Source organism: Micrasema longulum, unplaced genomic scaffold, assembly GCF_059751315.1.
Source record: "Micrasema longulum isolate JH-2025_06_02 unplaced genomic scaffold, ASM5975131v1 h1tg000477l, whole genome shotgun sequence".
In the NCBI taxonomy this organism is placed as follows: domain Eukaryota; kingdom Metazoa; phylum Arthropoda; class Insecta; order Trichoptera; family Brachycentridae; genus Micrasema; species Micrasema longulum.
The window spans coordinates 1-139,751 of record NW_028277674.1 but is presented as its reverse complement, the minus strand read 5'-3'; the positions used below and the strand labels follow the sequence as shown (position 1 = coordinate 139,751).

At 30.6% G+C, this 139,751-nt stretch overlaps 1 protein-coding gene across 1 annotated transcript; it reads left to right on the top strand.

The window, feature by feature from the left end:
* The first annotated feature begins 43,414 nt into the window (after positions 1 to 43,414).
* On the top strand, positions 43,415 to 135,189 carry Sh (Potassium voltage-gated channel protein Shaker). Its single transcript, XM_088226920.1, has 8 exons — positions 43,415 to 43,419; positions 45,951 to 46,074; positions 60,369 to 60,472; positions 62,335 to 62,496; positions 113,668 to 114,311; positions 117,460 to 117,589; positions 120,125 to 120,315; positions 135,022 to 135,189. Exons 1-8 carry the CDS (start codon positions 43,415 to 43,417, stop codon positions 135,177 to 135,179), a joined length of 1,518 nt encoding a protein of 505 aa, XP_088083046.1. The 3' UTR covers positions 135,180 to 135,189.
* The last annotated feature ends 4,562 nt before the right edge of the window (positions 135,190 to 139,751 follow it).

The following is a 139,751-nucleotide window of genomic DNA, read 5'->3' as shown; positions in this document are numbered from 1 at the left end:
TCCCTAGGGAGAAAATCCAGCCAGTCTGCGAGCATTTAGACATACTCAAACATTGTAGAAGTTGAAAATAACTCACTATTAAAAATAGCATTCATGTTATAGAAGATCGGGGTTGGAACCTCCCCTTCTGACTAGTTCACAATACTAGCCACGGCACCAAAACGCAGTTTGGTTTAACCCAATTAGTATTGATATGGTTTGTTTAAAATTTTGAAATTTTAAATAGATTAAATTTCATTCAAATAAAAAATATATCGCCAAGTTTTTTTATTTTTTATTTGAAATTTATTTATTTATAAACCCTTACGGATTACATTCACATTGTTTATATGACCATATTACAACAGAGATGAAGAAAATTTATGAAAAGGTAATATTTAAGTCTAGGCATCTACAGGGCTTATGACCCGTCAATGGTTGGTTTAAGTGGCCACTTTACACACTGTGTAACATTCACCATTCTGCCCATATTTAAACATCTTAATTCCTTCAATTCTTTCATCTGTTGATGTTCGTGAAGTTAAAGAGCTAAAACCTTTATTTATGCAGGTGAGATTCAATAAAATTAATTGAAAATCAATTAGATTAATCTCACCCGCATAAATAAAGTTTTTAGCTCTTTAACTTCATAGACATCAACAGATGAAAGAATTGAAGGAATATGGATGTTTGAATATGGGCAGAATGGTGAATGTTACACAGTGTGTAAAGTGGCCACTTAAATTGACAGGTCATAAGCCCTGTAGATGCCTAGATTTCTATATTACCTCCTCTTAAATGTTCTTCATCTCTGTTGTAATATGTCAATCTTTTGTAAAGGTTGTCTGAGTCATTTGTTTAGTTTTGTCTTGTAGTTTATTCTAGTTCCTGGTTTATTAGTCTCGTTTGAAAATTTTGAATATGACATTGTTCTGATATTCTCGTATAAGGTTCATGATTACTACATTTTTTTTTCAAGTTTTAGTTCTTCGTCAGCAATTACATCGGTGGCTGATTTAGTGGCATTTCGATTGGATAATATGAAAAATATATTTTGAAACGTAAAGAAAACTGGCAATATATAGAATTATTTTATTTATTTATTCATGCAAACACGTATATATTACAAATAATTCGTTGATAATAACGTATTCCTAAGTCTATGGGGCCAATAGCCCTGTAGTGAGTTAGGATACGACATAATGAAAAATCAAATCATGTATATTATTAAATAATAACAAAAACTTTAATTTTACATTATAACATAAACATGTATTTTAATTTACACCTGGACAACGCAAATAAGATAAAATTAAAATAATATGTCCAAAAGCTTGTAAGCGTGTATTGAATTAAGACTCTAGGCATCAAATTCAGCGCTTGCTTTACATCAATAACGTTTTATTTATGCTACGAAGGTTTTTTTTGTTGTTTGAAATATTGATTTTTAAAAGTATTGAATATGTATGTATGTATTATATCAAAACGAGTTGAAGCTGTATACAGATGTTATCATATTACAAAGGATTCAAAATCCTTCACAAGCAGATTATCGTATTGTAATTGATTTTCCTGAAGAACATACAGCATAACGTAGAACAAGCATTTCAAAGGTAATTAGAATCCTTCAAGCCTTAAGGAAAATCCAACCAAAGGGGAAAATAAGTTGATAGAATATGAGAGTTTTATAAGGAATTACGTTTTCTGAGCAAGAAAACGTCTAGTATTTATCTGGTTAGTAAGTAAAAACAAAGTCTTTGCATTTGCTGTGTTTGATTTTCAAAGGTATGACATAAACTTACAATATTATAACATAAACTAGAAACTAACTGAAGTATAAAGTTTTTTCTACCCCTAAAGTCACTGTCGTTTATGCGCAAATAATTGTTAATCATGATTGCTCGTTAAGTTCAGTCTACTGGAGAAAATACCTTATTCAAGAACACAAACGATTTTGAAACTACTATCATTCTGTTGGCTGCGTTCAAAGACTGTTTGTTAAACGAATATGTAAATTTCGTAGATTTTTTTAATTTAATGAACCTGTTTCGGACTCACATATATTTTGATTCGAGTGTCAAACCATTCCTTCCTTTGATTTCGGTAGTCCTTGTTTTGAATCCCAAAGTACATCTTTCCTGATAGATAGTCAAAACGCAACACGAGCGACACACAAAAACGAACATCCCGCGTCGTGAAAATATAAACGACCGTGAAGTGGTTTTATGAAATCGAAACAGTGCTGTTCTGGACCTGTGCCAAAGGGTGGAAATCATAGTTCCTTGTTCTTTCATTTATTCCAGGATTAAATATAACGTCAAATAGTTCACATAAAATTAAACATCACCCATTTTCTTCGAGCACGCGTATTGTGAAAAGGCAGACTAAGATTTACCTTGTAAAATTTCCGACGGTCGAAGGAATTAACCATCCAACAGAACCATCATATTTTTTTCCTTCCATCTCTTTGCCCTTTGGTGTGCGTCTTGGTTCAGATGTTAGCGAGTTTATTTACCATTTGTGCGGTCTCGGGTTCGATTCCCGACAAGGTTAATACGATTATATGTTTCTTTTTCAGATACGTGTTATTGCACTGAAATATTTCATAATCATAGGGACTGGGCGTCAAGCGTAAGATTGAGAATTTGCATTTTTTGTAACAAAAATATAACTAGGCAAATATACGGTTGATGTACCAATGCAGTTTCGTATTTTTTTACAATCAATCAAATTAACAACCATGAAAGCCGTCCCTTCACAATATCCGCACGCTTTCAGATATCTCAATAATTGAATTGAATCGCACGTTTGATTTCAGAGTACATCCTGCCACTCACTGCCGCTGCATTGGTTTGAAATTAAATCAAAGGGTAAATGATGTATCCATTGCATTTAAGGGAAACCGCATACTAAGTTCCAGTAGTATTATTATCAAGTGTTAATGAAATTAAACTTTTCTTTTTTTAAACTAATATTTTTTGCCGGCCTCGGGGTGTAACGGTTAGCGCGTTTGCCTTAAATACAAGAGGTCCTCGGGTTTGATTCCCGACATGGTTGATATGAAATATTTATTTAAAAGGGTGTTTTTACACTGTAATATTTCATAGTCACTGGACTGGTACCTGAAGCGTAAGACTGATCATCTCGCCTTCATGTAACAAAATATAATGATCCAGATACGCTGCGGTTGGCGTACCAATTCAGTGCCCTATGCACCAATTTGTGCGGAAAGGAGATGATGATGATGATGAATATTTTTTTGCGCAATAAGTGTTTCTGGTTTATTTTGTTGTGTGTCGTTCGTACTATTTACTGATGATTCGAATTGCATTACGGAGTCTATTATTAACATCAACCCTGATCCTAAAAGATTGAAGCAATCCTATACCTCCTCAAATAGTACGAACGATACACGGCATAGTAACCCAGAAAAACTTATTGTGCACTGGAACGACCGTGAAAATCTAAGACGCTTAACTTTTTTTGTAATGTTGCTAATAAACGTTATTAAATAAAGCAATAAATTAATATATCTGAGAATACTTGTATTTTAATTTAAATCATATTTTTATATAAAAATATCAAAACCATTATATATGTGTATCAAGGGCGTTTAGTGAGGTTTTCGATAAGGAAAGCAGTTACTTGAAACTAGGTACATTTATAGATAAAATACTTCTAACAAAGAAATTTGATGTACTTTGAAATAAATTTGATATTTATTAAATTTGTTAAATAATTTCAGCATCCAGGAATTATGTTTCATAGTTTAATATTATAATACCATCGTGTCAATCAAATTAAGTGCTAAATTGGTTTTAAACAGTCAGAATATATTAAAAATAAACATGGATTGATTAGTAAGAACTGCTTCCTCAGACTACTAAAGATCTAAATTTGCGCGTGCGCGAACTTGTAAATTCAGTGCTAAACAACCGCCTTATAGGAACTAACAGACTTATGCAGCTTTTTATTCAAGAATTAGACGGAGCGCAGTAAATTTTACTTAAGTTCGCGCATAACTGCTCAGGCGAAATGTTGTGTATGTGTTTGTCGTAATTTTTTAGAAGTTACTAATAATTGATCATCGAACTCAGCTCAGATCCCCACGATTAACAACAAACCAATTAAAAAATATTATTGTAGTCAACTTATAGCTGAATTAATTATATTTTAAAAATAGGTACGTATTTTTTAGGAGTAAAATTCTTGGGAAAGCATTAGTTCCATCCAATCTATGGTCAGACCGCGCAAGGTCTGTGTGTTTAATGCATGTATGTATGTTCATGATATAATTTGTTTTTTTTCACTCAGTTTTAATACTATTATTATTTTAAAAGCATCAAAACCATAAAATATATGTTTATTCTTTTACATGAACGAACAAACCACCACACCGTTTTCCCATAAGTATAAGCAGAGAGGACAGAACGTCATATAACTCAGTATTTGAATTCATACCTCGCACGACATGGCACGACCAAATCCAACAAATACTTCAAGGTGGACATGTCAAAAGTCGAAATAATCGGCGTGCGTGCATGAGAATATGTTCGAATGTAAAATAATCAAGGTATTATTGTATGTATGTACAATATTATGTCTGTACTCTCGTACTTGATTTTAATTGAAATATATACATATATATATATTATTAAAAGTGTTTGAGGACTTGAGTGAGAAACACCTTGATGGTTTCTCAAATATTTGAGGTAGTTTATTTCAATTTATTTTTTTCATCTACTTCAAACGTTTTTTTTTTTTCATTTTTAATGCAAGTTTTTTTTAAATGTGGATATGTCATGTATATTTTAGTGAAGATTTTTGTTCTGTACAATATATATGGTGATATTGATTGTTAATGTGTTATACATATATTCGTCCCAATTTAACGCTGGACTTTGGTTGGATGGAGTTAGGAGTTCTATATCAATTGAATTTAACATAAATATATTGTAAACAAAATAAAATAAATAAATTAATTTTAATGTCTGAGCACCTGATGACAAACTATGGGTATATGTGATAGTTTACCAGGACAAATATTGTTTAATATTTAACATTTAATTTTGTAAAATAGTATAGTGTTTTAAAAATTATAATATATATACATATTGTATTGAATACAGACTAATATTCTTCAAGCATAAAAACTTATTTCCGTATCGTTAAAACTTACCGACGCATGGCCGTTAGTTTTCAAGAGCAAAGCTTGAGATCAATCAGTACGATGATGTTGAGTTTATTTTTGATTTTCTCAGCCCAAATTATAATATATTTTGTGCTGTATTTAGAACGACTGGTGAATAAACTAACATCAGTGGTATATAATATTGCCCGTAGGATCATAAATTGTTTTGACTTTTTAATGATTTATGGACACACTTAATGTGTGCGGGCATATTATTGCACTTTAAATTATTAAAGAGACAAGTGTTTATAATGCTTTTTTAAACATTGTAATTTTTATTTATTTTTTGATACACGGCTTTTGTTGACAATATTTGTTTTTGAACATTCAAGTAAAACATATTTTATTAACATATTTTATTGAAATATACTTTTATAAAAATCAAATTAGGTACATGTGCAGACGGATGAGACAAGAACCTTGGATTAATATTTTCGACTCCTTGAAATAAAAAATTAACATAAAAATAATCCTTAAAAAGGAAATCTATTTTCAATTCAATAAGTAAATCTCATTACAAAGTGATTGACGCGTTTGCCTAGGTTCGATTCCTAGTAGGGTGTACGTAAAATGTAGATTTAAAAAGTGGTTCAACACTGCAATATTTTCATTTTCCTTGAATTTGCCTGAAGCGTTACACTCATCTTACCTTCTTAGGGAGAAATGACCAAATTAAAAACTAATTTCGTTACATTTTTTTTGCATTTTTCTTCTGACTTACGTTGATGTTATATTATGAGTATGTTCAAATTTTTAATCCACGAAGACGAGTCTTTAAAACTCTGAAAAGACTGTGCTTAAAAAACCTTTTGGAAATTATTTCGTGTTACATAAAGCAAAATATGACATATCGTCGGCCTGTGTTGTAAAACTATTTTAAGAAAAAATAAATTGTTACTAAAATTGTTTATAATTGAAAACAGGAATCTGAATCGCAACCGCGTATGCGCTTTGTAGCTGCAAGACGTTTTGTGGTGTTTATTGCTTCAGGAGATTTTCAACAAATTGCATTAAAAAAATAATGCAGAATAAGTAGTAAAAAGAGATTTTTGAAGCTCTGGCAGAAAACGGAACAAAATATCATTTATTACAATTTGAGTTTTACAAGTTAAGGTGATGACAATTTAAAACGCTGTCATTTAAAAACAAAAAAATATCACATACATACACCTACTTTTTAATAGCCCATTACCCGTAATTTGTAAAAACTATCACATAAATATTCCTACTATTTAATAGCCCATTACCCGTAATATGTAAAAGTTATCACATACATATACCTACTATTTAATAGCCCATTACCCGTTATTTGTAAAAATTATCTCATATTATACCTACTATTTAATTGCCCATTTTCCATATTTTTGTAAAAAATATATCATACATATACCTACTATTTAAAAGCTTATTTTCCGTTATTTGTGAAAATTGTAACACACGTGTATCTTCTATTTCATAGCATATTTTCCATAATTTCCAAAAATGATTTAATGCAAATCCTTTCTATTAAAGTGCCTATATTCCATAATTTGTTAAAATTATCACATGCATATCATATACCTCATATTTGATAGTTCATTTTTGGTTATTTGTAAAAATTGTCACATACATTTACCTAATTTTTAATAGCCCATTTTCAGTAATTTGTAAACAATGTCACATTCATATACCCAATATTTAATAGCTCATTTTCCGTATTTTTTGAAAATAATCACACACATATACCTATTACTTAAAAGCTTATTTTTCATAATTTGTAAAAATTAAACATGCATATACCCACTAATTAATAGCTCTTTTTCCATAATTTTTAAACATTATCTTATTATTCGGGCTAGTTGCAGCAAAATACTTTTTTTTTTCAATGATACAGATTTTTTATGTCTTGAATTTTATGTAGACTCATGTGACATTAATGCCAAACAAGTGATAGGTAGTTAGAATCCCACATCGGGTTTTGTGAAACTTCATTAATTTCCGAGATCTTGGTGCAATTTTATTTTTATGATGTTCCAATATTATATTATAACCACTAAAACAAACTCTAGTATGAGCCGAGCCGTTTCGTCATAAAATACGCTAGAGCATAATCACATTAATCAAATGCTCATTTAATGGTTGACAACCGCTAATAATACCATGTGAGCCTATTTTCAATATCTCGTATACTTTTCAGCCCACTGCTATTTCAGCCAACAACTAGCTTATGACAAATGGCCCGTTAAAATAAAACGGATATAATTGGAACGAATTAGATTATTTCTAAGTAAATTTCTGGCAAATATTTTGACGGGTGTCGAGTCAACCGTCCAATGTTGCCACTTGAAATACTACCGCAAACGAAAGTCAACCCATGGAAGGCGGACGTAACGGCGGTTTTGATGTAGCAAAACTCGTGTTCCTACAGTGTATACTGCGAAAAATAAACGTCAATTACTAAGCTGTTGCGTAAGGGAGTTTCTGGCAAGTGTTGCGTTTTGGTAGGCACTTAAAAATATTTTATTGGTGTCTTCTAAATGATTTTAAGTGCAACAACATTTTATTTAAATATGATATCGAGGTGTAATAATCAGCATATTTGCCTACCATGAAACATCTCGGGTTCGATTCCCGACATGGTTGACACGAAATGTTCATTTAAAAAGGCATTTTATATTAGAATATTTCTTACCATCTTATTCTCATTCTTAGTGGTGGGGGTCAGCGCTGTAAAAGCTCCTGACGTCACTGCGACCTGTGAAGATCTTTTGTGACGGGTCCCCGTGAATAGTTTTTGCCCCCCAAGCCCAGGTCTATAAAGAGCCTGGCTACTGTGTGGAAGGCGATTCTAATCATCTTACCTTCATGTAAAAAAACCACTGAGCTACGTTGCGATTCTTATGATAATACATTGATAGAGCATTTGCTAAAATTTTAAAGAATAAGTATATTGTATCATCTGTAATAAGCAGACAATTGAAAAATAACACATACTACGAATACCGATGAAAATATTTAAAACGGATTAATAACAAAATAAATAAAACAACTTTGTTTTTAACCACTATTTTTTTTATTTTTCACCTATTTTCACTAGTTTTATTTATTTTATTATAATGAATAACCACAAAGTTAGTGCTTCAAATATAAACTTTATATTTGGATTAATAACAATTTACTGTTTTTTCGAAATCATTGGGTATATGGAGAAATGTTAGGTGCAGATAATGAAAATATTAATTATCAAAAGTAGACGATAGGTAAATAAAAAATTTGAAAACCAATGGGTATATTGTAGAATAAAGTTTTTATATGTAACTTTTTAAATTAAATTGTTAATAAATGTTTCTCCACAAAAACGATACATGTTTGGGCTTGACAATTGTGACGTCAAGATTTGTGACAATGTTTTGTTTTGATTTAAACAGTCACATCGAAGTCCTAAATTTGACTAAATCGTGACGTATTAGGGGCATAGCCAATGTAATTACCGTTTTCAAATTTACTGAATTTAAAATTTTACATTCAGAAATATTATTAAGGCTACTAATAGGAACATTTTTTTATTTTTTTTTGCTCTACAGTATTTGATACTCTTATTAATGTAAAAAATAAGACTTTAACGACAAAAAAATAAAATAATTAAGTTAGTATATGACTTGTCTAACAACAAGTTAAGAATAATTTTCAAAAACTAATCAATTTAATGCAACTGAACTTTTTCAACAAGTAAAATTTATTGATAAATTAGCTACTGGTGTCATTGTAGACACAAAACTAAAATTTGGAAAAAAAAACACGGACTCAATGCGTACGGAAATATCAGAATAATATTACATACAACATTCTAAAACGAGACAAGGACAATCGGGACTAATAAACCCGGGACAGAAATTATGCAATAAACTACTAGACAAAACCAAACAAAAGACTCTGTAACCTTTTCAAAAGATAGTACAAATATTTTTATCAACAGAGGTATGAATTAAAATTAAATTTAAATAAGTGTAATGATCCGTATGAATTTATAATTTCATATCAAATATTAAAATAAAAAAAACCCAGATGCTTGGTTTCAGTCCAATTCAGTACTTATATTTTTTGTATTATTTTGTTCAATAAAACCGCTTTTTACACGGGGGATACATTACACAGAGTACAGTGCTAAAAACATGTAAAAAAAAATTGCTAAAAAAGTTAATATGCTGGATAAGTTTGTTTGTAAAAAAACCTTTTCCGGATTAAAAAAATAAAAATTGTTTTTTATTCATAGTACTTTTTTTTCTTCTTAGTAATACCATGACATCAAAATATATTTTAATATTTTACTCCAAGTAAGTAAAAGGGCAATGTAAGCTTTTAACGAATTTTGGAATAATATTACTACTACGCATCGATTTATTAATGTCCAAAAATGTTCTCTATTTTTTATTTGAACCGTGTAAAACGAGGTTCGAGATTAACAAGAAAAAACGTTAATTTAATTTGTTGCCCATTATTTTTTTCCGTTAAATTAAATATTTGGATGATATTAATTAAATAATGTTACGAATCATTGAATTTTACAATGATATCGGTTGAAAATGTACCCGAAAGTATCACGCGCCGCGCCGTTCTACGTTAGGGCGTCGGCGTCACGTTCTGGCGTCGCGCTTTATATACTGCCACTAGGCTTCTATCACACAGCTACATAGACGTGTGTATAATATACAAATACAGTAACAAGGAGTAATTTGTGTCAGACAGACAGCTTGGCGCTTTTGTCCCTTAAATCTGCGTAATGTAATGACACCATATATTTTTCAACAAATTCAGTCTTCTACTTCGTAGATTCATTCATTCATTTTCCTAACCATTTATTGCCTTTGTAAAAAAAACATCGTGCGCTTTTTTAAACGTTACTTTCATTGTTTTTCTTAATAAAAAAATAAATTATCTCATTCTTTAAAGAATTACCAGAGTGATTTGAGTAGTACGACATTGGGCGCCTTACTTGTAAACTTGGTTAAAAGTTACACTAAGGCATTGGAGTAGAATTCGGATTAGAATACCATCCTTATTTTACTACTATAATAAGGATGATTTCCATTTGTTTTCTAGCACTTTACCTAGGCGTAACTTTATACGAGGTGTATAAGTAAGGCCCCTTTATTATGTCTAATTTATCTAGAACATTTAAGTTTTCAAATGATAATTCTTGGTGGATTTCATTTTGGTGTAATCTAAAATGTTCAAAAAATAATAATAACAGGTCACTACGTGAATAATGACAAATATAGAAATATTCAGATGATTGCAAACGATGCAATAAGGATTATAAAAAAACCATTTATAAATGTTAAACATGTTGCAACTGAGACGGAGCAGATGTTAGAGATGGAAATATGGAAGTCTAGGCATTTATAGCGCGTATGATCTGTCATTGGGTGGTTTGAGTGGCCACTTTACACTTGTGTATTATTCAGCATTTTTTCAATTCTTCCATCTGTTGGTTTTAACAAATTTTCTTGAGTTTTGCCCAGTCGGTGGTGCCATTTTTTCCAATACTTGGGTAATAGTTAATATGTTTTAATGGTTAAGTTCCCTAAAATTCCCTGAATTTGATGGATGGAAGTGTATCCAATGGAAAATGGCAACGTAAGAAAAGAACTGAGATTGCGGCTTGCATTAGCAAAAATTGTATTCAACAGTATGAATACCATCTAAAAATCTGGGCCTCTTTTACAATGGGAAGTTAACAGAGTTATCTTCTATGGTTTATAAAGTTTAATCGAATTTTCTGTATGAAAAGTGGAACATTTTAATAATTTAATTTTCAAGGATGTATGTTTACAGGTTACCGACGAAGATACTTAAATACTACATACAGATTACAATTATGGATGCTACTTTATTGTTCAAATAAATAAATATAAAAAAATATTAAAAATAATACAACTGATGATAAGTCTCCTTACTTCCTTTTGTACATGGGGCCCGGATGTTCATCTACTCAATCAAATGACGCCTTTGTAATGCCTGCATCACACCTATCCTACTCTAAAATGGGTGAATCGGAGGACCTTAATATAACACAAAACGGCAAATTAGCAAACAGCAGCAGTAGTTGACTAAAGAACTCACACGAGAGGTAGCATCATACATGGTCAATATAGTGCGGGCAATTGGTAAAATAAACCAAAATAGGGAACAGAGTGCCGAATACTCCTCTAATGGAATGGAAAGCCTTTTGACTACTGCCAATAGGCTGGCTTCTCCTGAAGAGTTTTAAGTAGTTTCCTCTCCACATGAGCAAATGCTGAGAAGTTCCTTATTGGCCCACATAAGTAAATCCCTCCTGATCCCAAAAGCTTAGATAAACTAAAAGATATTTAATTGCAGAAAAATCCACTTTTCAAAAATAAACCTTGTTTATTAAAAGCAAGGTAAATAATAAAGCAACTCCAATATAAAAATAAACAAAAGCAGTAGTTGAATTTTCAATATTCTCATAAACAAATATGACAACGAACGCTACAATCTATTTATTATGTTTTTTCTTTGTTTTTTTAACTACATTTTAACTATGTTTTAACTCCATTTTTTACTTTGTTTTTCACTTTGTCCTCTATCTTTATAACTATTTCTATATATTGAATACTGTTTTTTTTTTTTTTACTGTCTTAGAACGGAGTTAATAATCATAGTTAGGCAGTAAAAGCAACTTTGTATAAATTATAATTTTGTGTATGTAATATAATGATAATAAATAATAAAATAAAATCTCAATAAACAACTTTTATCATCGCCATGCATGTGTAGATGTTATATAAGCAGCATTTTTTTTTTGTGTTGTGTTCAGCGCGTTTGCCTACAATGCAAGAGGTCTCGGGTTCGATTCCTGACACGGTTGAAATAAAATATTTATTTAAAAAGGGGTTTTTACACTATAATATTTCAAAGTCCACGAAAAGGTGTTTTTACACTATAATATTTCAAAGTCCACGGAATGGCACCTGAAGCGTAAAACTGATCATCTAACTTTTATATAGCAAAAATGATCATAGTACTCTTTAATTGGTGTGCCAATGCAGTGCCCTATGCACTATAATGTGCGGAAATAAAATTATGATGATGATTATGTTTTTTTGATCAGACGTGTGATATTTTGTATTACTTGGCCGTTACGAGAACAAAGTATATTTTATTAACTAAAACTATTTTCATTTTCCTAGTGAAAAGGATAGCTTATAAGACGTATTAAAAAGATCTAAATTATAGTTAATGTATTGATGGCGAATAAATGCCCGAGATAATTTTAATATTGTGAATTTATAAATAAGTATTTTATTATTGTTTGGGTAATGTATTTACGTCTTAAGTATTTGGGTCAGCTATCAAAAGGCGTCCCGCAAATCATAAATCTATTTTTGTAACTATGATCTTGTTTATGAAAATTATAAAGTGTTTATTAATATGGATATTTTTGGCAATAGAAAGTTTCTAGGAATTTATTTCAAATATCGGAATTTTAAAATGTATTTATAGGCAATAATGTGACTGAGTTTCTAGTTGTTTTCAAAACACGTTTTTATCATTTACATATTTGTAAAATGAGAAAGCTTATCGCTACGCGAAATTATAATTAAATATATTTTCCGTCGAAATATAAAAACATTAACAATAATAACAATATATTATGGCGACACTTTAATTAAATAATCGTTAAACAACAAAACTTAAAAGGAAATCAGGGATTTAAAAAATCTTATTCTTCAAAAATCATTGTACCGATAACATTAATAATTTTGAAATAAGCAACATAGCATTAAAATTAATGCCATAAATATGAAATCAATTCTTTGATGACTAATGTCGTAAGAATAAAGTAATGTTTGAAAATATTTTTTTGAACTTTTTATACATAATGTGAATTACACGTTGGCGGGCTTATTGCTAAACGGCAATTTCTTCTAACTAGCCAATAAAATAATAGTTTTTTTTTTATAATTCAATTTACAAATCATATTCAATAGAAAACAAAAAATAATGAAGATATACAAAAATATAAATAACTGTATTTGTACATAAATGATCTAAAATCAATGCAGTTAATTAATGGGAAAAATAAATAAATAGGAAAGATGGAGAAGTAAAGGAAGAGAAGGGGGGTATTTCTTGACGTGATTTTAACGGAGATACTGTAGTAACATCTTTGATAGAGGATTCCACAGTGGAGCCGCATATACACCATATGAGTTAGAGAAGAAAGAGGAATTGTGGAATTAAGAGGGTGCTTTAAGAATTAGAACGATGAGGTAAACTATGAACGATAATGATAATAATAACAAAACATGCTGTTGTTGAATTTATATTGAATACCGTATGGTGGAAATTTGAGATACTTGATCATACATACAAATGAGTGAACAGTTTTTTTGCTGGTCGTGTCATTGCAATTTATTATAAGAAATAATGTCAATATCCGACATACATTATGCGTTCCATTTAATTTCTTAAACTCACAGTAAAAGGAGCAATAAAATCCGCAAGAAATTTCACTTGTTTAAATTTAAAACAAGATTTTTTCTACAATATCAGTCACAACTATTGGCATATTAATACATAGACGCGCAGTATGAAGTAAAATATTTTCAAATAGTAGTAACACGAAAACGTACCCATTTTTTGTATTTTTTATTTTTTATTTATTGAATATTTTTTTTTTTGCAAAATACATTTTTGAAATACAAAATAGGTTAATATACAGAACATCTTATATATAACGTTTCTACCTCTCTAATAAAGTAGATACTTGAGTTTAGAGAGGGAGTTCGTTTCACTTTTTTTTTTTTATATAAACAAAGTAAATTAAAACAAAGTAAATTAAAATTAAAAATAAACAAGGTAAATTAAAAATAAACATTCTTTGGTATGTAGTCTAGGAAGGGGTGAGTCTTAAATGTTTTTTAATTTTAGTTTTAGGAGTTTGATAATTTTTTATAGATTTTAAGTTTTCCGGAAGTTTATTAAAGTTTTTTTACCTATGTACGTATGATGGTTTAACGCTGCTGTTGTTTTACATCTGTGCAAAATTAAATTATTAGAAAATCCATAGTTCCTGAATTTGTTTATTTATACCACAGCTGCATTAAACGAGCATGTTTATACTATTAAGAAATGGAGGGTACTCATTACTGTTATATATAAAAGTTCATACATCTTCTATGCACGCATGCCAGTTATCCGAATTTTGACATGTCCATTTTCAAGTGTTTGTTAAATTTGGTTATGCCACGTTCTTCTTTGGTGTTCTCGTTTTCTGCATCCATCAACATTCGCATCGTTAATCGTTTAAGGCCTTTTCGGGTCGTTCATTCGCCGTACATGTCTAAACTAAAAGCAAGTCTATTTTACATATGAATAGGCAAAGTACACGCAATGTTTTTCGATCACGTTTTATGAAGATATGGTGATCAGTCTTGCGCTTCGGGTGCCGACCCAGGGACAGCTTGCCCACCACATACCGAACACTGCATCTGAGGACATAAGTCTCCTTGGCGGTGCCCACATACGCGGAAGTTGCTCGTTGCCGCGCGAGAAAAGCTGCTCGAAAGAGCTCTCTGTAATCTAGTAGCCTAAGCATCTTTGTGCTGAAATAAGGTAATCCAGATGTTCAAAATATGCATTTCGTTGCATTGAGAAAAGAAGGAAGTGAATTCTTCACTGACTGAGATTACATTGATTGGACATGATCAATTCGCCGAAATGATTCAACGAAGTGAAACTTTTTAAAAGCCTAGAAATTATTTTTGAAAGCCACTAGATCCAGGGATATTGAAGGAAAATCTTTAAGCCCTCCATCCACCCGCAGCTGTTATAGAGTCCTGAGGGACTCTTTGTCAGCTGCGCATAGAGGAAAGTTATTATAAATATTCTTAAGGACTACAAACTCTATGCAGATAAAGGAGGGGGGAGGAGGATGTGTGGACAGAGGTCAATACGTTGCCCCCCCCCCTTAGGATCCTCTCAACGCCTCTGTTTTTTTTTATTCAAAAAATATTTATTTACACAAACAATTAACATAAATAAACGTATCCAAATATCAATTTCTTTCAACTTTAGTAACACAACAAACATAACTTACACAACAAACATAAGTTAAAATATGGATATTTACAATGAGAGTAACAATGAGAGAGAGACTTTAAATAAAGAAGGACTCCCTAGGTAGTCATAGACAGAGGATCCGAATACCACCATATATCCAGGGACAGAGAAATATTGCAGGATAAAACCACCTCATAAACTTTTATTTCATGTCGAATCGAACTCAGGACCTCAGCATGGTGACAGAACACGCCAACCCTGGGCGAACTTTTCTTTACTCGATTCATTTTTCTTTTTTTAAATAAAAATAGTCATAGAGTCCAAAATACTCTTTTGAGATTTTTGTTTTATTTTACACAGCGCTGTTTACGTTATCAGCCCGAACACGGGTAAAAAATCATTAAAAAAAACTCAAAATACAACACGGTGTTAAAATGAAATAAATAAATGTTAGGCATTACCATATGTTACCTCTTCTTGCTGTAATAAATTTATGTCAGAATTATTAAACGAGGACTTTTACACGTCCGGTATTTATAAACTGCATTAGAAGCTTGAAATAATGTATTATTCAAAACATTTGTTCTTCAAAGGTCTCGGTTGGGTAATAAAAGCTGTTCGACTATTATTGCACACCATTTGGTTACTGTCCCAATCAATATAGTACCCATATAGAAAGGTATTACGACAGGGGTGGAGAACATATTTAAGAAAGGTAACAGGCTTGAAAGTTCAATTACAGGTGTAAATTACATGAAAGATCACCCAGGCTTGAGAGAAAAAAAGAACATTGAATTTTTGTTTTCGCAACGGAAATAAAGCAACTTAGCTATTAGACCACGGAGGCTATAAAATTGTTTTCATTTATGTTATTTTCGGATTGTTCTTTTTAATATTGTATAAACCTTTGCGGATTACATTCATTGAACAAGATATATTTTTTTAAATTTATATAATGTTAATAATAATATTTTTAACATCTTTTGTAAATGTTGTCTGAGTCTTTTATTTAGTTTTGTCTGGAAGTTTATTGTATAATTTCAGTCCCTGGTTTATTAGTCTCGACTGTGGTTATCTTATTTTAGAATGTTGAATATGATATGGTTCTGATGTGTCTATGTTTAATACAGAATTTACTTGGTATTTCTTTTCATTTACTAAATTTTTTCCCTCTAAATTATTAAGGCTTAACACTGGCACGGTCTTAAAACCCATAATAAAGTCATGAAGATTAGTAAACCGTAAATTAATTTGAAATAAAATTAATAAACTAATTCACAGGGCCCACTACCTGTCATTTTCTTGTGTGAATTCTGCACTCCGTGGTGTATAGGGCACTTCATTTGTAAACCAAATGCAACGTTGTTCGATCGTCTGTTAGATGTAGCCATCGAATCGAAAGCATTTTTTCATGGTTTTCATTATATTTCACACAAAATTGTACTTTTCATCCGCCACGTTACAGAGAAAATTACTTTTCCACTGTGTGCTCAACATTCTGACTATGTTGAATTACCAAATTGTTTTAATTCTTTTATGACGTAAATGTTACAAATGATCACTTAAATTATCCCCTTTGAATGCCCAGATTTCTGCATTATTTTCTTAAAGATATTCTCCATACATTATACTACCTAGAAAAATACATTTTTAATAATATAAATAAATAGTGGATGAAATTCAGTACTTATGCACAAACATACTCAATATATCATGGAGAAAAATAATGGTTTGACGTAACTTTATATTTTATTTGTTAAATTTCTTGTTAAATTTCAAATTTAGGCAGAGAATGATGAAGTGCCATGTATTTATTTATCCGCCCAATGGGCATTTTTAAAGGACATATTTATACATAGAAAATTATTTTAAAGGAAAATAGAAAGACACAAAGGTATATAGTAGACTTGGTGGGAGTGGAAGCGGGAGAGAGGTGTTTATAATTGTTTTTTGTTTGGTTTGTTCTGATGTATGGATTAAAAACTTGAGCTTTGAAAGCACACACTATGGACCGGCTGGAGGCATTCCAGATGTGAATTTACAAAATAATGCTTCGTTTACCGTGGACAGACTTGGATAGAATGTTGACTGTCATTCTGGCAAATATATATGTCGCTTCCTGCTGAGCTGCCGGCGGCCGCGATACCCAACCGATACCACACCATACAGATACAACTTGCAACCAATCTTGGTGTGGGTTTACCTACATAGATCGATGCAACAAAAAACAAATATTTGAAAATTTACATAGCACATTTTACTCTTTACTGTATTGTCTCTTTTTTTTAACGTACACATTTAATATTATATTATTTGTACTATGTAAGCGATTTTTTTATTAAAATGCCAAATTAAGTATATTATGTTTTAAAAAATATAATTTCTTTTCTCAACTCGACCGTCATAAGGGCACATAATATAATTCAAAAAAATTATCTCTTTCATCGCAGAACGAATTAAATTATTTTTTTTATACATTTTTCTAGGTGTATTTTATTTTAACGATAACATTTTTCATTATTTTAAATACGTTTAATAAATGAAATAATTAATAAATAAAACAATAATGATGGTGTTCATTTGTTGCTTTACGTCAAGCACCTAGCTTTTAAGTATGTACATGAAAACGCTGTGTTCTAGTGAGCAATTTTTGAACATTTTGACAGTTTCCTGAAATATGCACTCCAAGACCTCTCACTCTTTTTTTGGCTTTAGAGAGCCTGTTGAATATCAAAGAATTTCATAACACGTTATTTTGTATGTATTCTCGCATAAAGCAATTCTAGTTATTTAAATTATTTTTTTATACGTATTGTAGTGATACAACTCTAAACAATAGCAACGAAAGCTGTAAACTGTAAAACAAAGAGTAATTAATAAGTTAATCTAGTAACATAACATGGCATGCGAAAGGACTGTTGTTTACTCATTTCATCGACTCAATAAGTTCAATCGGTCAGTCCTTGGGGTCTCAGTCAATTAGAATCTCAGATACTAAGAAATATCGTCCATAATAATTTATTTATTGCAATTCAGAGTGATTAAAATGTGAAGATAAAAAAATTGTCACTGAAAAAATTCTACCAGAAAAATTATATAAAAAATAAGATACCGTTATATCAATAACAGCCGTTCGGTATTTTTTTTTTGGAACTTTATTTTCTTATTGTTTTATTACAACCATTTAAAATAATAATCTCATCTCAATCCCTAAAAAAACACTGTTCAAAAGATATGCCAATGGTGGTTATGTAATGTAATAAATAAGTAAAAATATTTTAGCAGTTTGCTATTTCGCACTGAATAACTGGTTTAACGAATTGATGTAATGAACGATTTGATCATTTAAATTATTTTTAATATTTATATGTAGACAACACTTATAGCATCTGCAAACTGGCAAATGATGAGTTCAGTTGATACCGTATTTTCCCGAAGTAAAAGCTTACCTAATTCCAAGTTTCTACCGGAGTGCTCCAAGGCTTGAGTACTCAAACTTCTTTATTCTCCACATTGGAAATATAGAAATCGTTAAATATTCATGTCGATTTTAGCTTCGCTACTTTGGGTAAGAGACTTAAATTCATACATTTCAAGCAAGGGAATAAAGATGTCTTTGTTGGCCCAATTTATGGATAAATAAAGAATAGAAAGACTAGATGTCCACTGAGGTTCATGAAACATACGTAGAACTTAGTCAGACTAGACTATCCTGTTTTAGTTATTTATAATGAATTGCGCAAACATCGAAATTTACTATGTGAGTAGAATTATATTAACTTTGAATTTTGGCGTACGAAGAAAAAATTCTGTTTATATATATATTTTGTATAATTTAATGTAAGCTTGACATGAAATACTGATTTGAAATATGGTTTTAAACTGTAATATTTTAATTTTTGTGGACTATCATCTGAAGCCATGAAATTAATGCTTACATAAACAATGATCAAATACTTACTCAATAGACATGGAAAATTCATTTAAGTTATTTTATTAGCAAAACAGCTGTCAATTATTTATTTTTAAATAAAAAACTTTGTTCCAAAAACGGAAACAATTCAAATGCATAAAGCCTATGTAAAATTAAAATTCAACGGTTTTATATGCAAATATTATGTGGAACAGTAAACCAAAATGACATGAACAGACTGCAAAGACAGCGACATGAAATATTGAAATTGGTATTTCACCTCCATTTTCTACCAGTAACTAAAGAATACTTTAAACAAACTAAACAATAAAAATAACTGAACTTTTTCAACTTGGATCATTAAAATGTATTCGTTAATTAGCCACTGATGAATTATATTTGTATATAATAAAATAAAACTAAAATCAATTGTAGAAAACACGGACACAATACGAGAATATCAGAACAATATCATTCACAATATTTTAAAACGGGACAGTCGTGACTAATAAACCAGGGACTGAAATTATACAATAATCCACCATACAAAACTGAACAAAGGACTCCTTTACAAGCGATGTTAAAAATATAATCATTTACAAAAGTATGTGAATTTGAAAAGAAAAAAATACTTGTGAATATATAATGAATGTATTCGAATGTAAATCACGCAATGGGTTTATTAATGAATTGCAAACAAAAAAATAAATTAAAGCTGATTACTTAATAGTTCATCGAGATTCGCTGCATTTGGTGAACCAATTCAGTGCACTATCGATTGTTTGATGAAGATTAACTATGAATAGCTCACCGATTAATTTAGCAGATTATATAAGAAAATCATTATAAAAATAATCATAGTTTATGATTTCTCTGTATTATGTCTAGTGTGCCTAACTGGTACAACCTGTTTTAAGGCAGACATTTTTATGCAAAAAAATAAATTATATTACTTACTACTAGTTAATTTAATATACATCTGTACAATATTAATTTATACCATTTATTATTTGAAAATGTATTTTGAGTAAATTTTTATCGACCTTAACCCACTAGCCAATTTTTTTCAATTTTTTTTTTATTGAATCCGGGTCATGATTTTACAATGTTCAGGTAACATATAAAATATTTTGGGGCCCAGAAACATGAAAATTCTTTGCCTGAATTCAGAGTTTGTGATAGACCCCATGACCTATCTTCTAGTTTGACTTTTGGTAGTGTAGGAGTATTCTTTTTGAAATTTGGTAGAATTGTGGTTTCCAAACTGATGCTATATATACTGACTACAGTAAAGCCTTTGACAAAGTTGATCATTCAGTCTTAACACGCAAACTTTTGGCTATAAGTATACGTGGTGATCTTCTGCGCTGGCTGATATCATATATTAGTAATCGATGTCAATCGATAGTAATTGGTGCGTATAAATCTGACTGGGCAGAAATCTCCTCTGGTGATCCCCAGGGAAGTCTACTTGGTCCCCTATTATTCCTTATATATATATAAATGACATTGATGTTTGCTTTCGTTATTTAAAATTTCTTCTTTATGCCAATGATATGAAAATATACGCTAAAGTTAAATCTCGAGAAGATTGTCTTATGATTCAAGACGATCTTAATCGTCTAACTGACTATTGTATTGAAAATAAACTGTTTTTGAATATAAATCAATGTGTCTGTATTACATTCACAAGGAAAAGAAAAATTCTTAATTTTGATTACAAACTAAACAATAATGTACTAATGAGAAAGCACGAAATTAAAGATCTTGGGATTGTTTTAGACTCAAAACTACTTTTTGAATCGCATATCAATAAAATTACCTCCAAAGCAGTGAGCATGTTAGGTTTCATAATTCGAATGAGTAAACACTTTGATAATCCAAAGGCCCTTATTTCATTATATTGTACATTTGTAGCAGTAGCCCTTTGGAATACGCCTCTCAGATATGGAATCCCCAGTATGCCATATATATAAAAATAATAGAAAATATTCAAAACAAATTTATAAAGTACCTTAAATATAAAACCGGTTTTTTTTATGTATCTACTCTCACTGCCTCCACCTTCCATGGAATCATTTCTCCACAATACTGCAGAGTGTGTGCGGACCAACTACTGCTTTACAAAATTATGACAGGAATGGTTGACTGTACAGAGCTGCTTGGTTTAATAACAATACATGTGCCAGCCAGGATTTGTAGACGGTACCACCTGTTTCATGTACCAATAAGTAAAACATCGTACGTTAAAAATACTTTTTTTCGTAGGACTTTTTCAATGTACAATACAAAATTTAAAAATATAGATTACACAAACATCACTCTGTCAGATTTAAAATTTACACAAAAAATGTATTATGTAACTTAGTAGACATTATAATAATAAATATGTAAATCTCCCCTCACCTCCTTATCCTCTCTTCAAGCATTTTTGTCCTTATCCCACCCAATTTACAGTAACTTAATGTTCTTAAAATAAATACTAAAATTTTTTTGATTATTGAGTACATGAAAATAACATTTTTATATGCATAAATTGTATGTATTTATTTTATATGTAATATATTTTCTTCACTAACTTTGTATACTATGTGGAAATCTGTTATTAGTTCTGAGTTTATACACTATATCTGTTTGTTTACTAAAAATATGTATATAGAACTGTTGATTTCCCAAATAAAATAAAAATAAAATAAATAAAATAATTTGCTTTCACAAATATTATTATTCTAAAAATATATAATTGTCTTGTATCTAAGTTCACAAATTCCTTAAATAACTTGATGCTGGGGTACCTGAAAAGCTTTTTTAAAATTATTTTTACTATTGATTTGTGAGCAGATTCGACTGGTTTTATATTGATTTATTACTGCCTCCCCATCCTATTGTGCCATAAGTTATAATTGAGTTACAAAAAAAATAAATTGTTGTTTGAGTTCAATTAGGGATAAGATGTTACGTATCGACTTGAAAATATAGGAAAGTTTTCCATTTTTTTGTGTTATGTATTCTATGCATTGCATGGATCATTTTTTTGATTGATTTATGTTTTCTATTGAAATCATTACATAATTATGAACATTTTTAAACCTAATAATCCTAGCTGATATTAGATATTTTTAATCTTGTTTATATTAGACACGTATTATATTACGGAAATAGTTCGATGTTTGTCGTCAGTAATAAAAAATGTATTTCGTGTTTTAAAATAATAATGACTGAAATCCAAAACAATTACAATTTTACCAAGTTTACAGCTTCATCAACTATTCTAAGATTAATTTTAGAATTCGTCATTTTGCACATTCAGTATTGTGACTTTTGTATAATTGATAATAATAATTTTCGGTTTTTTTAATTATTGCAACATATTGTTCGTTATAAATTGCACGTGAATTAGTTCTGCACCTCGTAAAAATGCATAGATCCTTGGAAAAGTTTTATTTAAACATATTATTTGAAGGTTATGTGTTTTGTATCAGAATATTTGAGTAAACATAATTAATCAATTCAACCTATTAATCAAACATCGCTGTCGTTTAAATGGAATGTTTATAATCTTTTAAGGCATTATTAGCTAGCGTGTAAAAAATCCAACTAACGTTTATATTATTTTTTAATTTCAGTTCTCTAACATAAACATATAAATGCAAACATATATACAAAGTTTGTATAATTACGTTTACATTTCATATATTTCTAGTTGATTGATTCGTGGATGATGTTTTTTTTCGTGGAAGTGTACTTACGCATCAATTACTATTTTAATTTTATTTGATATAATTTTAATAAGGAAATGAAATACACCAAAAAAAAAAAAGACTTTCAATGCATATATGTATTACTCACTGATATTATTACATATTGTTAGGACTTCTTGCTAGTCCTTTCAGCTATCCATTAGAGGACTAGAGTACTGAAATATTTTTTTATAATTTTTATTACTATACTTTGTAAAATATTTTGTTTTTAAAATTCATTTAAGAGCCCTCCTCACAAGGAAACCCTGTTCTCAAGAGGAATGTACTGTGGTCAATTTTTTTAACATGTTTCACATGTCAAATTTTTATTTTATTTCTTCTATCCTAATTTTCTTTAGCCAGATTTTGATTCCTCTTTTGAAATAAGGGGTTGTAATTAGTTATCTTAATTTCAAAGGGAAGCATACTATACAATTCTTGCACCTTTGACCAAATGTTGCGTTAAAGAGAGGAATATTGACAGTGATATTATTTCTTGGCCTTGTTATATATTCATGTCCTGATCAGGGGGTTGACGACGTCCATTTCCAAATCTTTCTAGCAGAATAATTTCAACGTAGATTTGGCACATCTCAGGCATATCAAAGGCTTTTTTTGTAAATGGAATTCTTATCAGTACCTTGCGAAAAAGATTTACGATGGCTTTTTGTTCTTTGATAATTCCTTTACTATGTGTAGCTGCAGCAGATCCCCACCATATTAGTCTTTATATTTTTAATGAGATTGGCAATGTGCATAGAACACTTTTTTATTTCGTTTTGGCTTACTTTGTGTCTAATAGTCTTTAATAAATACGTCGCCTTAAGCTTGTTATTAATATGAGTTTGCCATTTGTAGGATAATCGCATCTTGATTTACTTTGGTAGTTATTTTTTATTTATTTTTTAAATTTAAATTTCATTGATAAACCCTTACGGGTTACATACATTTAACAAAATATTTTCACTTTTAAAATTCACATTCTACTGTTAATAATAATATTTTTAACATCTTTTGTAAAGGCTGTCTGAGTCTTTTGTTTAGTTTTGTCTGGTAGTTTATTGTATTATTTCAGTCCATGGTTTATAAGTCTCGATTGTCCTTTTCTCGTTTATGAATTTCGAGAGTTAGCAACTTATTTTGTTTGCTCCTTGAAATTTTGGAAAAGGATAAATTATTCGTTTTCTTAACATTTATGTTAGAGAGTTAGTAAGTAGCCAATTTTAAATGACTTATTATGATACAAAGTGTTTATTAATCTTATATTGAAGTATTTTACAAGTAAAATTATATTAAGCAGAAATTTACATGACTGTAAAAAATAAATAAAAACACAAAACAACTTTCTGTAAAAATTATTAAAATCATACGAGGTGCCTGAAATATGAAGAATTAAAACAAACTTATTGATTAAAAATATTGATATTTATAGCTTAAATAGGTTTTTTTTTAGTTGCAGTTATTTAAAAAATTCATAATAAAATAAAGTAAAAGATATATACTTATGTTTTCAGAAGAGTTCAAAAACACAGTTAAATAATTATTGACCTTTATAACCTATATTGACGGCCTCCGTGTTGTAGTAGCTAAGACGGTTGACTCAAACGCGGAAGGCTCCGGGTGCGATTCCCGATGAGAAAAAAAAAATATATATGCATTTTCTCAAGCAGGGTATTCCGTTCTGTAATTCACCACTATTTGGGTCTTCCGCCGAAAGGCCCATTGTGGTGTAAAAAAATACAAAAAACAGTTCTAACAACGCCTCGAAAATGACAAAAACCACGGGAACGTCATTCCTAATTCCTGCGCTCTCGTCACAAACGATGCAAAAAAAAACTTAGAAGCCCGATCATTCCGCTTTGTTAGCCATTCCTTGATTCAGTAAAAGGTTTTGCGTGTTTAGCTATCAGACTTTGATATTAGCGACGGACAGAGTAAAACAGGGAAACTACCAAAGCAGAAAACCGCAGGGACTACAGCAAGTTGAGGATTTATATTGGCTGCTGGGCCTAAACCGTATATGTAAATAATGCGGCACGCGAGTTTGACACGCTTGGTATAGTGGTTCAGAGCAAGTGCTCTGTTGATACATAGAATCGGAAATTTCTATTTGACGCGAGCTGACGACAAAAAGGGAAGTATGTATTTTACTCAGTTGATACACTACCATACTTACGTAAACCAGCCAATGGTAGGTAAAAAATCCACGAAATAGTTTTTATTATTTTCTTTTGACAAAATCTCTTATTTGTGTTGAAAACTGTATTAAATTAGGTTTATAAAAATATTAAAAAATAAGGGGGGAACTCGCTAATCTTTAATCTAGAGGCTTGTCGGCAGATGGGATAGAGAGGATATGGAAGGAGGTAATGAAAAATACACCACAACACATAGACCAATCGAGAAAAAAAATGTTTTTGGATTTTTTTGCAACAAAATTTTAAAAACAAAATAATATTACCTCAATATTATGTCCGTATTAATACTAAACAAATTAAGAGTTTCCTATTTAAAATTTTACTAATACATTTTGCAATCATTAATTACTATATCTTCAACAATTTAATTGAAGGAACCATACAACAATGCTTTTATGAAGTTCTCGGGAGATACGTGAAAATAAATTGTATTGAATGGTTAATATTCGTGGAAAAAATACTTTCATGCTTTTTAAAATTTATAATACGAGTATATAACCATTGAATCCTTTTTGCAGACCAAATTAGCAGATATAATTGAGTGTTCGATGAATAAGTGCTCGATAGTTCAATAATTAACAAATAGCTCACTGAGTGGTAAATAATCAAAACATCCTGGTTTTAATTATTAAAAATTTCAATCCTGTTCTTCGTATTTCCACAAATTTAACTTTGTTTTGCATTCAAATTAGCTGAATCATTACATCCCCGCAATTAACTGGCCAATTTAAAATTATGTTTGCACAAAACCAACATTCTTCATCGTAATATTTATCGAGTAAATTATATAAGGTACATTTAAAACTACTTTGGCAACAATATAAATAACTTTTAAATCGTGTGTTTACACTGAAATATATTTATCATATTTTCAATGAATTATCCTTGCAACTTTGATTTAAGAACAAGTGTTTCGTTGATATTTTATACTGATATACTTAAGGTCAATCCTGATACGAAATATTTTATTTTATTGAATAATGTAATAGATCAAACCTTTTAAACGATTTCAAAGATAGAGAATGGTAATTAAACCTTTGGTGTAATTATGATATGAAACAGTACCTTATGATTTTCTTGAAATATAAGTCTTTTAAAATATTTTTAATTTAATTTCTACATTTATTCTTAACTGTTTTAAATTTCTACTGAATGTGTAGGTTTTATTTTTGTTTATAAAAATCTTGGGTAAAATGTAATGCACGTTTTTTTAAAAAAAAAAATTCAACCAAATATGTTCATATTGTTAGTTTTATAAAAGGCAATTATGCCGTTCATGTTGATAAAATAAAAATAAATGTGTTTAGCTTCCCTTCATCTATTTATCAATGTAAGAAACTTAAGATATTTAAACATTATTGAAGACCGGATTGTACAATGTTAACTGAAGTACTGTTTCAGTCGTATTTACACTGATTTATATCGTCCGGGGTGACGTAATTCATTAAAATATATGCAGCGCCAGTTAATTAATATCATATTTTTAATGACTCAACTTTATATTTCATAACTAACAGCTACCAAATTCTAGGAGAAAAATCTTTAAATGATTAGAAACTGTACTCAAAAACTTACAAGTGTATTTTTTTCATCAAAAATGAAATTACTTGAAAACAGATAATTTAATTTTACAAACTTATCAAAATACAAAATATTTTGATTATCTTTACTGAAGTGATCTAACTTTCTATTAAAACTTTACCTTTTACTCGCAATAAGTCTCAGACGAAGCAATATGATCTTTCACTTTGTGGAATTTAGATGGATGCCTCCTTGAGTAGTAAAGGAGTTTTTTTCTCATTTCTTTCCAATATAGTTCCGTAGCACCTTTTCTCACATTTGTCAGAGGTAAATTATAGTAAAGCGTTAAATTCTGAGAAAGGTTTTAACTTCTACTTATCTGATTTAATATGTTTTTGAAAACAGCTATTAATAAACGCTGCTGTTCGAATAGACAATCAATTCTAGGGTTAAAACACGATCTGAAAGTATCCAAATGTTTTTTTCCTTTTTTTATGTTTCATCCGGAAAATGAAATAACAGCATTATATCTTATCTTTTCTTATTTTGTTGTTGCTTACCCGTGTCAGATGAAATAAAGGCACAGTACTAGACATTAAACATTTATTAAATAATTTGGTTTATTGAAATAAAAATAAACATATGTAACAGTAGCGCGTATTGGAACTTTATTACAAAATATCAAACATATTTCTCGAACAAATCCATATTTTGAATAGTTTCATTGACAAAATATTTTATTGAAACACCCAGTTTGATTTTGTTATAATTACAAGTCTTACGTTTTAAATTAAAACATCAAAACAAATGTGTAATAATGATTCACAAATATTTTTATAAAGGTGGATATCCTTTTTGAGATAGGAATAAAGAAGTTTAAGCATTTACAGGATTAAATCGAGCATTTAAAAAACTCCCCACCTGGTAGATCCATTATTTAGGCAAACTTAAAATATCCTATAAAATCAGCATACATTATACATTTTTAAAATTTTCATGTTACAAATATTAAACACCAAAAGTCCCGGAAAAGGTACCAAGTTGTTTAAATATAAAAAGGTTTTTACCTCTTACAAGACGTAACTAGCTTTTATCTAAGCAAAATGCTCTAATTATTGGCATTTTCATCTGAGTATAGTTGTTCAAACAATACATTATTTTTTCTGTGTTTCTACGCTAGTACATCCTAAATGAAGTATAAACCTTACGTTTGTTTTTAAACTCCAGTTGGTATTCATATTTTTTGTATTATTCAATGTAAGCTCAAGACAAAATCTTGACCATTAAAGTGATACGAATACCCCAGTACTTTTTGCATGGAAAGCGGTATTTATTTTGACGGCTTGGTGCAATTGGTAAGATGGTGAAAACCTACTTTGAAATTGGCGTCGCCGGTCGAATATCCGCCAAAATCATTTTTTATTTTTCTCCATCGGTCTCGGAGTTGTGGTATATCTTTAATAATTTACTTACATATATTATTTCCCACATGCTGACAAGCCTCTAAAATAGAGATTTTGCGGGTTATCCCTTTAAATATAATAAATATTTCATTACCATGACGTAATTTCCTTATAAAAGTATACAAAGATAATTGAACTCCAGGTGCGCCTATCTTAATATACGTTTACTTAATTTATTTTTACTTTAATGATAACTAAATTTCAGGTTGCCATAATGCCATGTAATTTTTTTTTTCGCGTTTTTCATGATTTAATTCATCCAAATTGTCAATCTCTCGAACCTTACCCATATATATTTGATCAATATTATCGTATCTGTTACCCTAGCTTTATATTTTTGTTTATTTCCCTCGGTCTCTTTTTCTTGGTTGAGTGAAAATGGTCAAACCTTTGGCCTTGTGGTACGCTGAATTACCTTACGCCCCTGTCACGCTACAAGGAATGTCTTTCACATTTATATTTTATTCCTCTCAAAATTCTAGAAAACTATTAATAAAGTTTTAAATGAAAATTCAGAATTATTTGAAATAAATAAATAGACAGAAGAGAAAACTTAAAAGAAATCGACACTTACTTTCCTTGAAAATTAAGTATACTCTCAAACAGCATTGCTTATTTTTTTATGACAGCACGTGCATTTGACAATACCTTTGTTAACGGAAATTCGCTCTTCAGCTTTGAATTATTTTTCCAACTAAAATAGTTCAAATGCCTTCTTTGTAAAAAACAAATATTATTTTAACCTAGTTTAACACAATTGACAAGGCTGAATTAATATTATATAAGATGTTGTATTTAATTAAAATATTTTTTCTAAACCGCACGGAGCCTGGAACGTGGCTGCATCGTAGAACAAAACAATAATTAATTTATATTGTGATCACTGTAATGAATACTTGACGAATGCATTTATTCGCTTATTACTTTATTTTTAGTCAACATGATTTAAAAACCAGATTTTCACTTTACAACGCTTAACACGAGGAATTAAAAAAAGTTCACATTTCCTCTCAGAGTTAAACAATTCCTTAAATTCAAAATAAATTAAAGTTTTTTTTCCAAAAACATCTTATTAAAAAAAAAAAACTAATTTTACGTATAACCTATTTCGACTTATTCATGAGGGGTTCAAGTATAATTTTTATTTGAATTGTAATAATAATAATAATGAAATATTGGGTGATTTTTTTCGGGGTCAGATAACAAAATTCACAAATAATTATTATTATTCTCTTCATAGTTAGCGTTTTTTTTTAAGTAAATATTTGATTTTAGTTTTGTATAAAATTATAAGATAAAGCACAATTCCTTAAAATGTGTCCATGTACCGTTAATTTTCTCAAACTGAATGGTTTGGGTGGGTAGGAAGAAATCGCATTACGATAATTTGTCCGCCCTTGTTTGTTTATTTATTGCATATGTATATAAAGCGTAAAAATAATAAATAAAAACATTATCTTCGAGACTGTGTGATATGTGCAGTAATTCACTACTGGAAAAGGGTATCTTTATATGTTGTATAAAAAATAATTACTTCGTGACCACACCCCAACCCAACATGCATATATATTATTTGTAATAGAGTTTTTTTTTATAATTAAATACGCGCCATTTTTTCCCTTTCAACCCAGCCAACAATTCTGAAACCCGATTCTTTTTACTCTGAGCCTTCGTTCTATTTCGCTCGACTCTAGGAAATGCGGAAATTTTTTCTTTACAATACAAGGTTTTATTTCTCTTTTTACCCTCTTGTTAATGGACCTAAGGGGAGTGCATAGTAAACTGCAGATTTAAAAATTAAAATTTCTCTGTGTTTGCATGTATAGCTTTGTGATCGTGGATATATTATGGAATTATTTAGTATGGCTATTATAGAGATAGTTAATTATTATGAAAATCTCCACAAGGGCGTTGAACAATAAGTATCCAACGCGTCTGGCAACTACAGAGCAATTGAATGGTTGTGATTCTAGTTCCTCGGTTACAATTACGTTCGATTTTAATAACATATAGAAGTTAGATTACATCACATCTTGCAGCTACAGAGCGCATGGACGGTAAGAAATCTATCCCCCATGAACAACGTTTAAAAATTAAATAATTTAAAACGATCACATCAAAAAAAGTATACGTATTACAACAGAGATGAAGAACATTTTAGAGAAGGTAAAATAGAAGTCTAGGCATCTACAGGGCTTATGTCCTGTCATTGGCCAGTACAAGTAGCTACTTTACACACTGTGTAACATTCACCATTCTGCCCGTGTTTGAACATCTTTATTCCTTCAATTCTTCTATCTCTTGATGACTCTCACCCGCATAAAAAAAGCTTTCAGCTATTGAACTTCAAAAACATAGAAAGATGAGAAGAATTGAAGGAATATAGATGTTTTAATACAGGCAGAATGTTAAATGTTACCCAGTGTGTAAAATAAACACTTAAACCAGCCAACAACAGGTCATAAGCCCTGTAGATGCCTTGACTTCTATATTACCATATCTTAAATGTTCTTCATCTCTGTTGTAATATTTACATGAAAACAGTTTCCTAGGGAGTTGAATCCAGTCTTTGTCTACAAAAATTTGGTAAAACTCAAAATATTGTTTAAAAATGTAACATAAAATGTATGATTTTTGTTTTTAAACTTCGCTGGCCTTATGTTTACTTTGTTATTTGATCACTATTTGCTGTATGTTTCAATTAAATAAATAAATAAATAACACATTTGCTAGATTCCCAAACGACTTGTAGCAACAAAGCGCAAGGAAGAGTGGAATCCTGGCAAATAACATAAAACTGTTTTTTTATTTTTTCTAAATATTTTGTAACTGATCCTTTAAAAACACAAGCTCCAATAACGTAAAATAGCGTACGGTTTTGTGTTTGTTTAAACCATTTGGTCTTACGCGCAGAAAATTCAAGATTTAGTTCTTGGTGAAGTCACTACGACATTATAATATATATGTTAATATGTTAATATGAACAGCTCCCTATGGGGTTGAATCCAGTCTTTGTCTACAAAAAAATGAAGAAACTCAAAACGTTGTTTTTATTTACGTACAATAAAATAGCAGTAACTTTCTTTAAGATTATCTTATCTCATCAAAGTAATCTTAATAAATAAACTTAATTAAGCAAGCATCTTAGACATACACTGCACTATTGATACGCTGTGATTGGAGTATAATTTAAGTGCCATATGTACCATTAAATAATAGAATAATAATAAATTTACATGTTCATTAAGTAGGTTTGTATTCAAATGCTTATTTAGAAGGTTTATATTTAATTGTATACATAAACTTGAATCGGGTTGTGGTCCCGTGGCTAGTAAGTGTTGCGGACTCACGGTTCAGAGGTCCCAGGTTTGAACCCTACTCTACCATAACTTGATTTCCATTTTCTAATAGTAAGTTATTTATTGCTCGTTGAAAATGGTAACTACAATTTAAATATTTGGGTTAATTAAAAGAACACTAATTATTATTATTCTGTTAACAAAAAAAAAAACACCCTTTTTTTATTTGTGGTTGTAAAAAAAATTACATGAAATGTTTTTCAATTTTCTCAGCAAGGCTACTACCATTAATTAAATTTTACAGTAAATAAGAGATGTGTTAACGCCAAAATGTTCTTTATTTTCTAAAACGAGTTAAATAATAAATAATAAAAAAGGTACTTTGTTACTGTACGGTCTCTTGCAAATATTTAAAGATCATGTGAATTGAGAATTAAAATACCTACTCTTAAACTCAAAATATAAAAAATGTGATAAGTAGCAGAAACGAATCAATAAATAAATAATAACAAAATATAAAATATAAATTTATAAGTGCTCTGTAAAACACCCCTTACGATGTCCTTTAATATGTTTTATACGTGCTTTTGTCGTGCTCTATAATATGTCCAGAGTTTACAACAATGAAACTCTTACAATATGTCAGTAATTACATACCAGCTTATAAACGAGAGTAGAATGTCCAGGAAAATGACAAATATTGCATCCCGGTTTTTATGAACTTCAGCTAGCCTATCATTTAGTGCGTCACTCCCATTGCACCCTTGTTACTCCACCCCCTGACTACCCCCACTACTGCACATCGGTGCATCAGAGTTGCATTAATCGAGAGTGAATTGGGGAAAAATCGCATATCACTCAGGAAGCTACCGGTGAAAGGATGTCTCTACCCGCGATGTGTTTCCCGGTGTTTTCGAAATTTCAACTTAGTTTCTGAAGTGCAGTTTGTGAAAGTAACGAATAATTTTTAATTCTAAACATTTATTTCTAAAAATCGTGTAATATTTGATCGGTTTAATTTTACATTAAAATGCGCTGGTATGTCTGAAATTTTATTTTTCTTTAAAGTTATAAAATTTCGAACAGTGAAAATAATATTTGCCCTCATAAATTGAAAAAAAAATCCTTGTATTTACTCACAGCTTCGAACATTATTAAAAATAAATCCTTTTGTTTTAAAAGGATATATCCTTACAGTTTGCAGTTATCATTGTTTCCTTTGTTTAGATTTCTGGGGAGTACATTTTACCAAACTTGTTGCTTTGCGCTCTTGAATAATACTTTTTGTGACTCTCTTAAACATTTCCCATATTTTATTAAATGTTTATCATGTTTTTCAGAAAGCTCTGTTAAATTTATTTTATTCTGTTTTTTAAAAGCATACTAGCGCATTTATAATATTTTTCATGTTTTATAAAATATTTTTTTCTATTCAAGTATTTAAACCATTCTGTGATTGGATGTGAGTTTTTAATTACTGAATTTTAAGACATTGCGGTAAAAATCTGGCGATATTTTTTTTTCTTCTAAAATAAGCTAACACCCCACTTAAAGTGGGGTGAATTAAGTGTTTTGTGACTGAAAATTACAAATGTGTATTTAAAAGACTCATTTGACCTTTAAAGTGTTCTCATAACAATTTACCCCTTTATATTCAAATCAAAATGTGAATTTAAACTATTTAATAATAAAGTTTATTTTTGTATAATATAAAATAAAATATTATTTTTGTTAAATTGATAAAAGTAAGTGCTTAAAAATAATTATGAAGTTTCCGTGTGTCTAATAATTACAATATATAAATATTAATTCATAGTATCTTTAAAAAATATTGTGTGTTAAGTGCATTAAATATTTATATAAGTTTATAAACACAAAAAATATAAATATATATATAAGTTTATAAACACAAAAAATAAAATATTTTGTATATATTTAAAATGAAAACATTTCCTTGAAAATTAACTATTTTCTATAGATATTTTATTAAAATAATTTTAACTAATTTTAATAACGATAAATTTAAAATAAATTATTATTGCCATAAATCACAAAAGCACAAAATTACCATTGTGATTCAAACTTAATGTGCGTGTATATATTTGTTAAAAAGGAGAAATAAATATTTACAAAATAAATTTTGCCATAAAGTTGATAGATTATATTAATTACGAAAACATGGATAATATTCCACTAAAAACTTTTCCTGGCACATTAACCAAAATTGCATCTTTTGAGGCTTATTTCATTAATGCGCCTGTTCGAATAGAATATATCGATTCAGATAATAGTGACAGTGAAAAAAATGCTCCAAAAGAATCAGAAGATGTAAAAAAGCCAACTCCTAAATCTAGAAGTACAAAGTCTACAAATACAGAAGTTGACGTAGCAGCCTCTCAAGAAACTGTTTCCGTTCAAACGGAAAATCTGGAACTTATTTCTATCGACGAAGAGAAGCCACATAAGCCTCCAGTTAAAGTCGTTAAGAGAGTTCGCTGGGATGCCGATAAAAATGTTATTAACTGCTACGAAGTCGTCGAGCCAGACGAAGAAAATGAGGAATTCTCAAATTGGATGAAATTTAAAAACTGTTTTGTATGCGGCTGCGATGACGAAGATGACTCGGATGAAGAATAAAAATAAATAATTTATTGGAAAATTTTATTTCCGCTTAAACAAATTTCCTTACTGTAAGGCCATAGACTTGTTTAAACCTGTTTTTCCTGAAGTGCAAAAAACTTTCGTTCGCCTTTTTTAAAATACTGAACTTGTGATATTAATCGATAACATATAATCAAACATTTCACATCGCAAAATGTGTGCGGACTATGTATATGTTTTAACATTCTTGAGTAGAGCATTCATTTTCACATCGGGTAAGTATATTTAAATAATACTTTTTTATATGTTTTCTACATTTTTTTTTCTAATTGTAAAAGAAAACATTTTTATAACAGCATTTTAATTATAATTTGCTGATTTCAGTTGGTATACTAATTAAAAAACAGAATTTTGGTTTTGATTTTTTGAAGTTTAGAAGGAAAATAAATAGAATTATTTTCCCAAACCAATATTGAATCACCTGCTCCACAAACGTACAGTTTATGTAATGTTTTTGTTCTTTAATTGTGCGTTTTATAATATAAATAATATAGGAGTATACAAATTAAATATAAACATACAAGTGTTTACAACAGTCTTATAATTTCTAATTTCTATCTGTATATTATGTTTTCTTTGTATATTCACACATGAAAAAAAAAAAATTTAAGTGTTCTCGGCACGGGTAACCCCAGTGAGGTCACATGATGTTATTATTATTTATAATGTGAAAAAAATTAAAACATGAATTGATTGTCTGTATATTGCGTATGTCGCGAAGTTAATGTAAATATTTTATGTTTATTTTAATTTTGCAATTTACATGAATTTTTTGTCTTTCCGATATCGTGAAATTTGTATACCTACAAGTAATAATATTATGTACCTGTATTTAACAATGGCGCCAATGAAAAATTAAGCGTGAAAGCAAATCAAGAAATCAATGGTTTTGTTATATTAATTTCTCGATTTCCACGAGACACAAAATAAGAATTTTTGAATTAATATAATGCTAATATTGATAGTATTCGTATTTCTTCATCGCAGTAACCAATTCAATCATTGAATATTGTTTTTGGATTAAAATGCTTATTTTTAAACATCTCATTATAAGTATGATGGATGTTTTTTTTTTAAACTTTTATTTTAATTTCCGCTTTGACTTGTTCAATATTGTTCAAATTTAGTAGATTGACAAAATTATTATTAGTGAATATAGGTAGGTATTATTATTATTAGCCTACATTAGCTCCATTTTATTTAATTGAATTTCTATGGAAAAAGATATTTTCTTTGCTTATGAAACGATTTGATCATTTGAGGCGGGAGACTGAAACTTTATTTTTTAGAAAGCAAACTGTGGTAAAAACATTATTAAACAATGTTAAAACGATAATTTCTTTATTTTTACATTATAAACATCATTTTTCCCTTTCCGCGCCTAGTGTTGCATAAGGCACTGCATTAATAACGAGTTGCTACGTATCTTGATCATTTTTGTCGCATGAAGTTAAGATGATCAGTTTTACGCTTCCAGGGACTATAAAATATTCTAGTGTGAAAACACCCTTTAAAAAAATAAATTCATATCAACGATGTCGGGAATCGAACCCGAGACCTTTTGCATGGTAGGCAAATGCACTGATCATGAGGCCGACATTTTATATACAAATAAATACTTAAGCCTTTCGTGGCTATAATATCACATAGTTCTACATATTTATAATACAATACTTGATATATCGCTCGTATTATTTCTAATAGTGAAGTTATATTTTTTCCAAATAAGGTTTAAATTCAATAAATATTTTCATAAGTGATGGAAAATAGATTATTTAATAGTAAATCATATAATATTTTGAGTTTGTCCAAAATTTTGTAGACAAGAACTGGATTCGACTCCCTGGGGAGCTGTTTATATTAACATATTACAACAGAGATGAAGAACATTTAAGAGAAGGTAATATAGAAGTCTAGGCATCTACAGGGCTTATGACTTATCAATTAGGTGAATCTCACCCGCATAAATAAAGGTTTCAGCTCCGTTACATCACTAACATCAACAGATAAAATAATTAAAGGAATATTGATGATCAAATATAGGCAGAATAGTGAATGTTACACAGTGTGTAAAGTGGCTACTTAAATCAGCCATTGACAGGCCATTATATGTTAATAGTAAATCATTTGTTACATTTTTGTTTTTTTATAACTTTTTTTCAAGATCTCGTCTTTTACCTAATGCAATAATATGTTACAGTGCCGTCTTTTTTCGTCAGTTATCGGATTTTTCAGTTTATTTTTTAAAGATTAAATATTAATAAAACTAATACTTAACTGTTTGCGTTTTGGTTAGTTGAGTCGGGATCACTGTTCAAGACGCGGAAAAGGAATGCGATAGAGTTGTGACGCTGCTTGGTTGGGTTTAGATCAAAATTATCTGATCAACGTTTGCGAATATTTATATTTTTAAATAAAGAGGAGCCAGTTTTTAAAGAAATTTAACCTAGCAGCGTCAAAATATACATCGGCATTCTTTTCGTGCACCGTAAATATATACCTCGACTATAGGCGCTTTACCAATTTTGTTTTTTAAAATTTGTTTTTTTATTAAAAAGGGTGTTTTAGAAAAGAAAAAAAATATTACCGTTTATTACAGCTAAAATGGTTTTTGCAATGTACGGATCTGAAAAGAGATCACCAGATCTTTAACAGATTCAGGTAAGTGGAGCTTTTAATTTTTAAAAAAGGTGCATTACCAATCAGTGCACTTAATGAAAAGTTAAAGTTCGTGCATTAAATTGTAAGGCGAAGTTTATTGATAATATATTTAAAAATATATGTAACCATGATTTTAATAAAAACGAACTGCTTTAAATGACATCACTAGTTCTTCCGCATCAACCAATGGTAGAAGGTTTTCATAGATTTCCTGTTTACGGGAAGCCAGCTGACCAATCAGAAGAACTTGCCGTGGTAAGAGGACTTAATTTGTCACACGCGGAGTAATTAAAAAAAAAAACGACAGCCTCCGTGGTATAGTTAGGACACTATAAAGTATAGTGAATACATTAAGACGTCGAACTATCGCACTGAAGATTTCGGGTTCAAATCTTGGTGAGAACACAGAAATTCCATGGGATTTTTCTCAAGCATAGGTTTGTTTTGTAATTTACCACTGTAATTGGACCTCCTGTTTTGTAGAAGTGCAAAAAAAAATCATGGCGCTGATACAACGATACAATTTTTTTTCTAAAATTTCTAGCTTTAAATTTAAATGTCTAGTCTTTTAACATTTTTTATATTTTTAAATCTGTTAAACTTTCTTATTTAAAAATTTACTCTAATAACGTCTATCAACTTTAAAAGCATGTAGATTCCATAAAACGGCTTGGCGTAATCAGCGATAGAAACCTGCCATGATAATTTTTTTTCCAGTCACTAATTTTTTGGTTAAGAAACCTGTGTCATTGATTTTTCTCCCCCAAAGACATTCTGGATATAGGCATTTTCAGAAATGTCTTATTATTCGCTTTATTTCAATCCACTCCAACCTATGGAATAGTTCACTGGAGGGTTGTATGGCGTCCATCATAAAACCTGTCATAATATCTCAGATTTTTTGCAGAGAATCATGTGAATATTTTGGTGCTATCCAACATATCCGTCAGAACGAATATACATGTCTTTAACGTTTCTAGATATACTCGTAACGCAATTTCACATGAAAAGAACATTGATTCACTTTCAGTCGAGTAACAAGATGTCTCAGCAAAATGTTTGTGCGAGGCTTTTCCCGAATTGAAATTATGATGTGATGCCTAAAATCCCCACTACTTTTGCTCAGAGGCACCTCTTTTTTTTCGCACCAGGAGCGGATGTTTTAGATTGGATTAGAATTATGATGATTTTGAAATATTTAAATTGGTGTACGGGCATTTTGTATCGACGTTCGAAAGAAAAAAGTAACCAAGAGACGAATAGTTATAATAGTCCAGAAAACGCGTACGCGTAGTTTTACGTTTTAGCCGTTAGTTATTCTGTAGAAGTTGCTTAGTACACAACTGCTATCTGTCAGATTGTTAAATAAAACAAGGCGGACGTTTAGCTAGTATTGCCAGGGTAGTCAAATTTTTTACCCAGCTGTCTATTTATAAGTTTTAGTATATGAATATTTAACAGTATTAATTTTACTTTCTGACTAAATATTTTTTTTATAATAAAATGAAAGTGTCAAGTGGTCACTTAAACCAGCCAATGACAGGTCATAAGCCCTATAGCCTAGATTTCTATATTACCTTTTCTTAAATGTTCTTTATCTCTGTAATATGAAAATGAAAGTCCCTATTTTTTTTAAAGTCTTTATTTTTTGTGGTAAAACATAACATAGAACAAAATTATCTTGTTTGTGTTATGATATTATATTTTTCGCAGTTTGGCAACACACGCAGCCACTTCACGCTTGCGCCTAGGTAAAATGTCGTGCAGAGAGGTAGTATTTGACAATTATGGACACAGTGCGATGTATGCAAACTTGATTCTAAGTGCCTTCTGGCATATTATAATTCTATGCCAAGCGACTTGTTCCAACTTTACAGAAAAGCCAATTGGAGTTTTTTTAATTCATTAAGTATCTCGTATTTTAAAGATTTCTTTAAATTATGTACGAATCACGCAGAAACAATTCGTATGTGTGATATTTTTTTTTGTAAAAAAAAAAAAAAAACTTTATTTGTCTCATTTGCAAAGTTGCAACAAGTCGCTTGGTAACTTTTTCCTTTCCAGCATCGATACGTAAATTAAGTTTGTATCTTTGTTGTTTGTTTTATGTCATTCTTTATATGTTATACAAATGATGTTATTAATTATATTTTATATGTATTAAAACATGCTCGTTGTATTTGTTCAAGCGTAAGACTAATTATTTCTCCTTCAGGTAACAAAAATGATCAAGATACGCTGCGATTAGTGTACCAATGCAGTACCCTAGTCACCATTAGATGCGGACAGGGAATGATAATGTAGATATATCTGTTATTATTTGATTTTATTTGAATTACTTGTCTTTTTGTACCAACTAAACGTGAGGCTTTAGTCACACAAAATAAGTAAATTAATAAACATTTTTAGATAAACAACCAAAATTTCATCTTCATAATGAAATAACTTTTGATTTTACTTTTAAACATAAAATATATCTAGAAATAATATAAATGTATAAACATATAAATGTACAATATGTCTATTTGTTGGATGTTGGAGTCTTGCAAACAAATTACTGTGAGATTTTCCGCATTCGCTTTTCGCGGAAAACTTTATTAGGTTATGTATGTACTTGTATGTTGTTGCAATATTTTAATACACGTTACTCGTTAGTATTTTGATTAAATTGATTCTGCGAATGAGCTGCGAATTATTTTATAACTTGCGCACAATTATAACTTTGTCATTATTAATCATAATCTGTATTTTTGTCATATTTACCATACTATATTATTCACTGCAAATTAATGAAAAAGAATCATGGAAAAAACGGTTTCGCCTTAGGGCTTTTTTATATGCCCTCAACTAAATAAAATAATAAAAATATCGTTTGTGGCTTCCTAGGAAATCCGAGATATTCCCGGTAATTCTATTACCGTCTCATCGATCGTCATGTCTTATTATAAATTGAAGCACTGAGAGAGTAAACCTTCCTTTTCTCGCAGCTATTGAGTCCTACAGGACTTTTGAAATGAACATTGAATTTGTTTACTCAATTTACTTTACGGTTTTTAATATCATTTTTAAAATAGTTCTTTCAATAAAAAATAATGGTGTAAAGAAATATTTAAAAAAAAAAAAAAACACGTACACAATATTGGTATGCATGAATACATTTCGTCGCTTCAGTTCGTTTTTGTCCAACAAAACAAAACACAAATTTGCTGAAATTTTGCTTTAAATTATTTTTTTGTGAAATAGGCATAAATACAAAAATATTTTTTTTATCCCTTATTCTTTCCTTGGTTCCTCTTTCTCTCTCCTTCCAAACTCATTATCTGATCTCACATTCCTCATCCCTTAATATGTATAACATGATGTACTTGTGATGTACATGAGGCCTTTAATCTAACATCTCTTTTTAAAAATTTGTTTTTTATTTCATTCTTTTAAATATCACCAAACTTTCTTGTCAAATAAAAATTTAAAAATGTAAATAGGGGGTAGATTTCTTATTGTCTATGCGCTCTGTAGCTGCAACGTGCTGTAATCTAGCTCCTGTCTATCATAATTGGAGACGAAGAACAAGAATGCCAACCGTCCATGGGCTCTGTAGCTGCAAGACGTGGTGGGATATTTATTTATTGTACAGCGCCCTTGAGGTGATTTTTACAAAAACGGCTCTATATAAATTATCCAAATATATATGTACATGTACTTTTTTTTTATTACAATGTTTATATAAGCAAGAACTTATTTCCCAATAAAAAAACAGCTGTTATTTGAAATTAATTAGGTTCTTTTCATTTTATTTTATTTAACATATGTATGTACTCGTATCTTTTGATATATTCTTATGGGTTTCAGTACAAAATTTTTATTAATCTCTTGTTTTGACCAGTCTGTCTTTTAGTAGGCTGGAAGATATTGTTTAAAGCAATAAGTCCGCCAAAGTCCAAACTCTTCGTACTTAAAGTTTTAAAAATATAAATAATGTCTTTTTTTGAAATTATCATTATTTTCTGTAATGTGGTTCGCGATTTTAGAAAAATTATTATTAATTATGCACCTTTTGTGTTATTTAACTGTTTTATTAACATTTCTTTTAGTGTTTCTTATGTAGATTGAATCGCAATCATTACAAAATAATTGGAATATTCCAGATTTATTGTAGAAAGGGACTTTGACTGTATGTTATATTAATAATTTTCCCATATGATTAGTGTTAGGAATATAGGTTTGATGTTTGATGGTAGCGAATTAGATAATTGTTTTGAAAAATTGACATTTATAAAAAGAATCCGCCTCTATTGTTTAGGTGGGTTAGCTTTATTTATTGTGGAAGTAGAATATAAATTTATATTTTGAAGTTTGCATTTTGGTTTTTGGTTTGATATTTTATTAATTAAGTTCTCATTGTATCCATTATTATTAGGAATCTTTTTAATGTATTAGGTTATTTAAAAAAAAATAGCATCATTAAGTGGAACATTAATAAATCTTGGTATCATTGAATAAAATGCGGAACGTTTATGGGCAATTGGGTGATTTCAGTAATTATGAATAATTGTGTCTGTATATTTTATTTTACAGTAGATATAAATATACATACACTTTTTTTATTGTTAAAGACAAGTCAAGAAAGCTTAATTTTTTATTTTTTTCTATTTTTGAAGTAATTTTTTTTTTTTTTTTTTAAATATCAGTTAAGACTGCATAAGTGCTTTAAGTGCCATTCGAGGAGCTACGAAATATTCTAGAGTGAATTACTATTTTGAAATAATTATTCCATATCATCCATGTCGGGAATCAAACCCATGACCTCTTCATTATGGGCAAAAGCGCTGACCATTACACCAATGGGCGGAAAGTTTAATTCTTGAATTATTTAATAAATGACAACAATTATATACGAATCATTATCGTCATGTGCAGCATATGGTGTCCACGTTAATCCTTCAGGTATCTGTGTCAGCTGCCAACCCCTGTGCATCCTTCTAAGTCAAGTTCGCGTCCCGTAGTTCTGAGATAAACTGCCGGCAAAGAGTCAGCAGAGGCCGTCCAAGACATCGAGCACCTGATGCCTTGTAATGTAAGCCTGCTTGTTTAAGGTTCTCAGAAGGCAACGGCGGTACATGGCCAAGCCAACTTTATCGCCTCCGCTTGATGACAGGTGTCACCGGAGTTTGCTGCGTCCGTTCTCTTACTACTTAATTCCTTACAAATTCAAAGTGAAATGATTTTGGGCACCAAGACACAATGTGTTACACAGTACATGGGTTTTTGCAAGATCGGATTTCAAACCCATATACGCCAAATACTTTTTTAGCCTACCACAGTGCCCGTAGATTCTTACTTAATCGTTAAATATTACAGCATCATCGGCATACTCTAGATCGCAGAGTTTTTGGGAGGAAATAGATGTTCCTCGATCTAGTAGAATTCACTTCTTAAGGATGGATCCCATTAGGGTTATAAAAAAGAACAGTCCAAGAATGCAACTTTCATACACTAAACCAAACTCCGGTGAATATTATAAACAAAAGAGAAATATAAAAAAAAGGTTAAAATAAAAGCAAAGAGATTTTAGCGCAATTAAACATCGCCCACTTAAAGGTTTCCTAAAACTAAAGACAAAAGGGATATTTTGATTTTTCCACCCCTCGGAGGAAGTAAACAACATTAACAATCAACACATCGCCCTCGTCAAGGTTAAACAATCAAACGCACGCAATCTGCTACCACAAGAACAACATTTTATTTTATTTGGGAAACCAACAGTTCTGCATATATATTTATAGTAAACAACATATTCATTGTATAAACTCAGAACTAATAACAGGTTTCTACAAATTGTGCAAAGTGAGTAAAAAAATAAAATACATATATTGTTTATAAACATAAAAATATATTATACATAATATAAATAATATAGGTTAATTTTCCTTTGCCCTTACCTTCTTCCACCGTCAAATTCACAGAACGTTGGCAGGCCTTAAAATAAATTATCTAAAAAAAGATCTACACTCCATACTCTCATTACTTTACTTAAACTTTCGACCATTATGTCCATCAATTTGTTATAATTTTCAAATCCACAGGATGTGTTCCACAGATGGACGTCTTTCGCCGTTTACACAGTTTGGTTCCGGGATAAGGCCAAAGCTATGAACGCAACCTGTCCTTTAACTCTACGTGACTCGAAACCATTTTTTGGAGTGGTGATCAAATTCAAAAAACATTTTACCTATCCTGTCAAACATTTTGGCACTTTTGTACAGTTATTTTCGCATTTCTTTAATCAAAGATACAATTTGCCCCAGGGTGTGCCACCTGAATCCCAGACGTCAAAAAACGTTTTTCGGGGGTCTCTCTGACTTTCAAATCTTTTCACAAAATCTTCGCTCTAACCGGATGTGTAAATCGAACCGAAAGCGAGATTTATTTCTAAATGTCAAAATAACAGTATGCAATGAAGGAATTCTGTAAAATAAGTATGAAAACTACTAATTGTGCTTACGCTGCCGCTCATTTGACACAATGGAATACAATTGATCGTTTCCTGTTACCGCTGGTCAAGTAAAACAATAATTGTTTAATTGATCCTTTAATTGTACCGAACTGTGAAGTAATATTAGTTTAGGCTATGCATTTAATGACATAATATTTTGACATCGCGACGCGACACGACGTTTCGACGCTTCGGCCATTATGTTTAAGTTGTGTTTTGACTTTAAAATGAAGTGAGTACAATTTTCTTGTTATTAATAAAACATGAAACACAATTATTCAAAATCGTTTAAAATACAAAAAAAAACGGAATCCTCATTACGTTTTTACATTATTTTTATATTTCTATCGTCTTGCCCCATTTGAGGAGTTGAAAGATTATGCAATATTTAATTTATATTAATTCAATATGAACAAAAATTTTCGTCATCATTTTTTATTTTCTTAAAATATTTTTTGATGTAATCCAAAAGTTAAATTTTGAATCATACACATCATAAAAAAATATTTCCATTGTTCAATTTTATTAACAAGACATTTGAAAAAAGCTTGTTTTACGCTTATTTTTTTTAAATGTGTCTAAACTCCTTTAATTTTCAATTATACGTCCACTAGTTTTTAATTTTATTCCTCTTTATCAGGGTTTATAATAATTTAGAATCACGCAAGTCATTATTTATGCTGTAAAGTTAACATATTACAACAGAGATGAAGAACATTTAAGAGAAGGTAATATAGAAGTCTAGGCATCTACAGAGCTTATGACCTGTCAATGGCTGGTTTAAGTGGCCACTTTACACACTGTGTAACATTCACCATTCTGCCTATATTTTAACATCTATATTCCTTCCTTATCCAGTCCTTGTCTACAAAAATTTGGACAAACTCAAAATATTGTTGTAAAGTTAATATTAACAGAAAAGGAAAATCAATAAAAAACAGAAAAAGAAAAAAATATTTCACAGTGGGAACATTTTTTTAAATGGGACTTAAAGTTTTGTTTGTAATATTATTTCGTTACTACATAAATTTGTATGTATTGATTTAATAATTTGTTCATAATTAGATTTTTTTACAGGTTAGTAAAATCATGTTTTCCGCACAATTATTTATTTGATATGTTTTTCGTTGACCAGCTCAAGTTATTATTTGCTGAAAGTGTTTAAAGGATGTTATATTTATGCTGATATTTTTTTATCTTTACATTAATTTAATCGAATGTTTTCAAACAGAAGTGTGCTTTGCAAGACAGCAAAACTGTTTCTTTTTACAGAATATTAATTGTCAATTTTGATGTAATTTTGATTTAAGAAAATGTTACAAAATAGCTCCCAACAACTATGACTTTGTAAAAACAATGTGCTTTTTTGCCATTTTATATTACTAACAAAACGATTGAGCCCATTGCGGATAAAGTGAATAGACTGATATTTTAAAGGTAAAGTTAAATAATTACTAATATCAGATTTACCTTTTTTTCTTGGTTCTTTGTTTACAAAACGTTCGTATTTAATAAAAAAATATCAAAACAGTTTTGTTAAAAGAAATGGACAAAAAACTCATGGAGTTAAATTTTTTAATAAACAATGGTGACCATTTTATCATTTGATTCACTTCACCCATCACTTTTAATGGGCTCAATTTACCTGCATTATCTACAGATAACTTTAAAAAAGATGTCAGAAATATGTGATGCAGAATGTTGGCAGACTTTTGTTATTTCCTTATAAAGGTCTCATTCCCTCTGAAAATGCATATAATCACTTTTATTTTATTTTAAAAAAATAATCATCGAGCCCGTTTGACAAAGTACTCGTAGGAATCGTTCATACTAAATTTAAAGGTTTGCTTCATATTTTATATTAAAATGATGTTTTAAACATAAGGTTTAATGCAAAAAATGTGCCACAAATTCGTAAAAATTAATTTGTGCCCGAATCATGATCTCAAAATGGTATTCTTACATTTAAAAAATATTTTTATCAGTTTAAACTTACGAATTCTCTGTATTACCTCGATATGTTAACCAAAAACCATGCAACTGGACTAAAACCAATGTAACACTGCTTTGAGATGCTTAACGTAATGTTGCGAATTAAAATCAATACGGGGTTAACATTATAGCGTGAGTTTAAACTTACAAATTCTCTGTCATATGTAGATGCGTTAACCAAAAACCGTGCAACTGGACTCAAACCAATGTAACACTGCTTTAAGATGCCAAACGTTTTGTTGCAAATTCAGATCAATACGGGGTCAACATTACAGCGCGAGTTTAACCTTTTAAATTCTCAGTCACACGTAGATGTGTTAAACAAAAACAGTGCAACTGGACTCAAACCAATGTAACACTGCTTTAAGATGCTAAACGTATTGTTGCAAATTAAGATCAATACGGGGTAAACATTATAGCGCGAGTTTAACCTTATAAATTCTCAGTCACACGTAGATGTGATAACCAAAAAATGTGCAATTGGACTCAAACCAATGTAACACTGCTTTAAGATGCTTAACGTATTGTTGCGAATTCAGATCAATACGAACAAAAATGCGCCTGATGTTCAATATCATATATCTCAGTTTAAGGCTGATGTGGTTTAACACATTTTGCTAAACACCATCCAAATATTAGTTTCATCAGGGAATGTCAAAAAAATATATAAATAAAATATCTTGTTTGCTGATTCAATCTTTTGAATTGTCTTTATTTTTTTTCATTGTTTTAAATTTGATTCGGTTTTACTTATGGAATATGTATTTGCAGGTCGCTCCCAAAGTTGAGCAGCCAGGACGAGGATGGAGGCGGTCCGCACCCCCAACTGACGAACATAGCACAGTTTGAACCAATCCCGCACGACCATGACTTTTGCGAAAGAGTCGTTATCAATGTAAGTACAAAAGTAATTTAATCTCTTCATATCCACTTCGTAAACATATATTTATATTCATATTATGATAAGATAATTAATACGCCGCCGACTAACAGAGTCGCCCTTACGGACAAAAACAATTATATGATTATTAACTTCGATGTAAGCTACATTTTACAGCAATACAACGGGCCGTATGAACTCAGGTCGAGAATTGAAAGTGCAAACCGAAACCATCCGTTACACGTTTGTTGTTAAACCAAAACCCAAACAAAAAAATCGGAACGCCGTTGTAATATGCTATAGGAGCTCTTGGCCTCCTAGAGTTGACATACGTTTTTTTTTTAAATAGGTTTATTTATATGAATAAATACAATATTGAATGAAATTTGTGCAACTATTTTTTAAAAATATTTTTTTTCTTTTATTCTAGTCACTCATATTTTTTTGTTTTTTTTTGTTTTGCATTAATAAATATATTAAAAACACATAACAAGAGAGATAGAGAACATTTTAGGGAAATGAATATAGAAGTCTACGCATCAACAGAGCTTATAACCTGTGTTTGGCTGATTTAAGTAGCCGTTTTACACACTGTGTAACATTTACAATTCTGTCTATATTTAAACATCTATATTCCTTTAATTCTTCCATCTCTTGATGTTTGTGAAGTTGAGAAAATAAGCTAATGACAGTTCAAAAGCCTTGTAGATTCCTAGACTGCTATATTTTCTCCTTTAAAATGTTCGTCATCTCTTTTTATATGTTAGTAAAAAAAGCTCCCTTTGGGGTTGAATCCAGTTTTTGTCAACAAAAAATTGGACAAAATCAAAAAATTGCTGGTAGATATATTGATTTTTTCTTCTTCTTTATCGTTCCTCAGTTCTGAGGGTCGTGGTCATTGGTACTCTCTCCAGTTATTAAATTGACAAAGCGCCTCCACTCTTCACGGCTCTGCGCTCTCTCCACAGCTCCATATAGGGTCGCTCGTGACGTTGTTTTCACCTGGTCGATTCATAGAGCTGCAGCTCGGTCTCTGCTTATTTTTCCAGCACACTGCCCTTGATTATTAATTTTTCAGATTTTCTGGGCCACGTTTAGCTGTGTGTCCGAAGAAATGCGGAATACGTTGGCAGCATATGGCCGATAGGCAAACTTTTACGTGGAGTTCCTCCAGTATGGTGACATTTGTTCTTCTGGCTGTCCATGGTATTCTCAGCATTTAACGCCAACATCACATCTCGAAGACATCTATTCATTCCTGCTCACGTGTTTTAACTGTCCACGTTTCTGCGCCATATAAGAATATTGGGAACACAAGCGTCCGAACTAAGCACATTTTAGTTTTCTTCAAAATGCCCCGAACCTGCCAAATTTTGTTCAGTTAAGTCATGGCATGTTTTGCGATTAGGATGCGTCTTCTAATTTCTGATGTGCATGCACCGCCCACTGAGATAAATGAGACTAAATAAACAAAATCTTGGACTTTTTTAAGATCTTGGAGTCCGATAGTTGTTGCATATTGGCTCTGTCAACGATCATGAGCTTCGTTTTAGTTCTGTTTATTTCCAACCCAAATTTGCGACTTTCTTCTGCTACCCGATATTTTCTGCTACTTAATATTTATTACTCTATATAAGAAAGGTTCTACCAGAAAATATATTAATTATCGCACATTGTCTCTCATATCCCACACAAGCAAAGTAATGCTTTACATAGTCAAGAACCGTCTAGAATATTTCACTGACTTACAAATTCCAGATGAAAACGCGGGATTCGTAAAGAGTAAAGGCACTCGTGAACAGAAGTACGACAGATTATCGAAAAAAGCTGAGAATTCATAATAATTTATGATAACTTAATTGGTCGATTTATTTTTCATTTGCATTTACTGTTTTTTGTGTAAGACTGGATTATGTTATCTAAATATTTTTAAAAAAAATAACATTTAAAAAAACACTTATTTAGAACGACAAAACAACTTTAACATTTTTTTAACCAAATATATACTTACGTAAAAAAAAACGTTTCTAACACAAACACAATAAATATTAAAAAAACGCTTTTAAGAATGGAGGGAGTGATAAATCTAGAACTAAGGGAGATAAGGTCGTTAACATCACGTGCTACGCAGACGATTCAACCACAGCGGCAGTGTCAATTCCTGATGATAAGAACATATGTATCTCAGTCAATAAAACTAAGATTCTTTTAAATATATTTTTTTTAATATTTGCGTTTTAAAATCACGAACCACGGCGTCTTAAACTCCGCAGTGATGAAAAAAACGAGTAAGGCCTGGGCAGCATCCTAATGCCTAAGAAATGTCGTACAGCACTAAAAACACATGCGGATTTAAATAATAAAATTGGATAAATAAAAACACATTTTATGACAAATCAGTCAATAATTTATGGCATCTCTTACTGTACACTGCGTAAATTTTGCAAATAGCTTTGGCAGCTTTTTTCCTTTGATTGAACGCTAAAAGAAGAATGTGTCAAAAATGCTCACTTTCATCTACTTGATGTTCTATTTTAAAGGTTTTAATCGAATGCAATAATATGTGTTACTTTAAAGCAAACACAATATATTGAAGATCAGATTTCCTTTTAAATAACGTTTATACATTTTGTTTTATTTTTGGCAAACTTTTTTGAAATTTTGAAAAAGAGTGGACACATCTTTTGTTAATACTTACATATTCATTAATAATTAAGAATTAGAAATTATTCAATTTGTAATGTTTTAATATCCATATCTGTTTAATTTTTTAGTACGTTAATAAATAGAGCCAGATTCTTAATCTAACTAATGTCTTTTTTAGCTTCAATTTCTTTTTCTAGAGAGCTATTAAAGTATAAATTCATCAACAATGCTTACATTTCGTCCAAATTTTTGTACACAAAGAAAGGATTCAACCCCTTCAGGTAGTTGTTAATATAAACATAATACAACAGAGATGATGAACATTTTAGAGAAGGGAATATAGAAGTTTAGGCATCCACAGGGCTTATGACCTATCATTGGCTGGTTTAAGTAACCATTTTACACACTGTGCATCATTCACCATTCTGCATATTTTTTAACATCTATATTCCTTCGATTCTTCCATATGTTGACGTTTGTGAATTCAAATATATTTTTTAATTTTATTGACGTATCTGTAGGATTTTTTTGATTAGGTAAAGCGCTTTTACTTCTTATATATTGAATAAAACACATAATTCGGCTATGAAGCGCAAGAGTAACGGCGATCACTGAATTGAACAGTACTAGTTACCACCTGTGGTCCTTTTATAGGTCGAGTTCTTTTGTTCTTCACGTCTCTGCGACGAGGACAAAATAAATGTACCAGAACGTCGCACTGAATTTGTCATGCGATTCCGTTTGAGTTAACGTCCTAGGATAATGTTTGTCTGGCAAAAGAGAGAATAAATATAATTAGTTCCAGACCTCTAAAACAGTATTTACGAACAATAAACTTACTTTCTACATATAAATTGGTTCTACATAGGATGTAATGTTTTACTAACATTACAACAATAACCAATGAACCAAAAATTCAATTCGTAGAAAAAAATATAAAAAATTATATGTCATCATCATCATTCCCTCTCTGCACCCAAGGGTACGTAGAGTACTGCATTGATACACCAATCGCAGCGTATCTTAACCATTTTTTGTTACATGAAGGTAAGATGATCAGTCTTAGCTTCAGGCGCCAGTCCAGGGACTTTTTGATTTTTTGAGCGATTTTTTTTAGTAAATATTTCACTCCAACCATGTCGGGAATCGAACCCAAAACATCTTGCATGGTAGGCAAATGCGCTGACCACTACACCACGAAGCCGACAAGCATTTTTTTGAAAACAGTAATATTTGAGTTTATATTATTTGCTCAAACATTTAAATTCTCAGACCATTTCCTAAAAGTCGTAAATAACTTGTGCTGGAAAAATGGAAATCGAATTGTGATATGTGGGATTGGAACCTGGGACCTGTGGTCCGTGAGCCCTCAATACTACTACGGAACCACAACCCGGTTCAATATATAGTACGTTATATTGTAGAAGATTTATTATTTTTTTTTTTTTTATATATAGGAGTTGCTTTATTATTTACCTTGCTTGTAATATACAAGGTTTATATTTCAAAAGCGGATTTTTCTGCAATTAAATTTCTTTAAATATATCTCAACTGTTGCGATCAAGAGGGATATACTAATGTGGGCCAATCAGGAACTTCTCAGCATTTGCTTATGAGGAGAGGAAACCACTCAAAACTCTTTAGAAGAAGCCGGCCTGTTGGCAGTAGTCAACTGGCCTTCCGTTCCACTAGAGGAGTGTTCGGCATTTTCTTACCTTCTTTGGTTTATTTTACCAATTGCCTGCACTATATTGATTATCTAAAATACTACCTCTCGTGTGAGTTCTTTATTACCTATCACCGATGGGATGTCGCATAGATCTTCACCCAAGCTTCTGCATCGCGCCTCCAGCTGTTGTCTTTGAAAGCTGAAAAAGGTGCAACGCATCAACAGGTGAGGGACATCTTGAGGAGTTTCATCGTCGCATGGGCAGCTGTCGATCTCGGAGTGTTTGAAGCGATGCAGGTAGCTCATAAACCCACCATGACCCGTAAGCATCTGGGTGAGCTCGTAGCCAGCATTCTGCATTCTCCTGAAATCATAGGCATGGAAAATGGTAGGGAAAAACATTATATTTATACTTCCGGTAGGTTCGCTTAAATAACGATCGTTCCAGACTTGGAGGGTTCTGCTTCTTATTTTTCTTTTGGCAAAGCTGAGCGGGAAATCGGCAAAATCGGGGGCTGTCTTCTTGAGCGTAGCTTCTCGAGCCTTTTCGTCAGCCTTTTCGTAGCCAAGGATTCCGCAGTGTCCCCGTATCCAGCCGATGTACACGTCCTGGTGTCTGCATCGAAGCTTCTGGATATCTTTTCTAATGTCCATTACAATAGGATTAACTGAAGATTTATTATTATACTCTACTTGATAGTAGCTGTTTGTTAGTTCATGTAAAACATATTATGATTGAATGGATTTAATGGATTAAACCTCAAGGAATAAATAAATAAAATAATTTAAGTTACTTACAATTTTTGGTTTATTCACACGAAAATACGAAGATTACACAAATAATATTTTTAAGTGAATTTGAATACTGGTGAAGACAGAGAAGGGCGAGTGACATGTTACGTGCCCTTATATAGGTCCATTGGGCACTGTGGCCATAGACAACAACTCTCTGGTCCCCACAATATTATATGTAATTCGTTTTACATGTAAAGTGGAAACGGAGTGATGGTTTGATGTTGTTGTAAATTTAAATTTATTAATGCTAACGTTTATAACATATATGTTGTATCTTTGTGTACATCATAACGTATGTGTAAGATTTACAAATTTAATATGTGAGGGTACTATTTGCAAACCCGGCAAAATCCATCTTTCTCTATTTAGAGCAAATCACATAAAACTGACAAAACTTAACTTCAACTTTTTTTCAACCATTTTTTTTTTATTAAAAGCAGTAAATATTTTATACGTAAGCAGTGATAACATAAGCATGATTATGTCAAGAAACAGTAGTGAAATAATAAATTGAATTTTATACATTCCAACTTTATAATACTTAAGTAGAGGTTGCCATGTTTGCAACAAACCCGACAATTTAAAAGTCAAATTCTTACAAACTAAGCCGTCTTTTTAGAACCGCTGATTTCCCAAATAAAATAAAATAAAATATATTACTTTAAAAATGAAATTATAAAAAAAATGTCACCAGAAAAATGCGACATGTTTGGCATTGACAGTTGTAACGTCAAGACTCGTGACGATGTTCTAAAATTTTTTTTACGTTTTGAACAAAGCTAAAAATAAATATGAACCGTGTCGTATTAGAGGCATGGCCAATGAAATGACTGGTTTTGCGGGAATCCAAAATTATTACATTTTTAAAAATATTTTACGCTAATAAGTAGTAGCAAAAACTATTTTTTGGACTGGACGGTATTTCACAGACCCTTTTTATTTTAAAAATGTTTTTAAAAAAAAGTTATATTTCTTTATTCTATAATGAGCTTGCCAGGATATGCGTTTATGCAGATGACTATAGCTATGTTGTTGGTAACAAGGACATACATACACTCCTTATAACTACCTTCTGAAGGGATTTATAACAGGCTCCTACTACGCTAACTTTTTACAAAAATTGTTGTTAAGGAAAAGAGGAGAGATTAGTTGTGAAAACGAGTATTTTTTAACATGAAAATACCTCTACTCAAAAGGTTTCAATTATGAAGGCTTCAATTCACGGAGCTGGGTTAGAATTAATTAAACACCCATCAGATTCGCCAGATCTAGCCCTCAGTAATTTCCAGCTGCAAATGACATACTGTGCTGTGTAGACGGGTGATTGAAGACATAGAAACGCTAGAGCATTAGTGAACCGACTTCGTACAAAGTCGAAAAGTAAGAGACAGAAAAATTTTCAAATGTCAAAAACTGCAGTATGTCAATTATTTTTATTTTAAAAAAATGTTTGAATGCTTTCTCGTATATCCTTCTAGATAAGTAATGGATTTAATTTACCAATAGTGACCGACCAAAACAAGGTTATCAGTCGAAACAAAAACTAAGTTTCGGCTTCTGTTCTAATTTCAGCCGAAGCCGAAACTTGTTCAAATAAGTTAAAGGTTACTTCAAAGCGCCCAAAATTAAACGTTTTTATTTTTAAGAGTTCATTAAAATAAAATTAAATTAAAGGCATAAATTCAGTGGTTCTTTGTAATGTAACTTTTATCGTCAGGAGCAATTGGATGCACCTGAGTACAGCCGAACATAATCCGACCAAAACAGCGACCGTTATTGGCTAGAACTGGCCGAAACCAAATGTAAGTTTGGACACTATTTACGAATATTGGCAGATATTTCAATAAAATAAAAGAAAATTTGATTACCCTTTTTTCCTTCTCAAAGTAGACCTCCCTCTCCGTTTAAATCTGTGCCAATGAAAATGATATACATAGCTGTTACTGACAACTCATTTCGTTGATTGAATTGATATTCACTATGTGATACTCCATAATGAAAAAAAATAATCGTGTTTTATCTAAACACTTTAAAAATTGTTAACTTCACACATCCTACCTTGGTTTGTTCCACTGATTTGATGGTTTGTTTTTATGTTTAGACACAATCGTCACCTTGTGGAACGTATTATGTATTTAAAATATTAGTTTTGTATCACGTAAGAATGCTCTCCCGAAAATAAAATAATATTTTTGACAAAAAATAAATATTTGCTGAATTAGTAACAACGTTTGTAGTAAATAATAATTGAACCAACCATTGCTAACATAATTAAACTGTTGCTCTACATTTAAGGATATTTCTATGTACGCGTAGGTGTGCGTACCAATTTCTCACAAGTAAACTTTTTTTTTTGATGATTATAATAATAATTTAATAATAATATTTTTGGCTGATTTATATAGCGCCATTTTTGTACAAAATCACCTCAAGGGCGCTTTACAATTGTATATCTAAACTTACATTCTAACTAAACTTAAGTGATGTATTATATTTCCAGATTTAAAATTGAGGGTATGAAAATCTAAAAAAGTGGGATTTTAGTTGGGATCTGAACTGACTGGGACTGTCGATGATTCGTAAGTTTAAAGGCAATTGGTTTCAGGCAGAGGGGCCGGCGGCGGCAAAAGCACGATCTCCAAATCTAGTGTTTGGGGAGCGCCGTATTACGACAAGTTTTCCTCTTTCTGAATCAAATGCTGACCTATGAGTAGATTTTCTTTGACATATATTTTCCCTAATACAAAGGTCCGTTAGGTATTTTGGAGCCATTTCATGAAGGAATTTAAATACTGTCCTGCACAGCTTGTATTTTATTCTCTCTGGGCTTTTTAACCAGTGCAAATCTCGAAGATGTGGTGAGATGTGAGAATCTTGCTGCTGCATTGACATTATGTGCTCAAACTATCCCACATTTGGCTGAAATGTATTAAATTAGCATACCAAATTTCAAAATTTAGTCAACTTTTTAAAAATTCCTCAGTCGACTTTATTCCATCTGCCAGTCTGTAGTACTAACTATGCACAACATTCTTTCCCCTATCGTTCTTGCTCAAACCATATTTTTTTTTTCTAATAGATATTCATAGTTAACAAATGTAAGTATTAATAGTTAAATATTATATCGATTGTTGAATACAAGTTTAATCTGGCTGTGATACGCTCTTACTTGGTTTTTAATAATGGTCACGCTTATACGCACCTAAACATTTACTCCAATATAAATACACACATCCACATTACTTAACTTACTCTCATTCCAATACACACAAACACACCCTTTTGTTGTACCATAATTTAATTTGTATGATTTTTATTTAGACACTCCACTGGTCTGTCTTTGAACTTTTTGTTTATTATGTCGTTTAGTTTTTGTTGACTGTATTTTTCTGTAAAATAAAGAATAAAATCATACAAATTTTAATATATCAAATTATTGACGGTATTTTTTTTGTATAAATTGCTTTCAATTTCAAAATCGTTGAAAACGTCTTACTTTTTTTTCTCTACTGCTAAACTCGTATTTATGAAGCAAAGCAATTTTTTAGTTTGTCCATAAATGCCATGCATAGCATAAAAATTAATTATAAAACGAAACAGGAATTCATTGGAGGACACTGAAATTCCTTCTAGCGGGCGTCTTTATTATGTTAACTCAAATATACGCAAATATGTGACCAAGCATTTTGTTTTGCACTAATTTTTTACTCTTAATTGTTTTGAAGGATATGCTTTTAATAAAAAAATCCGTGCAGTGCACTACTCATGCGTAGATAGTGTAAATGTGTCTCTGCACTTGGTTATCTCTTTGAACCACCCACGATTTTGTTTGTCTTCCTCGGGTTGGTATTCGAGGAAGATCCATGGAGATTGCCTGGTTCACAATGTGATTGGATACTCTTTATCCAATATACCCATACCATCTTGATTGCCTTTCCTCCATCTTACTGTTGATATCCATGACACTTGGGCTTCCACGAATGCGTGAGCCTTTTATTTTGTCACGCAGGGACATTTCAGCTGATCATTAAAGTATGCGCATTTCAGTTACTTCTAATTACATCGTCCAACATTTGGAGCCATAAGTGCGGGTCAGGCTATTCTTTAATCCAATTTTTCTTTAAATTAATAAAATTTTTGGCCTTACACAAAACCTATACACCGCTTTATTTTTTTGCCTCATCTTTCACAGTATTAGCTGCTCGATTATGGAATAAGCTAAGAAATGTCACTTCCTGAACATTTCAGTTTTTCATTTCTCTTCCTTTTTTACTACCTTATTTTCCCCCTCCTCTCTTTATAGTATTATGTAGATATTTAGCCAATATTTATTTGTGACAAAAAAAAATATTTTAAATTAATGTTTTGTTTTATAGTGAAAACTTTTTAATATGCCTACAATATGTTCACATACCACTGATTTATTTGATTAATTTCTCAAATTGAACGGTTTGGGTTGGAAGAAATTGCCTTAAGGCAATATACCCGCCCTTATATGTACGCCCCGTATGTAAAGCGTGTATGTACAAGTGTTTAAATAAATTAATAATATATCACATTAATTATATGTGTTATATCTGATGCACACCCTCCATCTTTATGAATGAGTATCCCAAAATACTTAAAAGAGATACTATTTGGTAATGTTAGTGACGTATTTTTGCGTCCATCAAATGTTAATGCTTATAGGAAAAATATTCACAAGAATAAGGCAATGATTTTGTGGATTAAAAATATTTTGTGTTTACAAGGCCAAGCTTATTATATTAAAAAAATATTATCCTACCTCATTTGTAGTACAGGTTCAAATTTCATCAAAAGCAGTTTGTAATTTAAAGTATATTACGAACCTGAAATTTTACAAAATTGACCGGTGAAACGTAAACATTACATCTCATTTTTCTTTGGGATAACTTTGCTGTTTAGCTGAAGCGTATGTTGTAATTAAAGCTAGCTTTTAATCCTTAATTATACGAGAGTACAGTGATTAACGATATCGGGCGGTCAAAACTAGATTTCACAGGACACGGGGGGTAAAATTTTATCGTCAGGCTCCATAAAAGCATTTATTGATTTAATTTTACTTTATTTCATAAAGTTCGCTGCAAAACCGTATTTTCTATGGTGTTCGTTATTTATATCGTTGTTATAATGATATAAGGGTATAAAAAAATATCTGTTTCAGGGCCAGACCGCAAAACTTTAAGATAATATTTGGTATTTAAGTTTTAATAAAAAAAATTAACTCCAATATAGGTTTATAGCAGGAAAAAATATTTGGCTGCTAATTCATAGACAGCGGTGTGAGTTTTACACAGCATGTAAAGTGATCACTTAAACCAATCATAGACAGTTTATGAGCCCTAGAATATCTTTGGTGATATAATGACTTAGACACTTGATTCAAATACGGCGGTTCCGAGATTGTTTTCCTTTGATAATTTTCTCAAGCCCGAGCTCTATTTTAATATTAGCTCTGACCTTGTTTGCCATGTTGTGGTTCAAAAAATACCTAGACTTGTATAATTTCTTCTCAAAAAACATTTTCATCTCTGTTGAGTTATCAAATTTTCAAATTTATATCTCAACATGTATGAATAAACTATTAAGGAATATGGAGTCTTGTAATGAACAGAAAAGAAAATAATGAAACACAAGTATCTTGTGTTGACATACGGTGACTTTGAGTAGGCGGTACGTAGTAATTGGGGATGAATAAATGGAAATGAAACGAGGGTGAGGGGGTTGGGTTGATAGTGTAGGTCAGTTTTATTAAACTGCTTACACAAGTGAATGAACTGAATTATCAAATGCCAGTTAGGTAGGAAAAATTGTAGATGTATAAACAATATAACAAAAGAGAAAAATATAATATTCACAAAAACATATCTTATCGGATCGTGGCTTACCTCTTCGTATTCATTCTCAAAGTTACTTCTTAAGAACGCAAAATAAGCAAACAAGGTATATTGTGGGCATAACTACTTGCACAAGGGAAAGCATTAAAATATTTAAACAAATGAACGCTAAGAAAAACACGTTAAGTTTTCTATTATGAATATCTATTAGAAAAAAAAAATATGGTTTGAGCAAGAACGATAGGGGAAAGAATGTTGTGCATAGTTAGTACTACAGACTGGCAGATGGAATAAAGTCGACTGAGGAATTTTTAAAAAGTTGACTAAATTTTGAAATTTGGTATGCTAATTTAATACATTTCAGCCAAATGTGGGATAGTTTGAGCACATAATGTCAATGCAGCAGCAAGATTCTCACATCTCACCACATCTTCGAGATTTGCACTGGTTAAAAAGCCCAGAGATTTTATATAGCTCCCTTATGTAGCTACGGCGCCAATGATTGCTTTTGAGAAAGCTGAAATGATTTCCTCAATATTCTTTGTCATAACCCAGGTTTCGGAGGCATATGTGCGGATTGATTGATTGATTGATGAGTAATAACCTAATAGAGTTACCCATTATGAGAAAAACCATTCTATAATTATTGACAACGAACTTAGCAACAGATTACAGCAATACAACGGGCCGTAGGTAGTTGCGTTGAGAATTGCGAGTGCAAACCGAAACCGTCATTACACGTTTATTGTTAAACTAAAAACCAAACCAAGAGTTTGAAAGGCTTTAGTTCTATGCAATGGAGCTTTGGGGTTTCTCTAGAGAATTATTACTCTGAGGTTTGATCAATGTTTTGAACAGTATTATCTCGGTATTTCTTTACATTAGTATTAGTTTGGACCGTATTTTTTCTGGAGGGCGTACTAGTAACGGGTGGCCGCCATTATTTTCCTTCTAATTCCTTCCTGTGTATAGTTGTCACTGGTCACTGAAACTGTTTCTTTTGATATAAGTAGGTTTCAGTTTTCGTTTCATTTTCTGGACCTTTTCTTTTTTTTATTGGGTTCCAATAAATACCCATGTAATAACAAAAAATTCCTGAAAACACAGAAAACTCTTAGCTAGTCCGGATCAGAAACGATTTTTTTTAATGTCAACAACAATAAATATGTAACTAACGGACCCGAAAGACGTTGTCTTGCCCAAAAGTTGGCTTGCTTGCTATTAGCTGGTTCAGCAAACGCAACATCTTAAATATTAGAATTTTTGATAAACCATATACTCAATTACATTTGAAATTGAATTCGCAGCGCCACCTATCAGGTTTTATTGTGAATCTAAACCAATCAAAAACCCACACACACACAAAAATTTATCAAAATCAAAGATATTATTATCTAGATTAATAAATAAATAAAGACACACGATATTTATTTTTGCCTTTTTTTAGCTTTTTACATATTCGTAATAAGGGTTAGTTTTTTTGTTCTATCTGCTCATTGGCTAAGAGTCCTCGTCGTGTTCAATTCAAAATCGTGCCATAATCAAGGAAGAAATACGTGAATACGCGTGAATGATGAAAAATCTGACCACGTCTAACCCTGAGCCCTCTTAAATGATGACACTCGACTCATGTCCAACATGAAATAAGTCATTGTTTAACCGCCAGACTGGTTTTGACGCAAGACTGACCTTTAATTTAAAACTAAAAGAAATGATAAAATTACTTAGTTGTGTCACGAAAGCGTGCATAAACTGTCGGGGTAAAAGGAAAAAGACTTTTCATTGATAAGTAGGTACCTAGGCACTTGTTTATGATTGAATTCCAAAACTAAAAACTTTTATATTTAAATATTGAATTTATGTAGGTACCTTGGTATTTATTTATGGTTGAATTCCAAAACATTAAATAATTATCTTTCAAATATACAATTCATTTTGCAAATGTCAAACTCTGATTTCGTGGCCATCAGGGTTGCACTTTATGTAGGAATACAGTTTTCAAAAATGTATTGAATATTAATTAATATTATTTTAGCATTACCAAAAGTCCAGTAAAAAAAAAAATTGTAGAAATAATAAGGAATTTTAGGGAAGGATGTGATTGAGATCCACAAAAAACGAATGCTGTTTGTAAGCATTCAAGTACGAACTTTTTTATACACAAAAAAACAACATCCTTCCACTGTCTCGAACATTCTCAACATTCTCGTCGAATGCAACCCTGGTAAATCGATGAATAAAACATTTGTGTTTCTCAGTTTTTTTTACAGATTTGATTAGAGATTTTAATATCTACGAACTGGCACAGCGCAAAGTTATTTATTTTGCTGAAAACTGCATGTAAATAGGCCATTTAGGAGGAGTTCAATGACATTACACGTACAAAATAATAAATGATGAATAAAAAAATATGTTAATCCTTGCGAATGCCAAGACTTCCATAATAATATTATCAGAAGAATTCAAGTAGAAAAATATTTTGAAAAATGCCATTTATATAATTTTTAAATATTTTTATTTGCACCACAACATCCTAGGAGGCCTAATTTCAGTGATGAATTACAGTACAGAATACCCAGGCTTGAGAGAAACAACTTTTTTTGTGTTGACCGGGAATCAAACCCGGAACTTTCAGTGTGTGCGTCAAGCGTCATTACCTCTTCACCACGGAGGCCGTATTATTTGCTTATATTACGCCACCACGTTTTTAATGTTTTAACATATTTTTGAAAAATTAAACTTCTTAATTTATTGCAACAGAGAGGAAACACATTTTTTTAAGGGAACGTGGAAGTCTTTTTTAGAAACAGTCTTGCATTATTTCTTGAACCCAGCGTTGTAGCTAAGGGCTGACCAGGCAGACGACTGCCAGGGGTGCATCCGTCAGGGGGCGTACTTAGCAGACCCACCGCCTTCTTTTCTCTTTCCTATAAAATAAGTCTTGGGGAGCGCAAACTTCTTATCTTGCCAAGGGCCCTTACGACCCTAGCTACGACGCTGCTTGCACCGTATAAATATACTGATTTACATTTTCACCAAAGCTTAGAATTAACAAATTTCAAAATAAATTGAAATAAATTTTGAGTTTTAAAAATTACGATTTTATACGAATTTGGGTAAATCAGTCAACAGACTAAAAAAATTCATTATGGACGCTTTATAGACAAACTTTACAGGTCAAAAACGTGAAAATTATATTTCAAATATACAATTCATACTTTATTGTAGAATTTTCATATCCGAATTGTATATTTATGTCTTATCTGTATTATTATATCATACATACATTTTATATAGTAGAAATATATAAATGTTTTTAATAAATACTTTTTTTTTCACAGGTGAGTGGACTGCGGTTTGAAACCCAACTAAGGACATTAAATCAATTCCCTGACACTCTATTAGGAGACCCTGCTAGACGGATTAGATACTTCGATCCTTTAAGGTAAAAATATTGTTTATTCATATAAATAAAATAACACATAATAAAGGTATATAGGAACTAAAACGGAAGTTACTTTTGGTAATAAATTGCAAAGAACAAAAAAATCTAAAATAAACCATTAAAGATGAGTCGGTTAACCTGAAATCAGTTTTGTAATCAACCTAGGCACAAAAAAATAAAAATGCAAAAAAAAAATTAACAAAAAAATCATCTAATATAAAAATGTGTTTTTCTAGTGTAGGTATTTGAATTTTGAAAACTTATGAATTAATTATTTTTTTATTGCTATTTGGCTGGGTTTATTAAAAGCATTTTTTTATATCACCTTAAATCAACGTTGTCCAACTGGCTACCCAACTTTTTTTACGGCCCGCGGACGACTTAGGAATTTTATATGAAAATAAAAATGACATTGAAACGACTAAAACCATCAACAATGACGTGCAAAAACTATTAGAATGGACAAACAAAAACTTCTTAACACTTAATGCCAAGAAATGCAATATAATACATTTCGAAACACAAAAGAAGAACCATAACATGAACATAAAAATAAACAACGAAACTCTTAAAGAACTAGAACATGTGACTTACCTAGGACTCACAATAGACAGACAATTAAAATGGACAAAACACATAGACGGACTCACTAAAGTAATGGCATCACTACATAGCCTCTTCTACAAAATTAAAGATTTTATATCAAGAAAGGAAAAAATTATGATGAACGAAGCCTATGTCAAAAGTAAATTGAGTTACATGATCGCCTTCTGGGGAACTGGTAACAAGACAGACATAACAAGAATACAAAGACAACAAAATAAAATTCTTAAACTAACATACAACCTACCCTACCTGACCTCTACGACTGAACTGTACAAAAAAACACACCAGTTTGACATAAACTACTTGACTAAAATTGAGACCTTAAAAATTGTGCACAAAATAACAATGGGAAACATACAAGACGACGACATAATATTAGTCAAAAATGCTGACATACATAAATATAACACCAGACAACAAAAACACTATCATATTGAAAAAGCAAAGACAAACACAGGACAGTCAAAAATACTACATAATGGACTTAAACACTACAACGACCTACCTTACTACTTGAAAACTTTTAATGGAGACAAATTTAAAATCAATCTGAAAAAGCACATGATGACTGAACTAACTAGACTAGACGAGACATAAAATGACTAGACAATATTAAATTTCTAATGTAACCCTAACGGGTTTTTTTAAAATTGTAAATAAATAAAAAAAAAAATATATACATTTTACAGCAAATTTTGAATGTAATGCTCGGAGCAAAACTTTGTCAGAATAAATATTGAACGTAACATGTCCGGTGAAAGAAAACAGAAAACTGTGATAAGAATTATCCATCATACATGTAGGTACATTAACATATGAATATAATTTATTGTAATATTAATACTTTTAGTCAACAAGGAAATATACTACTTAGTTTTTTCAGCTAGAAAAAAAAAGTTGTTAAATAATTTTCTGTTTTTTCTATTAGGTAATTTTTTTTATTTTTATATTTTTTTTTTCGTATAAATAAAATAACTTTTGAATTGACGTTAACTGACTTTGAATTTTCTACCATCTTTGGCTCTAGAAATGTTTGCTAAAGAAAAAATGGCCCGCGGCCTAAAAGTTGGACAGCGCTGCCTTAAATAAATAGCCTAAAGCTATTTTTGTAAAAAAAAAAAAACAATTCATTTATTAAAAATGTTAAAATTCTACTTGTTCTTCCATATTTTCGCCTATTATGAACACTTCTGTTTTTGTTTCTATATATCTTAAATATTTTATTTTGTATCTGATGCAATTTTTTTTTTGTGCAGAAATGAATACTTCTTTGACCGGAACCGTCCCTCTTTCGACGCAATTTTATACTATTACCAAAGTGGAGGAAGATTACGAAGACCAGTAAACGTCCCGTTGGACGTTTTTTCGGAAGAAATCAAGTTTTATGAACTTGGCGAGCAGGCGACCAACAAATTTCGGTAAGTGAAATATATATTTTTTAAATTAAATTATTAACTTTTAATATCTCTATAGCAAAGCGTAAAAACTATAGGACAATAAAATCATAAAAATCACCATAATTTTCAGGCTTAATTTTCATAATATTGATAAAGAATTAACGAGGATACGTTTCATTTCATTAGTATTATGAACTACTATCGGAAATAAAATAAAAATATTTCATTTTCAATAGGTACCAACTTCCTCTTTAGTATAAAGGTAGTTTTGTTAAAAAATCGTATCCTAATGTATATTGTTTTTATTTTTTATGAACAAATAACTTACAAAGCCATCATTGATGTTTTAAAATAATTATTATTTACATATACATACAAACATACGTGTAATTATATTTTTGTATATATATGAGTACTTATATGTGTATATAATTATAATTGTTGTTTTTTTATTACTATTTGAAACCCATTTTTAAAATTTGGATTTTAGGTTGAAGAGTTCTTAATTTTACATCCATTTATTATGTGGTTGATAGGTTACCTCATTAGCTTATTTTTTTTAACACATTGTCACACACATACAATACTTATCCTCTCATAGATATATACACACACCCTCACCCAATATATATATAGATATACTTATCGTTACTAACATGTACAATAATAACACTGATACACTATAGCAAGTACAAGTAACATATATATTTCAACCGGCATATTGAAACCATTGTATAAATTGTATAATGTGCTTTGTTTTTACGAGATGAAAAAATGCACGAAGAAATATTATCCGAGCATCTACCGATTTAAAAAAAAAGTTTTTATATCATAAATGCGTGGTAACAAAATGAGGTCTTCATTTAATGACTGTGATTTTATTCATTGTTTCTCCCAAACCAAATAAAAAGTTGTTTTTTTTAGAATTCATGTTTTTGAATGCGTTTATGCTCAAAAATAAAATTTTATTAATGATAAATTTAATTAAAACACTTTCAGTAGCATTTTTTTAAATCCGAATTTGAATCGTGCACAATGATATGTAGATTTAAGTATTTTTATAATTTACGTCTCATTAGAAATTCTATGCATTTCCATTAAAACTATTAAAAGTATTTTTATTTTCAAAAAGTATAACGGCTAATTATGTAAGCATCATTTCAAATAGCTGCAAGGGTTATAATATGTCATATGATAATGAACAAAGAAACCTCATGAAAAAGTATCGGTCGGAAAAAATAGAGGGGAAAAGTTAGTAAGTAAGAGTTGGTGAGTGTAAAAAAAGTTTAGAAAGAGGATTTAGTTTTGTCGAGATCAGCAATCAACCATTTATTTAAAATCTATTTTAATAAATTCGTGCAATATTGTGTTCAGAATATGTACCTGTTTTTTTTACAACAAAACAACATGACTAGATATTAATTTTGGATAAAATTTTCAACACAATTTTGATTTGAGTTTGATTACAAATTTTTTTTTTGGTTCAGACTTTAACGTTGTATAAATTTTATATTAAAAATAGCACGGTACACCAAAACATGGCAAATTAAATTAATGACACGCTTAAATTTTAAGTCGTTACGACTTACCGTGGGCGAGAAGCTTAAATTTGCTGGTGGAACTGTTTCAAATATTTCAATTCGACTTTAAATATGAGTAGCAATCGAAATCATTAGTTTTTTTAAAGAGAATTTCATGAGCATCAGATAACGCCTAGTAATTTTTTGTCGAAAGTTTAATCAACTTAGACACAACATTTCGAGTGATATCTCAAAATTTAAAATAGCTACGACTTACTTTTGGAAAAGAGTTTGAATTTTTTGGTCAAACAAATTATGCGCCTTAATTTTGCATTGCTCCTGCTTTCTCGATCTCGAGGAAGGATGTCTCGATCACCGTGATACGCCGCACCGGATAAATTCAAGGTTGAAAATTTTGAAGCTGATCTAAAATAGCATTTAAAATGACGTGCCCAAATTTTACGTAAATCAGTAAAGTTGCCAAGGCCCGTATCAATTTTATCCACAAAAAAAAATAAAGTTTTCTGTATGAAAAATAGAATATGTACACAATGTTTTTTTTCTAAACGTGGTCAATTATGGGTTATCGACGAAAATTCTTAAGATTTTCATACATTTTCACCTTAAACATAGATTTAACTGCCGTCTCAAAATGAACCGATAAATATAGCGTTTGAAATCGCGGCCCAGGTTTACTATTGTCATTTAGTTTTTTTTTGTTGTAAACTACGACTTCACTATTTATAGTAAAGAATAATTTTTTGGTGAAAAAATAATATGCCCTAATAATTTATACTTTTCAATGATATTACCAATACCAATAGCTTTGTTTTATGTAGAACACGTTACAATATGAAAAGAATTAAATTGTAAAATGGTAGTTGTGTGTTATTTATACATATATGTATGTCTGCGAGGTCGTCTGGTACTTTTTTGATGAAAAAGGTTTTTCATGTTTTGAAACATAACAAGACCGGTGAATATAGGATTTTAGTAAAACCCTAATTAAAAAAAACAAGAAAAGATGTAGAATCTTTTAATTAAAATTATTATTTTACATTACTTCCGTCAGACTCATAGTTTTTGAGTTATAAAGCCAACAATAGAGAGATTTCAAACTGGCAAAAAGCAGTATTTTCACTAAACGTTTTACTAAATATTCAATAACTGTTTTGATATACACAAATAAACACTGTTTTTCTATATGGTATATTTAATACCACTAACTTTTTTATTGTTTTAAAATTTAAATACTTGTAACGGATCTTAGAGCACGTGATTGCGAGTCGAAAAATCTCTTTTTTGAAGACAACCATCGATTGTTTTTTTGAAACAATCTTTCACGTGGAAATTCAAGCAAGGATATATTGCGCTAGAAAATTTACCGTATTCATTTTTCACTTTTTCAATATTTATTTTCGGTAAGCATAAATTACCCTAAAGTCCCAATAGTCAGCGTCGCGCTGCGTAGGGGAAAAAATCGGAACACCGGGCAAAGCAGCGCTGTGACGGCCTTTTGACATTTTCCGAAATTTAAAGTTGAAAACTGTACCGTTGATCTAGAATGTCGTTTCTAAATAACACGTCTTTACAAAACAAGGGAGAGATCTGGTAAGGGGTAAACAGTTTGGTAAATGTATTTTCTACTTCTTTGCCTAAGTTTAACGAAAATATCTTTAATTTGTGTAACGGGATATTTTATTTTTATTTTCAACTCAGTCTAGATGGAGTTTGCTTTTCCGTGTAGCTTTATTAAAGTATAACAGTCCAGGTACCATTAAGCATCGTATAATGTTTCTTATGAAATATAATAACCCTAGATTCTCGTTAGAAAATACAAAATTAAACTTTCCAAAAAGCTTCTGTAACAGTTTCTTACTATGTTGAAGTAAGTTTAATTATTCAAGATAAATTAATTTTTAATTTAATTTTTGCATAACGATGAGACAGTTCTTTACAAATGTCCTTATAACTTTTAACAACTGTCGTCTCGATTAGACATGATAAATCGTTAGAAGCGGGTTTATCATAATCATCATTCAATGTCCGCTCCCTAGTTGGAGCATATGGTATCCACAAAGATCCTCCATGAATCTCTATCGGCTGTCAACTTCTTTGCGTCCTTCCAAGTCAGGTTTTCCCAAAGTTTTGACATAAACTGCCGACGAACAGTCAGCAGTGGACGACCAGGACGTCGAGAACCTGATGCCTTGTAAAGTAGGCAAGTGGTCAAGGCTCAGGAGGCATCCGCAGTATATGACCTAGCCAACCGTGTCGCCTCGACTTCTGTGACAGTTGTCACCGGAGTTTGCTGCGTCTGTTCTCTTATTACTTTATTCCTCGCAAAGTCTAACCACCGCTCACCCAAGATTCTTCTTAGACATTTATTCTCAAAACTCAGAATTTTGCTGTGTTGGGCCCTAGTGAGATGCCGCGATTTGCATCCATAAAGAAGAATAGGTGTTATGCAAGCGTTATGTAGGTGGCATTTGGTTTTCACTAAGTAAATATCCGATCTCCAGATATCCTTCATACTGTTGAATGTGGCGCCTGCTGCTCCTAACCGCACTCCCAGTTCTTTTTGAAAGCTGTCATTTTCTGTAACACATATCCCCAGATATTTGAAACTCTCGACCCTTTCGATGATCTGGTTTGACAGAGTCAGGAGATTTTGAGCATCAAAGCACAAAGTATTACATAGTACATGGTTTTTGCTATATTGATTTTTAAACCCATGCATGCGGAGTACCTATTTAGCTTATCTACAGTGACCTGAAGACCCACGACTGAATCGCCAATTATAACCGCATCATCGGCATACTCTAGGTCGCAGAGCTTTTGTGACCTCAAACCAATATGTCACAACATCGTCAATTCTGATTCAGCATTTGCTACTTAAGTGAAGGGCTTTAATAAGTTCGATTCGTTTTATAGGCATCCCATATGCTTCTGGTATTTTCCAAAGTGTAGGTCTATGCGGGCAATCAAACGCTGTTTCGTAATCTACGAAGCACATAGTCAAGGAACTATTTAGTTCCTTGTTCTCACGTGGAACACAGCGAATGTTGTGGATATGATAAAAGCAAGTACAGAAAAACGTCATTTATTTACTACCCTCGGAGATATATTTGAGTTATTTCCTATTTTATTGTCAGTTGTCGGAGTTCTTGATATCTGCTTTGTAAGGCCAAATCAAAACTGATTTGTTTCTCAGAAACTCAACTAGCTCTGCGACTTATCGACCTGCAAGCCTCAAAGTATTTTCTCTTGGTACAAACCTACATATTCGATATTATTATTATTTTGTTTATGATAGAATTGATTCATTAAATTCATTAAATATAAATATATTCTTAATATTTAATGCATTAACTTTGTGGTCAAATATTTTTATAAATGTTATTAAATATTTGTATATAACCACTTACCGACTTTTCTATGTCTACCGGTTTGGAGACGTACCCGTCTCTTCATCAGGACACCAATTAAACCAACATGCAAAACCCACTGCACACCTTCACCATAGTTGTTCCACAAAAATATAAAACCAACATGACATGCATTTTAATAAACACATGCACTGATTGGGACAAACATGCACTGATTAAATTAATAAAATATTCTATTTAAGAATTAAAGAAAAAAATAGAGTAAAACAATTTTACATCCTGTCAACAGTAATTATCTTTAATTAAATTAATCAGTGCATGTTAGTCCTAATAAGTGCATGTGCTTATTAAAATGCATGTCGTGTTGGTTTTATATTTTTGTGCAAACAACTGTGGTGAAGGTGTATAGTGGGTTTTGCATGTTGGTTTGCATGTTGGTTTAATTGGTGTCCTGACGAAGAGACGGGTACGCCTCAAAACCAGTAGACATAGAAAAGTCGGTTAGTGGTTATTTACAAATATTTAATAACATTTAATAAATACATTCGTTTCAAATCTGCAAAAAGTCAACTTGACAGAAGAGCCGTTGATTTATTTTTAATTTTTTACTCATACCAGTCATTAATAATTTAATAACTCTGGTAATTAATGCACATTGTCACGTGACAATATTTCTGGCATTATACACACAACGTAGCTTAACGCCGATCCGTCTGCCCAAATCGCACCTGGTTTGCTAAACCCTGACCGATATTATTTTTCCGGGAATTCCCTGTTAGTTAGGTGAGCGTCACACTCCCACTACGCCCCGCCTCCCTTCTCCCCGCGTTGTGTGTGCAAACGGCCCAGGGCAGTCCAACATTACCAACCCTATCGATTTTTCGGTAGATCTACTGATTTTAGGTGCAATCTACCGCATTCGATTAAAATATCTCATATAATGAAATTACGATATAGAACGATAGTTGTTAAACTTTTTTTGACAAAAGCTGCTACCTTCCCTCTTCTGCTTATGGCTTTTTTTTGGTGGGCGGTTACAACGCTAGGCCAGTCTAAAACTAAATATGGTACTTTGTTTATTATTTATTATCATTATATTTCATACACAAAATTATAATTTAAACAAAGTTGCTTTGACTGCCTAACTAGTGTTATTTACCCCGTTCTAAAACAGTCAAAAAAATATAAAAAACAGTAATCAATATATAGAAATAGTTATAAAGATAGAGGACAAAGTGAAAAACAAAGTTAAAACATGGTAAAAAATGTAGTAAAAACATAGTTAAAATGTAGTAAAAAAACGAAGCAAAAACATAATAAAACCAAAGTAATAAATGTAGTGAAAACATAGCAAAAACCATAAAAAATATTTAAATATGCATATAAAAATATTTTAAAACTCAGTAAAATGCAAAATAAAAACAGAATACATAGTAAGAAACATATTTAAAGTCATAGTATAAAAAATGAATGGATGTGTATTGCAAAAAGCATATTTTAAAAAAAAAACATCGCAAAATACCGAATAGAAAGAGAAAAAAAAACATTAAAAAATAAAAAAAGTAAAAGATGTTATAAAAAAAATACATTGTTAAAACAAATTAAAAAGTCATGAGGATCTTAAAAAATTAAATCACTGTGAGTATGTTTGCCATAATGAAATCTCTTTGGTGGACGTAACGCGCATAATAAGAGTTATGGCTTCAACCGTGTTATGTAATTGAAAATAACATTCTCGATTAGTGCCTAGTGTACTGTTGCTATTGACTACTGCCTTGTCTGTTTTGCCACACATTAACGATTAGTGTATAAAGTATTTTTCATTTGAACGAACCAGTGAGCATGTCTTCCTCATAGGCTAAGACAGATCTATCACACATTATAGTTTAGTGGCAAATGCACCAAATCCGAACAACCAACATGTCTACAGACATTTCCGACTAGTGTAGCTTATGTTCTTTATGTACTAGAACCAGTGTAAATCTATCATTCCTCAGACATTCAACATTACTGTTACATAACTTGTGTTCTTTAAACGTTGAGGCTAATGAGCAAATCTTCATCACAGGCTAAGACAGTCGTTCCGCACATTATTGTTCAGCGCCCACTGCAGTCACTACGAAGAAGCAAGATGTCTCCCGACATTCTGCAATTAGTATTAAATGTGATCCTTATCTACAAAGACTGATGTGATATCTTTGTCATGACCTGGAAGAGCCGTACTATTCCTTCTTGTTTGGTGCCTAATACACAGCACCTTAAAAATACTGCAACTCCTACCTCCTGACCCCGTCACTAGTGTAACCTCTGTTTCTTAACCAAGGTCTAACGTGTACGTCTTCTTCATATCTAACACTCCTGTTGAGAATATTATTCTTTAATTTCAAATGCTCTCCTGGCAAGGAACGCTTTATCTCTTTGACTCGGTGAATAGTGTAACCTGTATCCCTCATCCCCGGTCCAGTGTGTATGTATTCCTTATACTGAAGACTGTAATTATAAACATTGTTGTTTGATTATTATTCTTATGCTGAAATAGAGTCAATGTTAAATATTTCTAGTCTACAAAAGCGTAGAACTAATATTGACTCCATATATATGTTCGGCATACTAAATGGTATAATCGATGTTCCATCATTACTGGAACAAGTAAAATTCAATATTCCGACTCGTAGATTGAGAATCAATGAAGTACTGTTCATTGATCAGCATAGAACAAACTATGGCCTAAATTCTCCAATGACCCGTCTTTGTCGTATTGTTAACTCAAGACAAGATCTGGACTTTTTTGGTTTAAGCTCACAAAGATTTAAACGAGCACTAGATAAATAGTCCAGATCTTATCTCGATGTCCCTTATGTTTGTCAATGCATCTTTCTTTTTTTTTATGTTTTAAACTATTCTTTTATTGTTATATTTAAACCTTATAAATTGTAAACATGGACAATGTCCGTTAATAAATAAATAAATGTCTAATGCATTTCTGCAAGCAACACTGTAACTTCATGCCTCCCTGATTAGTGTATCCTGCATTCTTCATCCTCGGACCGGTGCGTCTGTGAACAGCAGATGAGATCCCCCCAACCAATGCCCAAGATACTTGCACGCCAAGAGATAACAGTAGTCACAACCCGAGTTTAACGATTTGTATATCTTCTTTCTTCGTTTCTAACTAGAATCAAAATTAGCATAAAGTCATATCATTAGTTAACTTCAATTTGTTAAAGACGTCAGGGGAGCAATTACAATCGGAAGATACAGAAGTCATACAATGGCGGTATAGTTAATAAATAAATTCTCCAGAGCTATTACGATATTAGGTACTCTACCGACCCTGTATCTTCAAGTTTCGGAGAAAGTACATCGATATGTACCGAAGGCTCAAGTACCTCACAGTATCTACTCATTAAAAATAACAAAAAATTTGTTCCACCAAACATGTTTCGCTTTAATTAGGATTTAATACAAAATTTAATCGCTCTGGGATAGCCACCTTTTTTTCTTAAAAGCCTATTTAAAATACGAAAAAGAAAAAAATCCATTTTAAAACCTAATTAAATTTGTATATAAATGACAGTTTTTTTAACTTTGGGTAATTGGAACGCATGCATAAGATCATGTGACCTTTGAGATTTGGAAAAATATTGTCACCAAAAAATAAATATAATTATCATGTTTTTCCCGCATCCTTTCCTATCTTTCTGAGAGCACGTATCGAGATGTCAATAGAGTCGCCGGCGTTTTAATACCTATTTATACCGGTAGATACCGATAAACAATCCGTCTGGGAATTGTCAAACGTCATATAAAAATTACGTTCAAGCCAGCATATTTTGCCTTAATTGCACTTTTTCTATTATTTTCAATTGTGTTGAAGTTAATGCTTTTTATAAAAAGCCTAACCTGTAATAACAGAAGCTTATTTAAAATACGAAAGAAAAAAACTTTAATTTTTAGTTAAGTGTTGAACGCGGAGTAAAGAAAATACTTTAATTTAAATTTAGGGTCACTTATTGGTTTGGCTCGATCATATGACGTCAGAGATGACGTAATGAAAACGCGTATCAACATATCGGTAGACCAAATTTTCAATACCGAGGAAGGTGCAAATACTAATAGTAATAGAAAAATTTTATATACCATCTCGGTATGTATCGATGAAGATAACGTTTCTAATTGCGACCCTGTTTCAAAAAGGAATTTATCAAAGCAACGTATTTTTTTTGTTTACCAAGAGAACCCTTTGTTTATTTACTCTTTGTTATTTTCCGTATCACCGTTACAACATGTACGTTTCCTTATTACAGTATTGTGCGAATTAATGGAATAAAATTCCGTGTAATCATAAAATACGTTTTTAATTAATATTTTGAGTTACAGGTGACGTACAAACATAAAATAGTGACGTACAAACATAAAATAATTCTTATTTTTAAGGATGTTTTTCCTCCTTTTGCTTTTGTAACAGCCTGAATACGTTTTGACATGGAATCAGTTAAACTTCTGCAATTTTTTTTAATCTGTCATCTCAAAACTACGCCTGAATAACAGCTCTTATCATCTTTATCTAGGTGAAGCAGTCCAATTTTTAAATCCTTGATCACTCACATTTTTTTTATAGGGTTAAAGTCAGGTCAATTTTCCGCCCAGTCTAAGAGAGTTTTTTTTTATCATTGAAATACTTAAGCATAAACTTTGATACGTGACAAGGAGCCGAGTCCTGTTGAAATACAGCCCCACCATTAGGACAACATTTACTCAGTTCTGTACTCAAGTGCTGCTCTAATAGAGATTTTCGTTGAACTATTTATCATTTCTTTTATTTATATAAAAAATCCGGTCCCCATATACGAAAAGCAGTCCCAAAACAACTTCTTCAAAGAATTTCTCACCGTTTGGTCAATATGTGCCACAGTAAGTTTTTCATCCCCACTTTTTCTAACAAATTTTGTGCGATATCCCTGCTAAAAAAAATGGGTCTTATCTGAAATTAGCACCTTTTTTCAGTCTTCCACAGTCCATTTGGAATATTTTTTAGCCCAAATGAGTATTTGTGTTATCATCCGTGCTATCAGGAGTTGTTTTTTCTCTGGTCGAATTGATTTTCTCCCTGATTCAATGAGTCTTCTTTGTACTGTTGAGTCATGTATCATTACCCTAGTGGCTGCCGAATCTCGTTGACTTTCGTCACTTGCTTTTATGGGGTTAAATTTACTATTTTTAATTCAAGATATTTCATCTCAGACACTAGTTTTCCGGTTTCTTCGACATTTGCCAATTATCTTTACTTCAACTAACCTTGTTTCTCTTTTCTGCTTAATAATATTTTTGGCTGCTCCCTGACTCACAAAACATTCATTTGCAATCTCTTTCTGAGTCATTGATGTATGTTCACTTAAGGTTATATGTTTTATTTCCTTTTTCTCGGCGTGATATCCATGATTTAAACCAATTCAAAAACACTGTTTAATATGAGAGCAATTTATAAAATTAGTTCTATATTGAGAAAATGTAAAGAAAAAACAACAGATAGTACACCAACAAACACCAATATGAGCTCTTAAAGGAATAAAGACTTGTATTTCTTATTTTTTGACGCTAAACAACTGTCAAATTGACATATGAGTGTTATTCTCTTACTCAGTCCATTAATTCGTACAATACTGTACTTGTTTAAGGTTTAGATTTAGATTTCAACAACAGCTCATTTAAAATTTCGTACGTTCATATCCTTGTTTTAAAATGTTTTTTTTTAATGTTTATACTGAATCGTCAAATTAACTGATTTTCTAATTTGTTTTTATCTCTACAAACCCTTGAACATTTTCTGTTTGTAATACCTTACAATCTAAAATATTTCGTTTCTCCCCCTCGCTAGTGTAGTCATTAATCCATTGGACTATCGTGCGCTTAGTTTATTTATTTACAAATATATCGCAATTGCAGTCGATGTTTTTTTACTAGTAGAACCCCTATTACATAATTACAGACTGTGAAACGGGAAGAATAAATTTTTCAATAATATATTATGACAGTGTTTATGCACTTATAAGGTACATACATATACATTGACGAATAAACTATTCAATACGTTCTTTATAATTTAATGGTTCCACTCAACTGTAAAGGTTGGCTGTTTTAAATAATAAATAAGTGCTACACTGGAACCACTCTCTTGATTTTAAAGCATGAGATACGTCTTCTCCCTACATTGCGTATTCCTTCAATTTTTCTTTGCAATATGATTTGAACTATTTTATATTCTCTCTCAGCATAAAATATCTAAAGAAGCTCATTTTTTAATTTTTTATTTTGCTTTGTATTTCTCTTTGATTTCCGTATATCTTTGTACTTTATTGCACACTTCCAATGAAAATGACTTTTTTTGAAATGTAGGTAATCTAATTAATTTTATGAATTCTATTTATCAATCATTAGCGGAATCAATTATGAAGTATAACATTACTAGTTGGTGCCTTTTTTGTAGAACCAACATAAAACTATTTTAGCAAAACACGGCTCTAAAATTAGTTAATTATCGATGAGAAATAGGTACCTGAACTTTTTTAAATGCAAGGGTGCCTGTCCGTTAATGCTATTTTACGGCTCAAATGTGTTCCTAGATATCGGTTTGATAGTACCTACGAGAAAAGGTATATAAATTTACATAATACAAGACTAGCACAACGTGAAAGCTTGTCAGTACAGAGGTTTTTAAACAAGCATGGCCAAAGATCACTTCATTATACAATTCCTCAATTTTTTTATAAGTTCCTAAGTAGATCTGAAAAGAAAATTCTGACAAAACTTCTAAGAAAAAAATAATTCAATGGCAAATATGTAACAAGGCTTTTTATTGATTATTATTTTATATTAATTTTCAACCATTAATTTTTTTATAAATGTATTTTGTTTGAAAATACATATGCTTTTAGTTTTTAATAAGGTTGATATTACTTTTTAAATTTATATAATTTCTTCAACTGTTTTCTCTGAAAAGGAAAAATTAAAAACCTGCGGACAAGCTGGTTTCGCAATTGAGTGGGTTTCATTATTTTCTGTTCATGTTTACCTTCTTAAATTAAAAAATAAGTATATTACAATGTTGATTTTAGTATTCCGATAAAATAAAGTAGTTCTTTAAATCAAAAAAAAAAATCGAAGAATTTCTCGCACAAATTGATAACTACCAATATAAAAAAGGGATGCCTTGTATCACAATTAGTGAAATGTTAGTTACCAACTTGTTCTAGAAACCTGACGATTTATCTTTAAAGGATTAATTAGACTCTTAGATTAATTAGATTCTTTGAAAAATAAATTTAGTTTCGTAAAAAGTATTATTAGACTCTTTTATAATACATCTTTTTGAATACGTAACATGACCTCTCACGGAATTCAATTTCAGAAAATCTTAAAAACTATCCAAAATTATTGGGTAAATTGCTTTTTCGAAATATTTAAGGTATCATTTTTAACTCAAATGAATAGCGCATTAGTGTTACTCGGAAGTTTAAATAATGCTACGATACGGCGTTGAATAGGTAAGCTGTAACCACTGACGCATTTACAGCTTTCACAAAGGGGGGTGTTCTGGAAAAAGTAAGAACAATTCGATGAGAACCTAGTATCACTGGGTTTGTTTTTTTAAGTATTATGCAGGTAAGATAAAAAATAGAAAATAAAAAATTCATTGGAAATTGAATGTTAGTTAAAAAGTTTTTCATCGTTGTTTTTTTTCAACCGCAACATGTCAGGAGGCCTAATTTCAGTAGTGAATTACAGCACAAAACACCCAGGCTTGAAAAAAATCTAATTTATTTTTTTGTGTTATCACCGTAAATTGAACTCGGAGTCTTCCGTGCGTGGGTCAAGAATCTAAGCCATAACATCACCGAAGTAGGTTGTATGTTTAGTTTAAAATGATAAATCGTATGTTTAACATCTAATTGTTCACCTATTTTGTTGGGTGATACACAACCCTTACATCCAGTAAAAATTCATGAGAGCGAGACTAGTGAGTCTTTCGTCTCCTATTTGATTCTTAAGGAAAGTCTTCAATATTTTTAGGATGGAGGAACCTCTTTCGAGGGTTATTACAGTAAATTCGATTTTTCATCGACCTACCAGGGTTGCTTTCGAAGAGAATGCAAATCCAAAAAAAATGGAAGGATGTTGTTTTTTGTGTTTAAAAAAAGTTTGTTTTTGAATGTTTATAAACAAAGTTAACTCTTTATAGATCCCAAATCAGATTATCCTGTTAACTTTTTTTTACAAATTCGATTGATATTTTAATATCTACGAACACACACAGCGCAAAGATCTACATTTCGCTAAAAACCGCACGTAAATCGGTTAAGTCTTTTAGGAGAAGTGACATCACACGTACAGAAGAATTATATATATAAAGATATATTTTTTTATAAATACAAGCGGATACATTAATTCATTAAGTTTGTTAGACCGATCACCAGTTTCATTGCCCTCGCGACATCGTCATTCTGTTAAATGTTTTTTTGACATTACAATCCGATAATATCACAACCTGAGAACCGCTTACGATTTTTATAAATCTATGCTAATGATATTACAAAACTGAAGTTAATTTCATACTGAATTTACTAAAACATGAATTATTTTAAACTATTACAATAAATTACGTCATTATTACCCTTTCCGTATAGGGATTAATTGTGCAGGTTCAGTTTTTATAACAAAACAATACATCACATCCACCCTGCCAGGAATTAAACCTGGGACATTAAACAAAGTAGGCAAATACGTCAATTACAACACTATAGAGCGAACTCACATCCGCTAGATTTGCTTTTCAGGATTTTTACCTGCGCGTATCTATGGAGTCCAAAACACTGGTTTCGGATTCTGGCTCAGTTTATAATTTTGATTATTTATTACCTATAAACGCTTGAGGGTTTTCATATCGCATGTATAAAATTAAACCAAAGAGTTTTATTTATTATATGAAAATACAACATTAAGAATAAAGTATCAAATGACATTAGGCTTTATACTTCATTTACTTGTAAAAGAGTATAATTAAGAGTGTTGAAAAATTTACATCGTTTTAAGGGAATAAAGTTTACAGCAGGCATTATTTAAGTTTAAATGAGAAAAACAGAGAAAGGTCAGTGATATTTTCAGCATTTGATTAATAAAATTATTTTGATTTTATCGCCGTCGGAATTTCTACTCTAAAAACTGAGAACGGAAAATCAAACACATCAATTTCTTCATACTCGTTTCCAAGCCGGTGTGGTCTGACAATCGAAGAATGTACAAAATAATTATGTTTACAAGACGCCACAACAAAAGTAAACTGCAATTTTGACATCTATTTGGTACTTTAATACTTTTTAACCTAGCTAAATCATGGACGTTCAGTGTGAAAGAGTTTTTTTAAAAATGTATTTTTGGACATTTTTTTTTAACGCGTAACAGATATTTGGATAAACAAATTTTGTGAAATTTTAATTTATGAATATAATTAAAAAAACATTTTTTATTTTAATTAAATCAGCCTACACAACCTATTAAAATGTTGTTAAAAGAAAAATATTTATTTTAAATATTTTATTTTTTAATAGATCTTGCCCTAACACAATTAAAGACATTGGAAACAAAGATAGCAAACTCCCGTTTTGATTAACAAATTACAACAGGGATGGAGAACACCTTAAATAAGGGAATATGGATGTCAAGGCATTCACAGGGCTTATGACCCGTCATTGGTCGGTTTCAGTGGCCACTTTACACACTATGTAACATTCACCATCTTGCCTATGTTTGAACATCCATACTTCTTCAATTCCTTCATCTGTTGATTTTAGTGAAGTCTTTTGATGTTTTCGAGACAAAAAACAAAAACTGCTTCTCTAATGCCAAAGAGAGTCTTTATGTTAAAAATGTTTTTTTTACTGAACTTAAACCTTAAAATAGTAATAAATAGCTTTAATAGAAACACGAATTAAAAAAACTTTCTTAATATTTGTATGGCACGGCCAATTAAAAAATTTAAATCTCAAGCCTGTCATTGGTCGAATAAAATAGCTGATGGATATTACTTCGTTTGCTTAACACTATTTTCAAACCATCAGAAGTATGATTTCAAACTATATTTGCAACTCAACTCATGATGTTTATAAAAATAAACTACAGAATGACATCATGATAAAAAAATAATTTTTGGAGGTTGCTATATTTGCTTCCAATGCCCTCAACTAAACCAATATGTTGCAACAGTAAAAGCTCCAACGAATATTAAAAAAAGTTCATCAAAGACCAAGGTTATCTTTATAAAATAGCTTATATTTATTTTGATTTTATGTCAAAAATTCATGTTATGCCAAAATTAAAAAACTCCAAATTTACTGTGCACGAGAGACTGATCGTTACTTTTGAATTGTAAAATTGTATTTGATGTAGAGATGTGTGATTTTCCGCCGTCAAATAGTTACCGTTCTGCTTACTGACTGTTCCATTGAGATGAAAGCGTTCTTCATGACTCATAAAACTTTGAGTAAATGGTTAAAAATGTTTTTTATTGAAAACTTTTGTCGAGAGAAGAATATTTTTGAAGCTTGATTTACATATGAAACAATTATAAATTAGTATCTATGCAATGTATCTCGATATGATGATGTGTATCTCGATCATTTATGTTACATGATGGTAAGATGATCAGTCTTAAGCCGTAGGTACCAGTCTAGGGATTATCAAATATTGAAGTGCAAAAACCCTTTTTAAATAAATATTTCATGTCAACCACGTCGGGAATTGAACCCGAGACCTCTTGCACGATAGACACACGCGCTGACTACTACACTACGGGGACGACGCAATAGTACATGCTTGATGTCTTAAGTCATAACACATATTTAATAAAATGCCATCTATTATGTCGTAAAGTAATTAATTTAATAAAAAATGTCTTTAAGCTGATAAAAAAACTTTTTTTTCATCTATGCAATTGTTTTTGGTTATTTATTTTTATTGAAAAATCAAACGAGACCAAAACCTGATAGAAAAACATTTTTTTTCTTATTGAAAAAAAATAATTATTATTTTATAGAGATAAAAATATATTATTATTTGTAGAGATTAATTAAAACGCAAGAACATTTTTTTAAAGCACTTTAAGTTTAAATTTAATGTTTTTCAATATTACAAGCATTAACTTTAGGTTTAAAATTTTTACTTAACATTAGTAAATATTTGTATATAACTCCTTACTAACTTTTTATGTCTTCCGGTTTCGAGACGTACCCGTTTCTTCGTCAGAACGCTAATTAAACCAACATGCCAAAACTTCTTTTGTAATGGTAACCTTATACCTGTTAAATTCACGCCTCTCTCTTCACCCTCTCCCTATTTTCACAACTATTTCTTCCACAACATGAAATATTTTTATAACCTAAGCAATGCATGTAAGGGTTGCTTATGCATGGCATGTTGGTTTTATATTTTTGCGCTACAACCATGGTGAGGTTGTAAAATAATTTTTGCATGTTGGTTCAATTGGCGTCCTGGCGAAGAGTGTGTTTCGAAACCGGTAGACATAGAAAAGTCGGTAAGTGATTATTTACCAATATTAAATTAACTTTAGTTAAATAGAATTGTTCATTTCGAAAGTAATCGGTCTTATAATAATTATTTTGTTTTGCTTTAAAAAATAACATAAAGGTAGCCTTAACTTTTTTTTTGAAAACATACTTTCTATGTAATTTTCAAGTTTTTTTGTGTCTAGTTAATTTTTTTCCAAGAATGTTTTTTATAATCAAAATCATATTTTTTTATCCAAATTAAAATTACCTGTAGTTTTATAATGGTGATATCGTTTGGATCCCCGTTTGTGGTGAGGTTCTGCCGAGTTTTCCTTCGGTTAGATTTCCCTCCATGCACTGCTGTTCCTCGTACGAAGCGGACCCGCCCCCTCTACGGAAATATTGATCCGTACTCCCAGACCACCCCCGCCCCCATAGGCTCCCCGCACGCTAACTACACCGGCCGAATCTGTGTTCCGCTGTCAAACCGAAATCGTGGCCACGCAGCATGCGCCTCGCGTGGCAAACATTTAACAAGTGTCAACACCAAAACAACATGAACTTCGATTGATGTCTCAAAAAAGATGAAAAACCCATTTTGAAAGGGAGTGTGGATTTAAAATGGCATAAAATTTGCAAAATACTCTCTTCTGCTTTTTTTGTTGTTTTGTATTTTTCTTTTGCCCTTGTCGCATATTCCTTTATTATAAATTTTGCTTACCGATGATTATAATATAAGCGTTTTTATATAGCAACAGATTTTTAATTCTTTAATACTTAACTATCGGAATTGTTAAGTTACTCTTTTCATAAAAGTGGCGTAAAAGTTGTTACCCGATGTTCTTTGACTGTATTTTTTTATGAATGAAAAATTTTTATTCTGCTTTTGAATCGTGTTTATTTGATATCTTAACTTTTTTCCATTAAGTCGAGAAAATGATATCGGCCAAGGGGCCGCCGTGCCGCAATTGATACGGACCCGATCTATGGCAGTTTCCTTCACTCGTTCCAGAACTTAGGAACGGGCGCTAGGTTCTCGCATTATTGACGGATATTCTCTTTGAGGACTCGGACGGATATTCTCTTGAAGAGTCTGAGACTTTTTAAAATTATTATTTTTTTTTTTTATTATTTTTTTTTTTTATTATAAAACATATAATACAAAAATTACATATTATACTCCCAGGAGTTATTAAAAACTCATTTGGGACCGTACATAAGAAAAAATATTTTTTTCACAAGACATAATGTCATACAAATTAATACATCCGAAATTGAAAGAAAACGAATATGAAACATAAAACACCATCTTATATAAACTACATTAATAATTATCAATATCAAAAGGATTTAAGAAACATTTTTTAATTGCGACACTTCTGGATTTTTTTTTCAGTTTTTCATGTCTTAGCTCATCAGGCAGTTTATTATATTCGGAATGGCCAATATTTTCCAAGGACCTACTGCCAAACTTTGTTGAGCGAAACTTAGACACATGAAGATTCCCTGAATAACGCGTATTGTAATTATGAATATTATGACCAAATGAGTATTTTAAATTTGAGTTAGCAGAAAAGTTGATATTAAAAATAGTATTGGTTATGTCATGCAGTGGCATTACCTTGAAAGGAAGAATCTTTGTTTGACTTTTGACTTTAAGAAACCCCACAAAAAAGTCAGGAACGGTCAAATCGGGTGATCTTGCCGGCCAGTGCAAATCACTAAAACGAGAGATTAAGCGACCCGGAAGTACAGTTCTCAGAATATTGGTTGTGGCTCATATAGTATGCGCCGTTGATACATCCTGTTGAAGCCACATATTCTTTAATCCCACAATTCTCTGTAAAGACCGCTGATTGATGCCCAATTACGTGGCACGTCGTCTGATCGATACTCCGGGATCCTCTGCGACATATTCAGTCACAGCTGGAATAATCTCAGCAGAACGGCTGCTCCGGGGCCGGCCAAACCTGGCAGCATTTCATATTATCCCATACACTTCTAAGCGAGCGGCTAAACGCCCTAGTGTCTATCCAATTGGTGTCGGATGACCGGGAAATCTGCGCCTAAATTCACGCTGCGCCAACATCACCAACAAATTATTACGCAAAAAAATCGAAACAATTTTTGCACGTTCTTAGAGAAGTATTGCGATTCATGACTTGTTGACCTGTACTTTGTATCTGTTTACTTCACAAATATCAAAACTGACATTTGCCGCCATTTGCAAAAGTTATGGCATCTTCCGAGAGGGTGATGACTTTTGCGCCATCTTATATAATTAACAAAGTTTTCTTACGAAGGTATGAATAATATTTTAATATTTTTTTTTTTTTGTTCATATTGCAGAATAACGACATCAGAACTGCAAGAATTTGTTTTTTCTTAAATGAAGGTTATCTAAAAATTTTGCACATTCCGATAAAATTAAATTGCCTTTTTAGTTTTAAAAAAAGAATAACTAGATTCCTTGGGCAAAGAAGGTTCCTTTTGATTTCTGGTTTTAATGATCATTTATTCATTATGTATATTTTCAATTCTTCCAGGTGTGTGATTTTTATTTTTAGGAGCTACATATTTATATTATCAAACCAAATTGCAAGAACAACAATCGTATATACATAATTAATATAACTACTTATTTTGCCTATTATTTAAAATCACTAACATAATTTAACATACCGTTCGGTTTCAGAATTCGACTGATAATTATTACACATTTTATTTTATGACATACGAAGACTTTTAACATGGAAGGATTTAGGAACTCCTTTCCAGGAGCGCGTTTAGTTACATAAATTTAACCTCTTACCCAATAATTTAAAAAAATATTTCGTTTTATGGTTTATGCAAATATTTCAATTTCAGTAAATTGTATGAAACAAAGAAATTATTAATTATTTATCTTAATTTAATTGACTTTTCGTTACTTAAAAAATAATATATTTAATGAAATTATAAAATATTTAATGTACGAGTATCATCAAGGGATTAATTACGAACTAAATTACATTTTTATGTATAAAAATTGGCAAAAAATATTTTTTTTACGCTTTATTATAATTATATAAGGCACTAAGATTCAGAAGAACTGAGCGACATTTAAACACTTTTTGCAAAACGGCCTTCAAAAAACTAAAATTTCGCCAGGCTTTGCTGGGGATCGAGTTAAAATCATTTTGCATACTTTTATATATTTAAAAAAAATCTCCTGTTATTTTAATTTTGTATACCGTGCTTTGTCATTTTACCTTAAAATTGTGGTCATTTTTAAAATTCAACATATATACATTTTACTTTTAGCGTGTTTTATTTTATACCAAATAAGGCCATGAAAAATTTAGGTTGAAGACAACAAAGGTGATCTAAAAAAAATTATTTCAATTTTACGAACGCTGAAAACTTACGATGGAAAAGTTCTTTTTTGTAGGTATCTAAAACGTCTTAAAATGAAATTGGCTTAAGTACAACACTGTTAATTTAACAATTTCATTTTTAGTGTTGACCCTAAATTTTACTTTGCTTCCACTTACCGTTGGAATTTTTTTTTTACCAAAGTGTCTTTTTTTTTTACTTATCAACATCATTGTTTATCTAAGAATCGTAATTTACATTTTCATTGTTAATTACTTTTTGCTACGACATACCGCTAAATAGTTAGATTTTATATCGAGAAATTCCGAAAAAAAGTACCAGGTAAAAATCACAATTTGTCTGGCTTAGGAATTTTCACGTTGCTTTGACTTGCGGTTGAAAAGTTTTTTTTTTTCGTGAAAAAGTTGAAGAACAAAGAAAGGAAGATGAAATTTTTTAGCTTGAAAACAGTATTGTTGGTCTAAAAAACTTAATTTACATGTTGATTCTTAATTTCCCGTCACTACGATTTACCGTTGAAAAGTTCAATTTCAACCATGGTAGTCCAAAACAGAGTTCTCCTGAAAACAGCTCTGTTGGTTTAGCAAATGAATTTTATTTTTTGTTTCAAATTTCACTTTGTTACGGTTAACTGTTAAAAAGTTTAATTTTGTACCAAATAAGTTCGAGAAAAATTTCGGCTTCAAAATTGAATTTAAAAAATTAAATCTGAAATTGCATTTAGCATTTTTACTCTAAATTTCACATCCCCATGATTAGTGCGTCATCAAAGATATTTAACATGTTGATTTTATACCGACTTACTCTTGAAAAATTCGATTTTATACCGAAGAAGTTCGAGAAAACATCGACTTAAAGATAGCAACCATTTGATCCTGAAACTGCATTTAACAATTTGACTCCACAACGTAGTTTGTTTCTATGACGATTCTGATTCTATAACGCATCTTAAATTATGTTTTCAAATTTCGGGTATTTACGCCAACCGTTCAAATGTACGAGGTTGTACCAAACGGATCCAAAACAATTGACTCAAAAAAAGCTCCGTCGATCTAGAAATGGCACGATGATTATAAATTTCAGTTCTCTAAGTTTACAGCAAAATATGTGAGTGTGTATCTACTAAAAACCGAACTGAATTTTTATCTAAATGCTACGTTTATCTGAAAATGGCATTTTACACGTTCATTCCAAATTTCACGTTTCCATAGCTTACTTTTAAGATGTTCAACTCTATCAAGTAGGAGTCTAGTCAAATTTGGCTTAAGAAAAAAGCCTTTTATCTGGAAACGGCATTCGGCATTTTGATTCTAAGTTTCACGCCTTCATAGAGAGTCATAGAGAGGCCAGGTTAAATTTTGCTGTAAACCAGCAAAATTCATCTGAATTTGACATTTTAATCTTTGAATCTCAATTTCACGTTTTTAAAATTTACCGTTAAAAAGTTTAAGTCTGTATCGAGTAGGGATTACGTCAAATTTAGCTCGAAAATAGCAAAGCTGACCCAGATATTGCATTTCAAGTAATAATCTAAAATTTAACGCTTCTTCAGCCTACCATTTAAAAGTCGAGTTTGTATCATGCAGGGTCAAAATTTTGACTCTTAAATAGCGCGGATAATGTAAAACTGACATTTTAAATGTTCGTTTTTAATTTCACGTTCTAACCACTTACAGTTCGAAAGTTCGATTTCGTATTAAAAATAAATCATTCTGAGAAAGATCTAGAAAAAATTGGCCGAAAAACAGCACGGTTGATCTGTATATGACATTTCTAATACTCACTGTGAAAAAAAAAAATTGCTAGGAAGACCGATAATTTTTTGCTTTTAATCATTGCAGTTGCTCTAGAAATTGCATTTTACATGTACATTATAAATTTCATGGCTTTATGACTTACTATTAAAAAGATTAAATATTCTGCAAGAACGGCCGGGAAAATTTTGTCTTGAAAACAGTACCGTTAATTTAGAAATAGTCTTTCACGTACTGATTCTAAATTAAGCGTCGCTATGACCGAATGTCTAAAAGTCAGATTTTACTTTTATAAATAATAATAGCTGGGAAGGCCGAGATAAACTTGGTTCAAAAACAGCGAGGCTGATTTAGAAATGTCATTTCCCATGCTGGTTCTAAATTTTATATCTCTCTTACTCTTCAAAAAATCTAGTTATAATCAAGTAGAGTCAAATTAGACTACTAAATAGCACCGTTAACCTAGAAATAGCATTTAAAATGACATATCAACATTTCACGTCGCTACTTGCTGTTTTGGAGGAAATGTTGTGACAGACAAACAAACACATATATTTTCGGTTTTATAATAAAGATGACTTTAGGCTTTGGTTAATCTTATGATTTTTTCTTAACACAAATGAAAAGAAAACACTTATCGCTGATACAAATTTGGTGGTTATGTTTTTCGAACATATTTTTAAAAAAACTTTATTTAGCCATGCAGATTTTTTTGTTAATTTATTTTCCAGCTTTCATTTTGGCGGGTGGGTAATGTAGCTTTAAACTTTTTTTTTTTTTTAATATTACATACTCGGATTAAATTTATGTGAAATGTCACTTGAGCTCCTATGGCTCTTAGCACCTTATATGAAGTATTAAAAAAAGTTTAATTATTTACACATTTAATATCAGTCTTGCGGGAATCGAACCCGGAAGCTCAAGCATGCCGATATCAACAAGTGTCGCAAATGATCACTATGTCACCAAGCAAATAATGATTTCAAAAATCAATGGGAAAATCTTTTTACGGGATTTATATCTATAAATAAATTCAAAGTAAATCGAAAGAAATTTTTTGAACAAGTGTTAAAAGTTCATTATGTTTTAATTAATATGAATGTATTATTATTTACTATTTTTCTTTATATATCCAATATTTTCAATTTCGCCTCGTGTACTCGTATATTAAAAATTAAATATAAATCTATAAATAAACAACTATAACAGTGTAAGTCACTCTCCAAGCAAAAAAGTTTTTTTTTTTTTATGGAGAGTTATAGTTATTTTTATTCGAAAATTTATTTATAAACTCTTACGGATTATTACGTTCATTTTACATAAAATAACATATACATTTTTCATGCATACTCTGTTGTTCAAAATAATATTTTTTTTATCTTTTGAAAAGTTTGTCCGAGTCTTTTGTTTAGTTTTGTCTGGTAGTTAATTGTACAATTTCAGTCCCTGGTTCATTAGTCTTGATTGTCCTCATCTTGTTTTAGAAAGTTGTATATGGTATTTGTCCGATATTTTCGTATTATGTCCATGTTGACTACAATTTTTTACAAGTTTTAGTTCTTCGTCTACAATTACATTAGTGGCTAATTTATGGATAAATTTTAATGATTCTAGTTGAAAGAGTTCAGTTATATTTAATGTTTTAGTTTGTTTAAAAGGTTCTTTTGTAGCAGTTTTTAAAATCTTCTAGGTGTATAAAATTATATTTGTGTAAAATAAAAAAAAAACATGTACCATTTATTAAATTAATCATAAAAAATATAAAATAAAAATGTACAATACAGCACTACTGCCAATTTAAATGTACATAGATTATATAATTGGGTATCAACAAAAACATTTCAAAAAAGCACAAGTATATTTAAACAATAATAAACAAAGACGAATAAGTCATAAATACACGTTTTGATACATAGTTAGAGAGAAAGAGTCTCAAACTGGTAATCTCAGCATGGAAATAAACCTCTCCACATTTTGTCCTGCATTCTGGAAAAAAACAAATGATCTGTGTTGCCTAACTCTTAAATAGTTGCTCGGTACATAAAATATTGAATATTATAAATATTTAAAATGTTGAGTTCTTATGTCAAGGGCCAAATAAATTAAATATTTCAATTATTCAAGCCAAGGCATTTTTTAAATACCAAGATACAATACACGTGGCTGTTATTTTATAACAGGAATAGGCGTATAATTTCATTGCCATAGATAATAATACACGTTTTTGAAAACCTACGATGCATTTTCTTTGATAATACAGATTATTTAACAAACGACCCAACAATTACGTTTATACTCGCACATTGCAATTATTACTCACCTTGGTTTACTATTTTAATTGTATTTTCTTATTTGTAAAAGCAAGGCATTTTCTTATTTTCATGTATTGATTTATCAAAAGGTTGATAAGCAAATGAAGTTGATTTATATTTGTAATAAAAAAACCAAAAAATTAACCTTGACAGTTATTTCAATAAAAATCATAAACATGGCTGGAGAATGACAAATAAAAAAAACTTCTTAACAGCTTTTTTTTCTTCCGACCAGTTTCAAAGCTATACGACGTTCTTTATCAAGATCTACTTTTCTAATTAATTCTATCCTATTTTATTTTTTTAATGTTTACTTAATATTATGGTGCGTAAGGAGCTTTTGTAAAGCTCGGGTGTCCGAGGACAGCGGTGCCCGTATTTTAACGGCCGTAGTGAACATTAATGCGGTTGACAGCCGTCGTAACGGCGACTAGAGAGTGGTTTCCTATAAAAATGGTGTTGATAACACCGTTAAAAAATAAAACCACTCTCTAGTCACCACTACGATGGCTGTCCACCGCATCACCGTTCACTACGGCCGTTAAGATACGGGCACCGCTGTTCTAGGAAACCCTAGCTTTAGGGTAGGAAGCGTAGTGTTAGATGGATACGATTTTTAAAATAGGCATCCTTACAAGACAAAAAGACTTGATTTATTCGCTCCATGTGTAGTATATTGTTAACATTGATAAAGTAAAATGGGATAGAATTCATTAGAAAAGTATACCTTGATAAAGAAGCTTGTGTTGCTTTGAAGCCGGTCGATAGAAAAAAAACAATCGGTTTAAAACAAAGTTGTTTTTTATTTATTTTATTAAAACCTGACGTGTTTTCCAAGCTTAAACTCGAGATAAAGCTTTTTAATTACAAAAATATTGGTCGTTAAAAAGCAGACATAACCTTGAAATACTATTGGATTTAACATTCATTGAATTGTTTACATTAATGATTGCATTTATCAGTTTTATAAAATAGTTATTCAATCATATGCATTTCCCCGTTAATTTGATTTCTGTCACAATATTTTATTCCATTTTAATACAATTTCAACTTTGTAAAAGTAGGACAGAATACGCTTCTTTCATATACATGAGTGAGCTCTTTTACGCCAATTACTTTTTTTACGCTCAAGTTGCAAGGAACAAATAAATGTAGTCACATAAATAATATATATACAGAAATTGAATGGCTTAACGTTTCATTTTGCTAATTAATGTATTTTGGAAAGTCTGTGCATTATTCAATCATTAAAGTAATCTTCTTCTTTGACCTTTCTCACACAATTGAGACTATTTGTTGATAATTCAAGCCTGAAAATTTTTAATAGTTGGTAGAATTTATAAAAACTAAGTAACTACAAAGATGTAGAACATTTTTGGGAAGGTAATTTAGAAGTCTTGGCATCCACAAGGCTTATGACCTGTCATTGACTGGTTTAAGTGGCTACTTTACACACTGTATAACATTCACCATTCTGCTCATATTTGAACATATATATTCCTGCAATTCTTTCATTTGTTGATATTTTAGTAAAAGAGCCGAAACCTTTATTTATGCGGGTGAGATTCATCTAATTGAATTATTTCACCTACATACTAGGCAACGCCTGAAAATATTATTTTTTCAATTTCTATACCTTTTCATGGACCAGGTAATTTATCAACAATATTTTGAGTTTGTCCAAATTTTTGTAGACAAGGACTGGATTCAACTCCCTGGGGAGCTGTTTATATTAACATATTACAATAGAGATGTTTGATATTTACAGTTTACAATTTACAGAGATACAAATTAAAGGAATATAGATGTTCAAATATAGGCAGAATGGTGAATGTTACACAGTGTGTAAAGTGGCCACTTAAACCAGCCATTGACAGGTCATAAGCCCTGTAGATGGTAAGGTAATTTAGTAGAAGGTAATTTAGAAGTCTTGGCATCCACAGGGCTTATGACCTGTCATTGACTGGTTTAAGTGGCCACTTTACACACTGTATAACATTCACCATTCTGCTCATATTTGAACATATATATTCCTGCAATTATTTCATTTGTTGATATTTTAGTAAAAGAGCCGAAACCTTTATTTAGGCGGAAGAGATTTATCTGATTTAATTATATCACCTACTTACCACGTACAAATTATGAAAAAAAAAATGCTTACCTGTTAAAAAAAGTCATTGTTCGCTACTTGTATATTTATATTGTGTGTATATAATATGTATGAGTGCGTGAGTATTGTATGTATGTGTAATGTAATGTATTTATTTGAATAGTTGTACAAATACAATTTGAGCACCGAGTTATACCTATGTGACAATGTTTTGTGAATATCAGTGGACTTGTTGAACAATGATTATCAATTCATTATTTTTTTTAACCTTAATGAGGATATCGATCAACCACCTTATCAATCGATGTAAAATTGTCAAGAACGCTCCGGCCTAAAACCCGAATTGAAAAATATGTAATAAATCATAAAAGTAATAAGTGAAGGGGTCCACACTGTTCTGGCATCGAGACAACACTATTGCGTTGGCAAGAAGGTCCATAACTCTTTGCCAGAATCGTGGAAAAGCGCGAGTGTTGTCAGGTTGCGGAAGGTGTTGACCTCGCTCTTTCATGACATTGGTCGTAGGGAGTCAGAAAAATTTATGAATGCCGCGGATTGGAGATATTTACTGGATGTTAAAAATTAAATATAAAAAAGGAATAATTTAAAAAAATATATACACAAATGACAATCATGAAGTTTCGCATCATATCAAATAAATTGTCAATGTATTATGAACGTATGTATGTGTATGCGCATGGGTGTATGTACATGTGTGTGTGTATGTATGTATGTATGTATATACGTGTGTATATGTATGTGTGTATTTACAAATCTATATATATATATGTGTATGTATGTATATATGTGTATGTGTGTATGTATATGTATCAAAATGTGTAAACAAGTAAGTTTATATTTTATTTGTATGTGCTTTCTATTAACTTGTAAACCATTATCATGTATTAAAATGTAATTGCCTAGCTTGGAACGGGGCTTGTACCCCTGTAAGCTGGGTGAAGTGAAAATAAAATTGTTTTAATGATAAAACGTATAAATAAATAAATCACATAAATATATATATATAAGTCCTCATTTACATACAAACATATATGATTACATGTCAGCCATCTTGAGTTTGCATCTGTTGTTTGGAATCCTCGATATACAATTTATATATCACAACTAGATAAAATCCAGAATCGATTCCTTAAACTTCTGAATCGTAAATCTTTTACATATTTTGACTCGTATAAAGATTCTTCTTCCTTTCATAGTTTAACTTCCCTTACTAAACGTAGAAGCATTTCTGATCTGTCTTTCCTCTTCAAAATTTTAAACAATTTTATCGATAGTCCATATCTCTTGGAGCGTATTTCAATCAATTTTCCCGTAAAGTCAACACGACAAGTTCATTTTTTTATAATTTATTGCCCAAAAAAAAATATGTTCAAAACTCGTTTATTTATCGTAGCTGCTCCAAATTCAATTCACTTTGTCCCCGTTTAGATGTTTTTAATACAAAATTTTGTGACTTCAAAAAAACTTTTTGGAACACTGTAAAATAAAACATGCTTTGCCAGTGTGTAATAAGTTTATTTTTCCTTAATTGTGTTTATTTTATTATAATAGCAAAATTTTGAATTAGTCAACTATATTATGAAAATCCCTCTCCTCCACTCCTCTACTCTATTTCGTCATCCCTTAACATTCTTACGACCTCTTTTTTTTCTAATTAAGTCTATTATTTTTCTCTTAACTGTGTAACATGTTCTCTCATTATATTTGGGAAAAACTTTAAATGGATGTATGTACTTTTTTTTTAATATTTTGTATTCTTATAAAACAACTTTTGTTTTTCCTTAATAAATAAAAAAAATGTATGTATATATATGTAAGTATATGGAAGATTTTGTTTTTTTTTTGTAAGGGATCCAAAATAAAATACCAGTATTGTACTGTAATAATTAGTGTTTGATGCTAATGATAGATGAACTTCAGAATACGCATGAATAATTTCTAATTAGTTCATTGAGCGTAGAAGCAGGAATATTTTCCCTCCACTACATTATTTTGCTGTCCACAGCCTAGATCCGTTTTGTTTGTCCAAATGTGAGATAATTTCATATTTCGTGGGGCTCGTAATACTGATTTCCTATTGTTAACTTCAGGAAAGAAGAAAAAAGATTACTTATCTTGTATTCCAGATGTAACGGAACAAATTTGAGTGTGGTTGTTTACTGTTTGGTACTTTATTATTTGTTACAAAAGAAAATTTGCACTTTTTCTGCCGTTTTATTTTGATAATAATATATATTTTTTCTTTGTTAATTTCCAAACAAATTACATTTACACATGTTTTTAATGATTTAAATATAAAATAACAGCAATAGAATCAGAAAAGAGTTATTTATATGTTCATAAAAACAAATTTCGTTAAGAAAAAAACTTAAAAATAGGTACAATGATATAATTATAGTATCTGATCTGCAAATAGTATTTTTGCAGAATTACTATAATTTGAAAAAAAAAATTAACAATCCGTCTAAACAATCCTTCTTAATTATTATGTTAATATCTAAGTATATTTCTCATTGGCTAATTTATTATTCAACTAAATGTAATTCGAATTAAATTTTAATTTATTTTTTTCAAAAATTTACTTCAAAATGAGTTTGTAAACAATATAAACTTTAAATTTTACATCGTAATAATATTGCGTAGTGATTAAATTATAAAACAACACTTTTTTTAATATTTTGTAACTTTTAAGTACAATAATAATACAATGAGTTTCGAAATATTATTTTTCTTATTGTTAGTCTCTTCTGATCACCGTTTTCATATTTATCCGTTTGTTTTTTAAAACATTTTTTTATGTAACCCCTTCAATATAAGGAGCATTATTGGCATATTGACGTTTCAGAAACGTGTTTTTATAGTATTTCTTTAGTTATTTTTGTAACCTTGTATAAACATTTTTTGGGGACAGACACAGTTTATAGTGACACCATCAAGAACGACCCATGCCTGTGACCTTGCCTGTGACTCGCTAAAAAATCCGTTCTGGTTCGGGGCACTTACAGTGCATTCATAAATATACATACACATATACATACACTCGTACATTCATATTTATTCACACATACATATACCTCCACTCTATTTCCTCATCCCTACTTACGAGCTCTTTTTTTTCTCATGTCTTGCATAATGTATTATTTTTCTCTTTACGGTGTAACATGTTCTCTCATTATATTTGTGAAAAACTTTAACTAGATGTATGTACTCTTTTTTATATTTTGTATTCTTATAAAAAAACTGTTGTTTTTTCTTAGTAAATAAAAATAAAAATAAAATAAAAATACAACTAAAAAAATACTATAATTGACATACATACTAAGTTTATACTCGTACATATCATAAAACATATCATAAATATATTACATTTTCATTACACTTTACATTTATAAATATATACTTAATATGCTTGACAAATTTTAGCTCTAAGCAACATTATCACCTACGTTATTTTACAGTATTTGATTTTTTATTCCCCATGAATTGCTTCAAAATTGTAAGAGATCCATTATTTTCAAATGGACTTTAAAATTGAATGGCGACAAAGCCATTGAATTTCACTTGAAATTTAAAAGCACTGCTACGAATCGCTAGTGCAAAAAGATACACTAAAACGTAGAAGCATCAAAGTAGGCTTTTAAATATTAGCGGTTAAGTGACCATTCTCTCTAAGTGCGTGGCGGATTGTCATTGGCCGATGTATTTTAGACTAACCCAATCAATGCCCCCCCATCCGCGCGCAATTTCTAGCTAAGTAATCAGGTTATCAGGTTAAAGTTGGCTGATGCATGTTAATACGGACAATTTATCAATCTCATGTCGACGTTGAAATATTCGAAATAACCAAAACACAGTTGGACTTTCGTTGGATCGATCCTTTCTTCGTTATTTTAAGGCCCCCAAAGATATTTTGTACCTTTCAAAATAATTTGTTTTTAAGGAAAAATCAGATATGTTGTTCTTTCAATTTACTATAACTATATATTCATAGCAGTTTTCTGCAAAATTTTAGGTAACCACACAAAACTGAATTTTGAATCATTTTTATGATTTCAATTCCTTCTTTAATAAACCCCATATTATATGCATACCTCATATTCTTACGAATTGCTATGTATTTTTTTGTTATTTTTTTGTTTAAAAAACGGTCCGTCTAAAATATTATGTCAGTATCTAAGTACATTTCCCAGTAGTTAATTTATTAGTCAACTGAATGTGATTCAAATAAAATTTATATTGGATCATGTTCATGGTTTCCGTAATAAAAAAAATAATAAATATCAAATTTTACTAAGTAACGTGATAAGTTTCATTCAGTTTTATATAACTTGGATAAAATACGTATGTATTTATAAGCAGACAAAAACTAAGATGCCTTGATAATGTAGAAAGTGACATCAGAGCAATAGGTCTGACGAACTAAAAAAGAGCCGCAAGGTGCAGGGAGGAATGGAGACAGATTCTGGAGGAGTTTAGAGCCCACAACGGGCTGTAACGCCATTGATGATAATCACCTATAAGTTTTGCGTAAATATTGAAACAACGAATTAAATCATCTGGATACATAAATTGTTCATCTTGTTTGTATATTTATTTTGGAAACCCATGTAGATTTTTTCGCAATATAACACATGATAATTTAGAAAAATTCTAAATACTAAAGTCAACATGTTTTGTCTTTTTATAACAGACAAAAAGCCCCGTGAGTCTCAATAAAAAGAACTAGATTCAATTATTGCGATCTCATCGGAAATCTAATTCGAAACCTTCGTACGCATCTGGGCCACGAAACTGCGGAGGCCATTCCAGGCTGTTAAATTAAGGAGATACCATCGACCAATGTACTCTTTGGATCATAGGCTACGGATATCATTCCATTCATGCTCTCGAATTGGAGAACACGCGATTCATATAGATACAGTCTTATTTATTTGTCAACTCCTGTCGTCCTTACGCACCAAGTCCGCCTCTCGTTGTTCAGATATGAACTGCCAAAAAACAGTCGACAGTGCACGGCCATGATTGGCCGTATGCATGTTTCTTATTTTAAATTTGTTTTTAAATAAATAATATTATTTTATTAAGAAAAATATAACAATGTTTGAGTATGTCCAAATGATTGCAGACTGGCTAGATTCTCTCCAACCAGCAATGATAGGTCATAAGCCCCGTAAATGCCTAGACTTCCATATTCCCTTCTCAAAGACGTTTTTCCTCTCTGTTGAAATAAATTTAAAAAGAAAAATATATTTCAAAGATTTTTTGGTACAATTATTACGTCCGTTATTAAGATTTTTTATTTAATATTTATTTTTCCCCCAAAAAAATATACTTTATTGACTCCTTTAGGTTTAATTTTAATAAAAGTCAATGCGTTTTTTTATCAAAAAAAATCATTTAGGTATTCTGGGAGAATGATTTTGAAAAAAAAAAAAAATTAATCAATAATACTTCTTGGTTTAATTTCACTTTTTGATTATTTTGACCAACAAGCGCTTTCGCCTAAATAGGCATCTCCAAGACTGGTTAATTGTTTACAGCTTGAATACTATTTCTAACATATTTTGTAGATAAGGAGATCGAATGAGTATTTTAACAGGGGACTGAAAACATCAATATTTACAACTACTTTGCTAAACAGTTCATTTTCGGGAGTTATTGGACCGAAATTGGAATTAAGTATTTATTATTTGAAAGTTGGAAAAAAAAACACATGGCGATATACAACAGAGTGGAAAATACACATTTTAACGGGTTAAGTTAGCTCAATACTTTGATTTTATGACAGAGAAGTTTACATACCTATAGAAAAATGAAGAAATATTTTAGAATACATACCTATATAATGCATTTGTTTAAATAATGAAGTAATTCATTTTGATTTTTAATTTTATGTTAATTACATTATTTTAGTAGTAAAAAAATAAATAAAACGGAGATGAAGAAGATATTGTCCAATCGTTTTTTTATTATACATAATAACATTTGCTTTATTTTTATTGAATATTTTTTTTTTTAAATTAAATTTTACCCAATCATTTTTTATCTATTGGTAATAAACCATTAACAATTGTTTTGACCAAACTTCCTTTTTGTTTTTTAATCAATAATTAGGCGATTAGATTTTTTTTATTACTTTAAATTTATTATTTTATGCTGTTTATTTTTTTATAATTATCATTAGACATTGGCATATTAATAACTAATATTTATATCATTGAATGAAAAACTGACGATTTGTGAGATAAATGATGGCTGACTGGGCATGTATGACATTATCGCTAAATGTAGGTTTTCTTTCAAGAAATATAATAAAAAAACATCAATATTTTTCGAGATGTGAAATTCGATTTATCATTTTTTATCCATATATGGTAAATGAGTCTGGAGTTCTTAAAGCCTAATTTTTAGTGACCTAACACTTTGACCTTCATGAGGGCCTCCACAGTTCTTGCATTTTAAATTGTATTCTCCATTCGTATCTAATCAGACATTTTGTGGGCATTTTTTCTACTAATTCTGTAGAAAAAGCTTACAAAATGTTAGGGTTTGTCATACGATCAACCAAACCTTTCACAAGAACTGCCGGATTAAGTTAACTTTTTTTTTCATATGTACGTATTGTCCTAGAGTTTGGTTCGCCGAATTGGAATCTTCAATACAATACTTACAAAAATCGTATTGAACATATTGAAAACTATTTTCTTAGACAATTAGATTCCAAAAATAATGTTTCATTTTCAAGTAGGACTAAGTCCGCTAATTTTCACAAGGTTCAAAATCTCGCAACTCGGCGTACCATGTTGGATATGAGCTTTCTCTACAAAATTGTTAATAATCTAATTGATAACCCAGAAATTGTTAGAGGTATTTTATATCGAGTCCCGGTCCGTAGAACTCGTCAATCTGGACTCTTCGACATTCCTAACTCAATGACTAATTCCATGAAAAATAGCATTCTTCGAAGAATACAGATTACCTATAAGGACAGTTTTAGTGACATCGACATATAACATTGTAAATACCATATTTTTATCAAATCTGTTAAGGACATATTAAATTTATCTCCTGCTTGACTTTAAACTTTTAATTTGACTTTTAATTTTATCCTTCAATTTTAACTTTTTAATTTTAATTACAAATTTTGACTTCTAATTTTAACCTCTAATTTAAATTTTTAATTTTAATTTTGATTTAAACGTTTAATTTTAATTTTAACTTTTACTTTTGATTTTAATTTCAACATTTGATTTCATCTCTTAATTTATACTTATTCACATGTACATCTACTACCTGCATCAAATTAATTATTGTTGGTTGTGATTTTTTACTAAGAAATATAAATGTTCATGGAAGCAGAGAGAGAGGAAGGAAAGTAAAATTAGAGCAATACAATGTCTTCTCCCTTTTATGCACTTTTTATTTAGTATTTATATTTTTACTTTTTTAGAATTTAATCATTGTTTCCCCACTCCTCCTGCATTCATAGTAAATTAGTGTGAAATCTCTAATTGATCAGAACAAATATCAGACCAGGGTGTTCTGTGCTGTAAGTTAACACTGTTATGGACCTCCTGGCAATATTGTCCACTTAAACGAAAGCATTCTTTATCAACATCATGAAACTATGAAGTTTTATTTTTAAATCTCTAAAAATGTGCATTTCTAATTTATTTCGTTTGTTTTTTAATTAATAGTGACTAAGCGAAGTTTCGGCCGCGATTTTGGTTTTGGACAAAAATCGGCCGATACTTTGAAACTTGCGGTCGGGATGTGTCGGATTACGTTTGGTTTTAGTCGGGTGCTTCTAATGGTTAATTACTCAGCGGCGCGACTTGTATTTTTTTATTTCTTTTGGTTTCCTATGGTATACATTAAAGAATAGCTAAATAATTTAAATGTATAACATAAAAACAGACCAAAAAGCGCTTAAATTAGTTTAATTTACTTATTTAATTTGTTTCTTTTATTTGATTTTTGAATGTTATTTAACACTTGTTTTAATGAACTCTTGGGGTTTAACAACAAAAACGCCTAATTTTAGGCCTTTATATGTGAATTTTACCTTTTTTTTATATTTTTTATTTGAAAATTTATTATTTATTATTGATTATTACATTCATTTTACATAAAATAATATATACATTTTTCATTCATTCTCTGTTGTTCAAAATAATTTTTTTTACGTCTTTTGAAAAGTTTGTCTGACTCTTTTGTTTGGTTTTGTCTGGTAGTTTATTGTATAATATCAGTCCCTGGTTCATTAGTCTTGATTGTCCTTGTATTGTTTTAGAAAGTTGTACATGGTATTTGTCTGATATTCTCCTATTATGTTCATGTTGACTACAATTTTTTACAAGTTTTAGTTCTTCGTCTACAATTACATACATTAGTGGCTAATTTATGGATAAATTTTAATGATTCTAGTTGAAAGAGTTCAGTTATATTTTATTGCTTAGTTTGTTTAAAAAGTTCTCTAGTTGCAGTTAAATAGGGAAGGTTATATACTAACTTGAATATTTTATTTTGTTGTCTTTGTAGTCTGTTTATGTAATTTTGATATCCTGCTCCCCATATTTGAAAAGGTTTCGGTTTCAGTTTCAGTTTAGGTTGCAGCAGTAAATCATGGTTCGGTCGGTCACTGTAAATGAATGAAAATGTTTTTGTATAAAACGTCTTTGAGCGTTTATAAATAAATGAATCGTTATTTTCACATTCGTGTCAGCAACATTTTTATCAAAGTTCCAAATTTTGTTAGTTTTTCATTACGAGTTGTTTATTGGCGACGTCTTTATTTGGTTAATCGTTAGCGTTTTTCCCCCTCCGGTTGGGCAAAAAACGAAGCCAATCACGCTTCACTCATCAGAACAACGCCAGCGCCGGCGTAACGCAAGTAACAAAACACAAGTAACCGGCTCACGTGACACGTCGGTGTACCTTGCATACAATACGTGGCCAACATTTAGGTCATGTTGTCGCTCTATATTTAGGCGACCAAGAGCCTAACAAAATACACCCGCGCCTAAAATAATCACAGACGTTAACTTTTAGTTAAACGAGCCCGATTTTCAAGTGAAGTCGTTCAATTTGCGTATTATCTATCTAATATGATTTAGCGTTGTGATTTTTTTTATTTTCATTCCCTTGATTTATTTGTCAGACTTACAGCTCTTCATATTAATAGCTATCATTAAAATATATTCCATAAACTAGTATATTCTATGTTAAAATATATTCCATAAACTATTAGGCTCATTTGCACCTGCGCCTGTATTTTTGTCGCACTGTATTTTTTATACCAATTGCAGCATTTTACGTAAAATATTTTTTTTTATATGAAGACACATTAGACATGTTTGTTACAAAAGTGGTTTTGCACTGTAATGCATTGTCCCTGAATGGCAGCCAAAGCGAAAGACTAATTATATTTCCTTTTCTTAAAAATAATTTTAAAAAAATATTAGCGTTTTTATTGTTAACCAAATTTTCAATTTTTGTGACCATTTTCAACGAGTTGTAAATAGCTCACTATTAGAAAATGTAAATCACGTTGTGATAGAATAAGATTCGAACCTTCAACAGCCACGAAACCACAACCCGATTACAATTTGTTTAACAAATTATTAAAACACGCTGCTTTAGATATACTAATGCAATGCCCTATGCGCCATCAGGTGCGGATAAGGATATGATGATTATCAAGTTATTTCAGTTTCAGTGCTGCAAAGCGGCGCGGCGTTTATTTGGTATTTTTGGTAACATATTTTCCCATTTAGTCTAGAGACTTTTCTTTCGATAGGACACAACTTTTTTGGACTGGTTTATTTTACACACTTGTATATTTTGTATGTGTATTTATTACCTTCTAACAGTCACTACAAAGTAAAAAGCAGGTATTTTTTTTTTTTATACTGAAGATCTTCCATGTTAATGATGGTTTGTGTAAAATCATTAAACAACCTTGGAATGACGCAATTTAATGTTCGTTCTCCGAACTCATTTGTGATTCGGGGAATGACCAGCTCATAGTTTCTCGTATTGTACAAAAACTCTCATAAAACAAACCATTTCATAAGGATAAGCAGAGAAGACAGAACGCCACATCACTGTATCTTTGCATATAGATCTCACCTACTCTATATTCATACATTCGCTCTACACGTCCAAACCAGCACAGAGCTCCTTTCTTGATTTTGTCGATAATGCTTATCTCAGCTTTACATAATGTACGGATCTCGACATTTGTGCATCTGTCGTACAAAGGTTTACCACACATTCGCCTGAGAGATCGTATTTTGACAGCATTCAGCCTACTTTCATCCCTGTTTTTCCAAGTCCATACCTCGCTCCCATACATCAGGGTCGAGACCAGGACTCCATTGTGAATTGCTGAGTTTGCCTCTTGTGACAAACATTTATTTGCCAAGGTTGATTTAAGTCCACCGTTCACTCTGTTTCCGGCACTTACAATCCTTTTAATATTTTTCTCAGTCATTCCATCCCTAGTAAATAAACTTTCCAGATTTACAATTCCCTCTTCTTGTTTTAGTATATTTCCATTCACAGTGATTACACATTTAGTCATACTTTTATTTTTTTCAAAAACTATCACATACCATTTATCGACATTTATCAGCAAATCGCTTCCCTTGCATAAATCGTAGACCTTTGTTACTAAGAATTGCAGTTCCTCTCTGTTGTTAGCAAGAAGCATGGCATCATCAGCATACAAAAGACAATTGACATTTTAATCACCCATTTTTTTCAGTATTGTAAGTGTGCAAAACTCTTTTTTTTATATTCCGGATCAACAAAGTGATATTCAAATAATTTGTCATCATAAAGTTGTTATACTTATCTCATCGCTTTCATTTTACCCTAATGGATATAATGTCAAATGAGTCAATAGAATACAAGACTTGATAATTCTTATTTTATTAAAGTAATGAAGTCGTATTATTCCATAAAAGGTCTTAACTTTGTGATATTTTTTTTAATAAGCAAAATATATTATTCTTATGTCTTAAATTTTGTGTTTAAATTCATAACTGTATTTCAAAATACCTCGTATTCTTATTAAGGTTGCACGGCGTTACAGCACCTTTTGCTGATATTTTTTTTAGCACTGTATAATTAAAGTGTAAATACAGTGTTTTGTGTTATACTAGAAGCGACAAAAGAAAAAAAAAATAACGAAGTGTTAATTTTTTTAAATTAGGAACATTAAATAACTCTGATAAAAAAACCGTGTCACTGAAATTAGAAGTCGATATTATTTCTTTAACGGGTAGTTTTAGGAGTTTGACCTCAACGGTTCGTGATATAGAACAACTGCGGCGACTAGGCGTGTCATTTTTATCATTCTTAAGTAAACTGTGAATGAAAGGGGATAAATTTGATTCCGTTTTTATATTTCATATTTAATTTTCATCCACCGAATCCCGAAAATATTTTTTATGGCTTTATTTGTATTCCTTTTAATAACGTCATATTGTTTTTATTATGAAAGTTAACAAGTACTTTATGAATTAAAATTTATATTTTAAATAAATATTGTCAAAATTTGTTTGAATACAAAAAAACAACAAACAAACAAACCATCACGCCGTTTCCCCATAGGGATAGGCAGAGAGGATAGAACGCCATAACACTCTATCTTGGCATACAGACCTCGCTTCCTCCACATCCATACATCTTCTCATGCACGCACGCCGATTATTCCTACTTTTGACATGTCCATCTTCAAGTATGTGATGGATTTGATCGTACCATGTCTTTCTCGGTCTTTCTCGTTTTCTGCATCCATCAACATTTGCATCGTAGATCCTTTTGGCCGTTCTTTCGCTGTCCATTCGCTCTACAGGTCCAAAGGAACGCAGCACCCCTTTCTTGATTCTGTCAATAATGCATGTCTCAGCCTTACACACTTCACAGATCTTGACATTTGTGCACCTATCATACATCATTTTACCACACATTTGCCTGAGGGATCGCATTTCAACAGCATTTAACCTACTTTCATTATCATTTTTTCAATTCCATACTTCGCTCCCATACATTAGAGTTGGCAATAGAACTCCTTTGTTTCAATACGGCTATTTTATAGTGCATTTATGCAACCAAGCAAAATGAATCCTATTTTTTGCCGTTTATCTGCCGAATGCCTTCATAAATTCATCAAAGCCTTGTTATTTCCAAGAATTTCGTGTTTCATCCGGATTCGTTTTTTGAAATACAATATGCTTCGGTTTGAGGGCATCTCTTTATTCATAATTCGATGAAATAATTTCATATAAAACATTAAAATACTGCAGTTCTGTGAAACCTTTACAAAAATCGACATTTTAAATATAATATTATATCCTTTGAAGTGGATCGTAATATAAAATACTGGTTTGCTGAAACGTCAAATGCAGCTGAACATGAGAACCTTGTACGTCATATGTACACGGGAAACTCATATTTGTTTTGATAGAAGCCGGATAATTTTTTTTTCCTTTAAAAGCGAGAATCGCAATACACCTCAAAGCAAAATATGTATCATAGCCATCAAAGTTCTTTGTATCAATACTAATAAGTGAATTTATTTAAACATTTTAATTTCTAAAGCTGCATTTTTACAAGCAAATTTGAAAGCAGTGATACATATGTTTCCAATCCGTATTGTTCTTTTTCATTTAATTCGTCTTCAATTTTTTAAATGGACAATTTTATATTTTTTTATCTATTAGTATCCGAATTCGGATGATGAACGCTCTTATTGAGCAGTGAGAGTTTTTGATGTAAGACAATAATTATTAATTTACTCTGCAACACCCAATACTGGCAACCACTAACTTTGTTTTCCAACAATATTCAGCTGCGTTCAATATATTAGTAAGTTTTAAACAATGTTAATGAAATATGAAACTGAAAACTTATAACTCACCGTAATTGGAGAAAACTTAGTCTTAATGAAAACCCGATATTACCTTACTAGTTTTAGAAAAACCAGTCATCCTAAATGTTTTCATTTTCAGAAAATATTTTACAAATTCATGTAATATGTTGTTGAAAACAAAACAATCTAATAAAACTGCGTTTTAAAAATTAAAAACCAGCACTCTTCTTTTACAACATTTGAGTTTGTCGAAATGTTTGTAGATAAAAGACTGGATTTCACCCCCTCGGGAATCATTTACATTTACAAATTACAACAGGGATGGAGAATACCTCAAATAAGGGTGTATAGACATGCAATTGGACATTCAGACAAAATCAAAATTTGTAATCAAACCAACTGGGTCATGAAAAAATTGGTAAATTAGTTTCTGGCGTTGCCTAGTATGTGAAATAATTGGGTCAGATGAATCCCTTCACAACAATAAAGGTTTCATCTCTTTTACTTCACTAAAATCAACAAACGGAAGAATTCAGGAAATATGGATGTTTAAACAAAATTGTGAATGTAACACAGTGTGTAATACGGCCACTTAACCAATGACGGCCAATGACAGGTCACAAGCCCTGTAAACGCCTAGTCTTCCATATTCCCTTCTTTAGTGTATTCTCCATCTCTGTTGTAATTTGTTACTATTCTATTAATTGAATGCTTAATGAAAATGAGTTTCCACCCAGGTTAAGAATAATAATTTTTAAATTTGTAAATTTGACTACCCTCATTTAAAAGCATTAAAGCCTTTGATTTATATGTATGTCTGTAAATTACTAGATAATCAATTATTATTACAACCTTTTTTCTGTAACTTGTGGTAGCTACTCTCAGGTAAAAATCTTAAAAAAGAAAATTGAGAGGGGAAGATTCCGCTCGTTATGTAGTGGTCGGCGTGTTTGCTTACCATGCTTATGATCCTGGGAGTGTTGATGGAAAATATTTTTTGTCAAGTATTTTAACATTGCAATATTTCACTATCCCTGGATTGACAAGTTAAGTGTAAGACTGATCACCTTATTTTTCTGTCACACATGAACGAAATGCACCGAATGATTTTTTATCGATAAAGTGCACGATCATCAGGCGAGGATTAGAGTTTGATAACCACTTACCGACTTTTTAAGTCTACCTGTTTCGAGACGTACCCGTCTCTTCGTCAGGACACTCACTACATCAACATGCAAATACTAAAATACGCCTCCACCTTCACCATCACCGTAGTATATTTATAGTGTTTCCAAAAATACACAAATCGCATGCAGATTTATAGAGATGCAAACACCACCATGTCTAAACATGCATTAAGCTTAAATAAAAAATATTTAATCTTATAAAGAAGAATTGGTAAGGAGTTGTGAGAGAAGGGGGGGGAGGTAGGGTTACCCAATTGGTTATTATTTTATTAAAAAAGTGGGCTATACTGAAAAGTTATTTGATTTTTTACTAAGGGAATATCAATTTTTAATGTTTTTTTAATGTGTAAATTTCCATATCATTTCATTTAAGTCCTTTTTCATTTTTTAAATTTAAAAGTTCTACTTATCTAAATCGTTATTTGAAGTTATAAAATGATTAGCAAATTCTCAAAATGTATTTTTATTTATATATTTATGAATTTTTTAAAATACTATATAAATACTTAGTGATGGTGAAGGTGGGCGCGTATTTTAGTATTTGCATGTTGACTTAGAGAGTGTCCTGACGAAGAGACGGGTACGTCTCTAAACCGATATATTTAAAAATTGGCAAGTGGTTATGTACTGATATTAACAAACACTAGTTAAAATTGTTGACCACAAAGTTAATGATTTAAACACTAAGTTTTTATAGTAAAAATTATTAATCATAATTGTAATTACAGCGACGTTTATTATGCCGAAAAAAAAATATTGAACATATCCTGACCAATGTGTATCTTTTTGAGTGATTCTGTATAAGTTAGATTCTTTCCGACGTTTCGGCTACCATTGCAGGGGCTATCTTCAGGGTAAACTGTGGGTGCGTAGAAGAAATATGTGGCAGTGATTTGTGATTATTTGCGCAGTCGGCACATCCAGACCGTCAATAACAAAGCAAAGCGAATGTTGAGTATTGTCAAAATGCGATATTTCAAACATTTAAAGGCCGTTTTCATGTGGACAATACAATATTGTTCTGCCCCAGGACTTGACCATTATCCACGTGTAAACAACGATTTGCAGGACAGAATATTTTCGAGACATTGTCACGGGCAGGCTTTCTTCGCAAAACAATGACTAACCCCACCACCGCGCGTGGCCGCATTGCCCTTGTGTGAACGCGCGCGGACAGAACCTTATAACAATAGGGATTCGCTCGCTGTTGCTGAAAATTTAAGCAGAAAAAAATCACTTGTATTATTAGATAGTCCTTTGATAATTCCAATACATCTTGGAATAAACTTGCTTACACTTAATGAATTAAAATGTAATATTTATCCATTTTGAATATGGAAAAAAATGACATAAAAAAGATGCTTAGATAAATGACGAACGACTAACTGAAATTACACATGTTAAATACTTAGACTTACAATAGACAGAAAATTGACATGGAAAATGCATATCAACAATTTATAAGCAATGTTCATTACGACCAACATTATCGAGTCTTTTTTAAAAATAAAAAACGGATGAAAGAAGTCTCTGTAAAAACTAAAATAAATAATATGCAACTACTATGGGGAACTGGATATCAAAATGACATAAACATGTGATTTCCTTTATCTAACAGCAACAAAAGGACTGTTTAAACAAACTTAACAATGAAATGTAACTGAACTCAACAATATTTTGAGTATGCCCAAATGCTTGCAGACTGGCTAGATTTTCTCCCTAGGGAGTGGTTCATATTAAAATTTATTGCAACAGAGAGGTTAAACATTTTTGAGAGGGAAATATGAGAATCTAGGTATTTACAGGGTTTATGACCTGTTATCACATTACACACTGTGTAACATTCACCATTCTGCCTATATTTGAACATGCACATTTCCTCAACTCCACCATCTGTTGACTTTTGTGAAGTAAAAGAGCTGAAACCTTTACCATGTGGGTGAAATTCATCCGGCTGAACCAATTCACCTACAAGGTAACGCCTGAAAACAATTTTCCAATTTTTTATCAAGTAGTTAATTCAACAATGTATCCAAAAGTCAACAGATGGAGGAGTTTAGGAAATGTGGATTTTCTAACATAGGCAAATGGTGAATTTTACACAGTTTGTACAGTGGCCACTCAAACCAGCCAATGACAGGTCATAAGCCCAGAAAATGCCTAGATTCCCGTAAATGAATTCTTTCAACTAGAATCCTTAAAATGTATTAATAAATTAGCCGCTGGTATAGTTGTAGACTAAAACATTATTTATTTAATTTCAAATTTACGGTTGACTAATATTCATGAACTTATTGTGGCTTTTTTGACCGTGCCAGTACTCAGCCATAATAGTTTACCGAGAAAAATAAAGTAAACGAAAATAAATAACAAATAAATATTGTGGTAAATATGGACACAATACAGGAATATCAGAACAATATTTTATACACCTTTTTTTAACGAGATGAGGAAAGTCGAGACAAATAAACCTGGGATTGAAATTATTTGATCAACTACCAGACAAAACTTAACAAAAGACTTTGACCACCTCTACAAAATATGTTTAAAATATTATCATTAACAATAGAATATGATTTTTTTTAAATATTTTTTTTTGTTAAATGCATGTTTGTAAGAATTTATAATTAACCTAAATACATATTTTTTTAAAACATGTTTTTCGTGGCATGCTTCTAGACTCAATATCTGTTTTATATTACAACTATTACTACTTTAACGATTTTAACAAACAAACAAACAAACAAACAAACAAACAAACAAACAAACAAACAAACAAACAAACAAACCATAACGCCGTTTACCAGTAGGGGTAGGCAGAGAGAATAGAACGCCATAATACTCTATCTTGGCATACAGACCTCGCTTCCTCTACATTCATACATCTTCTCATGCACGCACGCCGATTATTCCTACTTTTGACATGTTCATCTTCAAGTATTTGATAGACTTGATCGTGCCATGTCTTTCTCGGTCTTCCTCGTTTTCTGCATCCATCAACATTTGCATCGTAGATCCTTTTAGCCGTTCTTTCGCTGTCCATTCGCTCTACATGTCCAAACCAACGCATCACCCCTTTCTTGATTCTGTCAATAATGCATGTCTCAGCCTTACACACTTCACGGATCTCGACATTTGTGCACCTATCATATATCGTTTTACCACACTTTCGCCTGAGGGATCGCATTTTGACAGCATTCAACCTACTTTCATCATCATTTTTTCCAATTCCATACTTCGCTCCCATACATTAGAGTTGGCACTAGAACTCCGTTGTGAACTGCTAGTTTAGCCTCCTGCAATAAACATTTATTTGCCAAATTAGATTTTAGTGCCCGTTCACCCTGTTCCCGGCACTCACCCTCATTCAATATCTTTCTCGGCCTTTCCGTCTAATTCTTCTACCTGATTCAGAATATCTCCGTTCACGCTGATCTCACATTGAGTTATATTTTCATCCCTTTCAAAAACCATCACTTTCGATTTATCATCATTCATAAGCAAATCGCTTTTCTTGCATACATCGTAGACTTTTGTTACCAAGAATTGAAGGTCTTCTTTGCTGCTAGCAAGAAGCACGGCATCATCCGCATACAGAAGACAGTTAACAGACCACTCATTTTTGCTCCCTTTCTTAAATCTTTTAGTTTTTTCATACAGTTATCGTGTATGTATGCACATATATTATTATGAATATCGACTACAGTATCTAGAACATAATGTAAATGTTTGCCTCAACACAGGTTATGCCCAGTGATGATGAGTTATGTATTAAAGTAATCTATATAATGTAATATATCACGAAGTTACATCGAGTTGATTTCATGGATGAGAGTTGTTGTATCACACAGAACAACAGAAAAATATTAATACCCTCTGCATCCAGGTGAATTAAGACTACAGTTATGTGTGTGAAATAGAACCAGAATCCTGGGCGAGTGCTTTCAACTTGATGGCTGCTCTCAAGAAAAAAACTCGAAAAAGATAATTGAGTGGGGATACATCCACCTTGTATTAATAGTAGTTAGCGCGTTCGCCTACCACGCTTAAGGTCCCCGGTTCGATTTTTGGGAAGGTATAAAATATTGATTTAAAATGTTGTTCTGCGGTCAATCACCTTATTTTCCGTGCATTAAAATTATCTAGATACGCTGCAATTGAAGCGTCAGTGCAGTGCACTATGCACCATTGCATGCGGACAGGGGTAGAATGGTAACAATACTTCTGACCGGATCCAAGAAACAGTAATTCGGTATGTAATGAAGTTGATCTAGTTAGTATAAATGATTACGGGTAAATTATTTTTGCCTTCATTTTTTTTCATTGATTTTTTACGTCGTTCTTAAATTTCTTAACATGTCTATTTTTACCTACTTATTTTGTGTCTTTTTTTCATTATCTTTTTATATTCATTATATTTTTTTAAGAAGCATTTTAAACGCATGTATGCTGAAATAACATAGATCTTGAAAATACTGGACATAATAAAGGTCTTTTACCAGGTGGTTTTGAAGTTTTTGCCTTTTCAATAAAAATCGAAAACTAGCTGATATCTAAACTATATATGTTTGCATGAACGAAGTGCAAATGAGACTTCTCATCTACATATTTAAATACTACTTAAACGACAAGTATCACTGGTCTTTTATGTCTTACAAAATGAACCCGTCAATGCTTTACAAATGCTAAATGTGAGTACATACACGTATTTATAGATTAAATGAACACCGTCGAAAATTTGTTAAAGTTAAGTTTGTAAGTTAAGTTAACGTTAAATTTTACTTTTATATAACCATATTAATATCCTTAATTGCCCTATTAATACTCAGATTCAACCCAAGCACTCTAAAATAATGACACTTGACTCATGCCTTATTGTTCAGTCATGCCCAACGCATATTTGGTCGTTCTTTAACCACAAGCTGGGGTTTGGTGTGAGCTTGACATTTGACTTGAAACCAAAATGCCTGACTGTGTCATGAAAGCGTGTAAAAAGCATTCAGATAAACATAACAAAGATGATGTAACTTTTCATTGGTACCTAGGTACTTGTTTCTGATTGAAATCCAAAACTTAAAAAAATTCATTTAAAATTTAAAAAAATTTATGCAAATGTCAAACTCTTCTTTTCTCAAAAACAGGGGAACACTTGATTCAGGAATGCCATTTTCAAAAATGTATTAAATGTCAGTTAAAACTATTTTAGTGTTATCTATTTTCCAGTGAAAATAAATGATTGGTAGAAATAATATGGAATTTGTGGAAAGAATATGATTGGGATCCATAAAAAAGAATGATGTTTGTAATCATGAAAATAAAAAGTTTTTTATATGCAAAAAAATAATATCAACCCAATTTTTTTATTTTTTATTTTTTTTTTTTTAGTGCCCAAAATCACTCGCAAACAAGTGGAGGCGTAAAAAAAAAAAATTTTTTTAGTGTTTGCATTCTCGTCGAGTGTACACCTGGTGGATTGATAAATAAAAATATTGGTTCCCACTTTTTATTCTACTGATAATATTGAAGATTTTAGCTATCAAAATATTTAGGGCAAAGCTTTTTGTTTTGGAAAAAAATGCACTTAAATCAGTACAATAGTTAATTAGTATATTATTACATTGAAGACACACATTTTAACATTACCTTTTATACATATAAATAGATAAAAATGATAATTTTAAATGTACCTTCACGAATAATTTTTTTCTAAAATTTTAAAGAGCAAAAGTGTTTGAATGAGCATTTAAGAACATGCATAGTTATTATTATATAAATATATTATTGTTTTAATAAACAAACGAATTCATGATTGTCAAATGTTCAAATCCCCTTATAGGCACAGAAAAAGCTGATGGGGAGCGATTGTTATCGTAATTTCTTTTTATATATTTTATTCTTTATCAATCTACATAAACTTTCATAGGACATGTAAAGTTAACAAAATTTGGTACTTAATCCTTGCAACACATATATTTTAAACAATTGAATCAATTACCACAAGGATTAAGAGTACCTACCTACAATCAAAAAATAACATTCGAGAAGTAATATTAAAGTAAAAAAATAATATTTCCTTAGTTGATCCAGAAAATGTGTGTGATGTTCGTGTAATTTTTTGACTTTGAACTTTATAATAATCCGCAGTCGCAAATCGATAAAATATAAATGGTGACCCCGCCGTGATAAAAAAATGTGAGAAAAACGTGAGAAAAGGGCGTTCCCATCTTAGCAACATGAAAATTCGCTCTCCGCTACATAAAGATTAACACGGATTAGATTTGAAATATTTATAACTATAAGTAACACACTTTATCACCATTCAATTTATCAAAATAAATTCACAATAATATATTTTAAAATGGCTAAGAGCTCTGCGTGCAGGTGAAACGAAAGATGGAGAAGAAAATAAATGCAGCGAGCAATGTCTTTTCAAGTGTCATTTAGAACCTCGTACAGAGTGAAGTTAGGTTCGTATCAGGTTTTATAACTGAAAAGAACGTTTTAGTGTTGGCAACCTGATAATGTTTATCCGAGTGCTTCGATCTCCACTACATTATTTTATCCTACTTTTGTACAGAATCATTCAAAGTAAAAGTGTAAAATCACCAATAAAATAATATTGTTATAATGTTTGGTCGTAGATTAGCTTTTCCAAAACTCTTTGGGAAATTTTATAAAGTTATCTAAATCAAAAATACTTCTTAAGAAACATTTTAAAATAAATTTATTTTCTCTTTTACTTTTTTAATTTATTGTATGTGTTTAAAACAAGCCTTTAGAGCATATAAATGTAATTTTAAAGGCGATTTCACGTAAAAATAAAATAAAGCCAGTTTTCTTTTCGAAAGGCTTAGAAATCGCCTGTGAATTAAATGTGTTATTCATTTTTTTTTTAAATAATACTTACATTTTACTATATCTTCAACCATTTTTGAGAAAACTTATAATATCACTTTTCTAGAGCCACGTCAAGATGTGTACTAAAGATAAGTGTATTTTTACCCTTATTTTATTATATTAGATATTATTATAACGTTTTACTATTGCTCTAACAAGGTCTATGGAGACTTGATATCCAACAGATCAAGTAGTGAATAATGATGCGTTTCTAGGAATATTATCAACCATCTTGGTTTTATATAAAGCTCATTGGAAACATTCTATATGTTTTTATCTTTTGTACTTGGCTGTACGTTTGATACGCATTATTTAAATAGTGTGATAGAAAACATTTATTATTGCAAAAAACATTTTATTTATAGGTAAAATATTTATAATTAGAACATTTAATTATTCAAAATGACAATCGTTCACATATTCATGAATTTTTTAAAGCTTTTTAGACTGTGCCGGTGTTAAGCCATAACAAATCTTTAAATATAAAAATAAGTTAATGAAAGTTTGTCTTTTATAGACTCGATAACTAGCGGACCGATTTGTTTGCGGTTTTTTGTAAAATAACCCAATTCACGGGACTTAGGTTTGTGAATAATAATATTTTCAATGTGTTTATCAGAATAGTTATGTTATGAGCGAAAATGTGTTTTTTATCTATCTTCCAGAGTTGCATTCAACTAAAATGCATATTCCATAAAAAACAGAGAATGTTGTATTTTTTGTGCATCAATTTTTATTTTATTTGAACGTTTACCAACATAAATTATGTTTAATGGATACCAAATCGATTAATTTCCTTACGATTTCTTGATTTCTACATGTTAACTTATTTTAATCGATTTTTAGTAAAGCTTAAGTAATTTCAACTGATACGAGTATTTTATACATTTTTGAAAAACGGATTCTTACACAGAATGCACCACTGACGGTTAGTTGTCCAGAGTTTGACAATTGCAAAAGAATTCTATATTTGAAAATTTTATCATTTTATGTTTTGGAATTCAATCATAATTAAATACTTTGGCACCTACTCGTAGATATCTATGAAAAGTTTTTTTCTTTTTATCCGGACCGTTTTTACACACTTTTACGACACAGTCATATTTATTTCATTATTATTTATCTCGGAAAGTAATCAATTGATTGACTCAAAATTTTTACCAAACATAACATTTTAGCAGAATTGGAACATGCTATGCGTATTGAATTGACTCATATTTTTTTGTAATTAATAAGTACTGAATGACAATTCTACACAGTGCATCCATTTTATAATTTTTTTCGAAAGTTTCAATTTTCTTTCCTCAAATTCCATAGCATAGGCACAGCAACGCAAAAAAAGACATTCAATTAAGCAATGTTCTTTCTCGGTAAATGCATAGTTGCTAGACTATTTTTATTTACACCCCTGATAATTAATATAAGACAAAGCCTTAGTGAAGCGTGGCCGGGTTCAGCTAGTTAACTATAAAAAATACATTGTAAAATTATAATAACATATTTTGCAATAGAGTTACAATCCTGAAAAACAAACTATATTTAATGAATAATCAAATTCCAAAGAAAATGTCATAAAAAAATGATCTGATAAAAATATTGAAATATAAATTATGCAAATTTAGTTACATACATAATCAAATATTCAAAATAAAAGTCTCATTGGAGTCAATAGAAAATAATACAAAAACACAGTTGAAATGATTACTTGAACATGGTTTCTATCAACTCACCCATTGTAAGAAATTAAAGTAATAAATAATGTGCCAAATAACAATGAGTACTAAATAAAATAATGTTAAAATATGTAAAGAAAAAACATCTAAATATAAAGATATATAACAAGCAAATATAAGTATGGAAGGAAAGCAAATAGGTAAAGTTTCTTTGACCTAGCTTTGAGTGAGTATAAGATAAAATGTAGAATGTAGAATGTAAATAAACTATACCCTGCACGATTAAATAAATGCAACAGGATTAATTTGGCAAATGTACTGAAGAACTTTATTTATTTTTTGGCAATTACTGAATAAACCTTCCTGAGGATGTTTTGTGCAACCTGATTTTTTTTTCTTAATGTTTTATTTAACAATTGGAAGATTAAAAACTTCAAAAAAAAAATTAATAAATTGTGAAAATTGGAAATCAAAAGACATTTAAATATAGCACTAACGCCGCCACAAATTAAAAACATTTTTTCACCAACTTGTGTGATTTGAAATGGTTGTACTTATTTTTTAAACCCAAAATAATTCATGTTTTTAAAATCATAAGAACATATATATTTAATTCAAAAACCATTAAAATTTCTCTTTATATAAGTACCAATGTACCTCAATTTAGTCTAAATTTCAAGAAACGTTATCTACTAGTAAAAAAGTAGGTAAATTACATTTTGATGTTTAAAGCATTAGCTTTGTGATCAAACGTTTTATTTAATAATATTTTACAACCACTTCGCAACTTTTCTGTGTCATCCAAACGTACCGGTCTCTTCGTCAGGACGCCAATCAAACTAGCATTCAAATCCCTTTAAACACCATAGTAGTGGCACAAAATATACAACGTACGTTCTGATACGACAAATGCTTTTAGTGGCTATCACTTACGTGCATTAATTATAATTTATGAAAATGATTGTTGTTGTAAGAGAATCAGTTTTAAAAAAGGTGAGGGGAGGAAGGGAGGGGCATGGGTTTACTGGGTATTAGGTTACCATTTCAATGAAACACCGTATAATGGGCAATATTGAAAGGTTATTTAGTTATTGATTAAAGGGACATTATATTTTCAAATCTCACGTAACGATGTTCCATTGTACCTAGTACACTTATTCTCCTCCCTTCCTCCTTCTCCTTTTTTTTAACTCTTTCCCCCAAAATGAAACATTTTAATCAGTATGCGTTAGTGTTTCGCTACTGAAAGCATGTGTCATATCAGCACGTTGATTTTATATTTTTGTTATTATTCATGTTTTATTTATTTTGAATCACATAAACATATTCTTATAAGTGATCTAATAATTACAATGCACATATATTTTATTTAACATATATTTCTTAACCTTCTGCTTGAATTTCGTTTTTTTTTTCCTTTAATGTTTTTGTGCAACTATTACGGTAAAGAGGTATAGTAGGATTTGCGAGTTAGTTTAATTGGTGCCCTGATGAAGAGACGGGTACGCTTCAAAAGACGGTAGATGCAGAAAAATAGATAAATGGTTATTTGAAATCATTTAGTGACATGAAATCGTAAATCAGTTCTTCAAAACTTTTCAGTAACTTTTTATCAAACGTTTATTAACTTTTTTTGATAGCGTGTATTTATCTGACTACTGCATTATTTTTTTATTTATTATGCGTCACAAGTCTTATTTAATATTGTGTTGATTTTCTTTGCTTGTAATGAGAAAATTAAACAATTCTTTGAAATTCAGCATATACTCGCATTATTTATAAATTTAAAACTTAATCATTATCACCATTTCCTTTCCACACCTAATGGTGCATAGGCCATTGCATCGGTATACCAATTGCAGCGTATCTTAATATTTTTTGTTACGTGAAGGTAAGATAATCAGTCTTACACTTCAGGTAGCAGTCCAGGGACGATAAAATATGCTTGTGTAAAAACACCCCTTTAAATAAATATTTCATATTAACCATGTTGGGAATCGAACCCGAAACCTCTTGCATGGTCTACAAGCGTACTGACCATTACAATACGAAGCCAAATTAAATGTTTTACATGGTGGATTATGAATGGAATGTTTTTTTTACTATTTTATAAATAAAAGCTGATGATAAGTTCTTACTAAATTTTTGAGAGGAAAAACATTTTTGAGAAAGGAACATAGAAGTCAAGGCATTTAAAGGGTGTATGACCTGCCATTGGCTGGTTTAAATGGCTACGTTACATATTGTGTAACATTCGCTATTCTGCCTTTGTTTTAACATCCACATTTCCTTAACTAAAAGAGCTGACACTGAAGATTCATCACACGCCTAAAAACAGTATTTTTTTATTTATTTCTTTTATGTCAGTTATTTGTTTTACTAACAATACTTTGAGCATCTCCAAATGTTTGTAGACAGGCGTTTGCGTCAATTATAAGTCAAATCCAGTGGTTCCATTTTCGACTTGCGAGCATTATCAGGTTAACTTCATGTTTTTTTCTTTTTTGTTTCAGAGAGGATGAAGGCTTCATTAAAGAAGAAGAAAAACCATTACCATCTAACGAGAACCAGAGGAAGGTGTGGCTACTATTCGAGTACCCGGAAAGTTCGCAAGCCGCTCGAGTTGTGGCCATCATATCAGTGTTTGTCATCCTACTCTCCATAGTCATATTCTGTCTCGAGACTCTGCCGGAGTTCAAGCACTACAAGGTCTTTAACACTACGACCAACGGCACAAAAATAGAAGAAGACGAGGTCCCTGACATAACAGACCCGTTCTTCTTGATAGAAACTATCTGCATCATCTGGTTCACGTTTGAACTGGCCGTCCGCTTTTTGGCGTGTCCCAATAAGCTGAACTTCTTCAGAGACGTAATGAATATCATCGACATCATTGCCATCATCCCTTACTTCATCACCCTCGCTACCGTTGTGGCCGAAGAGGAGGACACAATGAACCTACCCAAGGCTCCTGTAAGTCCACAGGACAAGTCGACCAACCAGGCCATGAGCCTCGCCATCCTTCGCGTCATCCGTTTAGTCAGGGTGTTCAGGATCTTCAAGCTGTCCAGGCATTCAAAGGGACTTCAGATCCTGGGACGTACTCTGAAGGCTTCGATGCGTGAACTGGGACTGCTTATTTTCTTCCTATTCATAGGTGAGTTACAAAAGCTATTTTTCTTGTTGATTCTATCAAATATACTAGGTACAAAGTTATCCCGCCTTACATGAGCTGAAGAAGTGTCGAAAGACCGAAAATTCTCCAGGCCAAAATGTGCGGTGATGACTCATGACACAGGATAGGGACAAGTGGTAAACGCAACGATGGCCCTATGTTCACAGCTGGAATAAGGACAACAGATAATTAATATATTTATGTCCTTAGGCATAATTTGTGTTAAACAGTTCTGATACAAATAAATAAAAAAACTGTACCTGTTTAATATGGCACCTACCTCAGATTGAGTGAACGAAATATTAAAATTGCATACTTAATTATATTAATGCAAATCAACAATTTTCTACTTTATGTGGGCAACAATAGCAGATATTGATACAACTTCAGAGTAATAATGCGCAAAGAATGCAACAATATTCATTTATTTATTTTTTAAATGTACCTTTTAAACTTTCATAGCTGATATTACAGTTAACATGTACCTAATCAATATCTTGCTTGACATTGACAGTTTGTGAATTAGTAATGGAAATGAATTGCAATGAGTTTCTTAGGCGTCAGTTTAATTACCATATTTATTTATTTATTTATATACGGCATTTCTGCCATTTACATATATGTGGTATAAAGAGTGCTTAGAAATAAAAATATTAAAAATAAAAAAAATCGAGTATGAAATATTAATATACTCGTACTGTACACATTATTAATTACTTGAAATACATACATATTTTAAAGAAATTATACAATAACAAAATACATTAATCAATCAAATTATAACTATTCCAACCCAATCTTCTGAAGATGATTTGCTCTTTTTGATAAAAATATGTTGGTCACTTTATTTTTTTAAGTTAGGCAGAGATAAACTAAATATATCAAAATGTGATGCATATTCATTCCCGGTATTCTGTAATCTAACAATAGGTGAGTTATATTGAGCTACCGTTCGAGAATTTTGACAATAAAATATTGTAGATATTCTGCTTAATCTAGGTGGTACATAGAATGAAATCAATTTCAGTAGATCAGGGGTATCAAACATTGGTTTTATTATTTTATATGATAATAATTACCGAGAAACTCAATAATGCCGCCTTTTAAGCAAACGGCAAAAGTTTGATGGACGTGTTACATGTCACTTTGAACAACTGTATGCTCGAAGTTACTATTCGACACATTTAGAAGGCCAGTAGAAAGATAAAATTAATGCTAAAGTTTACAAACTACAAAGTCATAAATATCCCACTCATTAATGTTCCAATAAAGTCCGAATTGGATTTGAAGGTCTGAAATTCTTAGGCCAATAAAATAAAACTGAAATATCAACTAGAGAACTCCGTCTTGTCGACCAAAATAGAAAATTATACATTTCGACTCAGCTTTATGATATCCTGTGAACTATTTTCTAACGCCAACATTCTTTTGAGGAAGAATATTTGAAAAATACTCAAATAAATACAACAGTAAAATTCCAATCCGATGTTTTATCATACCTATTCCGATGTGGATTTTCGCCCAGTAAAAATATTAAATGTATATTCAGATTTCATAGAGATCAGAAAACGTAAGAATTCTAATGGAAGATGAATGCAAAGAAACAGCAGTCTATTCAACAATAAAAATATGATTTCATTGAAATATGTGCGCGGGGTGCAAATCATGGAAGTTTTTGTAACAGAAAAATAACATTTCATAAAAATACAAAAGTGAAGACAAAATCAGAAACAGAATATTATCGAAAATGTTCAAACTTGGATTGTTTTTTTATAAAAAGTGTCTCGTTGTTATACAACATCAATTAAAATATTTTTTGAAAAGATTTATTTTTCAATAAAGACAATCTGACATAATGTTCAATTAATTGAATGCTGGAAGGGCCCTTTAGCAAACATTTGAGTATTTCAAATAAAATATATACTGCTATAATGAAGTGAATATAAATTATAATTTAATTGAAAGATAGAAATCTTTATACAATTGTGTTTTATCCATTTATAATAAGCTACATTGTGAATTTAAGCCAAAAATATGTAGGAAAAGTATGATATATTACTTTACATTAAATTGTTGTATTTAATTACTTGTATATTTATGTATGTTCTTTGACGAGCTAACATGAACCGATATCGAGGATTCTTGTGAAGCTTGCGAGGCAAATGTTTCAGGCGTAGTGTTATTCTCAAGTGCCGTATACTTCGCCGAAGCCGGCTCTGAGTTGAGTTTCTTCAAAAGTATTCCGTCCGCATTTTGGTGGGCCGTGGTCACCATGACGACCGTGGGCTATGGAGACATGAGGTAACACACCAACGCGACACCAACTCTGTGTTGTGACATTCGCTTTCCCTTCTGTAGGTTTACTGTAGCGGGACATTGGACGAAGGGAGCTCGTGTAAATGGGCCGACCGTCGTAAGAAGATGCGCGGAAAGAGAAATAGACACATATCGCGGACACAAACTCTAAAAACTGTCGATTAACGATAATTGTGAACCGAAGTTTAATGGCGGCTTCCGAGATCTAATGGCTAAGCCTCCTGCCTCTTGCCTCGCGTACATAGGCTCCGAATTAAATTCTCAACTAGATCTCACTAAATAAATATTATTTTCTCAACTATGAGTGTCATTGGGCTGCCTAGCTTGCTGTAGTGCAATTAAATGTAAAATTAGTCATTAGCGATTTCAATTATTTATCAGCTTTTTACGCAATGATGGTTTTGTTTATCGACAATTCAATGGCTGATTCCTAACTCGTATTTCTTTCCGCGCATCTTATTTTGACGCTCGTCCTATACAAGTGGCATCGGGGTAGCGAAAATTGTTCAGAAGTTACAATAACAGAAGTCTTTTTAAAATCCAAAATGTATAATGTTAGATGAAACCTACTCTCTATTTTATAAAAGTTTGTATTATATCACTGTGGAAACTTCTCGAAGGATTTAAACTCGCCGATGTGACCTGACACTGTCCAACTAAGCACTAATCGTTGTTAAATTGTGTGTAAATGTCGTGTGCAGTCTGGCCGCTCTAAGGACGGGGAAGGATCGCCAGCCTCCACATGCGGGACCCCTCGAACACCCATCCCCGTACTTACAGCGTCAGGCTATATTCGTCTGGTTTATTCTTGTAGGTGTGGTGCTGTTTTCATCTGCCGTGTACTTCGCTGAAGCCGGCAGTGAGAATTCGTTCTTCAAGTCGATTCCTGACGCTTTTTGGTGGGCCGTCGTCACAATGACCACTGTGGGCTACGGAGACATGACGTATGATGCACTTGTGATAATAATTCTTACCCAAACTCATAACACACCACACTAGCTTTGATTATCTCATTATTAATCAATCCAAATGTTTAAATATTGTGGTTTAGACATATTTTATTTTTATTGTTCATGCTTATCTTGTGCATAATACTTGTATTTTTAAGAACTTAACAAGTAGGCTCATTTCAAGCATATATTTCAATAATTAAAAATATTTCATGTGTTAAATAAATTAATGAATTTAATAGTTTTCCAATAAAAACTGAAACAATTTCCTAGGTACCTATATACTCGTATATATTTTTTTAATTGATTAATATATTATATATATTTCCTAATTTTTGCATACATGTTAACTATGTGTATGTTATTTTATAAATGTGTCAATGATCAATTTTTTTTTACCCTTTATCAAATCAATGAATTATTAATATTATGATAATAAGAAAAGGGCGTATTTATTTATTTGTGTCATAATCTTCGAATTTTTAATAAAATGTTATTTTTAATTTAGACACAAAACAAAAACTTCGGCTTACTTTAGAATTAAGTGCTTCTCTCTATTATACTCCGATTATTGATAGCCTTTGCATTTTCAATATTTGCATTCATTGTATTATACCATCAAAGTAAAAATTCAGTTTTACTATTGTCAAAATTAACTGAGAATGTTTATTTTTTGGAATACATTCAATAATTTAACTGAATTTTTGACGTTCTTTTGTTTTATTTAATAAATAATCATACACATAACACAAACTCTTACATATTTAACAAACAGTGCATTGTAAATCAGCCATCAAGTGGCTTATCTTTATTTTCTCGATTTCATATGACTTTTCTAGATAATAGGAAAATAATATGTGCTGTAGAACATATTACTATTGTTGTACAATCCTTGTACAATAGTGAATATCTGTTCCACATTTAGTAAGATACTTGCGTCATTTACCAAGTACCGTGGTGTGTATTTAGTATAATTTTTATTTAGTAAGAAAATCAACTGAATTCGGTGTCCCGTAGCCCTGGTTTGGAATCACTTGACGAAATTTGCGCACTGACCACCGTGTATTTGTATTTTTGGTCTAAAACACATTTTGCAAAACCTCTTGCTGTTGTAATATGACATTATCAATCATAACTAAACATTGGTCTAATTATGTTTCTTGTATTGAGTAAAACTATTTTGTGCATAACACGCTCGCGGAATATCGGCAGGTAATATGTGATTAGTACAACCGCGTTAGTTCATTTGTTTTCGTTTTTGAGTAGAAATTAAATTACTCAAAAGTTAAAGAAATATTTTTTAATATTTCTTGGATGAAATTTCAAATAATTTTCACAATTTTTTTTAAAAATATTTCCTTGGATTTAAAGGTTTTTTTTATTTATTGTTTTTAGGAAAACACACTTAAAAATATGCGCTCAAATCTCAATACTGAAACACAAATAAATTGCTTTTCTATTTATATAATTCAAGTTTTATATAATTACCCTACACTTTTAAAATAAAAAAAATTGGACCAACATTTCCTCATTACTATCATAAAAAATAGTGCATGTTGCATGTTTTCAGAAATGTATGCTATTGTTTTTAATATATTATTATTATATTTTAAAAACATATATTTATGTATTAAGATATCCTAATATTATATCAATTTATTATTAATTTCTATTGAATACACGAACATTAATTTTTAATATAATTTATTCAACTTCCTACTGTTTTGCACTATCGGAATTATTGACTTTTTTTGCTATTTAAAAACTAGGTTTAAATATAATTATATTCGGGCATTTCTTATTTACAACGCAAAAAAAATTTTTTACTAACTTTACGATGTTCACTAAAATTATTGATGAGTTTTAACAACATTTTCAAAAAATTCAATAATGTTGATTAAATCAAATTTCCATAACCTCTGTTTTTGCACTGAGCGCCCACCTAAATTTATATATTCCAGCGAACCAAAGTTATTTTATTTTATTACAAATTAACTAATTATATTTTTTAAATACAGCAAAATTTTCTTCACATTCGTTTTAGTTGCTTTTAAGACACATTTTTTTATATTTAATTTGTCCTTCTTGAAAACTTGTTTTCATTTTTTTTTTAATGTTAACACTTTTCCTCGTCCACACTTTCTTCAATCAATTCGGAAAATTGACTTAAACTGAAAGAAAAACCGAGAATAAATAATATGTGAAGCTTTTTATTTATGGTTTGTAATTTATAACATCCTTAAAAAAACTAGATTAGGAAACACGACGTATTCTTTTATCAGGTGCTATCAACATAGTAACATTAAATGCAATAAACCGTTGAATCAAAAAGTCTGAATTTAAGTATGTTCGACTTTTTAAAATTTTATATGATCTTAATTAAAACCGGTGTTAGCCAGGTTGCAGATAAAAACACGAATCAATTTCAATTGAACAAAAAAAACTAAAAATAAATATTTGAGGAAACTGTCGTTCTTTTTTATTTACAATAAACACTGACTTACAAGTTGCTTTGCATTGGTGATTTAGACCTGTCGGAGTATGGGGCAAGATCGTCGGCTCACTTTGTGCCATCGCCGGTGTGCTGACCATCGCTCTTCCTGTGCCAGTTATCGTTAGCAACTTCAACTACTTCTACCACAGAGAGACCGACCAAGAAGAGATGCAGTCCCAAAACTTTAACCACGTGACAAGCTGTCCCTACCTACCTGGGACATTAGGTGAGTCAATCAAATGTACGTATCGACACCTTCACATTATAATGCAACAAAGCTGAATGTTAACTGTGTGTATGTATGCATCTTGTTGATTTTACTTACTTTGCTTAAATAAGACTGCTTATAAATATAAGCAATCAAAACTTGGACGCATCCTTCCTATTTTACTCATTTCACTTTTTGGGATTGAGGCATTATGAGCTCCAGGTGTTACAGTGACCTGTAAAGGTCTGTTATTACATTTTATTTAATCAACTATGAATATATTAATTTAATTTAATGGCTCGTTCATACTTAAAAAAGGTTTGTTTGAAAGACCATTTTCTAACCCAGTTATTTACGACTGATTGAAAATAGCTACCAAATTATAATATTAAAAAATCATCACGAAAACATTGAAATTTCATTTCAGAAACAAATTAAAAGTAACTCAATAAACAGTTGTTTCTAAATACATTAAAACAATCCTGGTGATTTGATGAGTTTAAACTTGTACCGTCAGTCATTTTTTGTATTTCTAACTAAACATATAATGATTTTACTCCGCAGTAAAAAAAAAAAAAAAAATATATTTTTTTTTTACTGGCCATCGTGTTTAATGCATGTTTAATTAATTATTTTAATTTTGCATGAAACTACTGAATAGTATTTTTACTAGCATATTATTTTTTTTGTACAAGCTCACTATTTTTTTCAGTAACAACTGAAAAATATTGATTCGTTCGTGATTATCTGCTTTAAAAATATGCAAGTGTGCTTATGTATCTTTAAATTCATCTATTGTACATCTTGGCCAGTTTATTAGTATTTAACTTTTTTTATCTTTTTTTATATATATATATTGTAATTATTTATCATATCAAAGCATGTAAAACTATTATAACCTGGTATCAATATAGTAGCGAATTTTTGTGATGCATTGGTAGATTCTAGTTTTATATTTTTCATTACAAATATATTTTATTTTTATTATAATTTTTCCGCATTTTATCGTTTTGTTAAATTTTTATTATAATTATTATGAATAACTTGTGTATCTCCATTTTCGTAATGTTATACCTCAAGGTGCTTTACAAAGTGATTCAATGAATAGTTATTTAAAATTAAAATGCTTTCAGTTCCAAACAACTTCAAATTTTAGCGGATTCAGAGTCGAAGAAGTAAGCAAGAGTATTATTTATTCTTTTCTTTTGAAAAAATCAAATCTGTATTTAAAAAATTAAAAAAAAAATTTTTTTAATTACAAATATAATACATTTTAAAATACACTTACGATTCTTCAGTAATAATTCTCTTAATAATTTTGTACTGCTCTTTTTTTTAACCAAACATGAAAATATGATTATGTTAATAAAAAATCAAAGCAAAAGTTGATAAAGATTTAAATATGATAAGATTGAATTGGTTAAACACTTTGATTCATCGCATCTTAAAAACGTTTGTTTTTTTCGTGTATATTTTGTGCGATTAAAGTCAGTTTTTTTTAACATATATTATTTTATGCGTTCTGTTTTGCGTTAGTATATATATTTTTGTATTTTTATTTATTATTTGTATGTACAATAATTTGATCACGCTTATTTTAATACCCGGCAGTATTTTTAATTATAAAAAACATAATACTGCATATTTTAAAATGGATGGCCAACCTTTTTTTTAATGGTATATTGATACCTAGAAATTAAGATTATGCATTTTAACTGATAGGATAATAAATTCAGAGCTTTTCTACAAAAAATTCGACGTGAAAACTTTGTACTTCATGTTTTTTACTTTGAACTCTTTGAAATTTAAAAATCAACCAACGTTGAAATTTTTAAAAAAAATTCATGTTTAAACATGTGCATTATAGTGAATACTTTGCAGTGTATAAAATGATCATATAAACCAGGCAACATCTACAAACCTAGTATGCCTAGACTATTATTTCCTTCTCAAAAAAGTTTTCCACCTCTGTTTAAATACCCTACATTACGTTTACTCTTATATCACGTCATATTTATGCATAAAAATGTACAAGTCAAACGTTCTATTGTTGTGTCAACAGCTGCAGCCAGCTATAAAAAACTCTCAATTTAATAATTAAATCTGACTGAAAATCGAACCAAAATCCCTTCCCAGTCACTACCTAGTACCTTTTTTTTCATTGTTCCACATTTAGTCATTCCGTCGGTATCATTGATAATTAACATAACTTAACATTTAATTTGCAAAATAGGCTCTGTATTTTTTTAGTGTATTTTGTTGGGTCCGATAGGGTGAACAGTGTCATTTTTTACGTTGGGTTGAATAATTCGAGCGCTCTTCATTTAGAAAAAATGTGAGATTACTTACTTGTTATTTTTTACTCCACAGTTTTTATTTAAAATAATGAAGATATTCCCTAGCTAAAAAAAATTATGGCATTTTTCTTGGAGAAATGGATTGACACTTTTCACCCTATCAACAGAGTGAAAAGTTCCGGGGTGCGGGGAGAAATGTGCCAATACATGCAAATAAATGATCAACTTACGTTAAGAACAAAAAAAAAACATTTGGTTTCTATAAAAATAAAAATTAAATTAAATTACATGCATTAATAGTCATCAGAATCACAATTTTGACAAACGAAAGTATAATATCTTCTCGTAATGCATTTTCTGTGGGCCCATTATTTACACAGCACCGACTCTTCTCCTGGAAAATTGTCGTAATAAAACTCACAGCATGTTATGAAAAAATATTCATCATCTTCTGAGCTTAAGGAATGTTTTCTTTCTTGGAAGATAACTTTTTTCTTCACTAGCAGATTTTTCTTGTTCTGGTTCCTAGATCTTTTATTTTTTTACTGCTCTTGCTCGAGGGCTACTTTTACGGGAGTATTGGTTAAGGTGGTAATTTAATGATGCGTTCCTCCTCTTTTTTTATATTTACATTTTTCACGGACCAGCTTTAGGTAGGAGCTTCACTTCTTCAGGAGAAACGAATGATTTGATGTGGATGTACTTCGCATAAAATTTGCAGTATTCGAGGGAAGGTTGCATTATTTGCGAAGTAAAATCAATATTAGTTTCTTTTGTTGGATCAAGACAATTTGTTACGTAAGAGGGTGCAAACTTACATACATCAAAAGTATAACTATTGAACGGAAATATTCCAGGCCTTTCAAATCCTTTGCAATGGTAACTGGTGATAAAGCTAGTAGCCATGCAATTCGAACAATTAAAATAATGATTTATAAGATCATTGTAGTACCTGCACTACTCTTTATCCATGCGTTTTGAGCAGAAGGCCGATATTTTTGTTATAGACTACATACTAAAACATCAAGGGGTTTCAATTTGTGAGAGCAATGCGGTGGCAATGTATGCATCACAACTACATTTTCTCTGGCTAAGACTATGTTTTAATCTCTAGATGACTTGAATTGTTATCCACCAAAAGCAGGACCAGATTTTCTTTGGATGGTTTGACATTATTTATAAAATGCTGAATTAACGCAGTAAATTCTAAGTTGGTCATCCAACCAGACCCATTTCCCATGCCGATTAAATCTGGAGACCCGTCTCTAATGAAGTGGTCGTAATATTTTTTTCCGTGGGAAAATAAACATTGGCAAAATAGAGGATCCTGTTGCTGAAACCGCATCAAGTAATGTAATATTTGTTCCACGTTCTCCAGAAGTGATTGCACCAACAGTTTTTTTACCCTTTTCTGTCACTATTTTTAAGATTTGATAACTGTAGAAACTCCAATTTCATCTGCATTCTAAATTTGTGTGGCCGTAAACTTGTAACGCTCTTATATCGAGAAAAATCTGATACATTATGTTTATTGAAGAACGTGGCTCTACTCAAACTGGTTGCTTCTGAATTCTTGATGTTAAGGCTAAAATTACTTTTTGAAAAGTTCATTGAACCAGTTTTTACCAGCGATCTGTGCTTAAGACCAAAATTGAGAATACTTTACATTGAATTTGATGGCGCAATCATATGTTTAGTGCAGAATATTTTTTTGGCTCGTTCCGAAAAATATATTAGCCCTTTTCTTTGTGTAATCATCAAGTGCCGCCTCTTGTTGAGCATTAAATACTTAAGGCTTTGCATAAACAAATTTCAACGTGACAGAATCATCCATTAGGTGATCGATAAATCTTTTGAATCCAGTTCGACATATGTTCAACTCCTTCGCTACTGACAGTGTGGATCTTTTTTCTTTAAATACAAGCTTTGCAGCACGTTTCATTATATCTTGAGTCGCAGTGGCACGCTCGGTATTTTTTGGTATAAACGTGGCATGCTAAAAAATAAAAAATAAAAAATTGTATCTCATACTCAGATTTAACCAAATTTTATTGAAGGAATTTCAGTGCGGGGTGAAAAGTGCCAAATGCTAATTTTTACACCATGGGATAGTGCGAATGATTTTTTCTTTTTTTTAAACTATCTTAACTTAAAGTATTTAAAGTAGTAATGGCTGAAAATTGAAGTTATTCAAATAAACTAATTTGATGGGAAAATATCTTCGAAGTTGCAATTTATCCAAAATTCTTCGCTTGTATAGCTTTAAAACCGGTCGGAAGAAAGAAAAAAAATGTGGTTAAAAAAACTTGATTTTTATTTATTTTACTTAAAAAATGTACCAACAAAGTTTTGAGTGTGTCCAAATTTTTGTAGACAACGACTGGATTTAATTTCCCAGGGAGCTGTTAATATTAACATATTACAACAGGCATGAATAACATTTTACAGAATGGAATATGTAAGTCTAGGCATTAGATGCCTAGACTTCTATATTACCTTCTATAACATTTTATTTATGTCTGTTGTAATATGTTATTATAAAATGTTAAATCAACCCTTCATTTAATTATTTACAACTAATTTCAATCGAATAGAGTCCTTGTGAACTCGGAGGATATTTAAATTGATGAGAATGATTTAATACTAAAAATGTCGTAACTGAATGTTGTATCTCAGAAATACCTTATTTTCCGCCAAGCAAAAAATATTTCATCGGAAGTTTGCAATGATAAGATTCCGTATAATTTAATTTCGCGAACGGTAGATTTTTCCTTCTTCCATACTAAGGTTAAATAAAGTTCCTTATAAATGTAGACCTACTTATATTTCAAAATGGAATTAATCAGGAATAATGCATCAACAGTAAAGTGCATCGAAGATGTCTGCTTTCTTTCTAAATATAAACCTTATAACTTTATAAATTTACAAATCTAACCCATTTTAAATTAAAAGGTTGTATTGGATTTTTATCATATTTGGAGATCTAACATTGGCACATATGTGAATTGAGTAGATTTAGATAATCAACATTTCAAACATTAGAACGGGTACACTCTCAATAATCAAACCATTTTTACGTGCGTAATAAAGGATTAATTTAATAAATAAAAATACTTTCTAAAAAATTTTGTTGAGTTCCTTGTACCTAACTTATTTTTGACAACATGACCCTGGCAGCAGAATATGAAAAAAAAAAAATATTTATTTATTTATACACGTTTATGTTTAATTTCAGGGGAAATACCTCGAAAATGTATGAAAATGTTAATAAAAATTATGAATGATGATGTCTCCGTTTCTCGAAATCAACCAATGAAAGAGCGTTCAGCTTTTAAACTTCACAAACGTCAACATATGTTAGAATTGAAGGAATAAGGATGTTCAAATAAGGTTACAAAATATGTGTTTTTTCCAAATATATAAAAATAAGTTTATGATAGTTTGTCCTTTATAGATTATTACTAATACATCTATTAGTAATACATTCAAGTGCAGCAGTGTAACATAAGTGTATACATTAGGTTATTAGTAAGACTAACATAAGAAAAACTAAAAGAAACATTAATAAGTAAAAATAAGGAAATGCACCCACATAAATATAAGGGTATACAGAAAGATATTTAATATATTTACGTTCATAAATATACACAATACATACACATGCATATGTATAGATACACACACATATACATATATGTGTACGTATGTACATTTATTATATACATACACATACACATAAATATGTGTATTATTATAGAGATTTATTTATTTTTATTTATTTTATTAACATAAACGGCAAGTCTGCCTTTTACAAACATTTATAATACGAGTATGAACATATTTGGCTTAATATTTTTTTTTTCTTTCCAAAAACATGAATTTTAAAAACAAGATTTATCAAACCAAAAATAAAACAAGATTTATACTAAAAAAAATAACCTAAAAATTATACAGCATATTCAGTAGAAAGTTTAAATAATAAAACATTCTACAGTAAAACAACAAGAAAATCATAAGTACTGTTTCACACAGCTAGGCAAAGTGAACAAAAAATTGTATATGAAATGCATGATTAAATAAATATAATTACCATTCACCATCTTTGAAAAAGTTCAAAAGGTTTGTTCTATGGGAACAATACCCTACACTTAATATATCAGATACGAGGGAATAACTATCGCAGAGTTCATGAAGTCTATTTAATACTGCATTACAAGTATACACCGTCCGTGAATTGTTGCTACAAAACGGTGGCACCTGTCTAGTTATTCTTCCAGGCACCCTGAAGTTGATGAGAGATAACAGTTCAGGGCAATCCCATATTGAATTTACAATTTTGAATAAATTTAAAAGGTCTATAATTTTTCTTCTATCGTTAAGTTTTAACAAATTTAATGTTTTTTGTAAAAACTCGTAATTTAAAAATTCATGACTGATTCTAAGTTTTAAATTTATATACCGTAAGAATTTTTTTTGGACTCTTTCAAGAGAATTTTGGTGACAGTTGTAGTAAGGAGTCCATATTGTAGAGTTATACTCTAGCTAAAAAAGAAACATTTAGTATTATGCAGCGCATGGAGCTAAAATTGCAAATACTATAGAATTTATTAGTTAAAAATGCCTTGATAAAGAAGCTTGTATAGCTTTAAAAACCGGTCGGTAGAAAAACAAAAAAGGAATTTGTTGAAAACAAAGTTTTTTTATTTATTTTATCGAAATGTAATTTCTTAAACCAATAAATTTATAAAATGGTAACATTTTCATAATGTAAATATTAACATTGGTAGCTTTTTTATATTTGTATTGCAGTGTAAACCATTTTGTAAATAAATATTTCATATTAACCCTCCCAAGAATCAAGCTTAAGATCTCAAGTATGGAAGGCCAAAGCGCCAACCATTATACTTCGTGGTGGACTTTATAAAGAACTTTTTTTCTGATTCTTTTTCACGCACCAAACTGTATTTTTTATCCTTTGTGACACAAAAGATAAAAAAAATCATTAAAAGTTTCAGCTCGATTACTTCAGAAAAATCAATCAATAGAAGAATTGAAGAAATATTAAAGTTAAAACTAGGCAGAATGCATATTATTACACGGTGTGTTAAGTGGTCATTTTAACCAGCTAATGACAAGTCATAAGCCTTGTTAATGCCTAGACTTCAATATTTCCTTCTCAAAAATGCTTCCTCTCTCTGTTGCAAAAAAATTATGTCCCTGTTTTTCAAGTAACCTTAGATTGATGAATCAACATGCAATAGGGGGAGTTTTTTTCATTATTATTATATTTTTTATTTATTTTTATTTTTTATTTTATTCCAATAGTATTTTTGTAAACCTATGCATCATATCCTTTTTTTAATTAAAAACCGGGTTTTGGTCCCGTGGTAGTATTGTGGACTCATTGACCAAAGGTCTGAAGTTCAAATTCTCCTCTTTCACAAGTCAATTTCAATTTTTACATCACTTGTTAGTTACGACTTTTAGGAAAAGGTTTTAAAAATTTAAACATTTGAGGAAATAATAGAAACTGAAAAAAGTATATAAAAAACCACTCATACTTGTAAACAAATGTTTCTATTCCACTCCCCTTAAAAATAAACTAAACCCACTTTTGCCAGAAAAATCCGAAGCTATATTCTTACAAGTTTTTGTAATTCAAGAAACTCGAATCTTAATGTCATTTTTTCTAAACAATGCTAAAGTTCAGTGTTTTTTTATTTGTTAATAAACTGTCAAACTAATCCAAAAATATTTTTATGTAACGTTTAGTTTTGTAATTTGGAAATTATTCCGCGTGTGACATCACAAGTTCTCTTCGGTGAGTTCTGCTAATTGGTGAATTGGTTTCATTTAAACCGGAAATCTATCATTGGTTGATTCGGAAAAACCGGTGACGTTCAAAAAAACTTCGCCGTACAATTTTCAATGTTCTAATTTTTAGTTTCCAATTTCCCCTAGCACAGAATATTCTCATTATCTAATAGCATAAGGCATCGAACCTTCGTTCTGCACAACTATAATTTTGGTACATTGTTAAAAAAATAACAAAGATAAAGCTCATGCACATGAGCAATTTGTAACGTACTTTTGTGAGGAGTGAAAAAATTGACCAATTTCAAGTTATAAAAAAATCACACAGAATGTGCCAACAAATGGCAAAGATCTTATATTTACAAAAGATGGACATCACTCTATCTCGAAAAAAGTAAATGGTGATGTGACGCACAAAATTATTATTTTTTACTCAGATAATGCAAAAAAACTAAGATAAACAAATAAATGCTAAAAAAATCCATCCCAAAATACATTACCACCAGTTTTGCAGAGCAGCCAAGCATCAGAATTTCTCCAAAATGTAGACAATATTAATGTTATTTATTAAATTATTTGATGAATTATTGAAATAATAAGATTCAATATTTAAATGAACTCGTAGCATTTTTATTTACTGTGCATCACTGATTAAGATATGAGAAACAGGTGAATTTCAATAAATATTTCCAGACAATTGAGGCTACGTTTTACAAATCTACTTGGCTATATTTTTACTTAGAATTTAAATTTCAAGAATTGAAGCCTTCTCACAATTTGGTGTTTTGAGATAATCAAATAAAACATTATCTTAAGCTTAATATACTCCTATTTTACCAATTTAGACAGGCGCCGTGGCGCAGTTGGTTAGACGGCTAACTGTGAAACTGGCGTCGTGGGTTCGATTCCCGCTAGCTGCAAGAAAAAAATACAAGAAAGATTTTTTTCTCAATCGGTCTGGGTGTTGTAGTGTATTTTTCATTACCTCCTTCCATATCCTCTCTATCTTACCTTCTGACAAGCCTCTAAGTAGAGGCTTAGCCGGTTATTCCTTTAAAATAAATATTTTAAAAAGATTTAAAATACAATAAAAAGAAAAAGCAAATCATTATTATTATGGGTTACTAATTTGTTTTTTTAACTGGAAATATGGACAATATGCTGTATGTATATACATTTACAATTTTACAACTCAATATTGCCCAAATGTTAAATTGATCATTAATGGTGGGAAGGCTTCAATTATAATTTTTTTTATTAAAATAATTAAATTGACATATACTAATTTACATACTAAAATTTAAAAATATTCATTTAGTTTTTGTATGTGATTACTATATGTATTGTGATATTTGTTTTTTTTTTTTAAAGAAGCTTCAATGCATCAAAAACCACGAGTAATTCCATCGTAAAGTTTTGTTTGACCAAACATCGGATCCAGGGTGGATAGTTTTTTGTATTAATTAGACAATATCAAACTCAATGTCGCCCCTCGGATTTTATCATCAGACTTCAGAATAACTACAGCGACATTGTGTTGATGAAGTCCAGGTGGACTTTTATTTTCGTATTTCGGCCATTTTATGTTAAAACAGCGCACAACACACACGTTTCAACCAATACATCGTGGATGTTAAACACCACATTAAGCTGTAAAAGTATCAAATCGATGTAGCTTATCAAGATTTAAACAGAAGTAGTCGAAAATCAATTGTAAGGATGATTTTTATTTCATTTAAAATGAACAATAAAAAAATGAAAAAAGTTGTAGGAAGCCTTTTCAGAAAAATACAAGAGCTATTTTACATTTAAAAAAATAAAAGAAACTCAAGTATTAGAATAAAAGATTTTTAAAAAAATATTTTTTTTATCATTGAAAATTTATTAATTAATTCTTACGAATTATTGCATTCATTTTACAAGTATGATTCATACTCTGTTGTTGATAAAAATATTTTTAAGTTTTTTTGAAAAGTTTGACTGAGTCTTTTGTTTGGTATTGTCTGGTGGTTTATAAATAAGGTGTCTAAATTTTTTTTTAATACCCAGACCATCTGATGCAAAATAGTCATAATGTAATCAAAAACTGATTAAAAACTTATTGAAAATAAAGCTGTACAATAAAATAATTATAAATAACCAAATAAACAATATTTCATATATTCCATATCTGTCTAATAGAAATACAGATCGTACCCCCTCATCTCACACCTCCTACATTTATATATAAAAACTACTACCTGACAAAAATATATTTAAAGGTTATATACGGTAAGGAGGTAACACGTGGGTGTTTAGATTTTATATTTAATAGTAACAACACTGTTAAAAATAAACACCTAATAAATTTTGGACTATAAATCTATGATTTTTAAATTTTATTAGTTTAAAGTATAACAACAGAGTTGGAAAACGATCAGAAAAAAGAAAAATGGAAATAAAGGCATTTATAAGGCATATACACGTCATATGTTAGTTTAAGTGGCCAATTTAAACACTGTATAGTTAATCAACATTCATCAGTCTCCCCATGTTTAAACATCCATATTTCTCCAATTCTTCCATCTGTTAATTTTTGTGAAGTTGAAGAGCTGAAATTGTTAGTTTTATTATTAAAGTATTTATTACGTATTTTTTATGTAATGTACATATATTCCAATAATCATTACTTCAACCCATCACTGACCAATTTTTTTAATTCGGAAAGAATAATTTAAAAAATATTTTTTTAAATTTATTTATTCAATCAAAACTACGCTCGTTTAAATATAAATAAACTTGTGAGGGCGTTTTAGACTGTACCCGTGTCAAGTCATGGTAATTAACCATAAAAGTTACATAGTAAAATTAATTAGATTAAATTTTAATGACATTTGAAGCAATAAAATAACAATCCAGAAAAACAAAGTACAAGTAATAAATAATGAAAATTCCAAAGAATATAATTTAAAAAAGATAATCAGACATATAGGTATATTAAAATATAAATTGTACAAATTTAGATTCATACATAATTAAATAATATTGAAATCAATGAAATAATTGTAAAATATAGTATATTATATTGAAAAAAAACTAAATAATACTCGTAGTATTATTGAAATCAATAGAAAAAAATATATGGTTAAGAACTTAATTGAAATAATAATAGAAACTCACTCTACACTATAGTAAGAAATAGGAAAAATAAATCAAATTTAGCACTAAATAAATAATACAAAAATACATAGTAAAAAAACACAAAAATATCAAGATACGTAAAAAGCATTATTATTTCAAATTAATTTTCATAATTTACGTACTTCGACAATATATAAAGTTGAGCATAAAATGTTTAAAAATACAAGAAAAAAAAAGAAAACACAAAATAATGTTTTTTACAAATGTATTTTTATCTAATAATGAAAGTTTCGGAAACGGTTAAATTATAATTGTAAACAAGAAATATACATTTTAAAATAATAAGTAATACTTTCATAATAATATAAAAAATAAAAATAGTCACATAGAACACAAAAGTACATACATGTACGAATAGAATTGTGGTATTTACTTTCTAATATTTCGCACATTAATAATATTTTTTTTTTAAAAATTTAAAAAAAGTCTTCAAAGATGAAACTTCCACAAGGCTTTTTCTAATGCAGTCAGTTTGTTACCTCAAAAATGATTAGGTTTTATAAGGATTGCAAAACATCAGGATCACCACACAAGATGTGTGTCCTGTAAAGGGTTTATCAACAATGGAAGATTTAAAAGAAGTATCCATGTTCAAACATGTCCAGAATGGTGAATGTTACTTAGTGTGTAATATAGTTATTTCAACTTGCCAACGACAGGTCGTGAGCTCTGTAAACGCATAGACTTATTCTCTGTTATGATATTTTTTATCTGAATAACTCTTTAGGCAGTGAAATCTAGTACTCGTCTACAAACATTTGGCATAACCCAAAATATTTTTTAATTTAAATTATTTTCCTACAATAAATTTTATTGTTTACATATTTGTTCAGTCGTATTACACCTTTGTTTTCTCGCAAAGGTTTATCGTATTTTAATCCGAGTACTAAATAAATACGGTAACATATTTTTAAAAATAGAAACGTGCGAAACATTGAAAAATAATGAAACTTTACTTTTAGATTTTTTTAATCTTTTTTTTTGTCGTATATTAAGTTTATTATCTTTCCGCATCTAATGGTGCATAAGGCTCTACATCGAAACACCAACCGCGTATCTTAATAAGGTGTGTAGATTTTCACTGTCACTGTTATCAATATGAATATTTTTTGGGTTATTCCATCTTAGTTAGGTGGATTTCATGGTGTGCCGCGCCGAAACGAATCAAACAAAAACGGAATAAGCCAAAAAGACGATACATGCTAATAGCAACGTAGCTTGATCAGTTTTGCTACACGAAAATAAGATCAGTCTTACGCTTCAAGTGCTAGTCCTGGGACTTAAATATATTTGTGTAAAATCACATTTTTAAATGTCCATGTCGGGAATCGAACCGAGACCTTGCCTCGTCGTCAAATGGTCAGCGCGTTTGTCTACGTATGTTTTGTTAATTTTCAATTCACATTAACGCCAGCAAAAATTATCATGTTGCATTTTCGTATCAGTTATATTATATTGTTAATGGTTAATTTATTTTGCATGAAAATAAAACAAGTACGTTTAATATGCTTTCGTAGTGTAAACAATATCATTATATGTGATTTAATCTAAAACTTAAATAAAAACAAACTTATTGAATTAGAACTAATAGCACAAAAAATAAATGATGTAGGAGTGCCTACACGATTGAAACTGCACAAGTGTTAAATGTTTTACATTAAGTTTGTTTTAATTTCATTTTAAAAGCTACTAATATAATAATTATTTAATGTTCATTTTAGCCTATTATCGGTGCAGTGAACCAACTGACAAATTGAAAAAAAAAATCCTAGTTTTTTCCTATTTTCTTTACTAAACTGTTTTGAAAATTTTAATCAACATAAAGAACCACGAGAAAATGGTTTTTGATTTATACTGATTACAGAAATGTAATACACACAATAAGTTTTTTTCACCTATAAAATTTCAGTTAGTTTACCTCACCAGAAATGGGCTCATTTTAAACATGCATTGTTTTACAAAGCGTAATATAATTTACTCCATGTCACAAAATTAACACAGCCTTAAATAATAGTACATGTTACGATTAAGTAAAGTATAATACATTTTTTACTACTCGTAACATTTGCTGATAATAAATAATACTTTAAACATACAGTAGAACTCCGTTTATCCGAACTTCAGTTATCCGGGTAGTCAAATATCCAGATCGTTATCAGGAAATAAAAAATATTGTCGAAGTTTTTGATTCAATTGTGCAAATAACTTTGTTAGACATATTTCAATAAGTTTTTCTATGTGTTATCAATTTACTGTTTTATTTACAAAAAATAAAATCTAACATTGATTTATCCGAATTTTTTGAGTTTTACAGTTCTTACTATGGATAAATTTAACATCAAATATATCATAAAATGTTCATGCAATATATTTATAATGTACATCGTTACTTTACCATTTTATCCAAGTATTTCATTTAAAGTAACTTATAATATTTTATTTTACAAATATTTTCAGCGTTCACATGGAAGATTCATATTTCGCTTTGGAGAATTGCATATGCTATGAAATTTCAAACCTTCCCAACATTAAAAAAGATGATCTTATTATAAAGAACATGGTAGATAAATTTTTTTATTGTCTTTTAAAACGACAGACCTGGCGCAAATACGAGTATAAAGCATTTGCAATTATTAATATATAATATATATATATATATAACTATGTAATATTTAAACATAACCTTAATGCCAAATTTATAGTATAGCATACCTTAATATTTTGCTTTCAATCAAAACAAGAGCACTGCAGAATGCACCACGCCTTCGCTTCTTTTCAAATTTGCGATTGAATTATTTTGAAAAATCTTAATATGTTATTATATTTTACAAGGACCTAAAAAATAACATTTGAAATTTGTAGACAGTATTTTAAAAATAAACTAATGCATTTTTAGTTTGTGAAAACTTCTTAATGACATGTTTTATAAAAAAATAAAATCAACGAATGTCTAGGATAACATTTTAGAATGAATATTTTTATGTTTACTCCTTTTAAAAACATATTGCAAATTACTAAAAAATTCTGTTCCTCTTTTTTTAGTGAAATTATTAATTTTTCGTTACTTTTTGATTGACGCAATAAAATACACCCCTAACAAAACACTTTAAAAACTATTTGATACCAAATTTCTATTTAATTTTCTGTATTTAATAAACATAATACAAGTATGCAGAGTAAAAGCTCATGCTTTTGCTCCGTTGAGAAATTTGTTTTGTAATAGAAAACTTTCTAGTGTGCTATTACAAAGTTTAAAATATTGTATTTTGATAACTTTAATCGGAACATTCAGGTAGTTCATGTTTCCTAAAAATAAACAGCTTTCGTAATGAACCCTCATTAACATTAAAAGGTCCTTTTGAGGTACATCCTTAGGCAATTGATTGTTATGTACCGAGTTGAAGTATCACAGGATTACTGGCTAACTTTACAGGCCAAAACATCAAGAAGACATCCCTTAGCGACTCGGCTTCCGACATCATGGAATTGGAGGAGGGAATCCTTCTGACTGGACCTAATCACTGCCGAAAAATGAACAACAACCTGCGACAAAACAACATCAACATTGTCAGTATTGAAACTGACGTTTGACTACTAGGTAAGTAGAAATACTGAAAACCCATACTTTATAATATTATCATTAAATACTATATACTGTAAAATATAAGTGTCAAACAAATTGAAATGAAATTGACTTGTTGACAATTGCGATCGCCTATTGTAAAAACATTTTTCATTGCATATTTTTGCGATATAAAAAAATATACTACCTTGTTACTATTTTCTTATTAAAATCAATAATGATTGGATTTTTTTAAAGCTGATGTACATGTCTATCACATTGGGAAAGATATTTTCAAACCCTGTGTTCTTGATTTTTTCTTAATGTAAGAAGATTTAAAGGATATTCTTTTAAGTTTGTAACTATATCAAAATACACTTATACCGAAACTGAAAACTTGTTACTAGCAATACTATCTACATATTTTTGCATACACTTTCGTTCCCTTTTTTCATTGAAATATCATTTGAACTATTTATTTTGCAAAATTAAAAAACAAAAATAATTTTACGGTCATTTTGTTTATAAAAAACCATAAAACGATTATTCTAACATATCATTACAACTAAGATGTTTGTTCGAAAAAAAATGTATTTTCGCATATTGAAAATAAATTCAGTTTTTTTTAATCCAAAAACCGTATTTATACAAATTAATTTGATCTTTTAATACTGTTTATATCAACAACTTGGTACGTAGTTATAAAATATGCCAACAATTTTATTTTCTGATTATATATTATATTATACATACATTATAGGTACACAACCGTAATGTAAGAAGCCTTGTTGTACGAGGGTTTTTGCAAAATTTTAATATTATCCCAGCGGAACAGTGTGGTTGAAGAACGTGTTATATGAGGGTTACCTGTTTATTGAAACTTTTGTAAAGTATTCTTTCTTTCATTTTATTCTGTTTTGTTTTTCGATTCCGCAAGTTTAAATAATGGTCATATCATTACAACGTAAGTATAATACAAATAATGCCTATTTCGTATTCGTTATCAAACCTCACCGTATTACTTTGCTGATAATTTTGATATCACTTTAATATTCCTTTTTTTTAAAATTATTATTATTTACAAAAACGGTATAATACAGCTGAAATTAAATAAATTAGACTGAAAGCGTTCACTTTTTTGTAAGCATTATTTCATTATCAGAAACATGCCTGAAAGAAGAAACAACACTCACAATTTAAAGCCAGGTGAGAAAACACCTATTTCCATTTACTACCCTACCTTCCTCTTGAATTTTGTATCGAAGATCTTCAAAAAGATTATTAAAACTCGGCTCTTGACTTTTTTTGAGAAAAATGGCTTGTTGTCGGAGAATCAAAATGGCTTCCGGGAGGGCAAAGGCACTGCCAACCCTTTGTCTGCTGGAACTTTAAAAATCACTCAAAGTCTGGATGTGGTAAAAAACTTATCGCAGTATTTCTAAACCTCGCCGAGGTTATTGATACTACGTCTCATTTTTTGCTAGTTAATAAACTTAGACACACTGGTTATTCAGAAAGGCGCTTATGTGGCTAAATAATTTTTTTATTCACATGTCACAATCAACAATACTCCAAACACTACAGGGAGTTGTACAAAGTTAAGATTCTCATATCCTTTATGGAGTTCTACAAGGAAGTATCTTGAAACTTATTCTCTTCCTTGTATTTATCAACTCCTTATGTGATTTAAGAACTGGTGGAAAAAATAAAGCATTTTCTTATGACAAAATTGCTTTGTCTGAAGCTAGTGGCTAGAACTCTGTTTTAAAAAGCGAATTGTGGCATAAGATGTGTCATAAACTAGCTACATGAAAATCTGCTTTCGCTTAATGTGGATTAAACCATTTTACATTTAGTATGAAAGATGTCATATAAGAGATGAATGAACTGTAGAAATTTGTGTCAACTATTATAATGTAATATATCATGGCATTGTGATTGACAGGAATTAACGATGAGAGACACAGTCACTGTTAACTAGATTAAAAAAACGGTGTCATGTCTTTTGCTCACTCAGAAACATCCTAGACGAGGGCACTTTCAAAAATGTCTGCTTTATACTTTTCCAATAAGTCATTTTAAAAACTCGAAACTTGTCATGAACATCAAGATGCAAAAGCTAATTCTTAGAGTTATGATTCAGTGTCCTTCGACCCACCCATCTAAGCCAACATTTCAATTATTAAAGGTGCTTGATTTTGGACAAATTTATATAATTGAAGTATTGACAAATTTCTGGTCAGGTGACTATGGAAGGAGGTCCCAACTGAATCCCCGTACGAGGTTTTTGCGTAACCTAAACTACTTAATACCGAAAACACGTACGACGTTTGCTCGGAGACACTTTTCGTATTTAGCTCCACGAGTGCGCAACGTCTTGAATGAACCTATTAAGTTTTCAAAAATAATTTCAATATTTAGGATAAACATCCGTAACTGGATTTTGTCAACGGGATTTTGTCAACCACTGTATAAGATTGCTAAGGGAATAAATTTATAGTATCGATGCTGTCTTCATTATTACCCTTATATGAAAATAGCTGTATCATTTTTAAATAAACTTTATAGTGATGTCTTACCTTCATGTTACAAAAATGATCAAGACGCTGCGATTGGTGTACCAATGCAGTGCCTTATGCACCTTTAGGTATAGAAACGAAATAATTATTACAATGAAATTCACTCAATGATTACGATTCAGTTAGTTATGCTACTTTTGAGGTAGAAGAGGCAACACAATATCTGCTTAACACTAACCCAAATAAGGGAAGTGGAAATGATGAGATTGCTCCTTTTTTGTTTTGCAATGCGCGCACTTACTGTCACTACCCTTAACTCTTATTTTTAACAGATCAAATAACAAAATATTTCTCCTTTAAAAAAATCAAAAACATTTAAAGTACCAATTTTAAAATCTGGATATAAAAATAATATTCAAAATTACCGTCCCATATCAATTCTTTCAGTTTTTTCGAAATTTTTTGAGGTTCATGATAAAATAAAAATTCTTTAAAATATTCAGAACTTTCTAAATGGTTTTCTGAAAAGGCGCTTTGTATTAACCAAAATGGTTAATTTCACCAAATACGTTAAATCCAATATGGATGTCAGTACAAAAGTTGACGTCAAATACACATCTTATTCTAAAGCGTTTGATAAGGTGGATCACCGAATTCTTATGCGTAAATTAAAATATCCAGGAATACGTGGTGATATATACAAATAATTTATCTTTTACTTAAGTAAATAGACTTCAGTCAGTTACGGTTGAAAGATATAGATCTGATGTTATCTTCATTCCGTCAGGTGTACCACAGGGATCACACCTTGGCCCACTTTTATTTAATACCTATATTTATGAAATTCAATGATTTATCAAAAATGCCCATTCTTTTTGTTATGCTGACGATAAAAAAATTTCCTCAAGCTAGGTGCAGAGATGATTGTGAAAAATTAAAACAAGATTTTTATGCATTATAAAAAACAAACTTCATGTCAACGTTTCTAAATGTTACAAAATATCTTTTGCGTGAAATAAAAATAACAGCAAATTTAACTATGTAATACACAATTAGAGAAGCAAACGAAATACGTAACGTAGGTACTCTTTCGGACTCGAAATTAAATTACAGTAGTCTTATGGAAATAATAAGGCATACAAAATGACTGAATTTATTATGCAGCTGTGTAAACCTTTTAAAAACTTAGAGACATTAATAATGCTATAAATAGCATACGTACGTCTCCATCTTGAATATTGCACTGCTATCTGGTCCCTTGTTTCATCATCATCATTGTCCAATGGTGAACATAAGCCTCCCCCTTTAGTCTCCACATTTCCTTACCCTGAGCCAACCGCATCCAACCACTTCCTGCAACTCATCTTATGTCATCAGACCACCTTGTCTGAGGCCTGCCGACACTTTTCTACGCGTTCTGGGTCGCCATTCCAGGACTTTTTTGGTCCATCTAGAGTCTGTGATTCTGTCTATATGACAAACCCAGCTCCATTCCTAGTTGGCAGCCCTGTGGACCACATTGGTGACCTTTGTTCTCACTCTAATTCATGTATTGGTTTTTCTGTCTCTCAACGAAATACCCAGCATGCTCCTTTCCATGGCTCTCTGTGTCACTGAATTTTTTTGTAAAAAATGTTCGTAAACACAAAAGTTTTACAGCCATATGTTAGTACAAGGAGAACACAAGCATTGGAAAATTTCTTCTTAAAGTTATATAAATATTTCGGAAATTTCAGGATTTTAGTTTCTGATTTCAGTCCCCTGTTTACAAATTGAATATAAATATAATTGAGAGTGTTCGAAAAAAAATCCTCAAACAAGTAGGATACAAAATTCATTTGCATTTCTTAACACACAGATGTCTTTGATCAGATCCTGCTTTACAAAATTATAAATGACAAATTCGATTTCCCAAAACTAATTAATTTACTTGCTAACCGTGTCCCCTCCAGACCAACAGGACTGTCTGAAATTTTCTATATTCTCAACATAAAAACTTATCATCGGAAACATTCTACCATCCCTTGTTTATATAAAATATTTAACTAAAATTTTAAAAGTCTTGATATATTTAACACTCCA

What these genes read in the sequence shown, in the direction of transcription:
- Sh (XM_088226920.1), top strand. An exon ending in GCGAAAGAGTCGTTATCAAT is followed by an intron (nt 46,075 to 60,368) that starts GTAAGTACAAAA and finishes TTTTTTTCACAG; the next exon opens with GTGAGTGGACTGCGGTTTGA. An exon ending in CAGGCGACCAACAAATTTCG is followed by an intron (nt 62,497 to 113,667) that starts GTAAGTGAAATA and finishes TTTTTGTTTCAG; the next exon opens with AGAGGATGAAGGCTTCATTA.